General features: G+C 44.0%; 1 protein-coding gene across 1 annotated transcript; it reads right to left on the bottom strand.

Annotated features, from left to right (window-relative positions):
- Positions 1-55,916: 55,916 nt before the first annotated feature.
- On the bottom strand, positions 55,917-115,026 carry SNX19 (sorting nexin 19). The gene is given in 12 exon segments (XM_070952481.1): positions 55,917-56,986; positions 59,336-59,423; positions 62,418-62,602; positions 92,741-92,870; positions 99,438-99,615; positions 103,113-103,200; positions 104,689-104,819; positions 107,765-107,884; positions 108,970-109,070; positions 111,883-112,021; positions 112,952-114,280; positions 114,283-115,026. Coding segments are annotated over 12 exon segments (2,955 nt in total). The 5' UTR covers positions 114,613-115,026; the 3' UTR covers positions 55,917-56,850.
- Positions 115,027-125,778: the final 10,752 nt, after the last annotated feature.

Below are 125,778 nucleotides of genomic sequence, written 5' to 3' on the forward strand. Positions count from 1 at the left end.
TTTATTTTCCATAATAACAATTATTAACATTCATACTTATTTATTTATTTATTTGTTCAACTTGTATGCCGCCTTTCTCCACAGACTCAAGGCTTTCTCTCATTTCTACCTCTTGTCTCTATTCATTCATAACATTTATTCCGATAATATTCTGAGTCTTCTTTATCTTTAATTTTTAAAGTTAGTCTATCCATTTCAGCACAATCCCAAATTTTCCTAATTATATCCTCATCTGATGGGGTGTTCACATTTTTCCAATATTTAGCATACATAATTCTTGCTGCCATCAATATATGTAACACTAAATATATAAGTGCTTTATCATAACTTTCTGATAGTATACCTAAAAGACATGCTTCTGGTTTAAATTCAATATTTTGCTCAGTTATCATTTCCAACCAGTTATATATTTTCTCCCAGTATTTTCTAGCTTTACTGCATGTCCACCACATGTGGTAGTAAGTGCCTGGAGTCTGGTTGCATAACTATAGCAAGAGATAAAAATGTAAATAAGCTAATGTAAGAAGAAATTTAGTTTAAGTTTTTTGATTACACTATTATAATTAATGGCATTATATTATTATTATTATTATTATCGTTTTTAGTTTGTGTGTTAAGATTTACTATCAATTTTTCTTTGGTTTTGCCCTATTTGTAAATGTTATCCTGACAAGGCACTGTTTTTCAAAAATGCTTATGAATAAAAATTATTTTTTAAAAAAATTAATTTTTTAAAAAAAGTATTTTTGCTGTGATATAGGTAGTTCTTCACTTATTACGGACATAAGTTTCATTGGTTGTTTAGTGGGTCACCATGTGTCTGCCCCAAATTTACAACCTTTTTTCGGCAGTTGTTAAATGAACACAGCGGTTGTAAAATAAATGCACTGATTGGAAAGCAAACACTGCAGTCATTAAACAAATCCATTGTTCGCAATGGAGGTTTTTTGCCGGAAGTAAACCCTGGTTTCTCACAAAAAAATATTTTGTAATCGTGTGACTGTGGGATGCTGCAAACATCCATTAATGCAGGCTGGTTGCTCAGATGTGATATGTGACTGAAGGTGGGGCAGCCATGAAAACTCCAAATCTGGGTTGTAAGTAACCTTAGAAAAACCCATTGTAACTTCAAACTGTTGCTAAGCAACCAATTGTAAATCAAGGACTCCCTGTATTTGATGACCAAAACACAAGAAAAAGATTTGATGGCGAGGATACATTTCTTCAAAAAATGAAATGTAAAAGAGAAGTAAGAAGCCGATTTAAGATTATATCAGAGAAAAACTGAGGGGCAGAGTGACCTAAACTCTTAGGAATATATTTATATATTCAATGCACGCTATATCTCGTTTCCAATTTGCCTTCCCTAGGGTCTCCTATCAAATAACAGGTAGTATTAAATCACTGATCCCAGCAGGAAAAATAACTCCCATTTCTACTAATCTGTTGGCTTTCCTAACGTCAGGGCCAGATCAAACTCACCAGAAATCAGGCAGTCAAATTGCAAACTAAAAAACTAGTGTAAGGGGTGGGGAAAAAACCCAAGAAGGGAACCTTATTTTTTAAAAATTAAAATCCATAATAAAACATATTCTGTAATGCCACCATTTCTAATTTGCTAAACGGGCATTTAAAAGCAGAGACATCACCCTGCCAATAAAAGTGTGTATAGTCAAGGCTATGGTTTTCCCAGTTGCAATGGATGGCTGTGAAAGTTGAACCATAAGGAAGGCTGAGCACCAAAGAATTGAGGCCTTTGAACTCTGTGCTGGAGAAGACTCCTGCGAGTCCCTTGAACTGCAAGGCGATCAAACTGGTCAGTCCTAGAGGAGATCAATCCTGACTGCTCTTTAGAAGGCCAGATCCCGAAGATGAAATTCAAATACTTTGGCCACCTAATGAGAAGGAAGGACTCACTGGAGAAGAGCCTAATGCTGGGAAAGATGGAGGGCAAAAGAAGAAGGGGACATCAGAGAATGAGGTGGCTGGATGGAGACCCTGAAGCAGTCGGCGTGAGCTTAAATGGACTCCAGAGGATGGTAGAGGACAGGAAGGCCTGGAGGAACATTGTTCATGGGGTGGCTCGGGTGAATAGGTAATAAAAATATGCTTAAAAAGTATATTAAAAAAGTTCTGACGATCGCAGTTTGCTCAGCTGATAGTCGGAACTTTTTTTAAAAACATTTTTTACTACCAGTTCAGCAAACCGGACCGAACCAGTAGCATTTCCCCCCTGGTTCTACTACTTGAAAAGACACCCTATTCCAGAGATAGGCAGTATACCTTTCCCTATAATTAGCCAAGTAGGGAAAAATTGTCCTCTTAGGTTATCGATCCATATATATCTCAGCTATTTCTTTGTTCATTCTAATGCTTTGTTTTCATCTTTTATAATATTATCTTATCAGATTGTAAAAAGCCCAGAGTCCCGTAACCCCAAGTTGAGTGGCATATGCAGATGTAATGAATAAATAAATGTGGAATTCTTAGCAATAAATGGCCTAAATAGAGAAATCTGGGAGTTGAAGTCCACACATCAGGAAGTTGCCTAGAATTAGGGACATTGATATAGATGAACATGATGATTATTTGTGTTTTAAATATTAACATAATTCACCATTTTTCACACACACACACAAACTACAATAGTTATACCACCAACCCAATGTTCTGGCCACTGCAAAAAGAACCATGGTGAATAATTGCTAATCCTTTGGAAGAAACATCTGTCTTTTGGATAACCTTTGGGGCAGATTGAATGTGGATTAATGCTTTGATGAAATAATTTATTGCTTTTATAAAGGCCTGTCTTTCTATTTGATGGTTTATTAATCTCCTGTTCTTCCACTTGAGGAGATGTGATTTTATGACTTTGTTATTAATTCTTTTAGTTTCTTTTGCAGAGATTATATGGAATAACCTAAAACTATCCAAACTTAAGTGAACTAAATTGAAAGAGAATAGGATGCTCAGTATGAAAGAGACTGAATTTCTTTACTCTTCATCGTCAGCTTCCTATGTTAGATTACCTTAAGTAACAGCTTCTAGCATTGAATAGAACGTTAAGTTGCAATGACAGCTAGACTGTAGGGATGGAGGAACATGTGGGTGGAGTGAAAAGAGAGCTTAGCGTAGAATCTCTACAAGGCCACAAGCAAACTAAGTCCAACTCCCTTGAGCGCCATTGATTCTTATCTAACTCTAAGCAGGTGCTGACCATTAGCTGATAAGATTCCTGTGCATAGGCTTTTAGCAATAAATCAGATCAATTAATTTATCATGTATGGACCTGGCATAGACTTACTAAGGGATGTAGTGGCTCAGTGGCTGCTGAGCTTTTCGATCGAAAGATCAGCAGTTCAGTAGTTCGAATCCCTAGTGCTGCGTAATGGGGTGAGCTCCAGTTACTTGTCCCAGCTTCTGCCAACCTAGCAATTTGCAAGCACATAAAAAATGCAAGTAGAAAAATAGGGACCACCTTTGGTGGGAAGGGAACAGCGTTCTGTGCACCTTTGGCGTTTAGTCATGCCAGCCACATGACTATGAAAATGTCTTTGGACAGCGCTGGCTCTTTGCCTTTGGAACGGAGATGAGCACCGCCCCCCAGAATTGGGAACGACTAGCAACGACTAGCATATATGTGTGAGGGGAACGTTTACCTTTATAGACTTATTTTAACTTCATTCTTGTGGTATTGCACCTACGTCATCTCCATACGGAGATTTCGCTTGGCTTCAGAAAGGCCCATCAGCATGCGAACCCAAGGCCATGTTTTCGCAAAGGTGTTTTGGCAAGTAGAGCCAAAATTAGCCCTCATCACTCTAGGAGAAATCATCTATTTTTCAGGCAGGGTGGAGGGAAAAACATTTTTTGGAAATGAGAACAGCCACCGGACAAGAACGGACTGTACATAAACAGTTCTTTAAGCTGGTTAGATGGGTAGCGAGGAGGGGCCGGGGGTGAAGGAAATGTTATTTGAAGAGATTCAGCGAGCGTTAGCAGAGGTGATGTTTATTCTGTGCCAGCCCATGAAGTTTGGCCCACAAAGCTGTCCTCAGTCTCCAACATCTGGTGGCTGATGTCACCTTGCGTTTACCCACACGACCCGAGTTCCTTTGGTGAGCCTCATGATGTCACCTGGGTCCCTCAGCTCCCTTAAACCTCCAGGAGGAATGGACTCCACACCTACACAAACACCTAGCTGCAGATGCATAAGTTTTCGTCTGTTTCTCCACATCACAAGTTACAAGAAAGTCAGCACACGGCGTATGTAGTCCTAGAGAGGGAGAGAGACCCCCCCCACACACACAGTCAAAAAACCCTGAAAAGCATCCAGAAGGTTCACTATTTATAGACTTTCCCATTCCATTAACGGTTGCTGCATTTTTGTAGAGTTTTAATTTTTTTTTATCCTGTCTTTATTATTTTTATAAAAAAATCTCAAGGCCGCAAACATCCCTAATTGTCCTTCCTCCTCCTCTTTCCCTGCAACAATAACAACTATCAAGAGCCTTGATAGTACAGTGGTTTAGTGCACCCTGTCATTAACACAGCTGCCTGCAATTTCTGCTGGTTCGAATCTCTCCAAGGCTCAAGGTTGACTCAGCCTTCCATCCTTTCTAAGGTAGGTGAAATGAGGACCCAGTTTGTGGGGGCAATAAGATGACTTTGTATAAATATACAAAAGTATGAAGGCTATTGCTTAACGCATTGTAAGCCGCCCTGAGTCTCCGGAGAAGGGCGGCATATAAATCAAATTAAAAAAAAATAATAACCTTGTGTGGTAGGTTGGGCTTAGAGAGGTGTCTGGCCCAAAGTCACCCAGTTAGCTTTCATGCCTAAGGCATGAAACTAGAACTCACAATCTCCTGGTGATTGGCCCAAGGTCACCCAGCCAGCCAGCTTTCTTTCTTTCTTTTTATTGCCTTTTTACCATTAAACAAATCTTACTCACATCTTATGAATAACTGCAACCATTTACATACCATAACATTCCAATTCAAATACACTCTATATATTTTTACTATGCATTTTAATTCTACTTCTATTTTGTCTATTTCTTTTCCATTTTTCTGTTCTCAATCCAGTCGTACCACTTCTCCCATATTGCGTAATATTCTGACTCTATTTGTCCTTTCAGTTCAATTGTTAATTTGTCCATTTCTGCACAGTCAAATATTTCTTTAATTACTAAACCTTCGGAAGGTATGTTTGTATTTCTCCAGCATTGCGCGAAAGCTATCCTTGCTGCGGTTGTTATATGTAAAATGATATTTTATATATATATACATATATATATATATAATTCTTTTGTCGTATTTCCCTTTAACTATCCCTAGGAGAAATAATTCCAGGGTATATTCTATCTGAAGTCCTGTTAATTCCTGTAACCACCTGTGTATTTTCTTCCAGTATTATTTCGTTTCAGGGCACAACCACCATATATGATAGAAGGTACTATGTTTTTGACCACATTTCCAACAATTCAGGCTTAGATTTGGGTATATCTTCGCTAGTCTAGAGGGTGCCAAGTGCCAGCGATAGAACATTTTATACTGGTTCTCTTTGTACTTTGCCAATTTAGTTATTTTATAATTTCTATTCCAAATTTTCCCCCAATCCCCCAATTCAATACTATGCTCGACATTTTTTGCCCATGCTATCATAACTCCTTTCACTTTCATGCCTAAGGCTAGATTAGAACTCACAGTCTTCTGGTGATTGGCTCAATGTCACCCAGCTGGCTTTAATACTTAACAGGGGACTAGAACTCACAGTCTCCTTATAATTGGCCTGAAGTCATCCATCAGGCTTTTGTGACTAAGGCGGAACTAGAACTCCCAGTCTCCTGATGACTGATCCAAAGTCACTCATCCAACTTTCATGCCTAAGGTGGGACTAGAATTCCCACCTTGGAATTAGAAATTCCAATTGAAAGTAGAAGAGCCACGATGGCGCAGTGGTTAGAGTGCAGTACTGCAGGCTACTTCTACTGACTGCCGGCTGCCTGTAATTTGGCAGTTCAAATCCCACCAAGCTCAAGGTTGACTCAGCCTTCCATCCTTCCATCCTTCTGAGGTGGGTAAAATGAGGACCCAGATTGTTTGAGGGCAATATGCTGACTCTGTAAACCACTTAGAGAGGGCTGTAAAACACTGCAAAGCAGTATGTGAGTCTAAGTGCTATTGCTATTCACTGCCTCCTGGTAATTGGCCCATGGTCACCCAGCTGGCTTTCATGCCAAAGGCGGTACAAGAACTCATTATCTCCTGGTGATTGGCCCAAAGTCACCCAGCTGGCTTTCATTCATTAACATTTAACTTTGAATAAAGCAATGGCAAAATGGTTTGGTTGCCCAGATAGCATGCCATTCAGAAATCCTCTGTCTGAAACACATACATATATAATAATTGTGGACCCCCATGTACAAAGAGATAAAGAATGGGGATGTTCAGAAAAAAGTGGTACTTCAATTGTAAGGTAAATTATGTTTATATGCATATGTGCTAGTGGTTCCTGACTCTAGGAGGCGGTGCTCATCTCCGTTTCAAAGCCCAAGAGCCAGCGCTGTCTGTAGATGTCTCCTTGGTCATGTGGCCAGATAACTAAATGCTAAAGGTGCAGAAAATGCTGTTACCTTCCCACCAAAGATTCCGTCGGGACCTGAAGACTTGGCTGTTCAAGCAAATAGGCTGACTCTGATTCTGGGTTTTATTATTTATTATTTATTAGTTAATTTGGTTTAAAATGGGATTTTGTTGTACATGTTTTTAACTTGTGTTCGCCGCCCTGAGTCCTTTTGGAGAAGGGCGGCATATAAATACATGAAATAAACAAACAAACAAACAAACAAACAAATAAATAAATAAATAAATAAAGATGGTCCCTATTTTTCTACTTGCATTTTTTTACCTGCTTTCGAACTGCAAGGTTGGCAGAAGCTGGGACAAGTAACGGGAGCTCACCCCCTTATGCGGCACTAGGGATTTGAACCGCTGAACTGCTGACCTTTCAATCAACAAGCTCAGCGTCTTAGCCACTGAGCCACCACGTCCCTTAACTTCAATTGTATAACTGTGCTAAAACAGCGTCATCCACAGTTTGTTTTCCTTTTCCAAGACATTGTATAGTATAGCCTGTACAGGAAAACATCAACATCACGCGGCCTTCAGAATGACTACGTTGCAAATGAAAGGACACAGATAATGCAAACAGACGCTTGCTCTTTGGAACGGTTGATCCACAGAAATGTTACTGACATATTGTGTACTACAAGAAAAGACGCAGGGAGGGACAGAAAAACACCACAATCTCGCATTCAGGTTTGGCCTAAATCCACACTTCTTGCAACCAAAGTTGTCAGAAGTGGGTTGGTAGGGCACGGTCTGGTTTCGATGCTTTGGAGCATTGGAAGAACAAATCGAAGTGGCTTTTTCTGAAAACTCATCTGTTTGTCACTGGCCTGGAATGCTTCCATTTCAGAAGAAGAAGAAGAAGAAAAAAGAATCCTTGATACAACAATGACTCAGGACTGTCTTCTCTTCCAAGAACAATGAGTCCCAGGACAGAGCTATATTTTATCTCCACCCCCCACAGTCTTGCCGTGATGTCCCCAAAATCAGGGATTCGTGCCACAAGTCGTGCAGTGGATAGGAACCGTATCCTTATTGCGCGAGACGACTTAAATGTCAGTGCATCTTAAAAACTGCCGAGGGGGCTTGCTTTACAACTTGAGATACAGGCCTATTATAAAGCTACTTGTTTTCTTAGAACATGGATGATGATACAATGAGTTGATTCTGAGAGCTCAGCCCCTTCCTCAGGAATGGGCTGCTGGGGGGTTTGCAGGGGTTCGGGAGAACCTCTAGCTAAGATTCTGTGCAGTTTGGAGAACCCCCAAATCCCACTCCTGGCTGGCCCCTCCCACCCCTCCCCTCCCCTCCCTTCCCCTCCCAGGAGTCCCCACGTGGCCCGTTTTGGATGCAGGTAAGTGCAGGGTGCATGTGGAGGCCCGGGGAGGCAAAAAACAGGCCTATCGGAAGTTTGGGAAGGCTGGAAATGAGCCCATTTCAGTGGTGGGTTGCTCCCGGTTCACACCGGTTCGCAAGAACTGGTAGTAAAAATTTGTAGTAGTTTGGAGAACCGGTAATAACAGTGCTGGCCATGCCCCCGAACTGGTCCCCGGCCTGGTCACCGCTCGCTTACCCTGGCCACCTCATTAGAGGCTTTTTTTTTTTTACTTTTAAAAGCATTTTTTCTATAACCTCTTCAGCCTCTGATGATCGCGCGGCTCAGCTGGGATCAGCATTTTTTCTACAACCTCTTCAGCCAAAGAGGTTGTAGGGAAAAAAATGCCTTTAAAAGCGTCTGGCGATCCCAGCTGAATTGCCTGATTGTCAGAGGCTTCTGAAAGCATTTTTTTCTGCAACCTCTTAAGGTTGTAGAAAAAATGCTTTTAAAAGAAAAAAAAATTGGCCACGCCCACCCAGTCACATTAACCCCCCTCACCAAGCCACACCCACAAAATAAGCCATGCCCACAGAATCTCATAGTAAAAAATTTTAGAACCCACCCCTGGCCCCATTTCCAGCCTCCATGGGGAGGCCATTTTCGCCATCCTGGAGGCTCAAGGAAAGCCTCTGGAGCTCGGGAAGGCAAAAAGGCCCCCCCACCCCCCGTGGTGCAGGAGGCTGACTAGGCCATGTCCACCATGGCCACGCCCACCCCAGCAACCGGGCAGAGAACCCCTTACTAAAATGTTTGAAGCCCATCCCTGCCCTTCCTTCAGTTAAGATGGAAGAATCCATCTTCTCCAGAAGCAAGTCTAAGAAGGTCTTACCTTCCAGGCTCTGATTTCATTTTTGACCTTCTATGTTGTGTTTCTTGTCAGGAGAACTGCCCCAAATTTGCTTTTTCAGGAGGCAACTGAACTCTCTTGTTTTTGTTTTTCTTTGAAGACATTTCGCTTCTCATCCAAGAAGCTTCTTCAGCTCCGACTGGATGGTGGGGAATGGAAAGGTTTATATTCCTTGCAGACAGCTGGTCATCTGCATCCTTTTAGAGAGTCGTTGAAGCACTTGGAAGTTTATCTGTGTTCTCAAGGTCACCTGAGTGGTGCTCCTGGTTCCTGTAGTCTTCAGTTTTTTCCTCTGGAAATCCATTCCTACTCCCACACCATTCAAAGGGTGTTCATTCCACATTGTATAGCTAAAGGTCTGTAGAGATTCTCCATCATCCAGGTCATGGTTGTCCCAAAGGTGCTTTTTCAGGAGGCAACCTTTGGGACAACCATGACTTGGATGACTGAGAATCTCTACAGACTCTGGAGAAGTTCTGGAGAACTTTCAAGGAAAAATGGTTTTAAGAGGAAACCTTGTGAGGCTTCCGTTGGGGCAAATGTAGAATACCTAAAAACATTTTAAGACCTTCCTCTTTCCATAAATCCAGGGGTGAATTTCACCAAGGACTCCACGGTTGCAAATATGTTTACAAGGAGGTAATTCAATTGTTCATCATCTTACACCCTAAGTTGAGTTTCTCTCAATTTCATCATAGATAAAGCAGTAGATAACATAGATCATGGATAATGTCCTCAAGAAATCCAATTGATCAATACCAAGTTTACAAGAGGCATGTGCCAACATTTCCAGCTTGAGAGCATCCAGAACTATCCATCTCGTCACTGTAAGAAATAAAAGGGTTTAAGGACACAGGTAAGGAGGAGACCCAGACAATTCTCTTCTTTCTTAAATGAAGGACTTTTTGAAGGACTAGGGGTGACATGATAGCAGGGTTCCGATATCTCAGAGGTTGCCACAAAGAAGAGGAGGTCAACCTATTCTCCAAAGCCCCTGAGGGCAGGACAAGAAGCATCGGATGGAAATTAATCAAGGAGAGAAGCAACCTAGAACTAAGGAGAAATTTCCTGACAGTTAGAACAATTAACCAGTGGAACAACTTGCCTCCAGAAGTTGTGAATGCTCCAACACTGGAAGTTTTTAAGAAGAGATTGGACAACCATTTGTCTGAAGTGGTGTAGGGTTTCCTGCCTAGGAAGGGGGTTGGACTAGAAGACCTCCAAGGTCCCTTCCAACTCTGTTATTCTATTCTATTCTATTCTATTCTATTCTATTCTATTCTATCCTATCCTATCCTATCCTATCCTATCCTATCCTATCCTATCCTATCCTATCCTATCCTATCCTATCCTATTCTTCTTAGTTTCTTGATTTCCTGTCTTCCTCTTGGTTTAACTATTTCCTATCCCGCTTTCTAAAAATAATAATAATAACAATTATACAAAGTGATTGAATTAACCAAGCAGAGTTCATATTCTCCCGTGCCACGTCATTCCCCTTTCATCGCATTCAAAAACACCAATGAGCTAATAACTTTGATGGTTTTGTGAGCTGCTCCCAAAGCTTCTGGAAGCCAAATGCATCCCTGGGGCTTCAGTTGTGCGTCTTTGCCGTAGATGCATAAATGAAGGGACCAAAATGCGGTTTAGCGTGAGCATCTCTGAGACCTGCCATGTCCCATGACTGGATCTAATCAATGATTTTGTGTATGTCTAAGTTGGGAGAGAGAGAGAGAGAGAGAGAGAGAGAGAGAGAGAGAGAGAGAGAGAGAGAGAGAGAGAGAGAGAGAGAGAGAGAGGAAGAAAAAAAAAACCCAGGATGAGTTCTATCCAAGTTTATTTCCTCCCCTTCCACCTCGTTTTTCCCCCCATCTGAGCTCATTTATGGTTTGGAGTCCAAAGCAACATTTTGGTTGCCAACTCCATCCTTCCCACACCTCCCAATCACTTCACTGTGAGCTGAAGCTCAGAGCAATACGATCAGGGTGATAGTCAGTGCAGCTGTTAGGAATCATCGCAAGACCTAACTCTATTAAAATCGGATGGAGGAGGAATGAGGGAAAGCGGTGAGCTCCATTCCTTTGCTCAGTCTACTGTGAATCCATTTCCAGCCATGAGCATGAACACATTGCAGTCCAAGGGACATTTGGAATTGCAGATTACACGCCCAGAGACACGTATATCCGGATAACTTTCAAAGAATCTGATGGAATGTTGGAAAGGAACTTGTACTGGCATTCAGACTGATGCAACGATGCTCCATAGAACATAGAATAGAGTTGGAAGGGGCCTTAGAGGTCTTCTAGTCCAACCCCCTGCTCGGGGGTGGGCTTCAAAAATTTTAGCAAGCGGTTGTTGGGTGGGCATGGCCATGGTAGGTATGGCCTAGTCGGCCTCCTGCACCACAGCGGGGAGGGCTGTTTTTGCCCTCCCCAGGCTCCTGAGGCTTTCCTGGAGCCTCTGCTCGAAACGGAAACAGCTTCTGGCCTTCCCAAACTTCCGGTAGGCCCGTTTTTTTTGCTCTCCCTGACCCTCCGCACGCACCCTGCACTTACCTGCATCCAAAACGGGCCACGTGGGGACTCCTGGGCAGGGAGGGGCAGGGAGGGGTGGACGGGGCCAGCCAGGAGTGCGATTTGGAGATTCTCCGAACTGCACAGAATCTTAGCTAGAGATTTTCCTGAACCCCCAGCAGCCCACCCCTGCCCCTGCTAGAACAGAAGACCCTATACCCTTTCAAACAGTCCAGTCTCTTTTTGAAAGCCTCCAGTGATGGAGTAGCCACAACTTCTGAAGGCAAGCTTTTCCATTGGTTGATTGCTCTCCCCTTTGGGACATTTCTCCTTAGTTCTAGGTTGCTTCTCTCCTTGGTTAGTTTCCAGCCATTGTTTCTTGTTTTGCCTTTTGGTGGTGTAAGGTCCCAAAATCTACTTGAGTCACCAGAATGCCAAAGAGAGAGACTCAAGATGAGGCTTGCAAAAAAGCAGATTTTATTTATGGCCAAAAACAAAATACTGGGTGGAACTACAGTATATCCAGAACATACAGATACAATGCATGCGAGGAGATAGCCACACCTTGGGGAAGGTATGGTGTCCTTTTATACCCTCAGAGACGTCATCTTAGTACCCAATTCTGGCCTCCTAATTTAGGTTTGTGTATTCCTTGTTGCCCTGCAAGGGGGAATAGAAACTTCCCAATTAGTCTTATCTCGTCCTTGAGCAATCCTTTGTTTTCTTTATTGGCCATTTGGCCCCCTGGTTCTGCAAGGCAGGAGCTTATCCAGATCAAACATAAATTAGGGTTGAGGTGTAAATTATCCCTTGGAGATATGTACCATGCTCTTAGATGGCACAAGAAAAACAGGAAGAAGATTGATATGGGTTCAGGTCAAATGGCAGGGACATACGTTTGACAAATACCAGATAATAACAATATGTTTGTAACAAAATATAAAGGAATAATATATATGATACAACTACAAAGGCACAATATATGTGTTTCAGGAAACTAATGGTTACAGAATAACAAGTTTTTACTAAATCTAGTATATCAGTATTTTATATTCTATCCTTATTATTGTTTCCCTATAGTAGTTTGGAAAACAGTTGAACCCCTCATCTTTGTAAGAGCCCCCTCAAATATCGGAACAGTGCTATCATGTCACCCCTATATGCAAATTCAAAGCTTATTCAAATACAAGCTTTCATTTATGAAACAAATGCAAATTCCCCACACACTTACCCACCCCACTTTTCCAATTGGGCTGTAATGGAGATAGCATCCTGGCTGCTGGCCTCAATAGTGTGAAATATCTCTAGGAAAATTGAACTGGTTTACAGAAGTAGCGTTAGGAATTAAGGAACGCCCGAGAAAGAATTCTTGAAGGCTTTGCAGAAAACAGTTTTTTAAAAAAGGTAAAGGTTCCCCTCGCACATATGTGCTAGTCGTTCCCAACTCTAGGGGGCGGTGCTCATCTCCGTTTCAAAGCCAAAGAGCCAGCGCTGTCTGAAGACGTCTCCGTGGTCATGTGGCCGGCATGACTAAATGCCAAAGGCGCACGGAACGCTGTTACCTTCCCACCAAAGGTGGTCCCTATTTTTCTACTTGCATTTTTTACATGCTTTCGAACTGCTAGGTTGGCAGAAGCTGGGACAAGGAATGGGAGCTCACCCCGTTATGCAGCATTAGGGATTCGAACCGCTGAACTGCTGACCTTTGGCTTGGCAAGCTCAGCGTCTTAGCCACTGAGCCCTTAATCTGTATTAATACTTATTTAAGGACATCATAATGACCTCTGATGTGTCCCCAGAAATTTTTTCTTGATGGTCCCCCAGAAAATCTAGGGAAAAAAAATAAGTTTTTTTAAAAAATGCCATCCAACCCATTCCTCTTCTTATGCAGTGCCTCAAAAAACTCCCATTAGGAGCTATTTGGAACAGTCTCATATTTTTCTTATAAGCACTGATAGGATTGTAATATGTTTGGCATTTTTTTCACCCTGGAAACCAAGAATTTCTGAGCCAGGGATATCCATCTGTTACTAGGAGGATGTGTATAAGTAAGGTGTGGAAAAGTGGAGGGGGGTTTGATTACTGGAATAATCTAACAGTTATTACAGCTGGAAAGGGGGAAAAAAATCTTAATTTGTTCCCGAAGCCTGCCCCAACATTAGAAAATGGGACAAAGAAACATGAATTTGCTTAATCCCCCATCTTTTTTTAGCTGATGATTTAGGATTAAATCAGGAACAGAACAAGTCTGGGATTGATTCTTAATATTTTAATAGAATGTATACAGATGATTAGTCTTTGCTATGCTCTAGAAAAATAAATGAGAAAATTGATTCTAAACTATTCACAGGAAGGGTGATCTGTTGGGAGATTTTATTTCTGAATGGGGATCGAGTGTATAACTGTTAGTAATCAGCATCAGCATTGGGTTAGGAGAAAAATTGTAAGGGGACAATAAAGAAAGAGAAAAAGAAAAAAATGAGGATGTTAATCTCGAAATTTATGGGAAAGTTGGGTGGCTAGGATAGGATAGGATAGGATAGGATAGGATAGGATAGGATAGGATAGGATAGGAAAGGGAATGGGAGTAGAGGTAGAATAGAATAGAATAGAATAGAATAGAATAGAATAGAATAGAATAGAATAGAATAGAATAGAATAGAATCAGGAAAAAAATGGAATGGAATGGAATAGAAAATAGAATGGAGTGGAATAGAATCAAGAAAGAATGGAATGGAATAGAAAAAAGAAAAGAAAAAAAAGAAAAGGGAATGGAATGGAATGGAATGGAATGGAATGGAATGGAATGGAATGGAATGGAATAGAAAATAAAGTAGAGTAGAGTAGAGTAGAGTAGAGTAGAGTAGAGTAGAGTAGAGTAGAGTAGAGTAGAGTGGAATGGAGCTGGAAGGGACCTTGGAGATCTTCTAGTCCAGCCCCCTGCTCAAGCAGGAGAACCTATATCCGTGATGGTGAACCTATGGCACTCATGCCACAGGTGACACGTAGAGCCATATCTTCAGGCACGTGAGCCGTTGCCTTAGCTCAGCTCCAGCGTGCATGCATGCGCCGGCCAATTGATTTTTAGCTGGCCTCGCCCACACCTCCCCTCCCAGGAGTCTCCATGCAGCCCGTTTTGGATGCCAGGTAAGTACAGGGCTCACGTGGAGGCTCTGGGAGGGCATTTTCAGCCTCTGGAGGGCCTCTATGGGAGTGGGGGAGGCTGTTTTCGCCCTCCCTAGCCTCCAGGAAAGTTTCTGGAGCCTGGGGAGGGCAAAAAACAGGCTTACCAGGCCCACTGGAAGTCAGGAAATGGGCCTCTGGGGGGGGAGGCTGTTTTCACCCTCCAGAGGCTTCAGGTAGGCCCGCTAGGCCCAAAACGGGGCACGGGGGGTCAAGCACGCATGTGCAGAGGAGCACAGGGGTGGCGCACACTTGTGTGGTGCCAGGGGGGCATTGAATTATGGGTGTGGGCCCGTGCGCACATTCCCCCCTGTGCTCTCCCCCACTTTTGGCACGCGACAGCAAAAAGATTAGCCATCACTGACCTATACTATTTCAGATAAGTGACTGTCTACTGACTCTAGCCTCTTTTTAGACTAGACATGTAGGTAGTAGTAGTCCTCAAATAATAATCCACCAGGACTGGGGAGGGAATGGGGATTTTGAAGTATTCTTCCCCCGGAGTGGGGAGGGAATGGGGATTTTGCAATATCCTTCTCCCAGGAGTGGGGAGGGAATGGGGATTTTGCAGGATCCTTCCCCCAGGACTGGGGAGGAAATGGGGATTTTGAAGTATTCTTCCCCCGGAGTGGGGAGGGAATGGGGATTTTGCAATATCCTTCTCCCAGGAGTGGGGAGGGAATGGGGATTTTGAAGTATACTTCCCCTGAAGTGGAGAGGGAATGGAGATTTTGCAATATCCTTCCCCCAGGAGTGGGGAGGGAATGGGGATTTTGCAGTATCCTTCCCCTGAAGTGGGGAGGGAATGGAGATTTTGCAATATCCTTCCCCCAGGAGTGGGGAGGGAATGGAGATTTTGCAGTATCCTTCCCCTGGAGTGGGGTGGGAATGGAAATTTTGCAGTATCCTTCCCCTAGGAGTGGGGAGGGAATGGAGATTTTGCAGTATCCTTCCCCTGGAGTGGGGTGGGAATGGAAATTTTGCAGTATCCTTCCCCTGCCATGCCCACCAAGCCACGCCCACAGAACCAGTAGTAAAGAAATCTGAATTTCACCACTGCCCCCTCCACTCTCCAAGCTCCATCGTCCATCCAGAAATGCAAAGGCAAACATACACACTCACACACACACACATACACGAAACCTGGAGTTGATTTTAATTTCATTGCATCATTCGGGAATTCTTATTGTGCTCTAAGACTTTCCCTCTCATCTCCTCCTTTTCTTTTCTGTTTTTTTTTTTTTTTTAATATTTTGTTTTGTTTTGCTGCTGCTGCTGGAGCATATGAGCTCTGGTACCATAGCAACTCCAAATCTCTGCCTCTCATTTCCTTCTGCTCCGCACCTGATGAAAACCTAGTTAGAAGTGAATTAAGGGGAAGGATTATGCTTGGACAACAATGATTGCCAACTATAGCATTTATCTGTTCAAGAGATGCATGGTGCTAAAGCCCCAAAAAATCAGAAACATACCCTTTAAATGTTCCTTATTTAGCAGAAGCTTTCCCCCATATGTTGTTGTGAGTGGTGCTGCTGTTGCTAATTAGGTGTCTCTCCAAGAACCTTCAAGTTCTACGTCTGAATGGAAGTTGCTGGAGATATTTCTTTGTCGGTGATTGTAAATGATTACGATAGACTGCAGCCTGCTATTTCACTGTTGAGCTGCAGTTCTTTCTTTTTCTTTCTTTTATTAGATTTATATACCGCCCTACTCCCGAAGGACTCAGGGCGGTGAACAGGCACAAAAATAAAATACATAAATACAAAAATTCAAAAGCAAAAATAAAACCAGATTAAACAATTTAGCCCAAGACAAATTTAAAACATCCCAATAATTTAAAAACAGATTAAAAATTTTCAATTTAAAAGAAAAAGGGGGGGAAAGGTTAGGCCAGGCCAGCTTGCTGGAATAGGAAGGTCTTAAGAGCGTGGCGGAAAGTGCGCAGATCCGGGATCCTCTGTATCTCCGGGGGGAGCTCGTTCCAGATAGTGGGTGCCCCCACAGAGAAGGCCCTCCCCCTGGGGGCCGCCAGTCAACACTGTTTGGCTGATGGCACCCGGAGGAGCCCCTCTCCTATGAGAGTGTACCGGCCGGTGGGAGGCTATTGGTGGTAGTAGGCGGTCCCGTAAGTAGCCAGGTCCTAAGCCATGGAGCGCTCTAAAGGTGGTAACCAAAACCTTGAAGCACGCCCCGAAGACCACCGGGAGACAGTGCAGCTCGCACAGGAGAGGTGTTACATGGGAGTGCCATGTCGCTTCCATAACCACCCGCGCGGCCGCACTCTGCGCCAGTTGGAGCCTCCGAGTGCTCCTCAAGGGAAGCCCCACGTAGAGAGCGTTGCAATAGTCCAGGAGGGAAGTGACGAGGGCATGAGTGACCGTGCGTAAGGAGTCCCGATCCAGAAAGGGACGCAACTGGCGAACCTGATGAAAAAAAGTTGCCTGTTGTCTGGTTTATCAATTTCTGAATGTTGATAATCCCAGATAGTTCATAGAGAATTTAGAGATAGAAGAGAATAGGTGTAGCTTGGGGTCCTTGGTGCTCTCTGAGTTTGGTGGTTTTCTTGCAGGCAGTTCAATACTCAAGTAGATAACATCCGGGGGTGAAATCCAGCAGGTTCTGACAGGTTCTGGAGAACCGGTAGCGGAAATTTTGAGCAGTTCGGAGAACCAGTAGCAGAAATTTTGAGTAGTTTGGAGAACTGGCAAATACCACCTCTGGCTGGCCCCAGAGTAGGGTGGGAATGGAGTTTTTGCAATATCTTCCCCCAGGAGTGGGGAGGGAATGGGGATTTTGCAGTATCCTTTCCCTGGAGTGGGGTGGGAATGGAGATTTTGCAGTATCCTTCCCCTGGAGTGGGGTGGGAATGGAGATTTTGCAGTATCCTTCCCCTGGGGTGGGGAGGGAATGGGGATTTTGCAGTATCCTTCCCCTGGAGTTGGGTGGGAATGGCGATTTTACAGTATCCTTCCCTTGGAATGGGGAGGAAATGGCGATTTTGCAGTATCCTTCCCCTGGAGTAGGGTGGGAATGGAGATTCTGCAGTATCCTTCCCCTGCCATTCCCACCAAGCCACGCCCACCAAGCCACACCACGCTCACCAAGTCACACCTACAGAACTGGAAGTAAAAAAAATTGGATTTCACCACTGGTAACATCATTAGTGCTAGACGGGAGTGGGAAAGAAGGAGAAGGAGAAGGAGAAGGAGAAGGAGAAGGAGAAGGAGAAGGAGAAGGAGAAGGAGAAGGAGAAGGAGAAGGAGAAGGAGAAGGAGAAGGAGAATGGATGGAAACCGAACAAGGAGAGATTCAACCTTGAAATAAGGAGAAATTTCCTGACAGTGAGAGCAATCAACCAATGGAACAGAAGTTGCCTTCAGAAATTGTGGGAGCTTCATCACTTGAGACTTTCAAGAAGAGACTGGACTGCCATCTGTCAGAAATGGTGTAGGGTCTCCTGCTTGGGCGGGGGGTTGGACTAGAAGACCTACAAGGTCCCTTCCAACTCTGTTAATCTGTTAAGAAGGAGGAGGGAGGGAGGGAGGGAGGGAGGGAGGAAGGAAGGAAGGAAGGAAGGAAGGAAGGAAGGAAGGAAAGGAGGTCTGTGGGGCATTTGATGCTCTCTGAGCTTGGTTGTTTTCGTTGCAGACGTTTTATCATCAAACCAAGTAACATCATCAGTGCACTCAGTTTGTGACACAGGATAAAGTTTGGGCAAGCATAGGTAAATGGTCAAACACCTTACTGACCCTTTGTCAAAGCATGAAAAGATGAAAAGCAGAAGGCTGCAGACCAAGTTCTTGAGAAGATCTGCATTGCAGATCCCTCAAGGGGAACCAGAATAGCCTGAGATGAATTGATTTGCAGGGATGTTTTATTATAAAGTAAAGCCAGTCTTGTCTTCCTGAAGTCCTGGCAGAAATATTATATCATTGATCGTAAGGAGAAGAGGAAAATATGAGGATTGTAGAATATTACTTTTTTTTTTTTTTCAATTACACAACAAAGAAAGACCATCTGAAATCTGACAGGACTCAGATCCAAAATCTCTGGAGCTGCTTTGTGCTACTCTAGTGCAGGGGTGGGTTCTACTTACCTTTACTACCAGTTCGCAACGGGGCTGCGCGCGCTCTTACTTTGCTCACACGCACGCGCTCTTCTGCGCATGCACAGAAGCGTTTTGATGACATCAGGGTCAGTGGGCGGAGTCTCCCACCAGTTTTACTACCGGTTCTATAGAACCAGTGCGAACCGGGGGCAACCCACCACTGCTCTAGTGGTAAGACAGTGGCGGCGGGGGGGGGGGGAGTTCACAGGATTGCATGAAGTTGCCTGGAAGATCCTACCTTCTCCAGAAGTTTCTCCTACTTGTTCTCCTACTTGTAAAATGTTTTATAGATGATATCTACTACCTGCTGGCTAAAATGTTTGCAAATATGTCTCGGAGACGTTGGAAATGTAATCAAAAGATGGGCACATTTTATCATATGTAGTGGACTTGTTCTAAAAAAAAAAATTGGCCAAAGATACACAGGCGGCTAGAAAAGATGATAGGGAATCATGTAGATTTTAAACCTGAACTGTTTTTTTAATTAGGTATTAAAAATTAGATAAGAAAAGATAATTAGATAAGAAAAGTATGTATTTAATATTACATGTGGTAACAGCAGCGAGGGTTATATTTACATCATATTGGAAAAATGAAGAAACACCGCGAGATGAAGAGATAATTAAGAAGAGACTAGACTGTACAGAAATGGATAGATTGACATTGAAAATTAAGCAGAAAGAAGACACAGAATACTATTAAACATGGAATCTATTTTACCAGTGGTTGGGAAAAATTAAATACCCAGACCACACGATGTATATTAAGCACCAAGAAATGTAATTAATAAAATTTGGGAGAAAAAGTTTCTCGTAGTTGTTACGGCTACAGAAACTTAAAGGTAAACCGTTAAATCAGAGACGCACATTAATTTCTAGACTGAAGGTTTTATTCTGTCTGACTCAAACATGCTGTAAAGCTGTAATGGTGGGACTCGGACCAGAATTAAATTAGATTCCATTTTATTTGCTCATAATTCAATAAAGTTAGTTAACATGATTATTCCCCAGTTGTGGGTTTCGTAATTTTCCTCTTTTGTCACATGAAATGTGACAATTCAGGAATAAATTTCTGAGGCTTTGTGGGGTGTCTCAACGGAATCAAAGGAATCATACAATTCGGCTCTTGTGCAACCATTGGAAAACATTACTGCTGGTCCCAGAACCATCATGAATCAAACGCTACTTTTAAACAAGCCAGGTTTTTGTTTGGGTTGGGTTCTAAATCCTGCAGTTTAGTGTTTTGTAATTTGTGCATGCGTGTAATGTGTGTTAGCCCCTAGATAGATATTTGTTTTAACTGTAAAACTGTTCGGAGTCCGATCTTTATATTTATCCCCAGCCCACTCCCCAAATTTGCCCTAACAACGTTTTTGATCTTTTCCCTTTTCCGGTTCCTAAGCAAAAGACTTTTTTTTAGGATAACCCACCTGCCCTTGGCAGATCAAACTACGGACCCTGCAATGTTGATCAGCAACTTTTTACTTTCACTTTCTCCATATACAGTGACATAGAGCTGATTATGTACTGGATTACCATATCCCCATTACTTGTCTTTTTTCTTTCTCCTCCTCCTCCTCTTACTCCTCCTCCTCTTCCTCTTCTTTTTCCTCCTCCTCCTCTTCCTCCTCTTCCTCTTCTTCCTCTTCCTCCTCTTTTTCCTCCTCCTCCTCCTCCTCCTCTTCTTCTTCCTCTTTTTCCTCCTCTTCTTTTCCTCCTGCTCCTCCTCCACTTCCTCCTCTTCTTTTAACCCCTCCTCCCCCTCCTCCTCCCCCTCCTCCTTCCACTTCTCTTTCCTCCTCCTCCTCTTCTTCTTCTTCTTCCTCTTCTTCCTCCTGCTCTTCTTCCTCCTCTTCTTTTCCTCCTGCTCCTCCTCCACTTCCTCCTCCTCTTTTTTTAATTCCTCCTCCTCCCCCTCCTCCTCTTCCTCCTCCTCCTCCTCTTCTTCTTTCTCTTCTTCCTCCTCCTTCTCCTCTTCCTCTTCCTCCTCTTTCTCTTCCTCCTTCTCCTCCTCCTCTTCTTCTTCTTCTTCCTCCTCCTCCTCCTCTTCTTCTTCCTCCTCTTCCTCTTCTTTTTCCTCCTCCTCCTCCTCCTCCTCCTCCTCCTCCTCCTCCTCCTCCTCCTCCTGTAGTTAATCTAGCTGTAATTGCCAGCTTTTGTTCTTTGGTCCCCTAGATTTCCACAGCCTCCAGACTCAAAGATTTGGCTTAGCAAGGAGACAATTTCTTCCGCTTGGTTCCTTTATTGTTTCTGGGTGAAATCCAGTGTCAAGTGAGTGGAAGACTGCTTACATGATGGAATGTTTCTCTCTCCTTCCCCTCCATCAGCTCGCTCTACAGGGCCTCAAAATCTCTAGGATAGTTTGTTGTAGGTGAAAATATTGGCAATGTACAGACATTCATTGGTAAAGCACAGCAGAAAGAAAGAAAGAGAGAGAGAGAAAGAGAGAGAGAAAGAAAGAAGGAAGGAAGGAAGGAAGGAAGGAAGGAAGGAAGGAAGGAGAAAGAAAGAAATCAAAGTACAATTTTATGGTTGCTAACTTGAAGACAGTAACAGTAACAGAGATGGAAGGGACCTTCGAGGTCATCTAGTCCAACCCCCTGCTCACACAGGAGACCTATAGTAGGGATTCGAACTTGGGTTCTTCCTGGGCAGGCTGGCAAAAAATCACAAGCACGTTGTGCGTGTGTGTTTGTGTGTCTGTGTTTACTAAGTGGTACGTGCGCTTGGCTTTGAGGAGATCCGAATCACCAGATGAAAGTAATTTTATAACGTCGTCTGGCTGGACGAAGAGGCGAGGGATGCAAAACCCAATGATGGTACAAAGCTGGAAACTTCATTATGTAAATCTAGATCCTTGCACAGCCTGGTACATCCTTCAATTTATCCGTGCGTTCGCCAGCATGCGCTTAATGGATCACGCAGGACTGACTGATCGCCTGCCAAAGAGATCTCCTGAGTGATCATGTCCTGATGGGTGCACAGATGGACACAAACATGCTCATAAGGAAGAAAAATATCCCTCACCCCCCAATCTTCAAGCATGTTTAAGCACAAATTATCTTATTTTCCCCCTCTTCTATTTGTTTTGGCTGTCTGCTTTGTCCAAAAGATATCCGAACCGAGATAACTGGAAGACAGCTGTTGAAGGCCAGCATATATTATTGTGAGGAACAGCTGTTTGGATCTGAGGAATAGGGGTACCATGTCCTCTTCAAACTCAGTGCAACAGGAGATTTTACTTGGAGAGTTTATTTCTTGGGTGAGACTGGATAGATATTTGCCAAAAAAACCCAACCCTCTTATTCTTCCTTCTTTCCCCTTGAATAAGATAAAGGCAAAAGGTTTCCGTTGATTGGGCTTGTAATAGGAAAAATAGACATGGGAATAACTGTCTTGTTTCATTCATCTGCAAATGCTTTAATCTGAACAGTCAGTCACCGAAAACATGTTCAGATGCAACAAAGATGACCTTGATTAATCCTTTTACCTATGGACTTCTCAGCATCAGGCCTACCGTATTTTTCAGAGTATAAGACGCACCGGACTATAAGATGCACTTCCCTTTTTTGGTGAGGAAAACAAGAAAAAGAAATCTGCCTCCCAGGAATTTTGCCTTGTTGCAGCAAGCAGCAAACAGCCTGCTTTACTTTCAGTTTCGTTTTCAGCATAGCTTGATTAGCACAAGAAGAAAAAAAAACTGCTCCCAGCAATTTACCTCCTTGCAGCAAGCAGCAGAGCCCCGCACAGCAATAGGCAATGGCAATCCCTGCAGTCTGAAACAGCTGAGGGTCGGGAGGCCGATCCAATGGACAATCAACTAGTGCTAATTAGGCTGTGCTGAAGCTGAAAGGGGCTGTTTCTTCTTGCTGCAAGGAGGTAAATTGATGGGAGGCAGAGGCCAAAGGGTAGGGGCCAGTGGGTGGTGGGGCTACATTCGGTGTATAAGACGCACCTAAATTTTCACCCCCTTTTAGGGGAGGAAAGGTGCATTTTATAATCTGAAAAATACGGTAATTTTCCCTGCCTTCTAACCACCATTTATTTTTTCCTTTCTAGAACTTGTTCATTTTTTTTTTATTTTTTTTTTTGCAATTATTATTATTGTTGCAGTCTGCGGTTCTCTGCATCGGGAGTTTATACGGTTGATCTTTTTTGAAAAAAAAGTTGCATTAATTGATTGCAGCAACGTTCAAGGAGCTGAGGTTCTTAAGAGACAATCAATGAAAACCGTTCTTCAACTTGGGTGGGTTCCAGATGTAAGGACTCAACTCCTCCAATTCTCAGAAGTGGCTCTATTGGATGGGGAATCCTTTGATATGACACACAGTTCACAGTTCACACAGTTTGATACGTAAGGCTGATTTTTGAAATGCAATCAATTAAGTAAATGTGAAGCTAATAAAGTTTAGTTGCCATCAGAAGTGGGTTTTTTTTTTTTTTAAATTGCCTTTCTGCCTTTAATGCCTTGCATGGCAAGGATTTGTTGCCTGTGATTGGTCAAGTGTATACTAGACCGTGAGTTCTAGTCCTGCCTTCGACATGAAAGCCAGCTGGGTGACTTTGGGCCAATCACCAGGAGACTGTGAGTTCTAGTCCCACTTTAGGCATGAAAGCTGGCTGGGTGACTTTGGGTGAGTCACCAGGAGATGGTGAGTTCTAGTCCTGCCTTCGACATGAAAGCTGGCTGGGTGACTTTGGGCCAATCACCAGGAGACTGTGAGTTCTAGTCCCACTTTAGGCATGAAAGCTGGCTGGGTGACGTTGGGTGAGTCACCAGGAGATGGTGAGTTCTAGTCCTGCCTTCGACATGAAAGCTGGCTGGGTGACTTTGGGCCAATCACCAGGCGACTGTGAGTTCTAGTCCTGCCTTCGACATGAAAGCTGGCTGGGTGACTTTGGGCCAATCACCAGAAGACTGTGAGTTCTAGCCCCACATTAGGCATGAAAACTGGCTGGGTGACTTTGGGTGAGTCACCAGGAGATGGGGAGTTCTAGTTCTGCCTTCAACAAGAAAGCAGGTTGGGTGACTTTGGGCCAATCACCAGGAGACTGTGAGTTCTAGTCCCACTTTAGGCAAGAAAACTGGCTGGGTGACTTTGGGTGAGTCACCAGGAGATGGTGAGTTCTAGTCCTGCCTTCAACAAGAAAGTTGGCTGGGGGACTTTGGGTGAGTCACCAGGAGATGGTGAGTTCTAGTCCTGCCTTCGACAAGGAAGCTGGCTAGGTGACTTTGGGCCAATCACCAGGAGACCGTGAGTTCTAGCCCCATCTTAGGCATGAAAACTGGCTGGGTGACTTTGGGTGAATCACCAGGAAATGGGAGTTCTAGTCCTGTCTTCGACATGAAAGCTAGCTGGGTGACTTTGGGCCAATCACCAGGTGACTTTGAGTTCTAGTCCCACTTTAGGCATGAAAATTAGCTGGGTGACTTTGGGCCAGTCCCTCTCTCTGTGTCTAATTCGCCTCACAGGCTGTGAGTTAAATAGGAGGAGGAAGATGTGTTGAATATCTTCATCATCTTGAGTTATTTGTAAAAATAATAAAGGCAGGATATAAATAAATTAATTAAATAGATAGGTAGTATGAGAGAAGGAAGGTTCTTCTCATACGGTTTCTGTCTTCTATCCTTTCGTAGGCAAGAATTCTGATATGGGACATCTACCGAGAATCTCTAAGGCTGTATTCTGTATTGATGTAATATAATTAAATGTTAAAAAATGTTTTTTTAAAAAAAACCCTTCTTCCTGGAGTCCAGATCCTTATCATTCATTGATCAGAAGACAATGTGATTTTTTTTTAAAGGAGCAACCTGGAGTTTAATTGTAGCTCCAGAAGTAAAATGGTTGAGCTTTTTTTTTTCTTTTAAATAATCACTAATTAGAATAGTGGCCTAATTCTATCTTTCATAGTTTGGGATTTATTTCTTGCGGCACCTGATCCTATTATGCTTTATCAGATTAAAAACCCAATAAAAATCCAGATGGCATTTAGGGGTGTATTCAGGGGTGAAATCCAGCAGGTTCTGACAGGTGCCGGAGAACCGGTAGTGGAAATTTTGAGTAGTTCGGAGAACCTGCAAATACTACCTCTGGCTAGTCCCAGAGTGGGGTGGGAATGGAGATTTTGCAATATTCTTCCCCCAGGAGTGGGGAGGGAATGGGGATTTTGCAGGATCCTTCCTCCAGAAGTGGGGAGGGAATGGGGATTTTACAGGATCCTTCCCCCAGAAGTGTGGAGGGAATGGGGATTTTGCAGGATCCTTCCCCCAGGAGTGGAGATGGAATGGGGATTTTGCAGGATCCTTCCCCCAGGAGTGGGGAGGGAATGGGGATTTTGCAGGATCCTTCCCCTGCCACGCCCACCAAGCCACGGCCACAGAACCGGTAGTAAAAAAAATTGAGTTTCACCACTCGGTGCATTATGTTAAATCATGGCTTCCATTTATCCATATCATCTTGCATTGTCTTGTTATTCAGTTGATTCGATCCCGCTGGCTGAAGATTAGCCAGTAACCTATTCCCTGAAAAGAACGGATGCAACGAAAGTGACTCCGCAAAATGTTAAATCTAGGTTGTTGTTCCATTTTACCAGCTGTGTGTCTGTTTTCCATGAAGCTCATCGTGAAACCACAAAGGGTTTCACTAACCCAAAGAATTTTTTTTTTTCCAGTTTCACAGTTGTGGCAAAATATGGCCGTGTTCATCATACAGATGTGAGCTGTGGGTCGGAGCCTTTGTGCATTAGGAGAGCTTGCAAATATATCCATGCGCTGTTCATTTTTACAACCTTTGGCAAGGCTGTTTCTAAGGGTTTTTTTCTTCCCAGACAAACCATGCCCTTGAGATATGGGAATCATTCCTGCTGGGGCCGGCTGAATCTTGACTTATGATTCCCCCTTTCTCCAACCCCCCACGTCTTTGCAGCCCACTCATCCTTCCTGGCAGCGGGCAAGATAAATTGCCCGGGCATGTCGTGGTGGGCAGTCTCTGGCATCGTATGAAAGCCTTGGAGAGTGTTGGAGATTGGAACGTAGCCTGTTCACACCAACCTCTCTACTCAAGGCATACCTTCAAAGCAAATTCCGGACCACCAAGGCTTCCAACCTGCTAAGGAGATGACTGAAGTTGAGCCTTGCCCATTTCAACCTTGCCTCTAGCTGGATGGGTGGCTGCCATCTTTCCCCGTAGCTACTCCATGTGACTTCTTGAAAGCATATTGGTACTGTGTAATAGGAGGGGCTAAAGCGATGTTTGTTTTGGTTATAATGGGGAGAATTATAATTGCTAGATATTGGAAATTAAATGTTGACTTAAAATTAGAAGAATGGTATAATGAAACATGGAAATTTGCATTAAATGATAAATTGACTTGTGATATTAAAATTAGAAGTGGTATATACAAAGAGAATGTTTTTTGGAACACTTGGCAACCATTTGTGGACTTTGCACTTGGGAGATTGGATGAATCGGTGCCAGTACCTTATCAAAGAGATTTTTGGAAGAATTGAAGACTTTAATTTCCTAAAACTTCCTTTCCATTTGTATAGCACGTTGGGGGGAAATTTTTTTTTTCTTTACTATTGATTTTTGTATTGTTTCTTTTTTTTTTCTGTTACTCTTTAACAATAAAAATACAATAAAAAATTTTTTAAAAAAAAAATAAAGCGATGTTTATTATTTATACATTGGTATCTTGCCGTTGAAGGGACGTGGCTCAGTGGTTAAGACACTGAGCTTGTCGATCGAAAGGTCGGCAGTTCAGAGGTTCAAATCCCTAGTGCCGAGTAATGAGGTGAGCTCCCGTTACTTGTCCCAGCTTTTGCCAATCTAGCAGTTCAAAAGCAGGTAAAAAATGCAAGTAGAAAAATAGGGACCACCTTTGGTGGGAAGGTAACAGCGTTCCGTGCGCCTTTGGTGTTGAGTCATGCCAGCCACATGACCACGGAGACGTCTTCGGACAGCGCTGGTTCTTCGGCTTTGAAACGGAGATGAGCACCGCCCCCTAGAGTCAGGAACGACTAGCACATATGTGTGAGGGGAAGCTTTACCTTTTACTTTTTATCCTGCCTTTATCGCTTTATAAGTAACTGAAGGTGGCAAACATACACCATGCTCCTTCCTCCTCCTATTTTTTTCCACAACAAAAACCCTATAAAATGAGTTGGACTGAGAGAAGTGACTGGCCCAAAGTCAAACCAGCTAGCTTTCATTGCTAAGGCAGTACTAGAACTCACAGTCACCTGGTGACTGGCCCAAAGTTATCCAGCCAGCTTTCATGCTAAGGCAGTACTAGAACTCACAGTCTAGTGGGGACAGGGTCAAAGTCAACCAGATGGCTTTCACGATTAAAGTGGGACTAGAACTCACAGTCTCCTGGTTTCTAGGACAGCACCTGAACCTCTAGACCAAACTTCTCAGAGCTGAATTAATGGTACGTGTCACGTATTGGAACACTGGCATGCCTCCTGCCAGAAAACATTACATGGTATTCTGTGGTATGTCACAGACAACTCACCATGGCCAACTCACCACGGCCAACTCACCATGGCCAACTCATCATGGCCAACTCACCATGGCCAATTTACCACAGCCAACTCACCATGGCCAACTTACCACGGCCAACTCACCACGGCCAACTCACCATGGCCAATTTACCACAGCCAACTCACCATGGCCAACTTACCACGGCCAACTCACCACGGCCAACTCACCACGGCCAACTCACCATGGCCAACTTACCACAGCCAACTCACCACAGCCAACTCATCACGGCCAACTCATCATGGCCAACTCACCATGGCCAACTCACCATGGCCAACTCACCACGGCCAACTCACCATGGCCAACTTACCACAGCCAACCCACCACGGCCAACTCACCACGGCCAACTCACCACGGCCAACTCACCATGGCCAACTCACCATGGCCAACTCATCATGGCCAACTCACCATGGCCAACTCATCATGGCCAACTCACCACGGCCAACTCATCACGGCCAACTCACCACAGCCAACTTGCCATGGCCAAATTGTTGTGGGCCAACTTGCTGCAGGACAAGAGTTACACTAACATTAAAGAAATGGTGGAATAGAATTGTTAAAGAAAGGATGCAAAAGGAGGGACAGAATGAAATGTGAATGACCAAAATTAAAGTTGGCCATGGCAATTGTCCCATAATAGGTTGGCCATGGCGAGTTGTCCCACAATGCATTGGCCATGGTGAGTTGTCCCACAATAGGTTGGCCATGGTGAGTTGGCCATGGTGAGTTGTCCCACAATGCATTGGCCATGGTGAGTTGTCCCACAATGAGTTGGCCATGGTGAGTTGGCCATGGTGAGTTGTCCCACAATGAGTTGTCTGCATTGAGTTGTCTGCAGCAAGGTGTCCCATTCCTGTGGTTATGATAGTTACAGTGTCCTGCAATTGCCATTTGTGACCTTCCCAGCTGGTTTCTGCTGAGCAAAGTCAACGGAAGCTGGATTCTGTTTAACAGCCACATGACTCACTTAAAAACTGCTGTGATTTGTAAATTGAGGACTACCTGCATGCATACTGATTTCAGAAAGAGGCCTGCTCTGACTTCAATAAGAGCAGCCCAGTGAAATAAATCAAGTAACACCACTGGAAATGGAGGAACATGAAGCAGAACAACATGAGTGCCAGTGTGGTAAAAGATCCCAATCTCAAAAGAGAAACTAGATACTCCGAGTTAAAAGAACGTTTTGGCTGCCCTTAAAGCATCACTGAAAAGAGGAGACTGGGAAGTGTTTATTACCGGCCATAATCTTAATCAAGTAACACTCAGAGAAATATAAAGAAACCTTTTTCTCTGCGTGCACGGCCTTCAAAGCCAAATAAAGAAGGAAATGGAACTTCTTTCAAGATTCTTGAAGTGTTTGGGGTTCTAAAAATACCCTTAATTCTTGAGAAGCTGCCAAACATTTCAAGTATGAAGTGGAAAGAGTCATCCGATGTTTTCTTTCTCCCGACGGACACAACCTGTTGCTGGAGAAAAGAAATTCCCATCATGCATCGTGGACACTTGCCCAAGGCTATGGGATTCGGAAGCTTTCAGAGATCCTGTTTGAACCTCCCAGAAGTGTGCAAAAAGACAAAAAACTCTTCCCTGATTTTGAGGCGGTGGTTCCAGAGGAATCAAAGCTGAATGTAGGATCTTGATCTGGGTGAATCCTAGAAATACAGTCAGGTCCAGAAATATTGGGACATCGACACAATTCTAACATCTTTGGCTCTATACACCACCACAATGGAGTTGGAATGAAACAAACACAATGTGTGTTAACTGCAGACTGTCAGCTTTAATTTGAGGGTATGTACATCCAACTCAGGTGAACGGTGTAGGACTTACAGCAGTTTGCATATGTGCCTCCCACTTGTTAAGGGACCAAAAGTAATGGGACAGAATAATAATCATAAATCAAACTTTCCCTTCTTAATACTTGGTTGCAAATCCTTTGCAGTCAATCACAGTCTGAAGTCTGGAACGCATAGACATCACCAGAAGCTGGGTTTCATCCCTGGTGATGCTCTGCCAGGTCTCTACTGCAACTGTCTTCAGTTCCTGCTTGTTCTTGGGGCATTTTCCCTTCAGTTTTGTCTTCAGAAAGTGAAATGCATGCTCAATGGGATTCAGGTCAGGTGATTGACTTGGCCATTGCATAACATTCCACTTCTGTTCCTTCAAAAACTCTTTGGTTGCTTTTGCAGTATGCTTTGGGTCATTGTCCATCTACACTGTGAAGTGCCGTCCAATGAGTTCTGCAGCATTTGGCTGAATGTGAGCAGATAATATTGCCCAAAACACTTCAGAATTCATCCTGCTGCTTTTGTCAGCAGTCACATCATCAATAAATACAAGAGAACCAGTTCCATTGGCAGCCATACATGCCCACGCCATGACACTACCACCACCATGCTTCACTGATGAGGTGGTATGCTTAGGATCATGAGCAATTCCTTTCCTTCTCCATACTCTTCTCTTCCCATCACTCTGGTACAAGTTGATCTTGGTCTCATCTGTCCATAGGATCTTGTTCCAGAACTGTGAAGGCTTTGTTAGATGTTTTGGCAAACTCTAATCTGGCCTTCCTGTTTTTGAAACTCACCAATGGTTTACATCTTGTGGTGAACCCTCTGTATTCACCCTGGTGAAGTCTTCTCTTGATTGTTGACTTTGACACACATACACCTACCTCCTGGAGAGTGTTCTTGATCTGGCCAACTGTTGTGAAGGGTGTTTTCTTCACCAGGGAAAGAATTCTTTGGTCATCCACCACACTTGTTTTCCATGGTCTCCCAGGTCTTTTGGTGTTGCTGAGCTCACCGGTGCATTCCTTCTTTTTGAGAATGTTTCAAACAGTTGTTTTGGCCATGCCTAATGTTCTTGCTATCTCTCTGATGGGTTTGTTTTGTTTCTTCAGCCTAATGATGGCTTGCTTCACTGATAGTGACAGCTCTTTGGATCTCATCTTGAGAGTTGACAGCAACAGATTCCAAATGCAAATAGCACACTTGAAATGAACTCTGGGCCTTTTATCTGCACATTGTAATTGGGGTAATGAGGGAATATCACACACCTGGCCATGGAACAGCTGAGAAGCCAATTGTCCCATTACTTTTGGTCCCTTAACAAGTGGGGGGCACATATATAAACTGCTGTAAATCCTACACCGTTCACCTGAGTTGGATGTACATACCGTCAAATTAAAGCTGACAGTCTGCAGTTAACGCACATTGTGTTTGTTTCATTCCAACTCCATTGTGGTGGTGTATAGGGCCAAAGATGTTAGAATTGTGTCGATGTCCCAATATTTTTGGACCTGACTGTATCTTCACTCAGGTCTTCAGCTAAGGCAGGAGTCAGCAACCTGCAGCTCTGGAGCCGCATGTGGCTCTTTCACCCCTCTGCTGCGGCTCCCTGTCACTCAAAATATGCATCACAACTGCCAGTGTGCAACACCCGCCAGCACGTGATTTATTGAGCTTTTCAACCCTGGTAGGCCAACCATGGATAAATCCAAGAAAAGAAAAGTTGCAGAAGAAAACGGAATGTTTAATTCAACTACATATGCTAGTTTTGTGGCTGCTCAAGAAATAGGCACGGGAAGGGTTTTGTGGCTCCCGGTGTTTTCTTTTCTGTGGGAAACGGGTCCAAATGGCTCTTTGAGTGTTTAAGGTTGCAGACCTCTGGTCTAATGTGATTGAAGCCCCTTTGGGGTACTTTGAGTAGGTTTCTTAATCTTGTCCGTCTTGGGACATCTTTGTTACCTGGCTTATTGTTGCGTTGTTCCTGCACTTTTACTTTTTGAATCGCCCAGAATCCCTGGGAATTGGCTAGCATACGAATTAAATAAATTAAATCTTTTTAATTCCCTTCTCTGTCTCTTATCATCCCTCTTCTACTCCCCATAGCTTTCTTTTAAAAATGAAGCATTGAACAAACTCCCCAGCAGGATGGAAGAGGAGCATGATATGATGGTGGGTCCATCGGTGTCCCTCAACTTTGGAAGTGGGACCATATCTCCTCCTGTGAGTTCATGGTCAGAAGCACTCGTTTATTCATAACATGGATATTTGCCCGATGAGCGAATGTGTGAGACAGTCTTTGGATCCAACCTAAATATCTCTTTCATTGATAAAAACACAGTGGATGGTTGAGAGACTTTGTTTTGGATTTTTATCTACTCAAATGCTCCACAGTCAAAGACCAAAAGACTAAGGTAGGTTTTACTATGAGATAAAATTGACAAACTTTCTGAATTGGCAGTGCCCCTCAGCTGGCTCAGCATCTAGATTAGATTAAGATTATCAGAGTTGGAAGGGACCTTGCAGGTCATCTAGTCCAACTCCCCACCCTAGCAGGAGACCTCACACCATTTCTGACAAACGGCAGTCCAATCTCTTCTTGAAAGCCTCCAGTGATGAAGCTCCCACAACTTCCAAAGGCAACTTCTGTTCCACTGGTTGATTGTTCTCATTGTCAGAAAGTTCCTCCTTATTTCTAGGTCGAATCTCTCCTTGATTAGTTTCCATCCATTATTTCTTGTCTGGCCTACAGGTGCTTTGGAGAATAGCTTGACCCCTTCCTCTCTGGGGCAGCCCCTCAAGTATTGGAAGACTGCTATCATGTCTCCCCTGGTCCTTCTCTTCACTAGACTAGCCAGGCCCAGTTCCTGAAACCATTCATTTTATGTTTTAGACTCCAGTCCCCTAATCCTCCTGGTTGCTCTTCTCTGCACTTTTGCTAGTATCTCAACATCTTTTTTATAGTGTGGTGACCAAAACTGGATGCAGGATTCTAGGTGTGGTCTTACTAAGGCTTTATAGAGTGGTATTAGTATCTCACTTTATCTTGATTGTATCCCTCTGTTAATTTCCTATCTATCTCTAGGATGTGGGCCCATCCTGGTAAAGTGCCACCTGAGCACGCTCTTTTGCAAAATATTAAGAGTTCATATTTAACCTCTGCGGAAATGATTTGTGCTTCCTAGTGTGAAAATTAGTAATGACAATCCTTCTGATTTCACCCCACGTTGCCAAGCTAAAACAAAACAAGCCATATGAGGAAATCCTTTTATTTTCCATCTCCCTCCTCCCCACCGATCTTCCGATATAGCAACCCTTTTTGTGTGTGTATATTCTTACAAAAGCACAACTGAAAACAGAGAAAAGGAACGGAACTTGATCTGAGAGGTGTGTGCAACTAATCGCCGAGCTAATCTTCTCTGGCACGGAAAGCTGTTGAGCCAAAGCACTTAAAAAAAAAAAAATCAGGCTTGCAATTCTATGGGTAATTTAAGCTTTGAGGAAATGGTCAAAAGAGGAATCAGATTCCTATTGAGATTTTCCATTTTCAAAAGATGGGGTTCCTTCAAGCCAAAATCTCCAACAGCCTTCCGGACATAACAGCCAAAACTCACCTAATCCACAGCGGGAGTAGCTAAACTTAACTTTACCCACCAAACATCCCAGAGAGTAACAAGTGAGCCATCAAACGAACAAGAATTTATTTATTTATTTATTTATTTATTTATTTATTTATTTATTTATTTATTTATTTATTTATTGGTTCGATTTATATGCCGCCCTTCTCCGGAGACTCAGGGCAGCTTACAATGCGTTAAGCAATAGCCTTCATACTTTTGTATATACCTGCTTAGTAGGGCTTTCGGGGGGCCCCAAGCGGTGTTCTTTTTTATACAAAGTCAGCTTATTACCCCCCACAATCCGGGTCCTCATTTTACCTACCTCGAAAGGATGGAAGGCTGAGTCAACCTTGAGCCTGGTGAGATTTGAACTTGCAGTAATTGCAGGCAGCTGGTGCTACTTAACAGCGCTTTAGTCTGCTGCGCCACCAAGGCTCAAATTTAGGGCGAGTTTTAAAAATGAAATACCAGGGAAGTGCCTATTACAGATCCTTTCCAAGGAGAAGATCTCAGTGTCCATCTCCATGGGTAGCAAGCGATAGATAGTCTCTGCTGAAGATCCCCCACAGTTGTTGCCAATCAGACAAACACTTCTAGTAAAGGAGAATATTTGTAGCTCGGGGCTGAAATGAGGGGTCCTTGGTGGTCTCTGAACTTGGTTCTTTTCTTCCAGGCATTTTATTACCCAAACTAGGTAACATCATCAGTGGTAAGAGGAGGAAGAGGAGGAGGAGGAGGAGGAGGAGGAGGAGGAGGAGGAGGAGGAGGAGGAGGATTATGGGGTCCTTGTTACTCTCTGAGCTTGGTTGTTTTCTTGCAGATGTTTCAAATCTGCATGTTACCCAAACTAGGTAACAACAAGAGCCTTGGTGGCGCAGTGGACTAAACCACTGCTGTTGAAGTAGTACTTAGCTGCCAGCTGCCTGCAATTACTGCGAGTTCAATTCTCACCAGGCTCAAGGTTGACTCAGCCTTCCATCCTTTTGAGGTAGGTAAAATGAGGACCCGGATTGTGGGGGCAATAAGCTGACTTTGTGTAAAAAAGAACACCGCTTAGAGGGGGGCAAAAGCCCTACTAAGCAGGTATATACAAAACTATGAAGGCTATTGCTTAATGCATTGTAAGCCGCCCTGAGTCTCTGGAGAAGGGCGGCATATAAAAATCGAACTAATAAATAAATAAATAAATAAATAAATAAATAAATAAATAAATAAATAAATAAATAAATAAAATAAACAAACTTCAGTGCACTGATTATTGTTACCTAGTTTGGGTAATGAAACATCTGCAGGAAAACAATCAAGCTCAGAAAGTACCAGGGGGCTCTTCAAGCATTACTAGATTAGTCTTATGGATAAGTTTTTCCATTTTTTTTCCTTTTAAATCTACAAGGTTCTCTGGGAGTTATAGAGTATTTCTGTGGCACTGCTTTTGGGCCATCGAATGGCAAAGTTGAAGAGAGCAGATTTTAAGAGCCGAGGTAGCGCAGTGGTTAGAGTGCAGTACTGCAGCTACTTCAGCTGATTGCTAGTTCAGCAGATCAGCAGATCAAATCTCACCGGCTCAAGGTTGACTCAGCCTTCCATCCTTCTGAGGTGGGTAAAATGAGGACCCAGATTGTTGGGGGCAATATGCTATTTAGTATACTGTCTATGGTGTAAGCCGCCCAGAGTCCTCGGAGAGTGGGCGGCATAGAAATATGAATAATAATAATAATAATAATAATAATAATAATAATAATAATAATCATTGTAATGTCCTCAAGGGGTGCGATCGCTCAGCGGTTAAAGACGTTGAGCTTGTCAGCTGGAAAAGTGACAGCACGGGTTCGAGACCCAAGCACCTTTCGACAGGGTGAGCACCCATTCCTGCCCCAGCTCCAGAGGTGGTATTTAGTCAGTTCGGACTAGTTCGCCCAAATTGGTAGCGGAAATTGTGGGTGTGCACGCCCTGGCTCTATGCCATCCTATTTAGGCACATTTTTGAGGCCGGGCACATGCACAGAAGGCTGGGCACATGCATGGATGTGGATGTGCGCATGCTCACTTTTGCGAACCAGTTGGGAAAGTAAGTGAATGCCATCCCTGCCCAGCTCCTGCCTACCTAGCAGTTCGAAAGCATGCAAATGCAAGTAGATCAATAGGTACCACTTCACTGGGAAGGTAACAGCCTTCCTTGCACCTTTGGCATGTAGTCCACAGGACCACGGAAAATGTCTTCAGACAACATTGGCTCCTTTGGCTAGGAAAGAGAGATGGGCATTGTCCCCTAGAGTCAGACACAACTGGACAGGGGCTTTACTTTTACCTTTAATATCCTCAAATTAAGTTAGGTTAAGAGCCTGGTGGCATATATATATGCATATATATATATATATATTCAGAGATCTCATGCAGATGCAGAGATTGAATCTTAATGCATGGCCCAATTTATCATTTAAGAACTTTATTGAACCCTATCCGTCTTCTTCGTTTTGATGTTTCTTAACCTTCTCTCAGAAATGGCAGAATTAATTCTGGGTACTGATACTTGAAACTGCAAGCGAAAGCTACGATGATTCTCCAAATACATGACCCACATAATAAAAACATAATAAGCCCAAGCCTGCCTTTTCGGGGGTGGGGCTAATATTAACCCTACCCCAAAAATAAGCCCGGGGGAATGGACGTGGCCAGCATGAGTGGTGGCATGGGCACTAGGGGAAGGCAAGTGTCCGGCTGCAGCCCGCTGGTCCCTTGGGGCAGCGCAAATACTGCTTTTGCCCTTCTTTTTCTGGGCGCAGCGCTTCTGCTTGTTTCCCCAAAGCCGGCAGCTCAGCCGCCAGCTGCTTTGCTTTTTCCTTCTTTTTGGGCCTTTTGCCAAACGAGAGGAAAATCCTACCTATCATCTATTCCTCAAGCTCAGCACAGACTGAGGGAAGGATGGTAGGCAGAAAAATTCCCCCTCCCCATTTTCCTCCTGTTCACCAGAAAAGCCTCCAATCTGAACGTTGAAGGTTCGGAATGGAGGCGACGGTACGTCCATGGCCTGCTGCACTTCAAAAAAAAAGTAAGTCCACCTCAAAAACAAGCCCAAAAACAAGCTTATTTTCAAGCCTAAAAAAAAATAAGACTTGGTTTTATTTTCTGAGGAACATGGTACTCGTAATGAATGTTGTTTGCATGCAGAATTCCTTGCCTATAGAACTGTGATGGCGAACCTTTTTCCCGTTACGTGCCGGAAGTGTGTGTGTATGTGTGTGATAACACGTGCGCGTGCCAGAACCCATAATGCAATGCGACCCCCCCCACCCATGCGCATGCGCACATGACACCCCATGTATGCGCCCCGTATTGCACATACTTCCCCATGCATGCCTTCTGCATTGCACATGCGCAGTCCCCCATATGCGCTTTGTGCCACCGCCCCCCCCCCATCGTGGCCTGTTTTGGGCCTGAGAAGCCTGGGCTTTCGGGAGAAGGGATTGAAGTCCCGGCCCGCTGCTTCTGGCAGCACAAGAACCGCCGCCGCTGGGTAGAAGTGGGTGGTGGGAAGGATCTGCTGTCTGGGGCTTCCCTGTCTCTGCACCGGAGCAGGCTGTCCAAGGAAAGAAATTAAATCTCCTGGCCATTGCTTCTGGCAGCGCAAGAACCGCCACTGCTGGGTGGAAGGAGGTGGGAGTGGGAAGGATCCGAATACTTCCCACCCCCACCCCCTTCCACCCAGCAGCGGCAGTTCTTGCGCTGCCAGAAGCAATGGCCAGGAGATTTAATTTCTTTCCCTGGAGAGCCTGCTCTGGTGCAGACAGGGAAGCCTCAGACAGCGGATCCTTCCCACCACAACCCCCTTCCACCCGGCCAGCTGATTGTCATGCACACATGTGCACCAGTAACCTGCAGACTAGCTGGCTGGTGCGCATGCGTGCCCTGGAAACCTGGAAGAGGAATGGGCGACGTGACGCGTGCCAGGCAACATGGCTCTGCGTGCCACTTCCAGCACGCGCGCCATAGGTTCGCCAACACGGCTATAGAACAATAGTGTACACACTAAAGCAGGAGTCAGCAACCTTAAACACTCAAAGAGCCACAAAGATCCTTACCAGAAGCCCCCCATTCAATTCTGGAGCCAACCCGAAGTCCGGTTCCCCCCACTATAGAGTCTCCTCCTAGCGCGGCGTCCTTTTTCTTCTGCCGAACGGAAGTCCGGTTCCCCCATCATAGAGTCTCCTCCTAGCATGGCATCCTTTTTCCTATGCCAACCGGAAGTCCGGTTCCCCCCACCATAGAGTCTCCTCCTAGTGCAGCGTCCTTTTTCCTCTACCTGTCCTAACCGAAAGCCCTATCAATTGTGGAGCCAACCAGCGACAGGGAGCCGCAGCAGAGGGATGAAAGAGCCACATGCGGCTCCAGAGCCACGGGTTGCTGACCCCTGCACTAAAGCATGTATGGGAAACATGTTTAGCCAAGAATTGATGAGATTGATGAGATATGAAGTGCAAAAAATCAAGAGGGCTTCAGATTCCCTATTCCGGGTTTATTACTAATCGTATTTCCTTTTCACCTTACCAATCCTGGAAGGCAAGGCAATTCAGTGTTTTGGGATGCCCCGCTGTGCTCTCATGTCTCAATCCAAACACCGTGGTAAACCATAATGTGGTTTCCTTGGTTTGGACTTCATACCCTGTTTGAGTCCAGCCAATGGTGTTAAGACAACGAACAATGGTTAAACAAATAATGGCTTAGCTTGATGTGCGTAAGCCCATCCAAGCTAAAAATTGTGGAGGTCAGAACTGTCGGATCTGAGAAATAGTCATTCCAGGATAGATAAATATGTGGATAAAAAGATTTTTTAAAAAAAAAAAAAATGCTTGGACTAAAGAGCAAAAAAATATAGAGAGCTCTGTTTAAAGTTGGCCCCTTCTCTCACCAGAAAATGGAAAAGCAAAACTCTACAGCAGGGATGTCCAGCCTTGCAACTTTAAGACTTGTGGACTTCATCTCCCAGAATCCCACAGCCAGCATATTTTAAATTGGGTTTTTCTAGTTTGATGAAGAGAAGGACTAGGGGAGACATGATATCAGTGTTCTGATATCTCAGGGGCTGCCACAAAGAAGAGGAGAGTCAACCTATTCTCCAAAGCCCCTGAGGGCAGGACAAGAAGCAATGGGTGGAAACTGATCAAGGAGAGAAGCAACTTAGAACTAAGGAGAAGTTTCCTGACAGTTAATCAGGAACAACTTGCCTCCAGAAGTTGTAAAATGCTCTAATACTGGAAGTTTTTAAAAAGAGATTGGACAATTATTTGCCTGAAATGGTATAAGGTTTCCTGCCTGAGTAAGGGATTGGACCAGAAGACCTCTAACCCTAACCCTCCAAGGTCCCTTCCAACTCTTTATTCTTAGTCTTAGTCTTAGTCTTAATCTTAATCTTAGTCTTAGTCTTAGTCTTAGTTTAGTCTTATTTTACTCTACTCTACTCTACTCTACTCTACTCTACTCTACTCTACTCTACTCTACCCTACCCTACCCTACCCTACCCTACCCTACCCTACCCTACCCTACCCTACCCTACTCTATTCTATTCTATTCTATTCTATTCTATTCTATTCTATTCTATTCTATTCTATTCTATTCTATTCTATTCTATTCTTCTATTCTAGAACTAAGGAGAAATTTCCTCACAGTGAGAACAATTAATCAGTGAAGTGACTTGCCTTCAGAAGTTATGAATGCTCCAACACTGGACCTTTTTAAGAAGAGATTGGACAACCATTTGTCTGAAATGGTATAGGGCTTCCTGCCTGAGCAGGGGGTTGGACTAGAAGACCTCCAAGGTCCCTTCCAACTCTTTATTCTTATTCTTATTCTTATTCTTATTCTTATTCTTATTCTTATTCTTATTCTTATTCTTATTCTTATTCTTCTCTACTCTACTCTACTCTACTCTACTCTACTCTACACTACTCTACTCTACCCTACTCTACTCTACTCTACTCTATTCTATTCTTCTATTCTAGAACTAAGGAGAAATTTCCTGACAGTTAGAACAATTAATCAGTGGAACAACTGGCCTCCAGAAGTTGTAAAATGCTCTAACACTGGACGTTTTTTAGAAGATGTTGGATAACCATTTGTCTGAAATGGTGTAGGGTTTTTGTCTAAGCAGGGGGTTGGATTAGAAGACCTCCAAGGGGCCTTCCAACTCTGTTATTCTATCTTCTAATGAAAGATGTCACCACGGCGCAAGTCTCTTCGATTCCTTAACTTTACTCCCGAGCAGAATTAACCCCAGTCTAACTGAAAGAACAGCCCCAAATATCCAGCATCAGTCAAACATCTAGATTGAGACGAGCATCTTTTAAAAAACAAGGAAGAAGTGTTTGGCTGCTTTGCAAATCCGTATTCCCATGTACAAAGAAGTCTATAGAATGGATTCTTCCTGGGCGGTCTAACATTGACATCAAAAGTGCACATCCCATCCCTGGAGGCTGGAATGGACAAGAAAAACGAGAAGGAGCAGAGATCAGCAATTACTGCCAACAGCTGAAGGCAGGTGCTACTTCTGCACTTTCAAGACTGTTTTGGAGATGAATAATCGGTGCATCGTATTCCAGGAAAGGAACACAAAATGCACAGGCTGTTACTGCTGTTCAGGGGTAAGGAAAAATCAACCCAAATACCTCCATAAGCTTTAAAGCTTTACAAAGCTCTCTGTGCAAAGTTCATTCTGTGCTAAGAAGAGTCGGAAGTCAGTGCCTTTTTTCTCTCTTTTTTTTTTCCTTTTCCCCTTTTCCCCGCTCCTTTTCCTTCCCTTAATTTCCTATTTTTATATTTTTTTTTCCTTTGTATTTTATATAATAAAAAAAAAACCATAAAAGAAGCATCCCGGATTGTCACCTCCCGGATTGACTACTGCAATTACTCTCTACATGGGGCTGCCCCTGAAGACCACTCGGAGGCTTCAGCTGGTGCAGAATACGGCCGCGTGGGTAGTGATGGGAATGTCCCGACACTCTCATGTTACACTGCTCCTGCGGGACCTGCATTGGCTACCGGTTGCCCTCCGGGTGAGATTCAAGGTGCTGGTAATCACCTATAAATCAGCCTGAGTGGCGTAGGAGGCTAATGCCTCCTACTAAGGCAGCATTTAACATCCAGCTGCCTGCAATTACTGCGAGTTCAATTCTCACCAGGCTCAAAGTCGACTCAGCCTTCCATCCTTTCTAAGGTAGGTTAAATGAGGACCCGGATTGCGGGGGCAATAAGCTGACTTTGTATAAAATATACAAAAGTATGAAGGTTATTGCTTAACGCATTGTAAGCCGCCCTGAGTCTCCGGAGAAGGGCGGCATATAAAAATAAATAAATAAATAAATAAATAAATAAATAAATAAATAAATAAATAAATAAATAAATAAAGAAAGAAAGAAAGAAAGAAAGAAAGAAAGAAAGCCCTACATGGCTTAGGCCCGGGGTATTTGGCGGACCATCTGTGGCCAGCAACAGCTCCCCATCTCCCAGTGCGTTCCCACAGGGAGGGCCTCCTTGGGGTGCCATCAGCCAGACAATATCGGTTGGTGACCCCTAGGGAGCGGGCCTTCTCTGTGGGTGCACCTACCCTGTGGAATCAGGTCCCCCTGGAGCTCCGGGTGGCCCCTGACCTTCGCTCTTTCCGCCGTGGCCTTAAAACATGGCTATTTTGCCTGGCCGGCTTGGACTGAAGGAGTTTTAGAGGGGATTTTAATGTTTTTTTATAGTTGTATTGGGTATTTTTTAAAAATTGAACTTTGTGTGTTTTATTGTTGTGAGCCGCCCTGCGTCCTTTCGGAGATAGGGCGGCATATAAGTCCAAATAATGAAATAAATAATGAATAATAAAAGAAAAAAGAAAGGAAAAGGCAAACATGAAAAAACCCACAAAACACACTCCATGTGACCATGGGATAATGCAACCAATCTTAAATTGGTCGGAAGTTGTGGGAGCTTCATCCCTGGAGGCTTTCAAGAAGAGATTGGTAAAAGGGGAAAAAAGTGAGATATTATAAAAATGTACACAAATGATGAAATAAAAATAAATATTAATTGAATAAGAAATTGAAATGAGAATAAAGATAATTAGAAAATTGGGGCTGCTCGAATACCACTTGATTGAACTGAAAAGGGAAACAACAAGAGAGAGGGGAAGGAGTAGAGAGAGAGGAGAGGAGGGGAGGGGAGGGGAGGAGAGGAGAGGAGAGGAGAGGACAGGAGAGGAGAGGAGAGGAAGAGAGGAGAGGAGAGGAGAGGAGAGGAGAGGAGAGGAAGAGAGGAGAGGAGAGGAGAGGAGAGGAGAGGAGAGGAGGAGAGGAGAGGAGAGGAGAGGAGAGGAGAGGAGAGGAGAGGAGAGGAGAGGAGAGGAGAGGAGAAAGAAGAAAGGGAAAAGGAGAGGAAGAAAAGGGAGGGGAAAGAGGAGTAGAAGAGAAGGTTAGAAGGGGGGAAGAAGAGAGGAGTGGGAGAAGGGAAGGGGAAGTAGGAAAGAGAAGGAGAGGAAAGAAAGAAGAAAGGAGGAGTAGAAGGAGGAAGGAAGAGAAGGGGAGAAGAAGAAAGGTTGGAGTAAAGGCAGCCCTGAAAAAGTAAAAAGTAAAAATGAAAGATGAAAGTTAAAAGATAGGTGAATGAAAAATGATGGATAAATGACTGTACATGTAAATGTGTTTATGAGAAATAAAAATAAAAAACTTTTTTTTTAAAAAAAGAAGAGACTGGACTGCCATCTGTCAGAAATGGTGTAGGGTCTCCTGTTAGGCGGGATGGGGGGTTAACTCTGTTAATCTGTAACCTGTAAATGCGAGCAGGTTACCAAATGCCAAAATGCGATCCCTTGACCGCAGGAGCGGTGAGATGCTTAAACTAAGAAAGCTTGTTCAAGTCCGTCGTAACTTTGAACGTTCTTTAAGTGACCAAGTTGTAAATCAAGGACTTCCTGTAATAATTACAGCCCAATGAACAGCTGTGTAGTTTTTTTGGTTGTTTACAACTCTTGAAAGACCTTTATGTACTGATGCGGAATGTGAATAACAGTACTGAGAATTGTGTAACATTTTTGTTTGTTTTGGATAAACCAGGATTAAGATATATCGAAGACTATCAACATCAAGGGAGCTTGAAAGGTGTGATAGGAAAAAAGATAGACATACATAAAAACCAGGAAAAGATGTGGAAAATGCCATCTTGACTGACTGATGATGATGATGATGATGATGATGACTCCTAAGTGATCCTAAAAGGCATGACTGTTCTAATAGATGAGGAAGGATCGCCCCCTGGTGGTTATATCTACTGTCTGGCGCTTTGGCATAAGAAGTCAAAGTGCTCCCTCTAGTGGTTCACATTGAGAAGAGTTGACAATGTTTTGTTTTTTCTTCCCAAGAGAAATTATTTCTGCCCTACATCCAGTGGTGAAATCCAATTTTTTTTTTACTACCGGTTCTGTGGGCGTGGCTTGGTGGGCATGGCAGGGGAAGGATACTGCAAAATCTCCATTCCCACTCCACTCCAGGGAAAGGATATTGCAAAATCTCCATTCCCTTCCTACTCTGGGGCCAGCCAGAGGTGGTATTTGCCAGTTCTACGAACTACTCAAAATTTCCGCTACCGGTTCTCCAGAACCTGTCAGAACCTGCTGGATTTCACCCCTGCCTACATCTATTGTCATTTAACTCCCTGCAAAGGACTTGAGGTCCACCCCATAAGAAGGAGAAGGTGCCTTTATGAAGCTGGCTTGTTTTAGTTTCGAAAGGTCTCGCGTTGGACAGGCAAAATGCCAACTAACATGGAACGTGAGCAGAGGTGGAATTCAGCCGGTTCGGATCGGTTCGCCCGAACCTCTAGCGAAAATCAAGGGTGAGCCTGCCCACCTGCCTACATGCCCTGGCTCTATGCCATCCTATTTAAGCCGGGCTCATGCATGGAAGGTGCACGCATGAGCAAAGCACATGCCTGGAAGTCTGGGAGCATGCATGGAAGGCAGGTGCGTGTGCGAATTTGATGTGCGTGCACAAAACAAACCGGTAGTAAAATAATGTGAAACACACCACTGAACGTGAGCCTGCTTCATTTTTAAAGGCACGGTTCCCATCGCAAGGAATTGAGGAAACAGGAATGTCCTCTGATTAGTTGTTTCCCTGCAAGAAGAGAGATTTATTTTTCATTGTAGAGATCGTTTACTATAAAAGGAAGGTTTTTTTTTCCCTCTCTTTGGTCCTCTTCTGGTTCGTTTATTTGGTACCAGGTATTGCTCAAGAGAACAGCAGATGGAGAATTGAGTAACCTTTCTCTCTATGGTAGGTTTCAGCTTTATTGTCTTGCTTCCCTTGCAATTTTTATTATTTTTCTAAAATATCCCTCCTCCTCCTTCTCCTTTTCCTCCTGCCTGCTTTTAAAATACTTTAAAACAAAATTAGCTTTGCCTTTTTCAAGGTCCAGGAAATAGGCTCAATCCTTGTGGAATTATCTCATTGTTGATCATAAGTACCATTAAGTGGGGTTTGGGCATCATGCTAAGCCATTAACATGGTTTATAACCCACAAGGATTCTAGACAGCATATTAAACCCAAATCACAACACTCTCTTGGTGGATTAAATATGAGGTATGACACATGATCCCGTAAACCAGGACTTTATCTTAGATTCACTGGTTCACTTTCTTTCATCCTTCCACGTGATTTTTTTTTTCCTCTAGCTCCTTTTTGCTCGTCTTGGTCCAGGGAAATTGCTAGAATGTTCGTCCGGTTGAAACATATTTACAAAACATTTCCAGGGATGAAGCAAATAAATCCTGAAACCAACATGGTCAAAGAAATTATTTAGGAATAGCTTTACAGTGATCTCCTATCTCCCTCTGTCTCTTTCTCTCTCTCTCTTTCTCTTCCTATCCCTCCCTCTTTCCCTCCTTCCCTCTGTCTTTTTTTCTCTGTCTCTTGCTCTTGCTCTCCCTCCCTCTCCCTCTGTCCTCCTCCTCCCTCCCTCTCCCTCTCTCTTTTCCCTCATTCCCTCTGTCTTTTTTCTCTCTCTTTCTCTTCCTCTCCCTCCCTCTCCCGCTCTCCTCCTCCCTCCCTCTCTCTTTCTCTCCTTCCCTCCCTCTCTCTCTTTCCCTCCCTCCCTTTCTCTCTCTCTTCCTCTTCCTCCCTCCCCCTCTGTCCTTCTCCTCCCTCCCCCTCCCTCTTTTTCCCTCCTTCCTTTTCTCTCTCTGTCTGTCTGTCTCTGTCTCTGTCTCTTCCTCTTCCTCCCTCTCCCACTGTCCTCCTCCCTCCCTCTCCCTCTCTCTTTCCCTCCTTCCCTCTATCTTTCTCTCTCTCTTCCTCTTCCTCCCTCTCCCTCTGTCCTCCTCTTCCCTCCCCCTCTTTTCCTCCTTCCCTTTGTCTCTCTCTCTCACTCACTCTCTCATGCTCTCTTCCTCTCCCTCTCTCTCCCTGTCCTCCTCCTCCCTCCCTCTCCCTCTCTCTTTCCCTCCTTTCCTCCGTCTTTCTCTCTTTTTTTTTCTTTTCCTCTCCCTCTGTCTTCCTTCTCTCTCTCTCTCTCTCTCTCTCTCTCTCTCTCTCTCTCTCTCTCTCTCTCTCTTTCCCTCCTTTCCTCTGTCTTTCTCCGTCTTTCTCTCTCTCTCCTGGCCTTTGGACTGTGTGTGTGTGTGTATCCCTTATAATTAATTGTGTAGGTGGGTAAGGTCTAACCAGCTGGCACTAGAATTTTGTTCCTCTGATGGGTGAGCTATCAACCATGAAAGTACATGCCAGAATTAATCAGATCATCTTTAAGATGGCACAAAACTCTCTTGCAATTGAGCAAGATAATTAATCCTCTGGCATCTGATGAAGAAGAAAAAAAAAAAAAGCCCAGATAATTGAGCACAAATTGCTCAGAAAAGGATTTTAAATCAAAAGGCCCTTCTTTTGATATCCCTTTGAGATGAAAACAGTAATGTCATACCATCCCAACGTGTGAGTCACCTGTTCTTATCTCCCCTTGCCAGCAAAGGGGGGAAAAAATAAAGTCCTGCGGAACTCAGCATCTGCAAAAAAGGAAATGAATAATACTGTTTCGCCGAAAATAAAACCTATCCCGAAAATAAGCACTAGCATGTTTTTATGTGTGCGCCTCATATAAGCCCTACCCCCCAAAATAAGCCCTACCTAAGACCCTGCGTAGCTGGCCGGCTGTCCATTCCGTCTGGTTGCTCGCGGTGCTGTGGTGGCGAGGCAGCAAGGTGATGGAGCTGCCCCATGCGCCCCGCACCAGCTTACCTTGGGGTCCCCATAGCCAGGCCATCCACGCCCCGTCACCTGCCTCATGGTGACAGCAACAGCAGCCACTTGCAGCAGGAGCCAACGTGGCTGCCAGCCCACTTCTTCTACTTGCTCATGGCTGCAATGAAGCAGGAGGCCAAGTGGTGTGGTGGTGTCGTGGCAGCGAGGGGAGGCAGGTGTCGGGGCATGGATGGGCTGATTGTGGGGGCCCTGAGGTAAGCCAGTGTGGGACGCCTCACCTCATGGTCGTACCACTGGCACATCGCTCAGCTTCCTGCTCTGTTGCAAGCAGAAGAAGTGGGGCTCCTATACATGGAAAAAAATAAGACACTCCCTGAAAATAAGCCCAAAAGAAAATAAGACTCAGTCTTATTTTAAAGACTGATTTATAAACACGGGTATTAAAGCTTTATTTAGTAGGCTTGATTTATCTTAAATAACTACAAGTAGTCCTTGACTTATGACCATTTACCGTATTTTTCGGGAGTATAAAACGCACCTGAGTATAAGACACACCTTAGTTTTTGGGGAGGAAAATAAGAAAAAAACTGATTGGCAGGTGAATCAGCCTCCCAGAATATCCCCAATCAGCTGTTCCCAGAGGTGAATTTTAGCAAGAGGTTCCTTGGTTGTGAGCTCTGTGCCTTGCTTTTTTTTTTTTTGCTTTTTTTTCTGCCTCTGAAACTTCTGAAACTCCATTTCAGAAAAATATTTTTTTCCTGCCTCTGAAAGCCTCCAAAACAGAGCTTCAGAAAAAAAAGCCTCTGAAGCTCTGTTTGTGGGCTTTTTTTCTGAAGCTCTGTTTGGGGGCTTCTTTTCTGAAGCTCTGCTTGGGGGCTTTTTTTTTTTTTGAAACTCTGTTTGTGGGCTTCTTTTCTGAAGCTCTGTTTGTGGGCTTCTTTTCTGAAGCTCTGTTTGTGGGCTTTTTTTCTGAAGCTCTGTTTGTGGGCTTTTTTGAAGCTCTGTGGGCTTTTTTTCTGAAGCTCTGTTTGTGGGCTTTTTTTCTGAAGCTCTGTGGGCTTCTTTTCTGAAGCTCTGTTTGTGGGCTTTTTTTCTGAAGCTCTGTTTGTGGGCTTTTTTTCTGAAGCTCTGTGGGCTTTTTTTCTGAAGCTCTGTTTGTGGGCTTTTTTTCTGAAGCTCTGTTTGGGGGCTTCTTTTCTGAAGCTCTGTTTGTGGGCTTTTTTTCTGAAGCTCTGTTTGTGGGCTTTTTTTCTGAAGCTCTGTTTGTGGGCTTTTTTTCTGAAGCTCTGTTTGGGGGCTTCTTTTCTGAAGCTCTGTTTGTGGGCTTTTTTTGAAGCTCTGTTTGGAGGCTTTTTTTCTGAAGCTCTGTTTGGGGGCTTCTTTTCTGAAGCTTTGTCTAAAAAAAACCAACAAATTGAACTCCGAGGCATTGTTTTTCCTCAAAGAACAAATTTATTTAGATACATCAACTTGGCACTAACTGGTGAAAAGCCAGTACTGAAGTTCCCGGGCTTTTCACTCCAATATAAGTTTCAGTTTCCCAAGTTCTCAAAACAAACTGTCACATTGTCCAATCAAGATGGGAGCTGGTTGCTTGGCAAGTTCACTCCTCTTCCTCCGGTTAACCAGCCATTGGAATGTGGTTGACTCATTGGCTAGGAATGATGTTTTGACTGAAGGCTCCATCCTCCTTCAGCTTCGAACTGTGTCAAACTGAATTCATGTCAGAATACCCAAGGATACAAACAATCCCACACCCCAATCAAATTCAGGCTTGACATCTACTGCTAAAGAGTAGATCTCAGATCTCATTGGGATGCTAAGTTGAGCAGTACTCAAATAACTAGAACACTCTGATTCCTTTGAATCAGGAGTGTCCAACCTTGACAACTTTAAGATCTCTGGACTTCAACTCCCAGAATTCCCTAGCTGGCCAAGTTGCCACGGTTGGACACTCCTGATTCAAAGCTTCCATATTGGAAAGAAGTGATTGTTAACTAGTGGCACTGTTCTTCTTTTAGCAAACCTTAATTAAGTCCCATTCAAGATGCTTCCTGCTATTCTGAGTCAGCTTCAAATTTTGCAGTAAGACACAAAAAAGTTTTACTTCTTGAAATGCTGGAGAAGTCCTGGCGTCTTGGTGGATAACACCAACATCAGGTTTTGGCTACGCAAAGATTTGATTCAGAGGTTCAGTTCAAAAGCAATTTCATCCACAGATGACTTAAATTGGCTTTTGGAATTGGATCAATACTTGGGATGCAGAATGGAATTGGATCAATACTTGGGATGCAGAATGGAAGTATTCATATTGACTGGGCTATCCAGAAGTCTTTTGTGCCTGTGCAAAGCTCATTCTTTTACAGATCCATCTGGACAATGAAACCAACATCAGTGTCAGGATTCCAAGTAACATCCCCAATGAAAGAAAACTCTAAGGCTTTTGTTTCCTCAAAGTGACGTTTTATTAGAGATGTCATATTGGCACATCAGAGAAAACCCAAATTTGAAAGCTTCCAGGTTTTCCCCACCCAAAGGAAAGTTCAAGTCCCTGCCCACCACCCACATGTCCATCACATGGTCCAATCAAAGCACTGTCCCAACTGGAGATCCCTCCCAGTTTCCAGCCTTCCAGTTGCAGGGCAAGATGTCCTTGACTTTCTGGGAAAGGAATGTTATTATGACTACCATGTTTCCCAGAAAATAAGACCCTGTCTTATATTGTTTTGAACCCTGAAATAGGCACTGGGCCTTATTGCCATGTGCTCAAAAGCCCGATTGGGCTTATTATCAGGGGATGTCTTATTTTGGGGGAAACAAGGTATATATCATCCTGGCTCCATACAATCCCCCCTTCCAGTTTCCCACAATAGTAAATGTGGCAGCTCTGAAGGCCCAATACAAAACATGGCTTCCAGGCCTGTCACAGGACACTGAATCTCTGTCACAGATTTGAAATCATGAGCCACTTCAAAATGATAATTCAGGTGAAGTGAGAACTCCTTCCCTGCTATGCTAATAAATGAGCACAATTAAATATCATGGCGGTCTTGGCCGAAGATCTTGAAATTAGGCAGGATTGAGTCTGATTATTTCTTGAACAAGAGGCTCCAAAGCTGTAGGCTAGACTGGAAAATTGAACGTCCCAGAAGAAGGTCAGGACAAACCACTTCCATCTTGCTGCCAAGAAAACTTCATGGAGTTCATCATGAAGTCATCAGGAATCAACCTTGACTTCAAGGAGACTTCCTTTTTCTTTCTCAGAAAGTTGACATTTCTAATCACCGTGTGCTGCTTTCTCTTTTTTACACACCATTAACTAAGGCCTTTCCCCACCAAGTTGCAGAGGGGGGTTCTCCCCCACCGATCCCTCCAGGCTCTGCTCCCCCTCCCGTTCCAGGATTAGAATTAAAGACATAATATTAGGTCTTTTAACCAGAAGAGGAGAACAATGGGAACAAGAACAAGAGAAAGAGGCCCTTGTCCCAACCCTGTGGAGAATCTGGAGGCCCCTGTACCCCAGCAACCAGAAGGTGCAAGCTGGTTATGTGTTTTTCTAGGTAGGCCGTAGCGACTTATGGTGACATTTTGTATTTCAGATTAGACAGTGAGCCTCAAAACACATTAAAGACTTAAGTTCAGTGGTTGCTGGGGAGACACGTACTTCATCCAGTCACAGGGCTGAAGGCAACCTGCTGTATCTATGAAAACAGTCCCTCAGTGGGGCCTTAATAGTCAATTCTCCTTTTTTCCAGATTAAGGTTATTAAGGCGGACTCCCCTACTATCTCTATAATATCCCAGTTTTCTCACACGGGACCCCAGACCTGACGGAGAGTGAAGTCTACCCCTTCGATTATCTCTACTGGAGAAGGGAACTCCTAGCTGGCTTTTGTGCTTGGTTGATTTTTCATTATAAAGATCCCACCCCCCTCATAAAGTGAACATGTGAATGAGTAGAAGAGGGTGAGGGGGGATGATTGAAGCCCACACAGGGAGAGAGAAAAAGGCCTTGTCAAAATCCATCACGGCAAAACCTTCGTTTCTACGGCTGAGGTACAGAAAAGATGTCCATCACTTTGGCTACCTTCTCCTTTATCTTCACCTTGGTCATTCTGGAAATCGAAGTAGGGTCTCATGTCATGAATCTTAGGATGGGATGCAGACAAACATGTCAAGAATTAAATGCAATCCAAAGGCCACTTGAAGGAATTAGAAAGGATTTTAAACTTCTTGTAGAAGTTCCTTGGCAGTGTTTGAATATCACAGTAAGACATAATTCTGAATTATACCACAAACATAATCAGTCCCACTTGATCATCTACTGAATGAATCCACAAATTTTGGAAGTTTCCTCTTGTGATATTCCCTCTTGTGATATTTCCATCATGTGGAACCCAAAATTCTTGGTCTCTCCCAAATAAATCAAGAATTGGGAGCCAAAGCAAGCTACGATTTGTTGCTAGAGCACACATTCCTACTTATAAAATAATTGCAAATATAGCTAAACCGGGGGTGAAATCCAGCAGGTTCTGATAGATTCTAGAGAACCGGTAGTGGAAATTTTGAGTAGTTCGGAGAACCGGCAAAAACCACCTCTGGCTGGTCCTAGAGTGGGGTGGGAATGGAGATTTTGCAATATCCTTCCCCCAGGAGTGGGGTGGGAATGGAGATTTTGCAATATTCTTCCCCCAAGAGAGGGAATGGGGGTTTTGCAGTATCCTTCCCCTGGAGTTGGGAGGGAATGGAGATTTTGCAGTAACCTTCCCCTGCCACGACCACCAAGCCACGCCCACGCCTACTACCAGAACTTGTAGTAAACAAAATTGAATTTCACCACTGAGCTAAACCACTTTTTAAATTCAGATTTGAATAAAGTTTTCACCAGAATGGAGAAATGATTTTTTTCCCCAGCACCAGGTTTGAAAATGGATTGCGATTTGAGCCATTTTCCCCTGACATTCTAAGGACAAAATATGGTATTTATTACCAGACTAGATAGCTACAATATGTAGTCCAATGTAGAGTAGTTCTTTAACCACTATTTCTGACAGCCATCATCTGGGCAAGCAGGCCACAGAGCTGAGCACATAATGCCTTCTTTCTCTTCTTTCTTTTCTATGTCATGAGTAATTAGGTTATGAGTTAATTCTTTCCGCTGTGAATGCTTTTTAAGTTTTCCAACCTGATCTAAAAATCTGCTTTCATTCTGAAAATATATCTGTTTTCCTCGTGTTTTGAGAAATACGCCAGAGGTCCTGGCTGATGCTGAAGCCTCATTTCTGGAAGTGAATATGAAATTCTGCACCATCAGTGTACCAACAGAGTCACGTAGGGTTGTAAATATTAAATTTGAAGGCAGGTTCACTGGCCAGAAGTTGAGAATAAAGGAAGAATAATAGAGTTGGAATCAATCACCTTTGCTCCAAATATGATTTTGCTAAGCGATGGGATAGAGAATAGCCAAGAAAAGACACACCTTTAGCACTGACCGCTCTTAACCTTGAGAATCCAATAGTGTAGTAGCAGTTGTGGGATCCTCCTGGTTTAACAACCGGTTCGGTGATTGCGTGCGTGCCAGTGGTGGGTTGCCCTGATTCGCACCAGTTCTATAGAACCGGTAGTAAAACCAGCGGGAGGCTCCGCCCACCAACCCTGATGTCATCAGAATGCTTCTGTGCATGCACAGAAGAGCGTGCGGCCCCATTGCAAACCGGTAGTAAAAGTAAGTAGAACCCAGCCCTGGTGCATGTGCAGTTTGAAGAAATCTTCCCTTCCTGGTTTCTTCGGAGGAGTAACACAGCTGCTTCGCACAGCAATCCGCTCTACCACGCGAATCAGCTGAGAGGATAAAGGTAGGAAAATAGCGCAGGCGGGTGGGTGGACCTATCTGATCGTCGGGACAAACCGGTTTGCTCCCAGCTGATCATCGGAGCTACCGGTTCACCTGAACCAGTCCAAACTGGTAGAATCCCACCCGTGTAGTAGCTTTCCTCAAACTGGTAGCACCAAATGCATTGATGGTGAAGCTAGAAATATGGACAGAACATATATAGAGTCTTCTAAATTGACAGAGAGACTTCTCCAGGCTTTTTCCACAAAGCAGAAAGCTGACCTTCCTAAAAGATCGCCCTTCCTAATTTCATCAACTGTTAAGTAAAATGCAGGGGGCGCAATGGCTCAGTGGTTACAGACACTGAGCTTATCCGATGGAAAGGTTCGAGACCCGAAGACTGTGCAACAGGATGAGCTCCTGTTCCTTGCTCCAGCTCCTGCCCACTTAGCAGTTCAAAAGTATGAAAATGCGAGTAGATAAATAGGCACCACGGTATGAGCCACAGTGGTGCAGTGGTTAGAGTGCAGTACTGCAGGCTACTTCTGCTGACTGCCGGCTGCCTGCAATTTTGAATCTCACCGGGCTCAAGGTTGACTCAGCCTTCCATCCTTCCGAGGGTGAAATGAGGACCCAGATTGTTGGGGGCAAGATGCTGACACTGTAAACTGCTTAGAGAGGGCTGTAAAAGCACTGTGAAGTGGTATGTAAGTCTACCGTAGTTTTCAGAGTATAAGATGCACCTTTCCCCCCCATAAAGGCTGGAAATTTGGGTGCGTCTTATACTCCGAATGTAGCTTTTTCAAAGCTTTTTTTCAGCCCTAACGAGGCACTAGCGAGCGATCTTCCCAGCTTTGCCTGCTCCCTCGACTCTCCGCTGTGCTTTAATGAGGCGCTAGCAAGTGAAACAATCTCCATGCTTTGCTCCGACTCTCAGCTGTTCTTTAGAAGCTTTTTTTCAGCCCTAACCAGGCACTAGCCGAGTGAAGCGATCTCCCCACCTTCCGTGTTTTGCCTGCTTTTCTCATTGCTGCTTCCTTTCAGCTGTGCCTGATAAGCTGTTTTTTATCCCCAAGCAGGGGATAAAAAACCCAGCAAACTAATGTGCTGAAGCTGACCAGACTAAGGATGCTAGCCAGATGAATACCTGATAGGCAGATTTCCCCCTCCCCCCCATTTTCCTCCCCAAAAACTAAGCTGCGTCTTATACTTTCTGCGTCTTATACCTTCTTTTTCCAGCAAGCCGGGCTGGCCTAATACTTTTTAAAATGTTTTTAATTGTTTGTTATTGTTTTTAATCATGGGGCCAAATTTATATATATCTTTTTAATTGTATTTTAATGTTTGTAGTTTATGCTTTTACTTGGCTGTTTATATATATTTTAATTGTTTTTTAATATTTGTATTTTATGTTTTTTAATTTTGGCTGTACACCGCCCTGAGTCCTCAGGGAGAAGGGCGGTATACAAATTTAAAAATAAATAAATAAATAAATAAATAAATAAATAAATAAATACATACATACATACATACATACATACATACATACATACATACATACTCTGGTGCATCTTATACTCCAAAAATACGGTAAGTGCTATTGCTACTGCTACCACTTTGGTGGGAAGGTAACAGTGTTCCATGGCATATAGCCATGCTGCCCACATGACCACAGAAATTATTTCAGACAATCCTTGCTCCCTCGACCAAGAAACAGAGATGAGCACCATGCCCTCATGTTGGACACAACGGGACAGGAAAACATTTATCCTTTCTTAAGTAAGAAACTTACTTGAAATGTTTACTCTGGATCCTACAGTAGCGCACATTTATCAACCACTGAATACTTGTCCCCTCCATATACATATTGGTGTTTGGGGGGGTACAGAATCTCATCTCCCCTCTGCCATTATTTCCAATTTTCTCCATCCCCTAATACAGCTTGTCCTCAACTTACAACCTCAATGGGGACCAGAATTTCCATGGCTAAGCAAGGCGGCTGTTAAAGGAATCCTGGCCATTTTTTCCTTTCTTACCAAGGTTACCGCAATTGTTATGTAAGTCACACAGACATTAAGTGAATCTGGCTTCCCCCTTGCTTGTCGGAAGTCAGTTGCAAATGACAATTCCATGAGTTCTTACCGTTGTCATAAGTACGTGCCAGTTACCAAGGGCCTGAATTTTGATCACCTGACAGTGAGGATGCTTTGATGGTTGTTAGTGTGAGGATTGGTCGCAAATCACTTTTTTCAGTGGTGGTGTAATGTCAAACAATCACTAAACAAACAGTTGTAAGTCAAAAACCACTTATACCGTCTAGTTCATTTGTGCATGACTCTTAACAGCTCTAGGCTTAAGAATTGCATTATGAGGGTTTCCAACAATTATTCCGTGTTTCTTCCAAGGAAATAAACCCCCCTCGTATGGCTGTTAATTAACAACCACAATTAAAAGCAGGAGCAGAGATATTAGATGGTTCTGGCTACGAAACTCTGACATAATGTCAGGGCTGGAACAGCTGTAGGGGACTTAAGTGGCAATACGAAGGATTAACAGAGTTGGAAGGGGTCATCTAGTCCAGCCCCTTGCCCAAGCAGGAGACCCCACACCATTTCTGACAGATAGCAGTCCAGTCACTTCTTGAAAGCTTCCAGTGATGAAGCTCCCACAACTTCTGAAGGCAACTTCTGTTCCATTGGTTGGTTGTTCTCACTGTCAGAAAGTTCCTCCTCATTTCTAGGTTGAATCTCTCCTTGATCAGTTTCCATCCATTATTCTTTGTCTGGCCTTCAGGTGCTTTGGAGAATAGCTTGACCCCCTCCTCTCTGTGGCAGCTCCTCAAATATTGGAAGACGGCTATCATGTCTCCCCTGGTCCTTCTCTTCACTAGATTAGCCATGCCCAGTTCCTGCAACCGTTCATCGTATGTTTTAGTCTCCAGTCCCCTAATCATCCTGGTTGCTCTTCTCTGCACTCTATCTAGACTCTCATGAAATAAGTTGGATGAAATATCTAGACTCTCATGAAATAAGTTGGATGAAATAAGTCTTTCTCCCAGATCTAAACAAGTATATAAAATAACTAAATCAGGGATAGTGTGAATAGAGAATTGTTCCAAAATAAAGGAATATTGAGTTGTGAGAACTACATGCTAACTTGCATCAAAGACGATGTGGCAGAGGGGGAAAAAAATCCTGTATAAGGAAAGCGATGTTTCTTTTTCTTTTTACCACACAAACATATTTCTGTGATCTTTGTTTAAGATAAATATACTTCCTGAGCTCTCTAAAAGTCCAGGAGGTACTATCAGCACTTGAAAAAAAAATGTGTATACTTCACTAAGTCTTTTCTTTGCTTTGCAAAGGGTCTTAAAGATCTTAAACTTTGAAGGACTTTGAATCCCATGGCTTCCGAATTCTTCAAAATTATTCATTGATTGCACCTCTTGACCATTTGATCCACAAATATCTTAGGAACAGGAAGGAAACCTTCTTTAGTCAAGTGATATTTAACTTTTTTTTTTTTATAAAAAAAAATCTCGGCTTTGAAAAGAAAAGAAGAAACAAAGGAACTCCTTGGAGGCCAATTTTGCTCTAGTAATTCTCAACTTCAGCTGCAGAAGTGCACGAAGGTCAAGGCTCAAGGTTGGATATGATGAGAAAAACCTTAATTTGTTTTAAACCATGATGGCTGGGCTCACCTATTAACGCTAAATCGTTATTTGTAGTTTTAAAAATGACAATATTTAGGCTCATACGTTAACTCAAACAATCAAAGGATCTATATTTTAGTTTCATGTGTGAACAAACCCAAGACAACATAGGGAGTGAATATTTGGACGTTATCATCTTATCAATCTGTTTTTACTAGTAGGTATTTTTATTTATTTATTTATTTATGTCCCACTTTTATTATTTTTATGAGTAACTCAAGGCGCAAACCTTTCTAATCCTCCTGATCCTTCCACCTCCATTGTGAAGTGGGTTGGGCTTAGAGAGAGTGACTGGCCCAAAGTCACTCAGTGTTGTGGTCTGCCAGCAGCCTGCAGAACTGGCAGCGGAGTCGGTGAGGAGACTGGGGAGGACCATGGGCCAGTCTTGGAGTCTGATTTTCAGGCCTTCTCGGCCCACTGGAAGTAGGGAAATGGGCCGTTTCTGGCCTGCAGAGGGCCTCCAGAGGGGTGGGGAAGGCCATTTTCGCTCTCCACAGGCTCCTAGAAAGGCTCTGGAGCCTGGGGAGAGCAAAAAACGGGCCTACCGGGCCATCGTGGGCACGCACACGCCAAAAGTGGGGAGAGCACAGGGGGGTCACATGCACATACGTGGGGGTGGGGCGCATAGAATTATGGGTGTGGGCATGCACATGCGCGAACCCCCTGCGCTCCCCCTGCTTTTGGCACGTGATGGCAAAAAGATTAGCCATCACTGGTGTAGGGGGGTTGGACTAGATGACCTACAAGGTCCCTTCCAACTCTTGTTATTCAGCTATTCAGTGCAACCATGACCTGAATCAGTGGTCCCCAACCTTTGTGGCTTGGCGGTGGGTGGGGGAAGAGGAGAACCAGGCTGTGCGAGCCGACGTGCGCATCACTCAATTTGCACAAGCAGCGGGCTATCATGTACGTGCATGGGTGCACAGCTCGACTTGTGCAAGTTGAGCTGCACCTGTGCGTGCACGCACGCTGTCCCACCACTCACACAAGTTGAGTTGCGTGTGCGCACTGGCCCACCATTCTTGTGGCCCGGTTGCAAATAGGCCAATCGAGGCAAAAAAGTCCTCGATTGTGCGGAAATGGATAAATTAACCATGGAGCTTAAAGACAGAGAGGAATCAGAATATTACAAGAGTTCGATTATGCGGTATCCATGGCTTGAAACGAGATGTAAAATTGATGCATAAAGATGATATAGAACGTACGTTAAATTGAAAATTATATATATTTATAAATACGATAAAACTTTTTAAAGGATAAAAGGAATATGTAAATGCAGATAGATATACTGCATACGTGAAGAATAGATTAAATCGTTGTTAATGAAGAACAAAAATAGAAGATAGTAAAAGATACTAATATTTAAAGATAATGTATAAAATGATAGGCCATCGATTGGAATTATGAAATTAGGAATTGTTACCGATAGTTGAAAGCTGTAAAAATGGAAAAGTGCTTTTAAAACTAAAAAAGATTGAATAAAAACTATTTACAAGAAAAAGAAAAAGAAAGAAAATTCGCTCAAGATGTAGCCAAATAACAACTTTAATTTTGATATGTATTCAATTCAGGGACTCCCTCCCCTGCAAACATACTTAAATGTAGGCTGACAAAGAACAAGGAAGTTCTCCACTCTCCACACTTTAAGAATCCGCGAACACACCTCCTTACACTCTTGGTTGGAGGCATCTATATATGGCTGATCTAGACTCATCCAATTTTGTTTGGCCGTTGCAGCAAGTCCATCATCAAAGAATGCAAACCATCCCAATGATCTGAATGAGTAATAGCATCCTAGATGGTTAAACAAACAGCAACAAACTTCTTCAAAGCCAGTTGATGAACAGCAAAATGATTTGAGTCATCTCTTCAGACAACAAGTGACTTGAGCCAATTACATCAATTTTGGAAAGCCATCAAACCTTCTTTGCTTGGTAGTTCTAAAATTCCAGGAATACTCTTAGGTTTTCAAGGACAAATACATGATGTACAGAAATAAAAAGCAAAAACAGGGATTAATTTGTCGTTTGCTGCTCACTGGAGTGGTCTTGTTGGGAAAGAAAAACATAAGAGGTCATATCATGGAATGACCATGTAAGTACTTTGGGAGCACCAAAACGTCCTGTAAATTAAAACAAAACATGCAGAAAGGAAAATTACATCTATCCAGGAATGTAGCTAAAGAATTATCCTATTCTCCAGATTATTCACATTTAACAGGTTATTTCTTCTCATTCTGAACTCCTCTGCAATTCTTCCAGGTTCTTGAAACGATAGTATTTTATGGTGCAGAAAAAGCTCTGGAACATCCTTTTACAGTAGTCACTGTCTATCTATTGGTCATCTATCTATCTATCTATCTATCTATCTATCTATCTATCTATCTATCTATTCAACAGATCCTGGATCAGACCAACAGCAATGTATCATATGAGATCACGTCTAGTGGGGGTTCTCTTTGCCTCAGTTATGAATTAACGCGGTGAAGTACTAGATCTCTCAGCGGCTCCATAGACTGAAGTCATGACTGACGTTGATTGGGGCGCCTCCGTCGGGGAATCGGGGATCAAAAATTCCATCAGGATGTCCATGAGGGAGTAAAGGACGTGCCTGAAAAGAAAGACGGATTTTGAATCAATGTGACAGCAGATTCCAATATCCAAGGAGATGAACACTCTAGGGTTAGAAATGGCATAAAGGTGTTAAGTTTCTTGAATAATAAGGTCAAGACATCATAAGATATACCGAGAGGTGGTATTCAGCCAGTTCTGACAGGTTCTGGAGAACTGGTAGCGGAAATTTTGAGTAGTTCGGAGAACAGGTAAATAGCACCTCTGGCTGGCCCCACCCCCATCTATTCACTGCCTCCCGAGCCCCAGCTGATCGGAGTCCCAGCTGATCGGCTGGGTCTTCTTTTGTTGCCCTGCCCAGGAGAACGGAGCTGGAAAGCAGGTTAGTGGGGTGGGGAGGGAATGGGGATTTTACAATATCCTTCCCCCCGGATTGGGGTGGAAATGGAGATTTTACAGTATCCTTCCCCTGGAGTGGGGTGGAAATGGAGATTTTGCAGTATCCTTCCCCTGGAATGGGGTGGAAATGGAGATTTTGCATTATCCTTCCCCTGGAATGGGTTGGAAATGGAGATTTTGCATTATCCTTCCCCTGGAATGGGTTGGAAATGGAGATTTTGCATTATCCTTCCCCTGGAATGGGTTGGAAATGGAGATTTTGCAGTATCCGTTCCCTGCCACGCCCAAGCCAAGCCAAGCCAAGCCAAGCCACGCCACGCCACGCCACGCCACGCCAAGCCAAGCCAAACCAAGCCAAACCAAGCCACACCCACAGAACCGGTAGTAAAAAATTTTGAATACCACCACTGGATAAACCCATGTAGTTTTCTTGGCAACCATATGGAGGTTGCCTCTGTCTCCTTTCACAATGGTTTCTGTTTCCTATCCGAAGACTAAATCCAAGGAATAAATAGATCTCAACCCGCTTTTGCTTTTTCAAGATCGGCCAAAGCCTGCTAGATACTGCCAACTGTTTATATGAGCCCCCGCTAATCTCATGCGCAACGAGATGTTAGGATTTTAACACACCGTATTAACAGCCAGCGTCAAGCTGGGGAGTGATATTTTAGAGTGTCACTTTATTTAGACCGAGCAGAAACATGACGGGAAAAGAACTTACCGACGGGAGAAAAATAAACACTCCCTCCCTCTGTAGATCTTGCTTATCCTACTAAACCTAGCATTCCGTTTTATCTCTCGAGATCCTGTGCTAGAGGTAGTCCTCACCTTCTGACAATTTGTTTAGCGACTGTTCGAAAGTAGGGTGGCACTGAAAAAAAGGGACTTATGATGGGTCCTTGCCAGTGGTGGGATTCAAATAATTTAACAACCGGTTCTCTGCCCTAATGATTTCTTCCAACTGTTCACCAAACTGTTCAGAAATTTAACAACCGGTTCTCCCGAACTGGCTGAATCCCACCACTGGTCCTTTCACTTAAAAGCTTCCCAGAGGTAACATGATCAAAATATCAAGATACTTGGAAACTGGCATGGATTTACAAGGGTTGTAGCACCCCGGGGACATGTATCTGACCCATTTGACAAAGCATCAGAAGTCAAGACAAGAACCCATGGCTGGAAACTAATCAAAGAGAGAGGGCATTAAAACTAGGAATTTTCCAACGGTGAGAACAATCAAACAGTGCAACGATTTGCCTCCAGAGGTTATGGGTGCCCCATCATTGGTGGGTTTTCAAGAAGAGTTTGGACATCCATTTATCTGAAATGGTATAGACGCTCCTGCTCGAGCAGAGGAGCAGACAGTTGGTCTACATGACTAGTAAAGCAGGGGTGAAATCCAGCAGGTTCTGGAGAACCGGTAGCAGAAATTTTGAGTAATTCGGAGAACCGACAAATACCACCTCTGGCTGGCCCCTGAGTGGGGTGGGAATGGAGATTTTGCAATATCCTTCCCCCAGGAGTGGGGAGGGAATGTGTATTTTGCAGTATCCTTCCCCCAGGAGTGGGGAGGGAATGGGGATTTTGCAGTATCCTTCCCCCAGGAGTGGGGAGGGAATGGAGATTTTGCAGTATCCTTCCCCTGCAACACCCACCAAGCCACACCCACAGAATCAGTATAAAAAAATTTGGATTTCACCACTGCCCTAAAGTCCGTTCCAACTCTGTTATCCTATGTTCTATATTCATGGCATTCGCAACCTTCCCAGTTGTGGGAAGCCAAGTCAATGACAGAAGCCAAATTCGTTTAATGATTGCAGTAAAAAGGTGTAAAATCACACACTTAGCGACCACATGGCTAAGTGGCCATGACAGTTCTGGCCCCAACTGTGGTCTTAAGTGGAGGACTACTTGTATTTAATTTGATGGCTCTGCCCTGTGTAAATATGGATTCGTTTTCCTCTCTTGGTTATCATACGGCGAAAGTTACCTGTTGATGCTTGGATGCTGCATGGATTCTAAGACGAGGCTCCAGCATTGTTGACATTTATTGATACCTAGGAATTCTTGGAGCGAGTCTGTGGGAAACAGAGACTAGTATAAATTCACAAGAAAAGCATAGTAGCAGTACCGCAAAGGCACTTTTTCAAGAGCAATTGGACTTTCTTGTTTTTCTTTGAGAAGAGAACAAACCAGGGGTGAAATCCAGCAAGTTCTGACAGGTTCTGGAGAACCGGTAGCGGAAATTTTGAGTAGTTTGGAGAACCGGTAGCGGAAATTTTGAGCAGTTTGGAGAACCGGTAGTGGAAATTTCGAGTAGTTTGGAGAACTGGCAAATACCACCTCTGGCTGGCCCCCGAGTGGGGTGGGAATGGAGATTTTGCAGTATCCTTCCCCCAGGAGTGGGGAGGGAATGGAGATTTTGCAGTATCCTTCCCCTGCCATGCCCACCAAGCTACGCCTACAGAACCGGTAGTCAAAAAATTTGGATTTCACCACTGGAACAAATCCATCAGGACAAGATTCAGCAGTCCACCTGCATTTAAGAGATGAAGTCCATTCTTTTGAAGACAGCAAAGTCCACATCTTGGACAGATAGGACCACTGGTTTGGAAGAGGGGTCGAAGAGGCCATTTATGTCAAAATTGAACAGCCCTCTCTCAACAGACGGGGAGGAATGCGATATCATCTATTTCCAGTTCCATTTGCACCACTCAGGTGACCCCGAGGACACAGATAAACCTCCAAGTGGCCTCAAGGATGAAAAATGACCAGCTGTCTGCAAGGAGTAGAAATCCTTCCATTCCCCCACTATCCAGTCAGAGCTGAAGAAGCTTCTTGGATGAGAAGCGAAACGTCTTCAAAGAAAAAACAGGAAGCCCAGTTGCCTCTTGAAAAAGCACCTTTGGGACAACCACGACCTGGATGACTGAGAATCCCACAGACAAACACATATTTAGGGAAAATATCCCTGTTTTGACATCGATGATTAATTCTGCTTTCTCCGGAATGGGGCCTGTGTGTTATGGAACAAGTCGTTCTTTGCTTATTTAGCATTTTAGGAAGAGATTCAAAACATAATTTTTCACCAGGCCTTTTCATGTTTTGGAACATTGATGTTTGATGTTTGTTTCTTGTGATTTTTCCTTTTTATGTTTTTTTTTTTAAGTGTGCCACGTACGGTATGTCTTTTCAGCATACAAATAAATAAAATGTTTTTTTTTTTTAAAAAAAATGTTGAGAGATGCAGAAATTGACAGGACACCTTCTGTATCAAGAGTATACAGTTTTCTGACAGCCATCATTTTCGGGTTAAGACTAGATAGATAAAGATATAAATATAAGTACGTAGATGAACAATTGAATAAAAATAGAGAACATATATACATGTCGATACAGTAAATTGTAAAATAATATATGATGTAATGGTAGGTTTGTTATGTGTTTTAAATGTGTTTTCGTTTTTGTTGTATCTTTCTTTCTTTTGTTTTTAAAAGTTCAATAAAAATCATTAAAAAAAAAAGAATATACAGTTTTTAAACCAAGAGCTTCATTTGATGGGTATGATTATGGTTTATTATTATTATTAGCATGCTGGATTAAAAAAAAAATGATGGGGACGACGTAGCCAAGAAGGAGGCCCATTTGGGAGCAATGTTGCATCTTCATGGGTGATAAGATTTTCTATCATTTTGTTCAGCTCTATTTCTCGTCTAAGTTAAGGCGTGTTAGCTCTTGGAGATTGCCTAGATCAGGAAAGAGACTCTAGAGACGACTAGAATTAAGCTGTATTGAGATGTTGTGGTCCGCCAGCAGCCTGTGGAGCTGGCAGCAGAGTCAGACAGTGAGGAAGCTGGGGAGGAACATGGGCCAGTCCTGGAGTCTGGGGAAGGCTCGGATGAGAGCTCTGCGTCGGAGGCAGAGAAAGGGCCATCTGGGAGGTACATACTGCCTCCGAAGCCTCCAGAGTCAGATCTCAGCGAGGCAGAGGAACAGGGGGAGCCTGTTCCCAGTGTGCGCATGCGCAGAGCTGCCAGAAGGCAAGAACAGCTAAAACAAAAGGGATGATTCGGGAGTAGGGCTGGGACGCTTAAAAGAGGAGCAAAGGGACATGGGCCTTTGCAGGAAGCAATGTTGTTAATTCTGTGCAGTTTGAAGTCTGAAGCTCTGTTTGATTCTGGACTCCATGTGGCTTTGCCAATGAGGTCTTTGGCAGCGTGTCAAGGGAGATAAAGGTGGGTGATTATCAACCTTATCCTGAAGGACTCTTTGCAACTATTTGGGACTCATCTGTGAATGAACAGAATTCACAGCTGTTGCAATAAAAGAGGTTTTTGGGACTACTCGTGTGTTTTACTGACTCAGGAAGCCTAGGTCAGAACATGAGATACTCTCCAACAGAAGAGAACATTTGGAGCTCAGGGTTGAAAGGAGGGGCTCTTGGTGCTCTCTGAGCTTGGTGGTTTTCTTACAGATGTTTCTTGACCCAACTAGGTAACATCATCAGTGCTAGCTCTATTATGGTGCTTTTTCAAGAGGCAATTGGACTTTCTGGTTTTTCTTTGAATACATTTTGCTTCTTGTCCAAGAATAACAATAACAATAACAACATTCGTCGTCCTCCTCCTCCTCCTCCTCCTTCTTCCTCCTCCTCCTCCTCTTCTTCTCAAATCCCACTCCCTTCCAGCACTAATGATGTTACCTGGTTGAGTAATAAACTGTCTGCAAGAAAACCACCAACCTCAGAGAGCACCAAGGACCCCAAGCTACACGTATTCCTCCTCCTCTCTTCCTCCTCTTCCTCTCTTCCTCCTCCTCCCTGGATGACTGAGAATCTCCATAGACACATATAATAGCTTTATTATCTTTTGCTTTATCTTGCAAGTCCGATTATATTTTTCTCCCCCTCCCCAATGACTCAGGTAAAAGCCAGATTGTACCTCTTCCTAAAACTACCACCTTTCCCAGGGATCAGGGAATGGCTTTAGGATTGTCCCTTCAGGCCATTCCCATGATTCTCTACAAGGAGGAAAACCTTGTTAGATTAGGATTAAGGTCTGGGCTTCACCCACCAGGCAGTATTGCCATGAGAATCTGCAGGGCCTTTTCCTTAGTCTCAGCCTTCTGCTCTTCCGTCCTGAGTGGTCTGGGCATCCCGGGCAAGACTCCGCCAGGCCAAATGGATTCCTGGAGCAGCCGAAGATATTGCACCCAGTACTGGGTGCAGGTCAAGTTGTCTACTTGGACTTCAACCCACCTGTAGGGAAAAAAAATACAAATAAGGGAAGGGAATTGTAGGAACAAGTATTGTTCCTTTCAGGTAAAGGTAAAGGTTCCCCTCGCACATATGTGCTAGTCGTTTCCGACTCTAGGGGGCGGTGCTCATCTCCGTTTCAAAGCCAAAGAGCCAGCGCTGTCTGAAGACGTCTCCGTAGTCATGTGGCCGGCAAGACTAAACACCAGAGGTGCACGGAACGCTGTTACCTTCCCACCAAAGGTGGTCCCTATTTTTCTACTTGCATTTTTTACATGCTTTCGAACTGTTAGGTTGGCAGAAGCTGGGACAAGTCATGGGAGCTCACCTCGTTACGTGGCGCTAGGGATTTGAACTGCCGAAGTGCCGACCTTCTGATCGACAAGCTCGGCGTCTTAGCCACCGAGCCACCGCGTCCCCCTTTCACAGACAATAAACAAACCCAAAAGAAGATATGATGATCCAGACATAGGACTGACTTTGGAGATGCTTGAGAAAATATTTTTGGAACCAGGCGAGCAAAAAATACACCGATTGTGTCTATAAAAAAAGAAGGAAGCCCCACCCCCCTCCCTTGAGCCATGTCTGGTCCATCAAAACAGAACATGATCACACTGGATCTGAGCAATTTTGAACCAGATGGCCCTGGGAAAAAAAAAAAACAAAGGGCAGAAAAGCAGTATTTTAAACTTCTAGTGACATGCCGTCAATCAATTTTGATACGCTAAATCTACCCAAACTTGATGACATGTTGACAATGGCTCACTACAAGTATTTATAATGCAAATAGTTGCAAAAAACAAAAACAAAATCATGAATAATGAGACTAAGAAATGAAACGCTGATAAGCCAGGACTGTGAAGCGGTATGTAAGTCTAAATGCTATTTCTATGGGTGCATTATTTGGAACGCTGACACAAAATCAATGGGAGGAGGTGGATTCAATTATTGATTGATTGGTTCAATTTATGTGCCGCCCTTCTCCGGAGACTCAGGGCGGCTTACAATGTGTTAAGCAATAGCCTTCATATTTTTGTATATACCTGCTTAGTAGGGCTTTTGGGCCCCCCCAAGCGGTGTTCTTTATTATACAAAGTCAGCTTATTGCCCCCACAATCCGGGTCCTCATTTTACCTACCTCGAAAGGATGGAAGGCTGAGTCAACCTTGAGCCTGGTGAGATTTGAACTTGCAGTAATTGCAGGCAGCTGGTGTTACTTAACAGCACTTTAGTCTGCTGCGCCACTAAGGCTCATTGGTCAATTGGTCAATTAAGGACCATGTGACTCATTTATCAACCATGACAAGGTCCGAGCCTAATTGTGGTCATAAGTTGAGAACTACCTGTATACAAAACAGCTGTGCTTTCCACAGGAAACCCCGAGGACTCCCATTTCTATAAAATCTTTTTCTTTTAATTTATTTATATGCCGCCCTTCTCCGGAGACTCAGGGTGGCTTACAATGCGTTAAGCAATAGCCTTCATACTTTTGTATATTTTATACAAAGTCAGCTTATTGCCCCCACAACTGGGTCCTCATTTTACCTACTTTGGAAAGGATGGAAGGCTGAGTCAACCTTGCGCCTGGTGAGAATTGAACTCGCAGTAATTGCAGACAGCTGGAAGCTAAATACTACCTTTAACAGTAGCATTAGTCTGCTGCGCCACTCAGGCTCCTTCATTTCCTTTGCATTTATTTTATTAAGCACGATCATCCATATTCGGCATCCCTCCATCCTAATTTCCCCGATATTAATTCCTGCCTTTTGACTCTGGCTGGAAAAATTGGGAGCTATAGCAGGCCCTGCCCAGAGTAATAAAACACAGCCGAACGAGTTTTGCTAAGTGTTTTTCAAGGGAGGCAAATACAAGCACTCCCCAAATTAAGCAGCCTATAAATCAGTATATATGAAGGACGTTGAACTTTTTCAAGAGAGCCAGCCAAGACCTGCAGAGAACTGCCCAATATTTTTACGTGAATTGTTCCTGTCTTTTGCCCCGCAGAAGTTTACAATGGTATAAACCATGAACATTGTGTCCTGTAAGCTGGCTGGAAGACAAGGCATTGGAGTGTTTGTTTAGCAGATCTTCAACCTTTTGTGATCCCAAACGTGGAAGGAGAAATGCACCGTGATGGCTTTGCCAGCTTAAATCTGGAAGAAAGGACACAAGACTTATCCCTGAGTCTACTTTTCCCTTCGGTTAAAGGGAATCCAGAGCCAAAAGCAACTGACTTTATATCTAGAGCAGGGGTCGGCAGCCTGCGGCTCTGGAGCTGCATGTGGCTCTTTCACCCCTCTGCTGTGGCTCCGTCACTCAAAATATGTGTCACAGCCGCCAATGTGCGACACCCGCCGGCATGTGATTTATTGAGCTTTTCAACCCCCGGTAGAGGCCAACTATGAATAAATCCAAGAAAAGAAAAGTTTCAGAAGAAAACAGAACGTTTAATTCAACTACTTATGCTAGTTTTGTGGACACTCAAGAAATAGTCAGGACATGGGAAGGGTTTTGTGGCTCCCGGTGTTTTCTTTTCTGTGGAAAACGGGTCCAAATGGCTCTTTGAGTGTTTAAGGTTGCAGACTCCTGATCTAGAGTAATTATCCCAAAGATGCTTTTTCAAGAGGCAAACTGGATTTTCTGGTTTTTCTTTGAAGACGTTTCACTTCTCATCAGAGAAGATAATTTAACAACCGGTTCGCCCAGAATTGAAAATGTGAGTGTGCGTGCCTTGTACACATGCACGCTGCATTAAAAACACAGCGATTATACAGGACGGGGTAGCTTCGCTTGCATGCACGCCTTGCACACATGCACGCTGCGTCAAAAAAACAGTGATTGTATAAGACGGGATAGCGCCAGGGCGGGCCCGCCGCTAGCCATAACAATAGCCGGTTTACCCGAACCGGCTGAATCTCACTCCTGCTTCTCATCCAAGAAGCTTCTTCATCTTAGCAAAGAAAAGGTATATTTGAATATATGTGTAATAACTGCAGCGAGGCTAGTATTTGCGCAAAGATGGAAAGTAGGGAAAATCCCTTCAGAAGATGAAGTAAGGAAATTAGATTGTGCAGAAATGAATAGACTGACTTTGATCATTAAAGAGAGGATTCGGAATATTGCAAGGCATGGAGACAATTTTATAATTGGTTAGAGAAGAGATATAGTTTTATATTCTATTTTGCCATAACACTTATTTCTCAATCTTAAATCACGTATTCAATTAGTACCATCTTAAAAAGAGTTTACTCATATTTACTTAATCAAAACAATTACCCTTCTAGTAACCCACCTAAAATCTTAAATCTGTTAAAAACTCATAATACATTTATCAAATTTAAATCTTTTTTTTTTTAATTTGATTTATATGCTGCCCTTCTCCGGAGACTCAGGGCGGCTTACAATGCGTTAAGCAATAGCCTTCATACTTTTGTATATTTATACAAAGTCAGCTTATTGCCCCCACAAACTGGGTCCTCAATTTACCTACCTTAGAAAGGATGGAAGGCTTAATCAACCATGAGCCTGGTGAGATTCGAACTTACAGTAATTGCAGACAGCTGGTGTTAATCACAATGCTATCAGTCTGCTGAGCCACCAGGTTTATCTCTAATCTTATCTCTAATCTTAAAAATATAGCAATTTAACATTTGACATTTAGACATAGTTCTTAATTCAAATAATGCTATTTCAATTTTCTTTTCTTTTTTGCTTAAGTAAAAATGTTCAAATTATTACAATTCTTATACATATTTAAACAATATCCCAATTATTATAACTATCAATTTTCTCAAACAATATCTTCCAATATCTTAATAAAAATTTATTCATTATGTCCATTTACATATTTTCTTTTTACATAATCTAAGCTTTGTAAAAAGCTTTTAGATCCCTTGGTTTATGTCTTATCAGGAGAACATTCCTTAATCTCCTATTTGACGGATACTGAAAACTTGGGTTTTACTTTAACACAACGTACCTTTAATCGTTTATGGGTTTTATTTTTACTTTTAAAAAAAATGCATGCATGCATGTGTATGTCTTGAAGACTTCTGTCATGGGTCCAAGGATTGTTTCCAATAAATTAAAGACCCTTCATTAATTTGGGTCCAGATCACAAGTTCTGCAAAATGAAAGGCAGGCCAAAACCAACCATTCTTAACCCTAGTTAGCCAGAAAGATGGACCGTGTCTTTGTCCTTTAAAAAAATAAATAAAAGTACAAATAAAAGATTCCACAGATCACTGTGAGTTCATTCTCCCACACTAGAAGCCAATTAACTTTGGAGGCTAATTCTCCCCAAAGCAACGGATCTTTCACAGATTCCTTTGCAGAGAGGAATTGTTAAATGTTAAATGCTGCAATGGGATATCAAATGTTTTCGGGACTTTGTACGAAGAGGCCACTGCTTTTGAAAAAAAAAAAAAACTTTGGTTTTAAAAACCCAGGGATTTCAATTAGAATACAGAATAACAGAGTTGAAGGGAACCTTAGAGGTCTTTTACTCCAAACCCTTGCTCGAGCAGGAGGCCCTTCTGGACAAATCCTTCCCTCCCAAACTAGTACCGTGTTTCCCCGAAAATAAGACCCTGTCTTATATTTTTTTTGAACCCCGAAATAAGCGCTTGGGCTTATTTTCGGGGAGGTCTTATTGTGGAGCAAGATGGAGCTCCTCTTGCCGTCCTACCTGATTTCCAGCTCTGCGTTTAAATATTTTCGGGGAGGGCTTATTTTCAGGGGGAGGCTTATTTTAGCGCATGCGCTCAAAAGCCCGACTGGACTTAACATCAGGGGATGTCTTATTTTCGGGGAAACAGGTTAGTATAAATTGGGAACTGTATTGTCTTGTATTTTCTGTTATGGATTGCACCATAGAGGCTAAATCAATTTTGTTGTATACATGATGTACAATGACAATAAAGGCTATTATTATTATCTTTTTTATTCATTAAACATGAAACTCAGTCAACTGCACATTTAAAAATGTGTCACAAATACAAGTGGCTGTTGCTAATGGTTGATACGGGTTGCTGCCAGCATCCTAGGAATCAACCAAGTATCTTCTTAAAATATATGATGTTCCAAGTAGCAGTTTTTTGCAGATCCGCTGGTGGTATTATTATTATTTTTTTACTTTATTCATTAAACATAGAGCCTGGATAGCTCAACAGACAGAGCTCTGTAATTTAACACCAGCTGTCTGCAATTAAAGTAAGATCGAATCTCGCCAGGCTCAAGGTTGACTCAGCCTTCCATCCTTTCTAAGGTAAGTAAATTGAGGACCCAGTTTGTGGGGGCAATAAGCTGACTTTGTATAAATATACAAAAGTGTGAAGGCTATTGCTTAACGCACTGTAAGCTGCCCTGAGTCTCTGGAGAAGGGCGGCATATAAATCAAATTAAAAAAAACAAACAAACATGTAACTCAGTCAACTAAACATTCAAAAATGCATCACAAATACCATTGACTGGTGCTAATGGTTGATACAGGTTGCTGCCAGCGTCCTAGGGATCAACCAAGTACCTTCTTAAGATGTACGATGTTCCAAGTAGCACAGTTTTTTACAGTTTTGCTGGTGATATTGCAGGAAGCTGCAATTTGCTGATGTATCTTATAAAATTCTTGGACATGGTACTGATTATTATTATCATCATCATCATCATCATCATCTCTTATTCATTAAACATGAAACTCAAGTCAACTGGACATTTAAAAATGTGTCACAAATACCATTGACTGGTGCTAATGGCTGATTTGGGTTGTTATTATTGTTATTGTTATTGTTTTGTTATTGTTATTGTTATTGTTGTTGTTGTTGTTGTTGTTGTTATTATTATTATTATTATTATTATTATTATTATTATTATTGACTGGCCAGTCTCTTCTTGAAAACCTCCAGCGTTGGAGCCCCACAATTTGGGGAGGGAAGCCATTCCACTGATTAATTGATCTCACTGTCAGGACTTTTCTCCTTAGTTCTAAGCTGCTTCTCTCCTTGATTAGTTTCCATCCATTGCTTCTTGTTCTACCTTCGGGTGCTTTGGAGAATAGGCTGACCCCCAGCTCCTTGTGACAGCCCTTCAAATATTGGAAGACTGCTATCATGTCACTCCTGGTCTTTCTCTTTGTTAGATATTAGACATACTCAGTTCATCATGTTTTAGCCTCCTTACAAATTTAAACAATGCCTTTAAAATAACAATCTAACCAAAGCCTGCAATGAACGTTTTAATGAGCAATGTACGTTTTAAAGAGCAATGTACGCAGAATATTCTTGCTGTGTTTATTTTACATTTAATTGATTTATCTGTTACGAAAAGGAGCATCAGGCAAATAGCGGTCAGCTGGCTTGAAGGATTTCCCCCTTTTTCTCCCCCACCACCAGGATTACAGACAGCCCACTCATAATCCAGGTCTCTTACATCTGGGCTAAACAAGGGAAGAGCCAACAGGCCTGTTTTGGAAACGAGATATCTTTGGTCTTGGAACTGCCTGCTGCCAACTCCCTGCAGAAATGATTTAAGGGGAGGCCAGCAGATAAAACCTCAACAACTGTTTACATGTGGGGCTACTCATCTGTCTTAAATAAAGCTCTCCCTTTTGACTATGGTTTCACAACCTACCCCATCTGTGGCAAGCAGAAACACCTCTGGCTATTGATTGCTTGCGCACCTGCCAACGTGACGCAGGCTGTCCGTAATACCACATAACCTGAAGAAAGGGAGCCAAGGCAGATGTTCTTGTACACAGTGCAAAGAAGACCTCCCTGCCCAGAACATGAGAACTTCTGGAATGAAGGCAGAAAGTTTTGGCCATGACAATGGACAGGTTACATCTGGCATTGCACAGGAGCCAGGCTGACCTGGAGGAACTTCAGCGCTGACGTCCTTGGTTTATGGTCCCTGGGAGATGTAGCTGGAGATGCCAACAGTGTAGGAATTTGAACACAAGGTGTCCAAAGTTCAGATGCTTCACCCCCATTCCCCTTCCTTCTTAATCTGGTGCTCAGAAGAAGAGAACAACAATGCAATTCTGGCTTTGGAGAAGACATTCTATGAAAGCTCCAGTTCAAAACAGGATCGTAAACAAGGATCAGTAGACTGAGTTTATGGAGATTCCTTGCCTGTTTAGACTTGATAGTAAACAGTCATTTGGTCTAACCATGAAAGAAGGTATTAAATTGAGCGCGTGGATGACAAAAGACATCCCTTAAATGATGAAAAGTGTTGAATCTCCCCTATTTCATTTATGTCAGGATCAAAAATCTGTATCTCCCTAAGTCTATTTATTTTTCTAGTCTTCAGAGTTTCTTTCATTGCTAAATGTACAGGTTAAGCTTTCTGACCATGTCCCTTGCTTGGGTCAAATCACGCTCTTCCTATGTTTCCTAGGAACAAAAATTCAACAATCAATGCAACAACACAGTCCTAGGCTCCATCAACAGAGGGATAGAATCAAGATCACGTGAAGTGTTAATACCACTTTATAAGGCCTTGGTAAGGCCACACTTGGAATATTGGATTCAGTTTTGGTCGCCACAATGTAAAAAAGATGTTGAGACTCTAGAAAGAGTGCAGAGAAGAGCAACAAAGATGACTAGTGGACTGGAGGCTAAAACATATAAAGAACGGTTGCAGGAACTGGGTATGTCTAGTTTAATGAAAAGAAGGACTAGGGGAGACATGGTAGTAGTGTTACAATATCTCAGGGGCTTCCACAAAGAAGAGGGAGTCAAACTATTCTCCAAAGCACATAAAGGCAGAACAAGAAGCAACGGGTGGAAACTAATCAAGGAGAGAAGCAACTTAGAACTAAGGAGAAATTTCCTGACAGTGAGAACAATTAATCAGTGGAACAACTTGCCTCCAGAAGTTGTGAATGCTCCAATACTGGAAGTTTTTAAGAAGAGGTTGGATAACCATTTGTCTGAAGTGGTGTAGGGTTTCCTGTCTAAGCAGGGGGATGGACTAGAAGACCTCCAAGGTCCCTTCCAACTCTGTTATTCTATTCTATTCTATTCTATTCTATTCTATTCTATTCTATTCTATTCTATTCTATTCTATTCTATTCTATTCTATTCTATTCCTTACTGTGCGTGCTTGAGAAATGACAGAGAGAAGGGGGAGGGGAGAGGGGAGATGCAGAGTGGGAATACCAGGTATTTTCCAATCCCACTTGAAGTCAGACTAATGAGAAATGGAGCATCCATCGGGAGCCAGAATGGTGCCATTGATCTGAACACATCACTCTCAAGTTCTATCTCACAGACATTGACATCGGTGCAACAGGAGCCTTAAAAAAAAAAAAAGGCTTGGCATGGCCCAGGTGTTGGAAGGATGCTTTGTCAAAGCTTGCCAGCATCTTGGAAAATGTCAACCTCTCTTTATTTTGGGGCTGCTGTTGCCTTTGGCCTAAGGCTACAAGTCGCCAGATTCATTTAAGAACCGTCTTACTAACTTAAAACAACTGCAGTGGCAAGAAATAGGGCAAAACTCACAAAACAGATGATCTCAGCCACAGAAATCTTGGGCTCAATTGTGATCGTAAGTCGAGGAATAGAATAGAATAGAGCTGGAAGGGACCCTGGAGGTCTTCTAGTCCAGCCCCCTGCTCAAGCAGGAGAACCTATATCTTTTCAGATAAGTGACTGTTAGGAAATGGTTATTTGTCTAACTAGTTGGTCAGGCAATATATAAACCAACCATGTATGTTTGCAGTCAGAAAGATATTATATTGCTTTAAGATTGTATTGTATCATCCTGTATCCTGATTGGCTAAGCTCTGTAGCCAATGTACTTAAGGGAAGTCAGGATCATGGCTTGTGTGGATACTACACCATTTTACCTGCTTATTTGCTGTAACTCTCTACCTGATCTCTCGGCATGATCATTGTTTGATCATAGTTACATGTTGTTTTCTACTATTTATTAAATGTTTTGATATTGAACTTGTTCCTGTTTTGAAACTCAAGAAGAACTGTTTTATTGTGTATGACTACAACTGGTAAGAAGACTTTGTACTTGAAATATCCCTGGATTGATCTTTTAACTCTCGTCTTATCTGTGTATGACTTGGATTGTTTTTGGACTTTGCTTTACTTTTTCTAAAAGTAAAAGACTACAACAGCTCAGTGTGTTTGTATGTTGACTGTGATTGTTCACTCCCAGTCGCTTTTCATGCGTTTACTCAGAGGGTACTCTGCTCAATAACCTACAACATCGGTTTTGAGCCAAGAATATCCTTAACAGTGACTGTGACAAGTCTAGTCCAGGGTGAAATCCTCCCGGTTTGGACTGGATCAGGCAATCCGGTAGCGATCATGCCGGGTGGTTTGGCGATCTGGTAGTGATGGCGAAGCTCCTCCCACCCGCCTGGGTGTCGTTACTTCCTGGTTTTAACTAGGAAATAATGTGTTCTTTACCTTCTGCACATGCGCAGAAGGTTTTGCGCATGCACAGAAGGTCTGCGCGCACATGTGACGTGCACTTCCGAACCGGTAAGGAAAGTAAGTAGATTTCACCCCTGGTCTAGTCTCTTCTTAAAAACCTCCAGTGATGGAGCACCCATGATTTCTGGAGGGAAGCTGTTCCACTGGTTAGTTGTCCTTACTGTTAGGAAGTTTCTCCTTAATTCCAGGTTGCTTCTCTCCTTGATTAGCTTCCATCCATTGTTTCTTGTCCTGCCTTCTGGTTCTTTGGAGAATAATTTGACCCCCTCTTTTTTGTGGCAGCCCCTCAAATGCTGGAATACTGCTATCGTGTCACCCCTAATTCTTCTTTTCTTTAGACTAGCCAAACCCAAATTGTGCAACCGTTCTTCACATGTTTTAGTCTCCAGGTCTTTGATCATCTTAGTTGCTCTTCTCTGAACTTTTCCCAAAAAGTCTCAACAACTTTTCTGTAGTATGGTGACCAAAATTGGTTGTAGTATTCCAGGTGTAGTCTAGCTTTATAAAATGGTACTAATACTTCACATGAGGATGACCTGTATTTTGTTTGTTTGTTTTTGTTTTGCTTCACAGACTGCAATCCCTAAATGGACATAACTTTTCTTGAAGAGTGAGCTTTTCAGAGCAAAGATGCAGAAGTTCAGACTGTTCAACATGGAGACACCATTTCATTTCCCGTCTGGTTTCAGTGCGAAATCTTCCCACTCATATTCTCATTCAACAAGTATCAGCAGGATGCCGACCCTGCCTTCCTCAGTGGAGGGTTCCTGGGTTGAGAGCTAATTAAACCGGCCACCCAACTTGGCTTTAACTAGTCTCACCAGTCTTTCCCCCCACGTCCAAGCAATCTGAGACTCGGCATGGAGTTGGGGAGGGGGTGTGTGTGCAATTGGACAGGGTGGAGCAGCGGCCATGGCGATGCAGGAGTTGCCGTGGTAACCGGGAGCTCAATTGTCCTCGGTGACTTCGCCTCGGTGGGAAATGACCTCCATTGTAGCAAGGCCAAAGAACGGATTACGGAGGTGCTGGGAATGAACAGCTGCAAAGGAAAGAGCTTGAATGGAGTAGCTGGGGAGGGGTGGGACTTAGAGTAGTGGGGTGTCCAACCCAACATCTAATGACTGATGAAAATGCCTGAATGTCTATGGAGGGTCTTAATCATCCAGGTCATGGTTGTGCCAAAGGTGCTTTTGCAAAAGGCAACTGGACTTTATTGGTTTTCTTTCTTTTGAAAACATTTTTTCTTCTCATCCAAGAAACTACTTCAGTTCTAACTTAACTGGTGGGGAATGAAAGAGTTTGTATTCTTTATAGTCTGTATATAATCTCCTGTACTACCACCTCTTACAATACTAGACAACACAATATCAACAGTAGAGTCCTTCAAGTTTCTGGATTCTATCATATCTCAAAGACTTAAAATGGACATCAAAAAAGCTCAACAAAGAATGTTCTTTCCGCGCCAACTCAGAAGGCTCAAACTGCCCAAGGAGCTGCTGATCCAGTTCTACAGAGGAATTATTGAGTCGGTCATCTGCACCTCCATGACTGTCTGGTTTGGCTCTGCAACCCAACAAGACAGACACAGAAATAGGTTGATCCTTTCTTCTTTGTAACAGACAGCTAAATGCAATTACCATTTGTAGAATATCAACAGTAATCTTGCACAGGGATCATACACAAGAAGTACTACATCCAATATGGCAGATGGTTGGCTTTTGCTAGCCATCTTGGAAAGCATGTGTTTAGTTCCCCTTTGCATTTTTGGGATGTACCGTATTTTTCGGAGTATAAAACGCACCTTTTCCCCCCCAAAGAAGAGGGTGAAAATCTGGGTGCGTTTTATACTCCGAATGTAGCCCCGCCCAAGCTTCTCAAATGGAGGTTTCAGAGGCTGAAAAAAGCATCAGAAATGAAGCTTCAGAAAAGAAGCCCCCAAACAGAGCTTCAGTCTTTTTTTCTGAAGCTTTGTTTCAGAGGCTTTCAGAGGCAGAAAAAAAAGCAAAGCACAGAGCTCACAACCAAGGAACCTGTTGCTAAAATTCACCTCTGGGAACAGCTGATTGGGGGTATTCCGGAGGCTGATCCATCTGCCAATCAGCTTTTTTCTTATTTTCCTCCCCAAAAACTAAGGTGCATCTTATACTCCGGTGCGTCTCATACTCCGAAAAATATGGTAGTTGGAATTACAGGGGAGACTACGTTAAAACAGAACAAGTAATTAGGCGTAATTTGAGAACTTGGGTTCATCTGTATCAGCCAACCAATGTTGCAATGAGCTCCCCATCAATTCCAGAAATTAAAAGCATGTGAAAGTAGATATTGCAGACATTATTATTCTGCAACTATTTTTATGTTGAATTCAATGAAATCAAGTCTAACTTGGCTATAGACCTGGTCTCTTTTACAACTTCTGGAGTGCACCTCTGGCAGGCTACCCAAGGACCACGAGCGGCCCCCAGCCCAGAAACAGCTGTGCTCCCCTCTCTATCACCCTGCCTAAATCCCCAGCCTTCCATTGTTTCTAACCCTCTTCTTTCCTTCCTTCCGGAAAGTCCCAGCGCTGTGCTATTGTGTATTAGAATATCAGCCTTAGCATCAAGCATCAGTCTTGAACAAATGGTTCTCGGTTTCCTGCCAATTATCTGCAGAATGTGTGCCTATAATCTAATAAAAATTACCCTATAAAATTACAACGTAACTTGACCCACTTCCCCTTCTAGCAATCCACTTAATTATTAGGAGCAAGTAAATTGGACTGATTTATTAAGGCTACGTTCGATCTGAAGGCTATTGTATGGTTTGGATCAATCGGCCTAACATTTTCCACCTGCAAGGCATATTTGAGCCAAGTCCTGGAACTGTACGTTTCTCCTTGAAAGTAGCAACGCTCCTCAGGAATCATCCGTTTTTGGCTCATGGGTTGGGTTTCTATGTCAGATATAATGTTCCTTTTCACATTTGCCTTGCAGAGTTCCAGTCCTGAAACTCTTTTATTTCCTGCTCCAATGGTCGTATCGAGAAGCAATCCCTGTCTGTCACATCTTGTGTTGGTGAGGACAACTTTTTCCAGCCCAATGCTCTTTGAAGGTGCTGAAACACATCTGCCTAGGACAGTTCTATGTACCTAGAACCAGATCTAAAATAGTTGCTTAAGCATCATGGGTATAATGCACGAGAACAGTAATCATGGCATCTAGCCCTCTCAATTCCTAGCAAATAGATGGGGAAGAAATGAAGGTAGTGACAGATTTTATTTTCCTGAGTTCCAAAATCACCGCAGATGGGGACTGCGGCCAAGAAATTAAAAGATGCTTGCTCCTAGGGAGGAAAGCCATGGCAAACCTAGACAGCATACTAAAAAGCAGAGACATCACCCTGCCAACAAAAGTGCGTATAGTCAAGGCTATGGTTTTCCCAGTTGCAATGTATGGCTGTGAAAGTTGGACCATAAGGAAGGCTGAGCGCCAAAGAATTGAGGCCTTTGAACTATGGTGCTGGAGAAGACTCCTGCGAGTCCCTTGGACTGCAAGGCGAACAAACTGGTCAGTCCTAGAGGAGATCAACCCTGACTGCTCTTTAGAAGGCCAGATCCTGAGGATGAAACTCAAATACTTTGGACACCTAATGAGAAGGAAGGACTCCCTGGAGAAGAGCCTAATGCTGGGAATGATGGAGAGCAAAAGAAGAAGGGGATGGCAGAGAATAAGGTGGCTGGATGGAGTCACTGAAGCAGTCGACGTGAGCTTCAATGGACTCCAGAGGATGGTAGAGGACAGGAAGGCCTGGAGGAACGTTGTCCATGGGGTCACGACGGATCGGACACGACTTCGCAACTAACAACAGCAACAACAAAATAACTAAGAACCCAATGTATCTTTGAATTACAAATCTATCTTCCTTTCTTTTCTTTCAATAAGACAGGGAGAGCAATATTCTTAAGTCAGGGCTGTCCAAGCTGGGCAACTTTTAGATTTGTGGGCTGCAACTCTACAAGCCAAGAATTCTGGGAGTTGGAAGTCCTCAGGCCTTAAAAGTTGCAAAAGTTCTTTTCGGCAAGACGGTGAAAACAACCCTCTAAGACCAGAGTGTCCAACCTTGGTAACTGTAAGCCTCGTGGAGTTCAATTCTGCAAGTTGCCAAGAATTCTAGGAGTTGAAATCCACAGCTCTTAAAGTTGCCAAGGTTCTTTTCAACAGGATGGTGAGAACAACCCTTGAAGACCAGGGTGTCCAACCTTGGCAACTTTAACACTTGTGGCCTTCAACTCTACAAGTTGCCAAGAACTCTGGGAGCTGAAGCCCAAAAGCTTAAAGTTGCCAAAGTTGGACGCCCCTGTTCTAAGATATTCTTTTCATGAAGCCAATATACAGATGAAATGCAGTGCCTCCATCCCTAATTTCCCATTTCATTAACTTGCCATGCAACATAACAGAAAAAAATCCTACCTTTTATATAACCTGTAGGACAATATTTTCCTAACCTTGGCCATTTTAAGATGTGTGGACTTCAACTCCCAGAACTCCCCAACCAGCATACCGGGAAGGGGATGACTCAGCATCCAGGGAAGAAGTCCAAAAGGTATATGCATGGTACTCAAAAAACAACTTACATCTAAATACTAGCAAGACAAAGGAGATGGTACTAGATTTCCGGAAGCACAGAGAGGAACCTGCCCCACTTTATTTGTGACCCAGGCCCAAGTAGGTAGTAGTCGACGCAAACAGTTCCAAAACAAACAGACTTTATTAGAACAGCTGAGAATTAACTCATTCTCAGCGTAGTCCAAACTAAATCAAAACAAACTCTTCATAACATAAATTCTTCAGTCTAATCACCAACCTTGGTATAATTAGGCAAACTGCCAAAGGCTTCTCTTGGCAAAAGTTCAGAAGCAGAAGACGCCGACCAGAGATAAGTGCAGCAAGACTATCAACGTTGTTTTCCGACAAAGAAGCCAAGAGCCGTTGCTGGTCTTTTAAGCCTTATGGGAGGGGCCAATCATCCCTTGGCCCTACTCCCGAGTCGTCCTCTTTGCTGTAGCTGCTCTTGCCTTCTGGCAGCTCTTCTCATACATGCACTAGGAACAGGCTCCCCCTGTTCCTCTGCCTCTCTACTGTCAGCCTCTGGAGGCTCCGGAGTCCGCACGTCACTCCCCGATGGCCCTGGCCCCATTTCTGCCTCCGACGCAGAACCCTCATCCGGCCTTCCCCAGCCTCCAGGACTGGCCCATGTTCTTCCTCAGCCTCATTGCTGTCCGACTCCGCTGCCAGGTCCGCAGGCTGCTGGCGGACCACAACAACTGTATATTGAGGGGAGCTGTGTGGAGAGGGTTTCCTCTTTTAAATTCTTGGGAATGCTTATTAGTCAAGATATCACCTGAAAAAACAACACGTCCCTGGTGATTGGCAAGGCCCAACAGAGACTTCATTTCCTTAGAGTCTTGCAAAAAAATCAGGTGGAACAACGGCTGACGACCTCTTTCTACCGGTCCACGATAGAAAGTGTCCTCACATATTGCATTACAGTATGGTACGCTGGTTTAACAGCTGCGGGCAGGAAGGCACTACAGAGAGTGATCAATTCGGCACAATAAACCATGGGTTACCCTCTAACACCACTGGATGACATTGCCAGGTCTCGCTGTTTCAGCAGAGTAAGGAAGATACTCAGAGATGATTCACACCCTGGTCAGTGTCTCTTCGCACTTCTACCATCGGGCAGAAGACATAGAAGCATAGCCAGCCAGACAAACAGGCTTAAAAACAGCTTTTACCCATGGGCTGTCAGACTCCTAAACACAATCACAATCACTCCACGTATATATGGAAACGTATGACTAGTTTTTCTTTTTCTTTCTTTTTTCTTTTTCCCCGCTAACAACTTGCATAGGGATTATTCTTTATACTATTTATGATTGTATTTTTTGTCATGGATTGCACCAGCGAGACTAAAACCAATTTCATTGTATAACATGATGTACAGTGACAATAAAGGTTATACCAGTGATGGCTAACCTTTTTGCCATCACATGCAAAAAGCGGAGAGAGCGCAGTGGGGTTGCGCGTATGCCCACACCCGTAATTCTATGTGCCCCACCCTCCCCATGCATGTGTGCATGACCCCCCTGCGCTCCCCCCCGCTTTGGGCACACAATGGCATGGTGGATGCCCAATAGTCCCATTTTTCGCCCTCTCCAGGCTCCAGAGACTTTCTAGGTGTCTGGGGAGGGCAAAAACAGCCTTCCCCACCATCCCTGGAGGCCCTCCAGAGGCTGGAAACGGCCCATTTACCTACATCCAGTGGGCCCAGAAAGCCCAAAAATCAGCTGGCCAGCGTGCGCATGCGTGTCAGAGCTGAGTTCGCGTGCCCACTAATATGGCTCCGTGTGCCACCTGTGGCACGCATGCCATAGGTTCGCCATCACGGCCCTATACTATACTACCCTGATTCTCCCAAAATAAGACATCCCCTGATAATAAGCCCAATCGGGCTTTTGAGCGTGTGGCAATAAGGCCAAGCGCTTATTTCAGGGTTCAAAAAAATATAAGACAGGGTCTTATTTTCAGGGAAACAAGGTAGCATGAAATCCACACATCTTAAAATGACCAAGGTTGGGAAATACAATTGTAGACTAATCAAGCAATTTCTGCATTTGTTCCATGAGTCCTTCCCAACCCCTTTAAATATGAGAAATTATAGTCCAACTGCAAAGTTCCTTATCTTGAAAACAGGTTTGGGCAACACTAGAAAAGAGAGAAGCATTTTTTTTCTCCTTCTTTCCTGGAAGAAATATAGCTGATGGAATAGACCAGCAGCTCTGGCAGTGGTTTCCGACGCCCCGATATAGTCAGTTGACGCCATCACTGACTATTGGGGGTGAATTGCTGGTCCCCACGGAGAGGGCTCGCAACTTGGGTGTCCTCCTAGATTCACGGCTGTCTTTAGAAGAGCGCTTGACGGCCATGACTGAGAGGATTTTTCATCAGGTTCGCCTGATTCGCCAGTTGCGTCCCTTTCTGGATTGGGACTCCCTACACACAGTCACTCATGCCCTCGTCACTTCCCGCCTGGACTACTGCAACACTCTCTACATGGGGCTCCCCTTAAGGAGCACCCGGAGGCTCCAACTGGCGCAGAGTGCGGCCACACAGGTGATTATGGGAGCAACATGGCGCTCCCGTGTGACACCTCTCCTACACGAGCTGCACTGGCTCCCGGTGGTCTTCCGGGTGCGCTTCAAGGTTTTGGTTACCTTTAGAGCACTCCATGGCTTAGGACCTGGTTATTTATGGGACCACCTACTACCACAAGCAGCCTCCCATCGGCAGGTACGCTCTCATAGAGAGGGACTCCTCCAGGTGCCGTCAGCTAAAAAATGTCGACTGGCAGCCCCCAGGGGGAGGGCCTTCTCTGTTGGGGCACCCACTATCTGGAACGAGCTCCCCCCAGAAATACGGAGGATCCCGGATCTACACACTTTCCACCGTGCTCTTAAGATTCTTCTATTCCAGCAAGCCGGCCTGGCCTAATTTTCTCCCCTGTTTTAAAATTCCTTTTAAATCGAAATTTTAATCTGTTTTAAATTATTGGGATTTTTTTAATTGTCTCGGGCTAAATTATTTAATCTGGTTTTAATTATATCTTTTAACTTTTGTATCTATGAATTTTATTTTGTGCCTGTTCACCGCCCTGAGTCCTTCAGGAGTAGGGCAGTATATAAATCTAATAAAAGAAAAGAAAGAAAGAAGCTCATTCGAGAGCTACATCTGTGCTTAAATTCTCCTGTTTTGAATTGCACTGCTCTTACACATGCCAGCTTATTCTGATTTACAACAGGACAAGCGGTGCCCTCTGGTGTCTGCAAGCACAAATTTCTACACCACTGGAAAACCACAGGCTGCTAAACCCATTTTTACTTCTTTCCCCCACTTCTTCCTCCCTCTAAACCTGGGCCATTTTCTTAATTTCTTTTATGAACCGTGGAGAACTAAACCGGCAGATTCCACCTCCCGAAGCATGAAGATTTTTAAATAGCAAATGCCGCCTACCGGCTTGGAAATAACACCTTCCCAATTCCTTAAAACTGCAAGAGCAGTTCAATTTCAAGGAATTCGCGCTCGGTAGCCTTAATTCTATTCGGGGAGGTGGTCGCATTTTCTCAGCGGCCTATGGGCGCCCCGCGATGGATCCCAGCTCAGACGCTGCTCTTTCAAAAATGTCAGGGACGAGATACGGCTGCATAAAATAAGAGGTTGGGGAACAATTGCTTAAAATTGCTCTCCTTGGTGCAATTAGTCCTGTGCCGAGAGAGAGAGAGAGAGGGAGGGAGAGAGAGAGAGAGAGAGAGAGGGAGGGAGGGAGAGAGAGAGAGAGAGAGAGAATGAGTGCTTTCGGATTGGCAACCTGAAGTAGAAATTTCTGCGTGGGAGGGTTATTTTTCTAAACTTACGTATCTCGCTCGGTTGCAAATTATTTTTTTCCCCCCCACCGATTGGTATCATAAAGGTGAAAATGATAATTTTTTACAAGCAGGTCTATAAAGAGAAGATGTGGTCATGGATGGTTGTAGGGAGGGAGCAGGCTATGTAATACCCAGAGTTGTTGTTTTATTGCCGTTGGGAGGGAGTGGGGGAGAGAGTGAGGAGCTGGGCACTACAGTGTGCGAGCCAAAAATGACAACTTTGTCTGCAAAACTATGCATCCGCGTCACATCAAATGATCTCTGGGAGAAAGCAAGCAAGGCCCGATTCAGCGCCTGGATTAAAAGGTGCTCAGCTTCCTATCTCAAGTTAAGGATGCTTCTGGTTTATTTTAAATCGTTTGGAAATGAGATGCTGGCCCTTTAAAACGCACCCTTCCAAGCTCCCATTCCTGCACCCCCACCCCTCCCTGTCAAAGACGATTCTCTGCTTGAACCCTGCTCAGATGTCTAAGTGCAGACAGATTGGATGTGTCCAGACATATTCTCTTTATCTCTGGATTAACAGTTTGCATAGTTCCAGGATCTCAGATGTCGTTTAGGAAGACCAGGGAAGGGGACAGGCGAAAGGGTGTCGCGTATTAAAAAGCGGAGCCCAAATTGGAATAGCTTCCCCCCACACTGGCACCACCCAGATATGCCGAACTACCAGTCCCCATCATTCTTAGCCATGTTGACGAAGAATGATGGGGAGTGTAGTCCAGCGTATGGAGCTCTAGGCTGGGAGAGATTGATTGTAGCCTGCTTAAGTAAGAAACAAAGAATATCTTTTCTCCTTTTATTTTGCTTTATTAACTTATTTATCTGACTTGGTTTCAGACAGTATCAATATTAATGTAAAGGTATGCCAATTTCAGCGGGACGCGGTGGCTCAGCGGCTAAGACGCTGAGCTTGTCGATCGAAAGGTCGGCAGTTCAGCGGTTCGAATCGCTAGTGCCGTGTCACAGGGTGAGCTCCCGTTACTTGTCCCAGCTTCTGCCAACCTAGCAGTTCGAAAGCACGTAAAAAATGCAAGTAGAAAAATAGGGACCACTTTTGGTGGGAAGGGAACAGCGTTCCGTGCACCTTTGGCGTTTAGTCATGCCGGCCACATGACCACGGAGACGTCTTCGGACAGCGCTGGCTCTTTGGCTTTGAAACGGAGATGAGCACTGCCCCCTAGAGTCGGGAACGACTAGCACACATGTGCGAGGTGAACCTTTACTTTTTATGCCAATTTCTTTTCGTTTGCAAGCAGAAACCAAAGCCAATCCACCCAAAAGAAATTGGCAAAATGAGAAGGTCAGTATGAGTCTGAGACATCTACATGAAGGAAGAAAGAACGGTCTACTTTTAATTCTGGAAGCCATCAAAGCGTCTCTGGGAATGTGATGCTCTAGAACAGTGTTTCTCAACCTTGGAAGCTTGAAGATGGGTGGACTTCAACTCCCAGAATCCCCCAGCCAGCAGCGCTGGCTGGGGGATTCTGGGAGTTGAAGTCCACCCATCTTCAAGCTTCCAAGGTTGAGAAACACTGCTCTAGAAAGAAGAACATTGTGGACTTCTCTCCAAGTTCTCTCCCAAAACCAAAACCTTTTGTCTATTCCTAAAACACATTGAAGACACCGCCTTCCTGCAAAATGATGATAAGTTCTCAAGACCTTTGTGGCCATAACTACATCTACCTGTTCTTCTCCAAGCTGGAACTGGCAATGGAGACAATCCTGTCTATTGTCCTCAGGGCTACACAGAAAAGGTTAAGGTGAAAAATGAAAATAAAATAAAATAAATGGAAGTCCATTGGCCTACAACAAAAGTTTTCAAGCCATTTATTTTCATATTCCCATAACTAAGGCCACCTTCTCTCCCCTTCCTGCCCAATTCTCAATCATCGATGAGACTCTGAGCAAAGTCTTCAAAAATGGGATTAAATCTAGCTGGTCTGGAATTTTTGTGTGTGCTTCCAGGAACCTGTTTTAAGGCAGGGGTCTCCAACGTTGGCAACTTTAAGCCTGCAGGACTTCAACTCCAAGTCCTGCAGGCTTAAAGTTGCCAACGTTGGAGACCCCCTGTTTTAAGGGATGAGATCTCAGCAGCAGGTGCTCCCCAAGATTGAGACGTTCCTGGCCAAGCAACGGAGATGCCTTTCCTCTTGTAGAAGTCGTCAAAGGTTGTGTTTCTCAGTTCCCAACTCTACTTCCTGCACATCAAACAAACAGTGTCTTCTTTCTCACAGGTTTACACATTCTCTTTAACTTGTGTCTCTTCCTTTCCTCAACAGACAGAATCTTTTAGCCTTTCCTTGAAAGCCATCAAGATCTTTCCTTGGGAAACCTAGAACCTGGTTCAGGTGGATGTTAGAATTGGCAAGCTGCCTTGCTGGTTTTTTTTTTGTTTTTTTAATTTGATTTATATGCCGCCCTTCTCCGGAGACTCAGGGCGGCTTACAATGCGTTAAGCAATAGCCTTCATTCTTTTGTATATTTATACAAAGTCAGCTTTTTGCCCCCACAAACTGGGTCCTCAACCCCAAACTGGGTTGAGGTCCAGAATAGTACCGTGTTTCCCCGAAAATAAGACCCTGTCTTATATTTTTTTGAACCCTGAAAAAAGCGCTTGGCCTTATTGCCATGCGCTCAAAAGCCTGATGGGGCTTATTATCAGGGGGTGCCTTATTTTGGGGAAAACAGGGTAGGTAAGGAGGGAGGGAGAGAGAGAGAGAGGGAGAGAGAGAGAGAGAGAGATAGACAGATAGATAGACCAGTTCGCTCGCACAGAGAGGGCCTCCTCAGGGTGCCATCGGCCAGACAGTGCCGGCTGGCGACCCCCAGGGGGAGAGCCTTCTCTGTGGGAGCACCTGCCCTCTGGAATGACCTGCCTCCTGAGATACGCACGATATCAGACCTCCGGACTTTTCGTCGGGCCCTGAAAACACACTTATTCCATCTAGCCGGGCTGGCTTGATCCCATCCTCTCAGTTTTAATTGAATTCGGTTTTAATTGGGTTGTTTTAAATTTTGGGCCAAAATTATTTAATTGTTTTTTAAACTGTTTTTTAAATTTTATATGCTATGTTTTATCTCGGCTGTATACCGCCCTGAGTCCCGCAGAAGAAGGGCGGTATAGAAATAAAATAAAATAAATAAATAAAATAAAAGATAAATACTGTGTTTTTCCGAAAATAAGACCCTGTCTTGTATTTTTTTGAACCCTGAAATAAGCGCTTGGCCTTATTGCCATGCGCTCAAAAGCCCGATTGGGCTTATTATCAGGGGATGTCTTATTTTGGGGGGAACCCTTGTGTAGGCATCAACTGACACATCGCTCTTCTTCCTTTTTCGGTGCTGTCCCATTTCCTAGAATCCAGGAGTTGGAAGGCCCGCGAGGATCATCATCATCTCGCCAAGCCCTCTGCGAATGCGTAGAAATACCAATTAAGCTTTCTTAGAAAGGTGACGGCCCAGCCCTCTTCTCAAAAACCTCCAAGAACTGAAAAACCCCACCGATCTGCCAAAGGGAAGGATTTTAGGGCTGAACACCGTGAAGAATGGCAGACAGACACCTCGTGTTTTGGGGCTGCTGGGATCTATATTTTTATCTCCCAGCTGACTCAGAGGCTTACAAGAGATGCTTGGGATGCTTAGAGTTTGCTCACCTGATGAGGCTCCGAATGCCTTTAATAGCCAGGAAATGCTTTGGCTTCATCTTTAGCAAACAAGTATCAAAAGACCCTGATACGCCGTCCCCCAAAGGGCCTAGATTTTTCACCAATGACAGCCAAGATCTTAATCTATCCCCAGACAGACATGCGTTCCTCACATTCCATCAAACCTCAGTGTGACCCAGAAACAGAAGCCAGGATCAAGCTGTGTTAGATGCAAGAGATGAGATTACCCCCGGGTTCGGGTTTTTTAATAGCTGCCATCTCCCACGGATTTAGCGCATATCTACGGAGAGTCCCCCTACCATGGCTACCCTCATCATGCCAAAAAAGCAAAGAGGTACAGTAAAAAAATTCCGGGGGCTGGCGGGGGGAAAGGAAGGTCTGGGGACCCCCTCTGTTCACTACTCCTCTTCCGAAGACAGGAATTTTGCTAGCAAGGACAGCAGATTGGACAAAAAGGGATTGTTTACAGACCGAGCCCGAGAGTGCCCACCCAGGCTGACAAATCTTTTCTTAGCTGCCGATGATCTCATTTCTTGGCTGGCTGTTGCAACCATCTCTTTACCATCATTAGCCACCAAAGAAAAGATCGCTCTTATGTTACGTAAGGGGGACAGGCCTGCCTTTTCGGAGAAGGGGATACGCCTTCCTTCCCCTAGCAAGGCCTTTTTCGGTCATCTGCTTTTTCCCTCGCCTGGACGTTGCCACAGTATCAGATCATTGGGAGCGATTTAGAACAGGCTTCAATCAGCCAGTTGGTCTTTCCCAGCCATGGAAAGGAGGCTTAAGGGCCATGTCACCCGGCGGGGCGGTTTTAAGGTGAAGGACACCCTTGTTTGATAGATGTCAATTCTCCAAAGCACCTGAAGGCAGGACAAGAAGCAATGGGTGGAAACTAATCAAGGGGAGAAGCAATTTAGAACTAAGGAGAAATTTCCTGGCAGTGAGAATAATTCATCAGTGGAACAACTTGCCTCCAGGAGTTGTGAATGCTCCAACACTGGAAGTTTTTAAGAAGATGTTGGATAACCATTTGTCTGATGTGGTGTAAGGTTTCCTGCCTAAGCTGGGGGTTGGACTAGAAGACCTCCAAGGTCCCTTCCAACTCTGTTATTCTATTCTATTCTATTCTATTCTATTCTATTCTACTCTACTCTACTCTACTCTACTCTACTCTACTCTACTCTACTCTACTCTACTCTACTCTACTCTACTCTACTCTATTCTATGGACAGTTAGAACAATTAACCAGTGGAACAACATGCCTCCAGAAGATGTGAATGCTCCAATACTGGAAGTCTTTAAGAAGATGTTGGATAATCATTTGTCTGAAGTGATGTAGGGTTTCCTGCCTAAGCAGGGGGTTGGACTAGAAGACTCCAAGATCCCTTCCAACTCTGTTATTCTATTCTATTCTATTCTATTCTATTCTATTCTATTCTATTCTATTCTATTCTATTCTATTCTATTCTATTCTACCCTACCCTACCCTACCCTACCCTACCCTACCCTACCCTACCCTACTCTACTGACAGTTAGAATAATTAACTAGTGGAACAACTTGCCTGCAGAAATTGTGGATGCTCCAACACTGGAAGTTTTTAAGAAGATGTTGGATAACCATTTGTCTGAAGTGGTGTAGGGTTTCCTGCCTAAGCAGGGGGTTGGACTAGAAGACTCCAAGATCCCTTCCAACTCTGTTATTCTATTCTATTCTATTCTATTCTATTCTATTCTATTCTATTCTATTCTATTCTATTCTATTCTATTCTATTCTATTCTATTCTATTCTATTCTACTCTACTCTACCCTACCCTACCCTACCCTACCCTACCCTACCCTACCCTACCCTACCCTACTCTACTGACAGTTAGAATAATTAACTAGTGGAACAACTTGCCTGCAGAAATTGTGGATGCTCCAACACTGGAAGTTTTTAAGAAGATGTTGGATAACCATTTGTCTGAAGTGGTGTAGGGTTTCCTGCCTAAGCAGGGGGTTGGACTAGAAGACCTCCAAGGTCCCTTCCAACTCTGTTATTCTATTGTTCTATGGTGCAGAACAAGGGCTAACTTCTAGGGTGGACTTTCTCTATGCCAATGGGGGTTTTAATACTCGAGATATAAAGAACTGGCTCTTTACAATTCCTTTCTTTTTACAAGAAGCTGCTCCAACTCTCTCATTGTGCCTGAGGCGTGAGCGGATTGCAACTTATTGCTATAAATCTGTTTCCTTCTATTCTTCAGCAGTCTTTTGAGTGAGAAGATCCAGGGCAGCACTCTCTCTCTCTCTCTCAAAATCTGACATTATTGCCAGGGGACCCTGAATTCGAGGTTCTTGTTTTTTTACAGCCATAAAAGAAGAGTAGCAGCAATAATTAGGGCTACTACAATGTGGCCAAATAACTCAAGCCAAGATGCTCGGTGCTTGTTGAGTTATGACACTTTCCAGGGGAAAAGAAAGATGTTGCTTCAGTTAAGATCTAGGCATGCACTATAAAACCCAAGGTGCCAAAAGGAAAACTGAGTTCAAGTCCTGGCAACGTCATAGCCGGAGTATTATCTTGGAAGAAGCACAGAAGTGCTTTAACTTCTTCCACAAAGGTCCTTTTGCCTTAACAATCTAGTCTTTAGAATGGAATAGAGCTGGAAGGGATCTGGGAGGTCTTCTAATCCAGCCACTTGGTCAAGCAGGAGAACCGATACCATTTCAGATAAGTGACCATCTAGCGTCTCTTCTTAAAAACCTCCAGTAATGGAGCACCCACGATTTCTGGAGGCAAGCTGTTCCACTGATTAATTGTCCTCACTGTTAGGAAGTTCCTCCTTAATTCCAGGTTGATTCTCTCTTTGATTAGTTTCCAGCCACTGTTTCTTGTCCTGCCTTCTGGTGCTTTGGAGAATAATTTAACCCCCGTCTTCTTTGTGGCAGATGCTCAAATACTGGAATTCTGCTATCATGTCACCCCTAATTCTTCTTTTCTTTAGACTAGCCCAGGGGTCAGCAACCTGCAGCTCTGGAGCCGCATGTGACTCTTTCACCCCTCTGCTGCGGCTCCCTGTCGCTCAAAATATGCGTCACAACCGCCAATGTGCGACACCCGCCGGCACGCGATTTATTGAGCTTTTCAACCCCCGGTAGGCCAACCATGGATAAATCCAAGAAAAGTTTCAGAAGGAAAACAGAACGTTTAATTCAACTACATACGCTAGTTTTGTGGGCATTCAAGAAATAGTCAGGACACGGGAAGGGTTTTGTGGCTCCCGGTGTTTTCTTTTCTGTGGGAAACGGGTCCAAATGGTTCTTTGGAGTGTTTAAGGTTGCAGACCCCTGAATTAGCCAAACCAAAAATCGGCAGCTGTTCTTCATATGTTTTAGTCTCCAGGTCTTCTTTTTTTTTTTATTTGATTTCTCCGGATACTCAGGGCGGCTTACAATGCGTTAAGCCATAGCCTTCATACTTTTGTATATTTTATACAAAGTCAGCTTATTGCCCCCACAAACTGGGTCCTCAATTTACCTACCTTAGAAAGGATGGAAGGCTGAGTCAACCTTGAGCCTGGCAAGATTCAACTTACTTTAATTGCAGACAGCTGGTGTTAAATTACAGTGTCTTGTCTGCAGAGCTATCCAGGCTCCTAAGGTCTTTGATCATTTTAGTTGATCTTCTCTAAACTTTTTCCATGGTCTCAACATCCTTTTGGTAGTATGGTGACCAAAATACATACTAATTATTCCAGGTGTGGTCTTACTAGGGTTTTGTAAAACAGCACTAATATTTCACGTGATCTTGATTCTACGCCTCTGTTTATACAACCCAGAATTGTATTAGCTTCTCTGGCTGTTGCTGCACACTGCTGGCTCATATTCAAATGATCGTCCACTAGGACAGCGGTCACCAACTGGTGGTCCGTGAGAAAATTTTGATGGTCCGCAGAAAAATTATTTGCATTTTTATTTTTTTAAAAAATTTGATTTATATGCCGCCCTTCTCTGGAGACTCAGGGCGGCTTACAGTGCGTTAAGCAATAGCCTTCATACTTTTGTATATTTATACAAAGTCAGCTTATTGCCCCCACAAACTGGGTCCTCAATTTACCTACCTTAGAAAGGATGGAAGGCTGAGTCAACCTTGAGCCTGGTGAGAGTCGAACGTACAGTAATTGCAGACAGCTGGCGTTAATCACAATGCTATCAGTCTGCTGAGCCACCAGGCTGACATATTTTAAAAATATTGCACAAAATCAGGGGTCCTCAAACTATGCCCCCTGGGCTGGATATGTGCAATGAACGTTTGTGTTGCTGCAGAGAGTCAACATCAGCAGAGATTTAATGCTTCCCTGCTGCTTTCTGCCCTACCACCTTCTTGCCCTATAGCAGTGTTTCTCAACCTTGGTAGCTTGAAGATGGGTGGACTTCAACTCCCAGAATCCTCCAGCCAGCTGGCTGGGGGATTCTGGGAGTTGAAGTCCACCCATCTTCAAGCTTCCAAGGTTGAGAAACACTGCCCTATAGAGATTCTGGGTTTATAAGTACTCCTCGACTTATCACACGGTTCATTCATTCACTTATGACCATATTCGCAATTACATCCATTGCAGCATCCCCATGATCACGTGATTTAAAATTCAGCTGCTTGTCACCTGACTCGTATTAATGAAATGACGGTGGCAGTGTCCCGGGGTCACATGACCCCTCTTGAGGGACCTTCTGATGAGCAAAGTCAAGGGGGAAGCCAGATTCTCTTAACAACTGTGACAAGAAAGGCCGTCAAAAGGGGCCAAACCCACTTAACAAATGCCTTGCTTAGCGACGGAAATCTTACGCTACCCTGGATCCATAAAGACAAAGTGAGTGAGGATTTCTACTTCCCTGAATCCACAATTAGAATAGAATAGAATAGAATAGAATAGAATAGAATAGAATAGAATAGAATAGAATAGAATAGAATAGAATAGAATAGAGTTGGAAGGGACCTTGGAGGTCTTCTAGTCCAACCCCCTGCTTAGGCAGGAAACCCTACACCACTTCAGACAAATGGTTGTCCAACCTCTTCTTAAAAACTTCCAGTGTTGGAGCATTCACAACTTCTGGAGGCAAGCAGTTCCACTGATTAATTGTTCTAACTGTCAGGAAATTTCTCCTTAGTTCTAAGTTGCTTCGCTCCTTGATTAGTTTCCATCCATTGCTTCTTGTCCTGCCCTCAGGTGCTTTGGAGAATATCTTGACTTCCTCTTCTTTGTGGCAACTCCTGAGATATTGGAACACTACTATCATGTCACCCCTAGTCCTTCTTTTCATTAAACTAGGCATAACGAATTCCAGCAGAAGAGAAGGAGACGTGTGTGGGTGAGAGAGAGAGAGACTTTGGAGTCTTAGTAGACGATCACTTGAATATGAGCCAGGAATGTGCAGTAGCAGCCAAAAAAGCTAATACATGGTTGTATGAACAGAGGCATAGAATCAAGATCACGTAAAGTATTAGTACCACTTTATAAAACCCCTAGTAAGACCACACCTGGAATACTGCAACCAAGTTTGGTCACCATACTACAAAAAAGTTGTTGAGATTTTGGAAAAAGTTCAGAGAAGAGCAGCTAAAATGATCAAAGGCCTGGAGATTAAAACATATGAAGAACGGCTGCAGAATTTGGGTCTGGCTAGTCTAGAGAAAAGAAGAATTAGGGGCGACATGATAGCACTATCCCAGCATTTGAGAGGCTGCCACAATGAAGAGGGGGTCAAATTATTCTCCAAAGCGCCAGAGGGCAGAACAAGAAATAATGGTTGGAAACTGATCAAAGGGAGAAGCAACCCGGAGTTAGAGAGAAACTTCCTAACAGTGAAGACAATTAACAAGTGCAACAGCTTACCTTCAGAAGTTGTGGGTGCTTCATCAATGGAGGTTTTTAAGGAGAGACTGGACAGTCATTTATCTGAACTTATACAGGGTCTCCTGCTTGAGTAGGGGGCTGGACTAGAAGACATCCAAGGTCCCTTCCAGGTCTATTCTATTCTATATACTAGGACGGGACATTAAGCCCTTCCATTTTGCACACTACTTCCCCTGGTCTTGTGATCTGCAACAGCTGAACCCGGACCAAAATCCCGGGTCCCAAAACTACCGTTTTAGTCTTAAGCTGCAACACTGTACGGGAAATGTTTGCAAGTCAGCTCGGTTGGGACTCGCTTCCACGTCATTCCCCCTCTCTTCAAAGAAGCATACATCTTTATCAGCGCTGCCCCAGGGCTGGTGACAGTCCAGCATTTGAGTGAGGTATGACATTCCCCTGAATGTCCTCGTGCCTCTAAGCATCTTCCCCTTCAAGGGTATCGGCTTCCCGCTTGTTCGCTCCATTTTTAAAAGCTCATTTTCGGAAGCGCGCTCATTCTTCCTGACCTGCTTATCTTTAAAAAGAAAATCAGCAGGCTTGTACCTATTAGCATTCCCTTGACCTCAACATTTTTTGGCAACCTTTGCTTCAAATAGCTCAAATAACCTAGACTGTGAATATGATGTCCTTCGTACCCCAGACAGCTGTCCTTCGGGACTGCCGGGTATAAGGGAAAGGAGGGGTGGAGTGGGGGAGATAAACAGACCATCAGCAAAAATTCAACATTCACATCGCCGCCGAGATAGTCATTTAATAAACACAAACTTCTGTTAAGTATATTTAAGGACATTTCAGTGGGTGATGTTCATTCAGAATTTAGAATAACAGAGTTGGAAGGGATCTTGGAGGTCTTCTAGTCCAACCCCCTGCTTAGGCAGGAAACCCTACACCACTTCAGACAAATGGTTATCTAACATCTTCTTAAAAACTTCTAGCGTTGGAACATCCACAACTTCTGGAGGCAAGTTGTTCCACTGATTAATTGTTCTGTTGGGAAATTTCTTCTTAGTTCTAGGTTGCTTCTCTCCTTGATTAGTTTCCACCCATTGCTTCTTGTCCGACCCATAGGTACTTTGGAGAATTAGCTTGACTCCCTCTTCTTTGTGGCAGCCCCTGAGATATTGGAACACTGCTATCATGTCTCCACTAGTTCTTTTCATCAAAGTAGACATACCCAATTCCAGCAACTCTTCTTCATGTTTTAGCCACCAGTCTCCTAATCATCTTTGTTGCTCTTCTCTGCACTCTTTCTAAAGTCTCAACATCCTTTTTACATCGTGGTGACCAAAACTGAATGCCATATTGCAAGTGTGGTCTTACCAAGGCATTATAAAGTGGTATTAACACTTCATGTGATCTTGATTCTATCCCTCTGTTTATGCAGCCTAGAACTGTGTTGGCTTTTTTTGGCAGCTGCTGCACACTGCTGGCTCATATCTAAATGGTTGTCCACTAGGACTCCAAGATCCCTCTCACAGTTACTATTATTGAGCAAGGTACCACATATATGGTACCTGTGCATTTTGTTTTTCTTGCTTAAATATAGAACCTTACTTTTTTCACCATTGAATTTCATTTTGTTAGATACAGCCCAATGTTCAAGTCTGTCAAAATCCTTCTGTATTTTAAGCCTATCTTCTGGAGCGTTGGCTATTCCTGCCAGCTTGGTGTCATCTGCAGATTTGATGAATTCCCCATCTATCCCCTCGTCCAAGTCATTGATGAAGATGTTGAAGAGTACTGGGCCTAAAACAGAGCCTTGGAATATTCCACTACATACTTCCCTCCATGTAGATGTAGATTGTGGAGTGTTTTGGGCCCTCGGTTACAACTTCTTTTAGGAACGAGAAAGAATCCGAAGATCATTGAAAGACCATCTCTGAAAAACCTCCAAACACTTATTATCTGGGAAGGCAGGTGATAATTTAAGAAAACGACCTTTCCGGTTGAGTCTTCCAATTTCTGGAATCAACTCAAAACCACGGTTTGTGTTGTGGCTCTGTTACCGGAGCCTGTGTCATCGGCAGGAGAGGACTCCGAGAGTGAAGGAGAGGAGTTGGCAAGGCCTCCCTCTCCAGGACCCTCCTCTCTGGCAATGCCTTCGGTGTCCGCCGAAGGGCAAGAGATAGGGCTGGGGCCAAGCACGTCCACGCAGCCACAGATGGACAGTGATGAAGGTAATGAGTCTTGGCTGGATCCACGCCAGCGTCGCAGAGATAAGCGCGCGCAACAGAAGAAAAGGCGTGCCCGAGATTAGGCTGAGTCACTGGACCATACCCCACAGGATATAAAAGGGAGCGTGGTGGCCAGTCAAACCTTGTGACGAACAAAGCTGAAAGCTTCCACGCCATTCTGCATTGCTGGATTTTTGGCTATAGACTTTGCTGGATTATCTCTGGACTTGATTGACTCCGTAATTATTGAGCTGTTTCTTTTGATGTACCAGGAGTGGGGAGAAGTTATCTCTCCTCTTCGTAAATAATAAACTCTTGGCAGGCAGCCACTAGGTTGTTGCCAAGTTCCGTTATCATAAGGAAAAGGATTTTGCCGGCTGGTTTGGTCTTTAACTCTTGAACGTCTGTTGGTGTGTGTGCATGTGGTTGGGGACAGAACAGTTTGATTGATACTCATAGCAAGAGCAAGAACCAAGTTCCAGTTGTGTAAAACCTTACCTTTGGATCAATGTCCCAAAGAGCAGGTGTAGGATCTTCTGCATGTTCTCTGACCACAGCCAACTCCACTGGTCTACCATGATCAGACAAAGAAGGTCCAGAACGACATCTGCCAGCAAAGTCTCTGGTCCTGCAAACATAAGAAGATTTTACACCAGGTCTACAACTTCGCTATTGTCCATACATGTAAGAGCACCTTCATGTTTTTCCTAACTCTAATTGAGATACTAGAGATCGCATCACCATGAAAAGTATATGCACATAACCATCAAGTCTGGTGTACTAGTGAAGGTATTAGGCTAGAAACCAGGAGACTGTGAATTCTAGTCCTGCTTTGGGCACCAAAGCCGCCTGGGTGATTTCGGCCCAATCATCAGGAGACCGTGAATTTCTAGTCCCACCTTAGGCACAAAAGCAGGCTGGATGACTCAGGGCCAATCACAGGAAACTCGTGAGTTCTAGTTTAAGGCAAGAAAGCTGGCTGGTGACTTTGGACCAATCACCAGGAGACTGTGAGTTCTAGTCCCACCTGAGGCACAAAAGCAGGCTGGGTAACTTTGTGTCAATCACCAGGAGAGTGTGAATTCTAGTTCTGCGTTAGGCATGAAAGCCGCATGGGTGACTTTGGACCAATCACCAGGAAACCCTGAGTTCTAGTCCCACCTTAGGCACAAAAGCAGGCTGGGTAACTTTGTGTCAATCACCAGGAGAGTGTGAATTCTAGTTCTGCGTTAGGCATGAAAGCCGCATGGGTGACTTTGGACCAATCACCAGGAAACCCTGAGTTCTAGTCCCACCTTAGGCACAAAAGCAGGCTGGGTAACTTTGTGTCAATCACCAGGAGAGTGTGAATTCTAGTTCTGCCTTAGGCATGAAAGCCACATGGTTGACTTGGAACCAATCACCAGGAGATAGTGAATTCTAGTCCCACCTTGGGCACAAAAGCAGGCTGGGTAACTTTGTGTCAATCACCAGGAGAGTGTGAATTCTAGTTCTGCGTTAGGCATGAAAGCCGCATGGGTGACTTTGGATCAATCACCAGGAGACAGTGAATTCTAGTCCCATCTTAGGCACAAAAGCAGGCTGGGTAACTTTGTATCAATCACCAGGAGAGTGTGAATTCTAGTTCTGCATTAGGCATGAAAGCCGCATGGGTGACTTTGGATCAATCACCAGGAGACAGTGAATTCTAGTCCCATCTTAGGCACAAAAGCAGGCTGGGTAACTTTGTGTCAATCACCAGGAGAGTGTGAATTCTAGTTCTGCCTTAGGCTTGAAAGCTACATGAGTGACTTGGGCATAAAAGCAGGCTGGGTGGCTTTGAGCCAGTCCCTCTCTCTCTCATCCCAAACCATCTCGCAAAGTTGTTGTTGTGGGAAAGGTTGGAGGAGGAAGGAGTGTTAGGCATATTCACCACCTTGAGTTATTTATAAAAATCATACAGATGGGATTTTAAAAGTCTAAAAATAGCTTTTTATCCCTCCTTAAAGACGCGCCAACTCTTCTTGTCTTATTCCAGATTAGGCCACGAGTTTACCATAGGATTACTGTTCCTTCTTAAAGGCAGTAAAACAAATCAAGTCAGCAAGCAAGGGAGAAACGGATAATCAAGCAGTTCTTTGCAGAACAAAAAAAACCCAAAACAGTTTTGTTGTTGTTGTTGTTGTTCTGCAAAAAAGGAACCAGTGATGATGGAAACATGGGAAAAGATTTGGGTTAGAAATGTTACGTTTACGCAAGCACAAAATTTGAGAGAGAATTTTTATAAAATGTTTTATAGATGGCACTTAGATCCTAAAAAATTATCATGTATGTACTCGAATTTGCAAGCTAAATGTTGGAGATGTGAATGTAATGATGCAACCTATTATCATATATGGTGGACCTGTAAGAAAATCAAGGCATTTTGGATAAAAATTTGGTGGGTGATGCAGAACATTCTGAAAAGAAGGTTGAAATTTACTCCTCAATTGTTCCTACTGGGTATAACTACGGACTGTACAGTATCAGAGACTAAATTGATTTTGAATTTAATATCAGCAGCTAGGCTGTTGGTAGCGCAATATTGGAAGAAGGACTCTTTGCCTACTATTGAAGAGTGGATACTGAAAGTAACGAACCTAGCAGAAATGGCAAAAATCTCAGCGTACTTGAAGGACTATACACAAGAAAGATACGTATCGGAATGGAGAAGATGGATTGATTATATTCAAAATAAGTATCAGACAAGAAAATATCAAATAGCTTATGAATGAATGTTAAGTATTAGAAGTATTATGTTATCTATAGTGGAGTTAAGGTTTCAGGGGGGGATCTAGTAGTCTGAGGATAAGTAGGTTAATCTAGTTTATGATTGTTAAATGAAATACCTTGTATTTTGCTCTGGGAAGTCTGGGGGGGGGGAAGGGTGGGATAAGGGGAGGGAAAGGGTGGGGGGGAACATGGGGGGGAGGAAGAAAATTCTTGTTTTTTTGTAAAACTTTTCAAAAACAACAACAACAACAACAAAACAGTAAGGAGATTCCAGAGAGCAGACCTCATTCAGCCTTACAAACATGGCTTTTTTCCCCCCTGATTGTGCTAGTATTGTAGCCGCCACGACGATCATGGCTTAATGACCGTATCAGGAAAAGCTGAGATAGAGGTCATTAAGCAAGGTGATCTCACATGAGCCCCTCACGTTAACGATCATCGGAATCTGTGACTGCAATGGGCAGGCTCCATTCCAGTTGCAACTTGAGAATTACCTGTAGCCAACCTTGGCTGATCTCAGAAACTGAGCAGCTTCGACTTTAATCATTACTTAGATGCGGGAACCATCTAAGAACTGCGGCGCACTGCAATGTGAGAAGCCACAGGCATTCAGGAGATCAGGAAGCGCCTGCTTTGATTTCCAGGCCAGCTATAAAGAGATGCTGCCTCATCTCTACGGATGACGTCCCAAGCTAATTCTTACCCAACCTGTCCAAGCAACCTCAGCTTTCGTGCCTCTTTACCTTTCCCCAGCCCGTAAACAGGTGGTGAAATCCAAATTTTTAAATTACCGGTTCTGTGGGCGTGGCTTGGTGGGCATGGTAGGGGAAGGATACTGCAAAATCTCCATTCCCACCCCACTCCAGGGGAAGGATACTGCAAAATCTTCATTCCCACCCCACTCCAGGGGAAGGATACTGCAAAATCTCCATTTCCACTCCACTCCAGGGGAGGATACTGCAAAATCTTCATTTCCACCTCACTCCAGGGGAAAGATACTGCAACATCTCAATTTCCACCCTACTTCAGGGGAAGGATACTGTAAAATCTCCATTCCCACCCCACTCCAGGGGAGATACTGCAAAATCTCCATTCCCACCCCACTCCAGGGGAAAGATACTGCAAAATCTCCATTTCCACCCCACTCCAGGAGAAGGATACTGCAAAATCTCCATTTCCACCTCACTCCAGGGGAAAGATACTGCAAAATATCAATTTCCACCCCACTCCAGGGGAAGGATACTGCAAAATCTTCATTCCCACCCCACTCCAGGGGAAGGATACTGCAAAATCTCCATTTCCACCACGCTCCATGGGAAGGATACTGCAAAATCTCCATTCCCACCCCACTCTGGTGCCAGTGAGAGGTGGTATTTGCCGATTCTCCGAACTACTACAAATTTCCGCTCCTGGTTCTCCAGAACCTGTCAGAAGCTGCTGGATTTCACCCCAGCCTGTAAATGCATTGTGCGTCGCAGGCGATCGCTTTGCATTGGGCAGAACTGCCTCCCAAGAAGAATTTGGTAGGTAGGGAAAAACCCTTTCATAGATTATATTGCAAGCAGGCCTTTAATTCCGTATTGCTTTAAATCCTGGGTAACTTTCGCGAGGGATTATTTCAAATTCATGCGATGCTGCTGCCACCTTGTGGCCGATTCCCCATTTGACCATGGAGACCATTTGTATTTCAAAAGCTCTCTTATTGCCTTCATAATGGAGGACGTTTCGTGACAGAACAGGCAAAAGGCTGTCTTTTAAGGAGCTGTCAATCAATCTGTATAGGTCTGTGCTGTCCCCTTCAGAGAAGTCCAATGAACTCCAAATCTCAACTAACAAATGTTCTGTTTTACACATGGGCAACAAAAATCATAACATCAAATGCAAGCTGGGCAGATATGACCTCGTAGATGACCCTCACTCTGTCAAGGACCTAGGACCATGATGGTGAATCTATGGCATGCATGCCACAGGTGACACGCTGAACCATATCTGTGGGCACATGCACACGACAGCCAGCTAATTTTCGGGCCTTCCGGGCCCACCGGAAGTTGGGAAACAGGCTGCTTCTGGCCTCCGGAGGGCCTCTCGGGGGAGGCAGTTTTGCCCTCCCCAGGCTCCTAGAAAGCGTCTAGAGCTCGGGGAAGGAGAAAAACGGGCCTAATGGGCCCACCACATCATTGTGTACCAAAAGCAGGGGGAGCACGGGGCATTAAATTATGGGTGTGGGCAGCGTACACGCGAACCTCCTCCCCACACTCCCCACACTTTTGGCACATGATGGCAAAAAGGTTAGCCATCACTGGCCTAGGAGTACTCATTTCAAATGATCTAAGCGCCAGAGCTCACTGTAACAGCATTGCCAAAAAGGCATTAAGAGTTGTTAACCAAATTTTGCAAAGCTTCTTCTCCGGTAACAATGTACTGCTAACTAGGGCATACAAAACCTTTGCCAGACCAATTCTCGAAAAGAGCTTGTCTGCCTGGAATCCACACTGTATATTGGATATTAATAGAACTGAACAAGTCCAGAAGTATTTCACGAGAAGAGTCCTCCACTTCTCTGCTCACAATAGAATCCCTTATGCCATCAGGCTTGAAAGTTTGAGCTTGGACAACCTAGAACTATGCCACCTACAGTCTGACCTAAGCTTAGTACACAAAATTGTCTTCTACCACATCCTACCTATCAATGACTACTTCAGCTTCAACCACAATAATACACGGGCAAACAATAGATACAAACTGAAGGTAAACCGCTCCAAACTCGATTGCAGAAAATACAACTTCAGCAACAGAATGGTCAATGCCTGGAATGCTCTACCCGACTCCGTTGTTACATCCTCAAACCCCCACAGCTTCAACCTCAAACTGTCAACTGTGGACCTCACCCCATTCCTAAGAGGTCTGTAAAAGGGGGGGGGGGTGCACCAGCGTGCCTACCGTCCCTGTCCTACTGTCCCCATTTATCTGTATTTACTTCCTTTGTTCATGTTTATGTTTATACTTATACCTGTTATCTCGTACATGTTTGACAAAATAAATAAATTAAAAATAATTTTTAAAAAAGATATGGAGTTGATGAAACCATCTGGAACTGTCAGTATGTGTGGTATTCTTTTGACAAAATGGCTGCCACAAGGGGTTCATTCTGCCCGGTCGCAAAATGTTTGCCATAGTGAGGTTCAGTTTAGTTCCCCAATGGAGCGTTTTTCAGGTCTGTGAACCTGTGATTGAACAGCGTTCAATCTTCTTTAACCTCGGCCTCTAACAACACGTAGGACAGTGATGGCTAACCTTTTTGCCATCTCATGCCAAAAGCGTGGGGAGCTGGGGGGGGGGTTGCACATGTGCATGCCCACACCCATAATTCAATGCGCCCCGCCCCCACGTGCATGCGCACGCAACTCCCACATGCTCCCCCCGCGTTTGGCATGCACAGTGGGCCCAGTAGGCCCGTTTTTCACCCTCCCCAGGCTCCAGAGGCTTTCTTGGAGCCTGGGGAGGGTGAAAAGGGCCTCTCCCCCACCCCCCGAGGCCCTCCGGAGGCCACAGCTTCAACCTTAAACCATGGACCTCACCCATTCCTAAGAGGTCCGTAAAGGGGGCGTGCATAAGTGCACCAGCGTGCCTACCGTCCCTGTCCTACTGTCCCCATTTATCTGTATTTACGTCCTTTGTTCATGTTTATGTTTATACTTATACTCTGGTGGCTCAGCAGACTAATTAACATCCACTTACATCTGCTGCCTGCAATTACTGCAAGTTCAAATCTCACCAGGCTCAAGGTTGCCTCAGTCTTCCATCCTTTCTAAGGTAGGTAAAATGAGGACCTGGATTATGGGGGCAATAAGATGACTTTGTATAAATATACAAAAGTATGAAGGCTATTGCTTAACGCATTGTAAGCCGCCCTGAGTCTCCGGAGAAGGGCGGCATATAAATCAAATTAAAAAAAATAATAATAGCCTGTTTTCCGACTTCTGGTGGGACCGGAAATTAGCTGGCTAGCGCGTACATGCGCACTGGAGCTAAACTAGGGCTCATGTGACTGCAGATATGGCTCTGGGTGCCACCTGTGGCACGCCTGCCATAGGTTCGCCATCACGGACATAGGATGTTAATGGTGGAGCTGAAATTTGCAATTTCTAACCTGGGTTGAAGTAAGGTTGGATCACGTCTACACACCAGTGGTGGTATTCAGCCAGTTCTATCCGGTTCGTGCAAACAGGTAGCGGCCGCTGCAAGAGGCTCCACCCACCCGCCCGGATGTCATCACATCCTGTTTTTGATGTTCTGTGCATGCGTGGAACGCCCGTACGCTCGCATTTGCGAACCGGTAGCGAAGGTAAGCGAATACCACCCCTGCTACACACCCTACGGAAAAGCAGTCTATGAAGCAAACAGGAGCAGAAGGAAGCAAATTTTGGAGCTGGAGAGAACATACCAGAATTTGTGTCTTCCTCTGATGTTTGCTGCAGCACCTCTACAGGTTTTGGGTTCAAATTTGAGGGAGCTTCTTCATCACCCTCTCTCTCCGGACCTTCGCTGGACATAGCCTCCAGGAACTTCTCTTGCTTCTGAATGAAGGACTCCATCCTTGCCAGGGAGAGGACTTCGGAGGCCTAGACGAAGAAGAGGATGGGAACAAAATGGGAAAAGGTTTCTTTCTGCTAACTATTGGAAGTACTGTATTTTTCAGAGTATAAAAACGCACCTTAAGTTTTTGTGGAGGAAAATAAGAAAAAAGCTGATTGGTGGGTGGATCGGCCTCCCGGAATACCCCCAATCAGCTGTTCCCAGAGGTGAACTTTAGCAACAGGTTCGTTGGTTTGTGAGCTCCGTGCCTTGCTTTTTTTTGCTTTTTTTTCTGCCTCTGAAACTTCTGAAATTCTGTTTCAGAAAAAACTTTTTTTTCTGCCTCTGAAAGCCTCGGAAATAGAGCTTCAGAAAAAAAGCCATTGAAGCTCTGTTTGGGGGCTTTTTTTTCTGAAGCTCTGTTTGGGGGCTTTTTTTGCTGAAGCTCTGTTTGGAGGCTTCTTTTCTGAAGCTCTGTTTGGGGGCTTTTTTTTCTGAAGCTCTGTTTGGGGGCTTTTTTTGCTGAAGCTCTGTTTGGGGGCTTTTTTTTCTGAAGCTCTGTTTGGAGGCTTTTTTTCTGAAGCTCTGTTTGGGGGCTTTTTTTGCTGAAGCTCTGTTTGGAGGCTTTTTTTCTGAAGCTCTGTTTGGGGGCCTTTTTTTTCTGAAGCTTTGTTTGGGGGCCTTTTTTTCTGAAGCTCTATTTGGGGGCTTCTTTCTGAAGCTCTGTTTGGGGGCTTTTTTTGCTGAAGCTCTGTTTGGGGGCTTTTTTTTCTGAAGCTCTGTTTGGGGGCTTTTTTTTCTGAAGCTCTGTTTGGGGGCTTTTTTTTCTGAAGCTCTGTTTGGGGGCTTTTTTTCTGAAGCTCTGTTTGGGGGCTTCTTTCTGAAGCTCTGTTTGGGGGCTTTTTTTCTGAAGCTCTGTTTGGGGGCTTTTTTTGCTGAAGCTCTGTTTGGGGGCTTTTTTTGCTGAAGCTCTGTTTGGAGGCTTTTTTTCTGAAGCTCTGTTTGGGGGCCTTTTTTTCTGAAGCTCTGTTTGGGGGCTTTTTTTTCTGAAGCTCTGTTTGGGGGCTTTTTTTGCTGAAGCTCTGTTTGGGGGCTTTTTTTTCTGAAGCTCTGTTTGGGGGCCTTTTTTTCTGAAGCTCTGTTTTGGGGCTTCTTTCTGAAGCTCTGTTTGGGGGCTTTTTTTCTGAAGCTCTGTTTGGGGGCTTTTTTTGCTGAAGCTCTGTTTGGGGGCTTTTTTTGCTGAAGCTCTGTTTGGAGGCTTTTTTTCTGAAGCTCTGTTTGGGGGCCTTTTTTTCTGAAGCTCTGTTTGGGGGCTTTTTTTCTGAAGCTCTGTTTGGGGGCTTTTTTTTCTGAAGCTCTGTTTGGGGGCTTTTTTTCTGAAGCTCTATTTGGGGGCTTCTTTCTGAAGCTCTGTTTGGGGGCTTCTTTCTGAAGCTCTGTTTGGGTTTTTTTTTCTGAAGCTCTGTTTGGGGGCTTTTTTTTCTGAAGCTGTTTGGGGGCTTTTTTTCTGAAGCTGTTTGGGGGCTTTTTTTTCTGAAGCTCTGTTTGGGGGCCTTTTTTTTCTGAAGCTCTGTTTGGGGGCTTTTTTTTCTGAAGCTCTGTTTGGGGGCTTTTTTTTCTGAAGCTCTGTTTGGGGGCTTTTTTTTCTGAAGCTCTGTTTGGGGGCTTTTTTTTCTGAAGCTCTGTTTGGGGGCCTTTTTTTCTGAAGCTCTGTTTTGGGGCTTCTTTCTGAAGCTCTGTTTGGGGGCTTTTTTTCTGAAGCTCTGTTTGGGGGCTTTTTTTGCTGAAGCTCTGTTTGGGGGCTTTTTTTGCTGAAGCTCTGTTTGGAGGCTTTTTTTCTGAAGCTCTGTTTGGGGGCCTTTTTTTCTGAAGCTCTGTTTGGGGGCTTTTTTTCTGAAGCTCTGTTTGGGGGCTTTTTTTTCTGAAGCTCTATTTGGGGGCTTTTTTTCTGAAGCTCTGTTTGGGGGCTTTTTTTCTGAAGCTCTATTTGGGGGCTTCTTTCTGAAGCTCTGTTTGGGGGCTTTTTTTCTGAAGCTCTGTTTGGGGGCTTCTTTCTGAAGCTCTGTTTGGGGGCTTTTTTTCTGAAGCTCTGTTTGGGGGCTTTTTTTCTGAAGCTCTATTTGGGGGCTTCTTTCTGAAGCTCTGTTTGGGGGCTTTTTTTCTGAAGCTCTGTTTGGGGGCTTTTTTTGCTGAAGCTCTGTTTGGGGGCTTTTTTTTCTGAAGCTCTGTTTGGGGGCCTTTTTTTCTGAAGCTCTGTTTTGGGGCTTCTTTCTGAAGCTCTGTTTGGGGGCTTTTTTTCTGAAGCTCTGTTTGGGGGCTTTTTTTGCTGAAGCTCTGTTTGGGGGCTTTTTTTGCTGAAGCTCTGTTTGGAGGCTTTTTTTCTGAAGCTCTGTTTGGGGGCCTTTTTTTCTGAAGCTCTGTTTGGGGGCTTTTTTTCTGAAGCTCTGTTTGGGGGCTTTTTTTTCTGAAGCTCTGTTTGGGGGCTTTTTTTCTGAAGCTCTGTTTGGGGGCTTCTTTCTGAAGCTCTGTTTGGGTTTTTTTTTCTGAAGCTCTGTTTGGGGGCTTTTTTTTCTGAAGCTGTTTGGGGGCTTTTTTTTCTGAAGCTGTTTGGGGGCTTTTTTTTCTGAAGCTCTGTTTGGGGGCCTTTTTTTTCTGAAGCTCTGTTTGGGGGCTTTTTTTCTGAAGCTCTGTTTGGGGGCTTTTTTTTCTGAAGCTCTGTTTGGGGGCTTTTTTTTCTGAAGCTCTGTTTGGGGGCTTTTTTTTCTGAAGCTCTGTTTGGGGGCCTTTTTTTCTGAAGCTCTGTTTTGGGGCTTCTTTCTGAAGCTCTGTTTGGGGGCTTTTTTTCTGAAGCTCTGTTTGGGGGCTTTTTTTGCTGAAGCTCTGTTTGGGGGCTTTTTTTGCTGAAGCTCTGTTTGGAGGCTTTTTTTCTGAAGCTCTGTTTGGGGGCCTTTTTTTCTGAAGCTCTGTTTGGGGGCTTTTTTTCTGAAGCTCTGTTTGGGGGCTTTTTTTTCTGAAGCTCTATTTGGGGGCTTTTTTTCTGAAGCTCTGTTTGGGGGCTTTTTTTCTGAAGCTCTATTTGGGGGCTTCTTTCTGAAGCTCTGTTTGGGGGCTTTTTTTCTGAAGCTCTGTTTGGGGGCTTCTTTCTGAAGCTCTGTTTGGGGGCTTTTTTTCTGAAGCTCTGTTTGGGGGCTTTTTTTCTGAAGCTCTATTTGGGGGCTTCTTTCTGAAGCTCTGTTTGGGGGCTTTTTTTCTGAAGCTCTGTTTGGGGGCTTCTTTCTGAAGCTCTGTTTGGGTTTTTTTTTCTGAAGCTCTGTTTGGGGGCTTTTTTTTCTGAAGCTCTGTTTGGGAGCTTCTTTTCTGAAGCTTCATTTCTGATGGTTTTTTCAACCTCTGAAACCTCAGTTTGAGAAGCTTGGGCGGGGCTACATTCCGAGTATAAGACGCACCCAGATTTTCACCCTCTTTTTTGGGGGAAAAAGGTGTGTCTTATACTCCGAAAAATATAGTATTCCTTCGTTGTTTCTCAGGTTGAAGACAGACTTACATTCATGCCGTCCCTGAAAGAATATAAAATCTTCTCTGGTGTTCCGGCCGCATTTAGCAGCTTGCCAGATGTGATTTTCAGCTTCGACCTGTGAAAAGAGAGGCAGGAAAACATAGTATTCATTCATTTAATCCGGCATTTCTCTGAGAAGCTACATCACTCCCATGGATGCATTGCTTCGAACAATTCTGTGATTATCAGCAGCTGCAAAAAAAACTCAACGTCAATAGTTATGACATTGTCAACAAGTGAGAGAAAACACACCATGTGATGGCTTCTCCAATTCTTTCCAAACCTCTTTACCAGAAGTTGCTATAGGAGGCATCTGTATTTTCTTCTGGCTAATTTAATAATGGGTTGTGTTGAGTTTATGTTTTACCGACAAAGAAATAAAGGGAGACTACTATAGATCTATTTCAAGCTATTTAGCTCTCATCAGCTAGCCATACACTTCTGGGATTTGAACCTGGACTACTTGCATATTAAAGGTAAAGGTTCCCCTCGCACATATGTGCTAGTCGTTCCTAACACTAGGGGGCGGTGCTCATCTCTGTTTCATAGCCGAAGAGCCAGCGCTGTCTGAAGACGTCTCCGTGGTCATGTGGCTAGCATGACTCAACACCAAAGGTGCACGGAATGATGTTACCTTCCCACCAAAGGTGGTCCCTATTTTTCTACTTGCATTTTTTACGTGCTTTCGAACTGCTAGGTTGGTAGAAACTGGGACAAGTAACGGGAGCTCACCCCGTTACGCGGCACTAGGGATTCGAACCGCTGAACTGCCGACCTTTCGATCGACAAGCTCAGCGTCTTAGCCGCTGAGCCACCACGTCCCTTCTACTTGCATATTAGGTGAATGTATTAACCTTGAAGTAGCCCGGGTTTGAATCCCAGAAGGGTATGACTAGCTGATGAGAGCTAAATAGATTGAAATAGATCTATACTAGTCTCCCTTTATTTCTTTGTTGGTCAATATAAATTCAACACAAAAATAGTTTGTCGCGAAAGCGACTGTGTATGAAGGCCCCTGGATTGGGGCTGAAAGGCAAAAGCAGAAGCAGTATGCTCTGTCCCATCATTGGGTAGACCAGGTTGCCCTGATTAAAAAAAAACACTTAATAATAGGTTGCAAATATGTGCCTGTTCCTCTTCTGCCCTCATGTTGTGCTTGTGAGTGCACTGGGAAGCACAGGCTGGTTGCGTACAAGGTTGTGTACAAGAATTGCTTGATCGTCAGAGGCATTTAAAAGAAAAAAAGTCTCTGCCAATCAGGCAACTCAGCTGGGATCGTCAGAGCCTTTTGAAAGCATTTTTTACAACCTCTTCACCGAAGAGGTTGTAGAAAAAATGGTTTTAAAAGGTAAAAAAAAAAAAAATGGCCACGCCCACCCAGTCACATTACCCCCCCCCCACCAAGCCACGCCCACAGAACCGGTAGTAACAAATTTTAGATTTCACCACTGGTTTATTCCCTAAGTGAACCAATAAAGATATTCATGGCAGTTATGACTTCAGGCTGCAGAAAGGAGTAGCTACTATGGGTTTGTACATTTGAGCTCAACGGGAAGAGTCTTACTTATTGGATTTCTTTCCATCCGTTGGCTGTTTCCCATCCACTTCGGTCTCACTGAGTTCTTCTGTAGGACTCTGTGGCTCAGGTCTGGGAAATGCCGTTTTTAAGGTATCCACAATGGCGTTCATTACAATCTGCAATAAAAAGGAAATATCCACTGACATAAAAGACAATACAGAAGTGGTGTGGTGGCCTAGAGGTAGAGCTCTTGTCTCACAATCAGGAGGCTCTGAGTTCGATTCTAGGTAGAGGTAGGTATTTTTCTCTCTGGGCACTTTGAGAATTTATCTGAACAAAACTCCGCATCGGCGACAGGAAGGGCATCCGGCTAATAAAACACTCTGCTAGCTCCATTCAGTTGCCCAGACTCCATCTTGCAAGGGATTATGGGGTCATTAAATGATGATGATAAAAGACAATATAGGATGGTAATCCTCAATGTACGACCACAACTGAGCCCCAAATTTGTTAATTATTAAATTAACAAAATTGTTAAAATTCACTTTAGGCATTTTAGGTCTTTTATTGCCAGTGGTTAAGTGAATAACTGCAGTTGTTAGGACAATCTGGGTCCCCATTTTACCAACCTCAGAAGGATGGAAGGCTGAGGCAATTTTGAGCCAGTCAGGATTGAACTGCTGACAGTCGGCAGAATTAGCCTGCAATACTGCATTTGAACCACTGTGCTACCACGGCATGAGCTGTTGTAAGTCGAGAACTACCTATAGTGCTAGAGAACAGTGTTGAGAGTATCTTGGACAGGGGAGACTTCCGGTGAGGAAATGACAAACTTACGTCCTGCAGATAGCAGGAGAAATTACGGTGGAAAACGACAGACGGATGGTGGATCCGTATCACGAAATCTCTCTGGAGAAAGGAGAGATATTGAGATCGCCTATTCATATACTAGACAGCTGCTTTTTTGCTGCTATTGTTGTTTATCATTAAGTGTTGTACCCTATGATTCTTGACGAACGTATCTTTTCTTTCTATGTATACTGAGAGCATATGCACCAAAGACAAATTCCTTGTGTGTCCAATCACACTCGGCCAATAAATAAATAATTCTAATTCTAATTTTTGTAAGTACATGGTAGTAACTGACGTTTTTGCGATCACTTGCAAAAAAGTGGGATTCTGTTAGCCGTTAACGTAGCCTTTTTATGAACTCAAGCTTCAACCAAACCTTACTTCTTAATCAATTTGGAAAGTTTTTTTCTTCTGCGCATTTTTTTAAAACAAATTTTATACATCTTCATATTTTTTAAATATTTGTATGAGTTTTAGCTGTATAATACAGATCTAACCATAAAAGTATATTATAAAAGAGAGAGCATTCTTGGACAGCAAGCATAAATTAGTCAACCCTTCATGGAGCTAAACAAGCTAGCTCACTGGAAGCATTAATAATGGGACAAAGCTCTTCTGAAGAAGCTCCTTGGATGAGAAGCGAAACGTCTTCAAAGAAAAACCAGAAAATCCAGTTGCCTCTTGAAAAAAAGCACTTTTGGGACAGCCATGATTTGGATGACTGAGAATCTCCATAGACATTAATAATGGAAGTTAACTTTAAGTATTTTGAATAAATAATACAGAAGCAGAATCTTTGAACAAAATCCCGTTGCTTGAAAATTCAAACACCATGAAAGGCAGGGGTGAAATCCAACAGGTTCTGACAGGTTCTGGAGAACCGGTAGCGGAAATTTTGAGCAGTTCAGAGAACCGGTAGCGGAAATTTTGAGTAGTTTGGAGAACTGGCAAATACCACCTCTGGCTGGCCCCCGAGTGGGGTGGGAATGGAGATTTTGCAATATCCTTCCCCTGGAGTGGGGTGGGGTGGGAATGGAGATTTTGCAGTATCCTTCCCCTGCCACACCCACCAAGCCACACCCACAGAACGGGTAGTAAAAAAATTTGGATTTCACCACTGATGAAAGAGGTCATCAGAAGACCAAATGACCAGATGCCAGAAAGGGCATCCTGAGAATGATCTTACAAGAAGTTAAAGGAGTCATTACAGATAGGCAATCTGCTGTCTATCACAGAATGAGATGGACTGGACAATCCTCAAATACCCACCTGATTAAGTGCTATTGGAAGAAGTGGCTTGAAGCTAGCGTATAGATTTGGTTTAATCATGTACAGCAGGGGTGTCAAACTCAATTTCATTGAGGGTTGTGTTTGACCTCGGGGGGCCAGGGTGGGCCTGGCCAACTCGACGTCACTCGAGGCTCCGTTTTCGGCCGTGATGGCCTCCTGCAGCCCTCTGCCAGCAAAAATAGACCTTGGGGAGACCACGTGCAGCCAGTCCGGGCTCCAATTTCAGCTGTGATGGCCTCCTGCAGCCCTCTGCTACTGAAAACTGAACTCCCTGAGCTCTGTTTTCGCTGGCAGAGTGATGCAGGAGGCCGTCACGGCCGAAAACGGAGCCTGTGGGCCGGTCCTTCATTTTTTCCAGGGTGGCCTGTGGGCCAGATCTATGCACCCCATGAGCCAGATCCAGCTGGCGGGCCTTGAGTTTGACCTATACCCCTGATGTATAGGAATGTTGTGTCAAGCCTGGAAGCCATCTTTTGCAGTGGGCCTTTAGACCTGCCACATTTACTATTGTGGGAAACTGGGAGGGGGGATTGTATGGAGCCAGGGTGATATATATCCTGTTTCCCCCAAAATAAGACATCCCCTGACAATAAGCCCAATTGGACTTTTGAGCACATGGCAATAAGGCCAAGCGTTTATTTCAGGGTACAAAAAAATATAAGACAGGGTCTTATTTTCAGGGAAACACGGTACTCACAATAACATTCCTTTCTCAGAAAATCAAGGACATCTTGCCCGGCACCTGGAAGGCTGGAAACTGGGAGCCATCTCTAGTTGGGACGGTGCTTTGATTGGATCATGTGATGGACTTGTGGGTGTTAGACAGGGACTTGAACTTTCCTTTGGGTGGGGTAAACCTGGAAGCTTTCAGAATCGGGTTTTCCCAGATGTGCCAATATGACACCTCTAATAAAATAGAACTTTGAGGAAACTCAAGCCTCTACTTGGAACCCTGACATGTTGACATCAAACACCTTACCTTATCAATTCTGGAGACCACAAATGGTTTTTTGACGAAGGCAATCCTTGCATCCGTGTTCAAGGCGAGGAATTCTTGCATTTCTTCGCTATTGGCGATCTCAGGAATTGCGCACAGTTGCTGCAACAGGCAAGCAGACAAGCAGTGAAGCCAAGACACATTCCCACCAGGGGCTTAGGACAGGGGTGGGACATCGTGAAAAGCAGAGAGCTGCATTCAACGTTTTGAGGCGAGGGGATTGCTGCAGTGGACAAGATAAAGTAAAAGAGGGAGGGTCCCACTTGCTATTCCTTTTATTTTGATGACCTATGAGGTATTTTTACGCGAGTTTTTAAAAATGACAACAAAACTAGGCCAGATTTAGAGTGCAGTACTGCAGGCTACTTCTGCTGACTGCTGGCTACCTGCAATTCGGTAGTTCAAATCTCACCAGGCTCAAGGTTGACTCAGCCTTCCCTCCTTCCGAGGTGGGTAAAATGAGGACCCAGATTGTTGGGGACAATAGGCTGACTCTGTAAACTGCTTAGAGAGGGCTGTAAAGCACTGTAAAGCAGTATATAAGTCTAAGTGCTATTGCTAAGTGCTAAGGAAGGAAGGGAGGGAGGGAGGGAGGGAGGGAGGGAGGGAGGGAGGGTGGGCTAGGGTGGCGCAGTGGTTAGACTGCAAAACTGCAGGCTACTTCTGCTGACTGTCGGCTGCCTGCAGTTCGAATCTCATTAGCACAAGGTTGACTCAGCCTTCCATCCTTCCGAGGTGGGTAAAATGAGGACCCACATTGTTGGCGGCCAAGATGCTGACTCTGTAAACCACTTAGAGAGGGCTGCAAAGCACTGTGAAGCAGTATATAAGTCTAAGTGTTATTGCTAAGTGCTAAAGAAGGAAGGGAGAAAGTATAAAGGAAGGAAGGAAGGGAGGGAGGGAGGGAGGGAGGGAGGGACACGGTGGTGCAGTGGTTAGACTGCAATACTGAAGGCTACTTCTGCTGACTGACTGGTGACTGCAATTTGGCAGTTCAATTCTCACCAGGCTCAAGGTTGACTCAGCCTTCCCTCCTTCCGAGGTGGGTAAAATGAGGATCCAGATTGCTGGGGACAAGAGGCTGACTCTGTAAACCGCTTAGAGAGGGCTGTAAAAGCACTGTGAAGCAGCATATAAGTCTATGTGCTATTGCTATTGCTAAATGAGTAGCAGAAAGAAATCCTGACCTTCAAGAACGATTCCAAGAGACTTTTTCTGGCTTCAACTTTCTCTGTGTCCATGTTACCAAACGGAAGATCCGGAAACAGCTTTTTCGGACCTTTTATGTCTGCCAGTTAAAAAAAAAAAAAAACAAGAATAATTTTATTGCAATGTTAATCATACTAGCTCATCACTCGCGACTAAAATATTGGTGAGATTTTCAAATGGTTTGCAATAAAACCCAGCAACTTTCGGTCAGTTTTTTTACATCACACTAGGCCAGGAGGTTTCTCAAATTTGGCGACTCGAAAACGTGTGGACTTCTGTTGTAGACAAAATAACGGACTGGGCAAGCTCTCCAATGCAGGAAAAAGTTTATTGTGCACGGTTCAAACAGTCCAAAGACAAGAAAAGGGTCTGAACGCCGATGGCTTCTTCTGGCCATGTATTTATACAGTTTAAAGGCAAAATTATTACAGAGAGTGATGCATTTCACACGTAGAAGCTACCCTTTAATCTATCTCTAGGAAAGACATAACAGCCCTGTTCCCACAGGCTCAGGTTTTCAGCTCCGGAGCTCAAGACATAACAAAAGGAGATAAGAGGCTAGAAGACGCCTCAAGGGCAATAAGGAAGCAGCACCCCTTATCCAGGGATATACATGACATTTGGGATGCAATAAACATTAAACAACAGAATGTATCTGTTTAGGGTCAGTTTGCCCTTTTACAATTCTGTACCTACGTCAAATACCGTTTGTCATCTCAGCACCTTGGCACGGAAGAGGCACTTCTGTCTTGACCAAAGATTTGGATTTCTAATATTTGAGTTTTATCCCAATATCGAATCTTAGCCTGGCTCACTTCAACTCTCAGAATTCCCCAGCCAGCTGGAGAATTCTGGGAGTTGAAGTCCACACGTCTTCAAGCTGTTAAAGTTGAGAAACCTTGCGTTAGGCCGCAATATGATTTGTTGTTGGATCGGTGGTTTCTGCCATCTATGTTCTATTAATTTGACCCATATGAGTTGTAAATCATGTCCAGAGGGTTTGTGAGCAGGGTGGATAAAAATCGATGGTTTAAAAAAAAAATCGGATTTTTTAAAAATTTTAAATCAGATTTTTTTAAAAAAAATTAAATCGGATTTTTATTTTTATTAGATTTATTTTAATAAAATACTTTTGGAGTAAAAAAATCTATCCAAAGATGGTTTTCTACTTAAGATACATTCCTAATTTAGTTTATTCAGCATGAAATGGAGCTTAGTGATGTAGCATGAGGCTGTATATTCTATAATATTTACATTTTTGGTAAACTCCTTCAATGAATCCAAACTCTGCAAGCTGAAATAACGTGCACTGCCTTGATGCATTCACACAATGTCACAGTCACCATGAGATAAATCATAAAACAAAGTTCAGGAATATTCCTTTATCCCATTGTTTTGCAAATCTATGTACACTACAAACTGTATGATGGTTTGAAGAGAAAGGCATTTGTACCACCAGGCTCTTAAGTGTGAGGAGGAAGGGCAAGCAGTAAAAATGAAAGTGAAACCTTCTAAGCAGCTTATAAATATAAAAATATATAAAAACTGAGTTGATTTAAATCAAGCCTTGTTACTAGTGATTTAAATCACGATTTAAATCGACTTGATTTAAACCGACCTGATTTAAATCAAATCCACTCTGGCTGTGAGAAGCTGGCCTATTAGGCCTAATGTCAGAAACAAGGCCTAGCACACTATGAGAGAAAAGTCAACATTACAGGTAGTCCTCAGTTTACAAGTTTGTTTAGTGATCGTTCGCAGTTATGACGTCACTGAAAAATTCATTATTTACAACCTTTTCAGCATTCCCATGGTCATGTGATTAAAAATTAAGATGTTTGGCAACTGACTCATATTTATGATGGGTTGCAGTGTCCCGGGGGTCATGTGATCTCATTTTGAGACCTTCTGACAAGCAAAGTCAATGAGGAAGCCAAGATTCACTTAACAACCATGTGGCTAACTTAACAACTGCAACGATTCGCTGAACGAATGTGGCAAGAAAGGTCATAAAACAGGGGGAAAACTCCCTTAACAAATGTCTCACTTAGTGACATAAAAATTTTGGGCTTAATTGGGGTTGTTGTCAACTTGCAAAGCTTTCAAGTTGCCATGAGCAGGAGGGAGGGAGAACTGAAGTGAATTCCATACATTCTTTCTGACCGCAATCAGGAGGAGGGTGTTAGGTTTCACAGCCAGCCAAAGTGGTTAATTGGAGAATGTGATTTATGACATGGCCAAAGAGGAGGGGAGAGACAGGGTCATAGGGGAACGTAAATCTACGTGGGATTAGTCCTGACTGCATCAGAGTATTGCCGGAATGTTGCTCCTAATAAATGACTATATTTCCTTTGAAGTTTGGATCATGGCTCATGAATTAATTAGGGCATCTTTCAGAAACTTGACAGTCGTAAATTGAGGACTGCCTGTACTGGATTAAGTGACAGAGAGAACTGTGTTTCAAACTAAAACGGATCTTGTGAAAAATAATTATGGGTTAGACACAGAGCTAGTCTAACTACGCCTTAATCTGCTTTTATTCCACTTTTCTGGCAAGAAGTTTGTTCCTCAAAGCCTCTTATGCCATGGAGAATATATCCAGAGATTTTGCAGATAGTTCATTTAATCTGTTGTCCCTTATTTAACTATAACATCTATCACAATATAAACCATATGTATTTTAATACACATTTTATATGTTGTTTTATGCACCCTGTTGCATTTGCTACACCATACAGAATAAATAAATAATCAACTATAATTGCCAGTAGAAAGAAAAGGGGAAGAGAAAGGGGGGAAAAAACACATGAATGTAGACATTCTACATGAACTTAATTAACTCCCACTTTGCCTATAACAAGATTCTGCAGAAAAGAGAATTCAGGACTAACTTTTTATGAACTTCCGTAGATCTGGTTTCTCTTCCAGCCTGGTTTGCAGGTTCAAGAACTCGCGGTATCTTCGGTTCACCGTATGGTATGCGATTTGCTGGAGGCTGTTAGTGCTGTCACTGTCTAATGTGGTGTCATACTATGGGAAGAAGAAGAAGTAGAAAACTGCCACCATCAGTGAGGAAGAAGCCGACCATTTGCCAAACTAAAGCATGTACAATGGTCTAAAGCTGGACTTGACTTCAAGAGATGGTCTGACTCTGTTGGCAATTCGGAACGGTCAGTGAAAAGTAATGATGAAAAGTAACACGGATGGTTGGTAGGTAGGTAGGTAGGAAGGAAGGAGATGGGAATGAGAAGGAGGCAGGCAGGGAGGGAGGGAGGGAGGAAGGAAGGAAGGAAGATAGGAATCAGAAGATGGAGGGAGGGAGGAGATGGGAATCAGAAGGAGAGAGGTAGGGAAGGAAGGAAGGAAGGAAGGAAGGAAGGAAGGAAGGAAGGAAGGAAGGAAGGAAGGAAGTTTTAAATTATGGACCAAATTTTATTTAATTATTTTTAAAAATTATTTTAACTTTTGTGTATAAATGTTTTTATTTTGGCTGTTTACTGCCCTGAGTCCAAAAGGAGAAGGGCGGTATACAAATCTAATAAAAGATAAAAGATAAGATAAAGATAAAGATAAAGGAAGGAAGGAAGGAAGGAAGGAAGGAAGGAAGGAAAGAAGGAAAGAAGGAAAGATGGGAATCAGAAGGAGAGAGGCAGTGAAGGAAGGAAGGAAGGAAGGAAGGAAGGAAGGAAGGAAGGAAGATGGGAATCAGAAGGATGGAGGGAGGAGATGGGAATGAGAGGGAGGGAGGGAAGGAAGGAAGATGGGAATCGGAAGGATGGAGGGAGGAGATGGGAATGAGAGGGAGGGAGGGAGGGAAGGAAGGAAGATGGGAATCAGAAGGAGGGAGGGAGGAGATGGGAATGAGAGGGAGGGAGGGAAGGAAAGGAAGGAAGGAGTGAATAAGGAGGAGATGGGAATGAGAAGGAGGGAGGCAGGGAAGAAGGAGGGAGCCAGGATTACCTTTACGGTGTACAAGGTGTAAGGATGGAACCCTGTCCCACTGTGCTCTCGAGCAATGATCGTTCCTGTAATACGCAGATTCTGGATGATGACGGGACCATCAGGACTGAGTGGCTCAAAGCTGAAAGTGCCCATCGGGGCAGTGGGGGAAGAAGAAAGCAGACTGGGCAGTTGGGCCAGATCTTGAGGGCTGTGTGCCAAGCTCCCAGGTGGCTCCAGCTCTTTCACCAAGTAGGATGGCCTTCTCAAGAAGGTCTTCTCCGGGTCCTCCAAAAGATCAGTCAAAGAAGCTAAGGTGTCTTCAGCAACGGGCTGTATGTGGATGTCAGGACACGGCCCGAGGGAGGTAGCCTGGAGGTTGGCTTCAGAGGGGAAGCCCTCACCAATATTCTCCGCACACCTGTCTTTCTCTCCCAAACTGTCTTCTGGATCCACGTCAAGAGGCCCTTCCAAATCAAGGAGGGAGCTAGCGAAGAGTTCTTCTGCAGACACAACGATCAAGGAGCTAGAGTCCTTCCCCGCATCAGACATGGGGGACTCAACTTCCAAGTCTCCACTGGGGAAGAAGGACCCAAGGGTACCTGGGTGAAGCAAGGGCGCGGCCATGCTCCCATCGTCTTTCTCATTTATGGGGGTACTCAGCGCTCTGTCAACAGGCTCCTTCCCCTCCATCAGGAAGTCCTCCAAGCTATCTACTACATTCTTGTTGAAAGGTTCAGAATCCCTCGGTAGGGTTTTATCACCTTCGGTAGCCATTTCTGGTTGAAGGTCTGGAGGCAATACACCGGTCACGACGGGCTGGCTTGAGGAGGCGGCCAATAGTTCCAGGGAAGTCTCTACGATCTCGACAGTGCCAGCAGTCTTCCTGGAGAAAAGGTCAATCAACAGCTGGTTGAGCCAGTCGGGATCCGCCATTTTGTTGATCATGGGCATCAACACGTTGCAAGTCACGAGCTCCACCACCACAAAGCGCCCAGTCCTGCTTTCCAGATGGGGCTCGGGCACCAAGACCCTTAGTAGCAAGTCCACCACGCGCCTGGTATATTCCACTTGATGTGTAGGACTCTGAACCGCCAAATGAGGTTGTGAGAATTCACAGTAGGCTTGCCACAATCTAGTGGCCTCCTCAGAAGGCTCTCCCAGGCTCTCAGCCTCCTTCCATTTCTCCTGGACCTTCTTGTAGGCCTGAAGATGGCACCCAGCCAGAAGGAGCACCCTTTGGGTCAAGGCCTTCTTGTCCACCAGAAGCATCCTCTTCTGGAGCTCCAAAGCCAACCCCATCATGGCTTTCTCCACTTCCTTCTCAAAGTTCTGCTCGCGGTTTACCGCCCCGGGTACCAAGAAGAGACGAAATCCCGAATGATCTTTTGAATAATATTCCGGATCTCTTCCTCCAACTCTCTCTCCGATTCGGGATTTGGAGGGCAGACTTCGAGGGGAAGGAACCTCTCTAGGTGAATTCTGTGGCTGGTGCCGACCACCACCTGGGAGCCCAACCAGGCCCCGAGTAAGGCCAACAACCCCGATAAGATGCAGAGCAACCAGACGTTGACCAGTAAGTGGACCACCAGCAACCAGCCCACCAGAGCCCCTAAGGCCATCAGCTTCCTACTGCCGGCCAGGTCACCCAGCCCCACACCTGGTTCTGGCATCCTCAGCATCTTTGGTCCCTAACCTTAATCACTGCTCTTTTTTTTTTTGCTTTAAAATCACAGGGCTGCTGCTGTCCATAGGTGGAGTTTGCACGCAGGATTAAGAGATGCGTTCACAAAACCCATCTGCCCACCGCTCTCGCTCTACGGGGGTCTCTGCAGTTTGCAAGCCGGGTTTGGGCTCTTCTTGCACCCTGGGATTTTGCAACGGGACGGGTTCAAATCCACCCCCACCCCTACTACCCCCCAGCTAGCTCCCTACACCAGGCTCCCTTGCCAATCGCAGGCCAAAGAAAAGCCCCAAAATACACCCGGGGGGGGAGGGGGGGAAGCAAAGCTCAGCAAAGCCTTCCTTGCAGGCCACTCTCAGCGTTTGCAAACCCACTCGAGTTTTTGTTGTTGTTTTGTTTTCTTTCCCCCCCCCACCCCCACGTCCCGCCAAGCAGCCAAAACGGGCAATCGGCCGCCTCTTTCAACGATGCAAAAAAAAAAAAAATGCAACATGCAAATATAATAATAATAATTAATAATAATAATAATAAAAGCTGGGTGGGTGGGAAAAAAAAACGTCAGCCAAAAATATAAACAATCAAAATGCGACCCGCCGAGCGGCTCAACTCAGCCACCGGCGTCCCGTTTGCAAAGCGAGGGAGAAGGAAGGAAGGGGGAGGTGGGGGGGGGGGGAGAGGCATTTCTGACGCTCCTCCGACGCGCGTGGGGCTTCCCCCACCCCAGTCCTCGCGCCGCGTCATCGCATCCCCGGGTCTCTCTTTTTACGCACGCGCGCGCGCGCGCGGGTAGAGCGCATAGGGTCGTGCAAAAAATAATAATAATAATAATAATTCTTTTTTTTTTTTTTTTTGCAATGTGCAAAAAAGTCGGGCCCTTTTTTTTTTTTTTTTTTTTGCAAGCCTGCCGGGGCTGGAGTTTTGCAAAGCTTTGCAAAGCCTTCCCGGCCTCTCGCCTGGCCGGCCCTTTTCCCCGGTTGCTAAAGAGCTTTTACCAAGAGGGAAGCGTAACCCGAGCGGGTCGGGGAAATCGCAGTGCCACCTGGCGATCGAGGCTCCGCGCCGCCGAAGGATCCCACGGGCTCGGCGGCGTTGGGCTTGTGATCACCCTCCCCTTCCCCAGCTCTTCTGGGCTTCTTCTGCCTTCTGAGTTCCTTTAAAATGGTTCAACCCAAAGGTGGTTTTGTGTGTGTTTTTTTTTCTTTTCAAGAGGCAAGTGGACTTTGTTGGGTTGGTTGTTGTTTTTTCTCCTGAAAGGAAACAATAATAAGGATATAATAAATAATGCTAGGATATGATATACTGGTATACTAGATTCTGTAACCATTAGATTCCTGTAATACACATATGCCTTTGTATTTGTATCACATATATTATGCCTTTATATTTGTATCTCCTGTAACAAACATATTCTGTTATTAGGCCTGTAATGTATCTGGTATTTGTCAAACATATGTCCCTGCCATTTGACCTGAACCCATATCAATCTTCTCCCTGTTTTTTTCTTGTGCCATCTAAGAGCATGGTAGTATCTCAGTCTTAATTTATGTTGATCTGGATAGGCTCCTACTTTCCAGGGCCAGGGGGCCTAAGTGGCCAATTGAGTAAACAAAGAAATGCTCAAGATGACTAATTGGGAAGTTTCTATTCCCCCTTGCAGGGCAACAAGGAATGCAGGGGCCTGGATTGGGAGGCCAGAGTTGGGTACTAAGCTGACGTCTCTGAGGGTATAAAAGGACGCCATACCTTCCCCAAGGGGTGGCTATCTCCTCGCATGCATTGTATCTGTATGTTCTGGATATAGTTCCACCCAGTATTTTGTTTTTGGCCATAAATCTGTTTTTTTTGCAAGCCTCGTCTTGAGTATGAGAAGCAAAATGTTTTCAAAGGGAAAAAAGAAAGAACGAGAAAGTCCAATGGCCTTTTTTTTGGGGGGGGGGGAAGTATTGTAGGAAGTTAGCACCCACCCCTTTAAATAAATAAATAAATAAATAAATAAATAAATAAATAAATAAATAAATAAATAAATAAATAAATAAATAAATAAATAAATAATTTTATTTCTATACCGCCCTTCTCCCGAAGGACTCAGGGCGGTGTACAGCCTATTTAAAAACACAAAAACACGACAACAATTTAAAATTTAAAATCATTAAATAATTAGGCTCCAATTAAAATCCCAGAAATTTAAAATACCCCAATTTAAAACGTTATGTTAATAGCCCTGCCTGGCGGAACAACAGGGTCTTCAGAGTGCAGCGAAACACCCGGAGGTCGGAAATCTTTCGTATTTCGGGGGGCAGTTCATTCCACAGGGCTGGGGCTCCCACAGAGAAGGCCCTCCCCCTGGGTGTCGCCAGCCGACATAACTTGGCTGATGGCACCCGGAGGAGACCCTCTCTGTGGGAGCGGACTGGTCGGTGGGAGGCTATTGGTGGCAGAAGTCGGTCTCGAAGGTACCCGGGTCCTATGCCATGGAGCGCTTTAAAGGTGGTAACCAACACCTTGAATCGCACCCGGAAGACCACTGGGAGCCAGTGCAGCTCGCGCAGGAAGGGTGTCACGTGGGCGCAACGAGTTGCACCCATAACCACCCGCGCGGCCGCATTCTGGACCAGTTGGAGCCTCCAAGTGCTCTTCAAGGGGAGCCCCATGTAGAGAGCATTACAATAGTCCAACCGGGAGGTGACAAGGGCGTGAGTGACCGTGCGCAAGGCGTCCCATATGTTTTCTAGAAGAATGAAATATTTTAGGAAATATTAAAAAGGCAGAATATTATGTTTCCCTGTATGAGAAATGGAGAAGCATGTTTTAAAGACAAAGCAGCTCCCACCTTCCTGCCCTCCCCCCCACCCTTTGTCAATGGACCATCATCTGCAACACAATAGGACCCATCTAGCAACAGAAACTCATCACATGGCACCTGGGAAGATTATATCAGCCAGCAAGGCTAGCTAAGACCCCCACCTCCTGGGAGTCTGACAACCAATCAGGATACTCTTTCGGGGGGCCCCGGAAGTTCAAAGCCAGAGAGGGCATAAAACCCGGGAACTCGCTGCGTCTCGCCCCTTTTCTGTTCAGGAACTCAAACCATGTGATCCTGTCCACCATTAAACCATCTTTCCAAGCAGTCTCCATGTTTCCAGTGTCTTTTTTCCCATTTGGAGCTGAACCCAGAAGGATATTTCTTCCAACAGTATCAGTGGGACCCCCCCCCCTTAGAAGAATGAAATATTTTTAGAAATATTAAAAAGGCAGGATTTAATTTAATTTAATTAATTTAATTAATCATATTTCTATGCCGCCCAACTCCCAAGGGACTCTGGGCGGCTTAGAACAAAAATAATAAAAACAATGAACATAATTTTTTTTTTTAAAAAAAAAAACATTATTAAAAGCATTTTAAAAACATTAAAAACACATGCACACCATCCATGGCCGGATCTCGCAAGATTGAACAGCGAGATCAACGGGCCCAGGCCTGCTGGAAAAGCCAGGTCTTCACTGCTTTCCGGCAGGCCAATAGGGTGGGGGTGGTCCGGACCTCAGGAGGTAACTGGTTCCAGAGAGCTGGGGCAGCCACAGAGAAGGCCCTCCCCCACAGGCCCGCCAGCCGGCATTGTTTAGCTGATGGGACCCGGAGGAGACTAACTCTGTGGGATCTTACCGGTCGCTGGGAGCTATGCGGTAGAAGGCGGTCTCGAAGATAGGATAAAATAGTTCCCTTAAAGGAGAAATAAAAAAAAATCTTAAGGGAGGCAGAAACCAGCCCCAGTCTCCCTGCCTCAAGCAGAAACTGAGGAGGGCAGCTTTTAGAAATGCAGAAGACTGGGTCAGACAGAAACTCCAGATAAGCAACAAACAAAAACAAACAAGCTTCTTCAGCTCTTGGATGAGAAGCAAAACATCTTCAGAAGAAAAAAACAAAGTACAGTTGCTTCCTAATAAAGCACCTTTGGGACAACCATGACCTGGATGACTGAGAATCTCTACAGGCTTTGGTCCAGTTTTATCCTTCGCCTTCATCCTCAGCTTAATATTTCCACTAATGTGTCTCTATCACCCGATCACCTAAGGCAGGCCCTTCCACTGCCGAGCAGTTGCTAACATTCAAAGAAATTTCTGCTCATGTTGTGCTGAAATTGGTTTCTCAGCAGTTCTGCTCTAGCAAATGTCCCGGTTGTGAGCAGGACTTTTAGGGGAATCCCTAGTTTTACAGAAATACAGAAAAAAACTTGGAAATCCATCCCCATTGGATCATCGATTTAAAATACCCTCAAAACATGGACTGAAATTGTCATCAAAGATGAAAATTGGGAATGGTGGCAGCTAGAGCTTTGAACATGAATATTTATTTGTTTGTTTGTTTGTTTGTTTGTTCAATTTATATGCTGCCTTTCTCCAGAGACTCAGGGCGGCTTACAATGCATTTAAAAAAACCATTATAAAAACATTAAAACATTAAAACCCATTCACACCATTCATGGCCGGATCTCACAAGATCGCAACAGCAAGATCAACGGCCCCAGGCCTGCCGGAAGAGCCAGGTCTTCACCGCTTTTCGGAAGGCCAATAGGGTGGAGATGGTCCGGACCTCAGAAGGTAACTGGTTCCAGAGAGCTGGGGCAGCCACAGAGAAGGCCCTCCCCCATGGGCCCCCCAGCTGACATTGTTTAGCTGATGGGACCCGGAGGAGACCAACTCTGTGGGATCTTACCGGTCACTGGGAGCTATGCGGTAGAAGGCGGTCTCGAAGATAACCTGGCCCTGAGCCATGTAGGGCTTTAAAGGTAATAACCAACACCTTGAATTGTGCCCGAGACCAATAGGGAGCCAGTGCAGCTCGCGGAGAATTGGTGTAATGTGGGTGTATCTAGGTGCACCCACGATAGCTCGCGCGGCTGCATACTGGCCCAACTGTAGTCTCTGAACACTCTTCAAGGGTAGCCCCATGTAGAGCGCATTGCAATAATCTAACCGTGAGGTGACAAGGGCGTGAGTGACTGTGAGGAGAGCCTCCCGATCCAAGTAGGGTCGCAATTGATGCACCAGGCGAACCTGTGCAAAGGTCCCCCTAGCCACAGCCGTCAGATGTTCACACTGTTATCTTTGTTTTGTCTGGGTTCAACTTTAATCTACCTGGTTTGTCAACTGTGGATCTCCCCATGTGTTATATGGGTAGTCCTCAATTTTTAACATTTTTATTGGGTTATAAAATAAGATGCAAAATAGGAAAGTAAATAGGAAAACGGTGGGGAGGAAGAGGAGGAAGAGAAGCGAGGGAGGATAAGGAAAAAAAAAGAAAAAGAAACATTGACTTCCGACTCTCTCTGTTGCAGTAAAATAAGGCATTCGCCAGGGTGGCGCAGTGAGTGCAGTACTGCAGGCACCTTCTGCAGACTGCCAGCTGCCTGCAATTTGGCAGTTCAAATCTCACCAGGCTCAAGGTTGACTCAGCCTTTCATCCTTCCGAGGTGGGTAAAATGAGGACCCAGATTGTTGGGGGCAAAGATGCTGACTTGAAATCGCTTAGAGAGAGCTGTAAAGCGGTATATAAGTCTAAGTGCTATTGCTATTAACAGCAAATCACCACTTTTTTGTTTTTTTCATAATAATGTGAACAAGCCATTTCTATAAAGATCTATCAATCTAACTGGTAAAAAAAAAGCCAAAATCAAAGTTTCATTCTTTTCCACTTCAAGCACAAAGTTCAGAAGTGGTCTCCATGTGGAAATAAAAGTACTTATATTCTTTTCTTTAATCAAAATAATATGGGTAGTCCTCAGTGGGATAACTGGATGACCCCACACCCTCCTAGCACTGATGATGGTATCTAGTTGGGTAGTGAAATGTCTGCATGAAAACAACCAAGCTCAGAGAGCACCAAAAACTCCAGAGCAGGGGTCTGCAATCTTAAACACTCAAAGAGCCATTTGGACCTATTTCCCACAGAAAAGAAAACACCGGGAGCCACAAAAACCATATTTCTTGAGCGGCCACAAAACTAGCATATGTAGTTAAATTAAACAGTCTGTTTTCTTCTGAAACTTTTCTTTTCTTTGATTTATCCATGGTTGGCCTCTACCGGGGGTTAAAAAGCTCAATAAATCGCGTGCCGGTGGGTGTTGCACACTGGCGATTGTGACATATATTTTGAGTGACGGAGCCGCAACAGAGGGGTGAAAGAGCCACATGCGGCTCCAGAGCCGCAGGTTGCTGACTCCCTGCCCCAGAGTCTTTGTCCTCCCTTCCCTCCCCCTCCCCCGCCTCTTCCTCCTCCCTCCCTCGTCCTCCAACCACACTCCTTTTTAGCACTGAACTGAAGATTAGTTCAGATTACCCAGATTACCTAGTTGGGCAGTGAAACATCTGCAAACAAACAACCAAGCTCAGAGAACACCAAAGATCCCACCAGCTCTACACCGAGCTACAAATATTCACTTCTATTAACTCAGGATATGTTCCCTTTTTTTCTGTGTGGCCTCCTTTCCAATTCTTCTTAGCTTTTTCCAGCTTGGACAAGGTCACTTCAAAAATGCCCAACTTCAAAACGTGGCCACCAGCATCTGGATGCCTCTCTAGTCCTATTCAAACACCAGAAATAAAACCTCACTTGTTCACATCACAACTTAAAACTGATAAAACTCCCTTAAGGATCTCTTGTGATCTACCTGACCAGTAAAATTCCCAAACGGGGACTTCTGCAGATCTCCTAGGGACCTTATTAAGAGCCTTCCTTCATTTCTTCCTTCTTTTTCTTTTTCTTTTTCTTTTTCTTTTTCTTTTTCTTTTTCTTTTTCTTTTTCTTTTTCTTTTTCTTTCTTTCTTTCTTTCTTTCTTTCTTTCTTTCTTTCTTCTTCTTCTTCTTCTTTTTTTTTTTGCAGTTATTAGCAGCAGTAGGAACAAATGATGCAATCTTGTATGGAAATTCCCTTATGTTTTATTTCCCAACAGGTGAAGGTTAAACTGAGCATCATTCTCCTAAAAAGAAAAGAAATTGCCATTCCCGTAAGAGAAGATACCTTTAGCAAGCCCAATAATAAGCACACATCTGAAAGCGATCTGTACATTTGGGAGTGAAAATTGAGATGTTTGTGGGAAAAGAAGGGGATTTTCTTGGCTGGTCCATAAAAGATTCTCCAGGTGTTTTCTTTTTTCATTTCGTTTTTTAGGCTTGGAGGAACATATATTAAGACGCAAGATTTCTGCACTGTAGCATGCAGGAGGAGAGAAACGTGGCTGAAAATCCCAAAAAAAAAGACTCGCATCTAGTGACTGAAGGTCAGAGGTTTGTCTAGTTTTGCCTTCCCTTCAAAGGAAGGACTTGCTGTTTTTATATTAAGCTGTTGTGTAGTTTGATTTTGACCTAGTGTGCTGTGTTAAGGGTAAGCCACAAGCTATTGGGTTATATAAACCCAGCTTATAATATTTTAAGCAAATCATAGCATAATCGAGTACAGATTAGCAGTTTTAAGTATTTAGAGAGTTTAACTGGATACATCTGGATTGAATAGACATTTGCAAATATGATCTGTCTGCCTGTCTATCTATCTATCTATCTATCCATCCATCCATCCATCCATCCATCCATCCATCCATCCATCATCTATCCATCTATCTATCTATCCGTCTGTCTGCCTGTCTGTCTATTAATTATCTATCTATCTATCTATCTATCTATCTATCTATCTATCTATCCATCCATCTATCCGTCTGTCTACCTGCCTGCCTGTCTATTATCTGTCTGCCTGTCTGTCCCTCCCTCCCTCTATCTATCTCTATCTATCCATCCATCCATCCATCCATCCATCCATCCATCCATCCATCCATCTATCTATCTATCTATCTATCTATCTATCTATCTATCTATCTATCTATCTAACTATCTATCCGTCTGTCTGTCTAGCTAACTAGATATCTATCCATCTCTATCATCTATCCATCCATCTATAATCTATCCGTCCATCTGTCTATCCATCTGCCTGCCTATCTTGTCTGTCTGTCCGTCCATCCATCCAGCTATCCGTCTGTCTGTCTGTCTATCTATCATCTATCTGTCCATCTGTTTATCCATCTGCCTGTCTGCCTGCCTACCTATCTATCTACCTATTTATGTATCTTTCTGTCCGTCCGTCTGTCCATCTATCCGTCCGTCCATCCATCCATCCATCATCTATCCATCTATCATATATCCATCTCTATCATTTATCTATTCATCCATCCATATCCTCTATCCGTCCATCTGTCTATCCATCTATCTATCCATCTGTCTATCCATCTGCCTGCCTAAGTGCCTATCTATCTACGTATCTATCTATCTATCTATCTGTCTGTCCGTCTGTCCATCCGTCCGTCCGTCCGTCCGTCCGTCCATCCATCCATCCATCCATCCATCCATCCATCCATCCATCCATCCATCATCTATCCATCTGTCTATCATATATCTATCTACCCATCTATTTATCATCTATCATCTGTCTGTCTGTCTGTCTGTCTGCCTGCCTGCCTGCCTATCTCCTGCCTTTATTATTTTTTATAAATAACTCAAGATGGTGAACATACTTAATGCTCCTTCCTCCGCCTATTTTCTCCACATCAATAATATTGTGAGTGGGTTGGACTGAGAGAGAGAGACAAGCCCCCAAATCACCCAGCTGGCTTTTACTCCTAAAAGGACTAGGATTCACAATCTCCTGGTGACTGGCCCAAAACCAGCTTTCTTGCCTAAGGTGGGACTAGAACTCTCAGTCCCCTGGCTTCTATCCTGAGACCAGATGAGATGGCATGGCTACAAATGACCTCCAGCTGTGTTAGCCGCCTGCAGATCATCTCTTTGTTTTCCCACCTCTGTCTTAGAGCGAAAAATTAGAACCCATTTCATTTCCTTCCTCTGATTGGTAGAAGAGCAAATCAATTCTAATGAAGGAGAGGACGTACCTAGAACTAAGAAGGAATTTCCTGACAGAACAATTAATCAGTGGAACAACTTTCCTCCAGAAGATGTCGGTGCTCCATCACTGGAGAAGAAATTGGACAGCTACTTGTCTGAAATGGGTGTAGGATTTCCTGCTTGAGTAGAGGGTTGGGCTAGAAGACTTCCAAGGTCCCTTGCAACTTTGATATTCTGTTATTCCGTTAAATGTTTTTTAACGATCTCTTTCATTTCTTCAGTTGGCAACTTTTGTTGGGTTTTAAGTGCAGCATCACAAGAAGCTTGGCGGTGTCCGTGGCAAAAAGATCTGTTTTTCTTTCCAGACAGGGTTAATGCTACTCATGTTGGGAGTGTGAAAACACCACTCACTCCTCTCCCAGTAGCATTTACTCTTACTGAAACTAGCCACTACAATACCCAGCACTCTGAGCAGGGATCATTTGGAGAAGCTGCATTCAGTAAGTATAAAATATAGGTAGTCCTTGACTTTTCGACAGTTCATTTAGTTCACCATTCAAAGTTACGGGCACTGAAAAAGGGGAGTGATGGCTGTTTTTCACAATTGCAACCCTTGTGGAATTCCCCTGGTCACATGATCAAAATGCAAGACACCTCGGCAACTGATTCATATTTATGACAGCTACGGTGTCCCGGGGTCATGTGATCCCTTTTTGCGACTTTCTGACAAGCAAAGTCCAAATGGGGAAGCCAGATTCACTTAACAGCCATGTTACTAACTTAACATGTTTCACTTAACAACTGTGGCAAGAAAGGTTGTAAAAGGAGACCAAACTCACTTAACAAACGCCTCACTTAGCAACAGAAATTTTGGGCTCCCTTCTGGTCATAAGGCGAAGACTTACCATATTTTTCGGAATATAAGACACACCTTTTTCCCCCAAAAAAGAGGGTGAAAATCTGGATGTGTCTTATACCCCGAATGTAGCCCCACCCAGTTTCTCAAAGGAGGTTTCAGAGGCTGCAAAAAAGCATCAGAAAAAAAGCTTCAGAAAAAAAGCCCCCAAACAGAGCTTCAGAAAAAAAAGCCTCCAAACAGAGCTTCAGAAAAGAAGCCCTCAAACAAAGCTTCAGAAAAAAAGCCTCCAAACAGAGCTTCAGAAAAAAAGCCTCCAAACAGAGCTTCAAAGGCTTTTTTTTTTCCGAAGCTCTGTTTTGGTGGCTTTCAGAGCAGGAAAAAAAGTTTTTTTCTGAAGCTCTGTTTCGGAGGCTTTCAGAGGCAGAAAAAAAAGCAAGGCACAAAGCTCACAACCAAGGAAACTGTTGCTAAAATTCACCTCTTGGAACAGCTGATTGGGGGTATTCCAGAGGCCGATCCACCTGCCAATCAGCTTTTTTCTTATTTTCCTCCCCAAAAACTAAGGTGCATTTTATACTCCGGTGCGTCTTATACTCTGAAAAATACGGGTATATAGGACTATTATTTCCTCTGTTGCTTTCTTCATTTCCACGCTGCAAAGACTGTGTCATTGGTAGATGTACATTTTAATCAGATCTTTTCCCAAACCACAATCATTTGACTGGGACATTAAAAAAAAAAAATTGTAAGCCTTTCATTTGACATGATTCTGTACTTATTGCTGTCTTTTAAAATGATGGCTAGCCTGCTTTTCTGCTGAAGCTTCTGAGCAATTTCTTGTTCCTCAAAGAATGATAAACCCCAACCAACCAATTTTTAGGCTGTTCCTGGGTCGTCCCTGTGCTGTAATAAATAGAGCAATCTTTATGTTCAAGACCCAATCTGTAAAATCAGGAGCATGTTTTAAAATGTTTTTTGGAGTTCTGTAATTACTCTGGTGATTACGATATGTGTGATACAGCATATCTTGGAGAAAGTTGACACCATTAGAAGCACTCGGCATGGATTTGAGCCTCAACAAGAATGCTGGATGGGTAAATTTCTTTAGCTATCATTCCTTTGGAAGGTTTTTTTCAATTTTTGGGAAGAGGTAAGCTGTTCTCACTCTCTTTGTGTGTCTCTCTCTCTCCATCTCTCCCTTCCTCCCTCTCTCCCTCTATCCCCCTCTCCCTCTCTCTCTCCCTCCCTTTCTCTCTCTCCTCTCTCTCTCTCTCTCTCCCTCCCTCCCTCTCTCCCTCTTTCCCCCTCTCCCGCTCTCTCTCCCTCCTTCCCCCTCCCTCCCTCCCTTTCTCTCTCTCCTCTCTCTCTCACTCTCTTTCTCTCTCTCCTCTCTCTCTCCCTCCCCCCTCCCCCTCTCC

Source organism: Pituophis catenifer, unplaced genomic scaffold (genome assembly GCF_029215685.1).
Source record: "Pituophis catenifer annectens isolate HBS135680 unplaced genomic scaffold, rPitCat1.0.hap2 SCAF_12, whole genome shotgun sequence".
Taxonomy (NCBI): Eukaryota; Metazoa; Chordata; class Lepidosauria; order Squamata; family Colubridae; genus Pituophis; species Pituophis catenifer.